At 38.2% G+C, this 144179-nt stretch overlaps 1 protein-coding gene across 4 annotated transcripts; it reads left to right on the plus strand.

Annotated features, from left to right (window-relative positions):
* Window positions 1-593: 593 nt before the first annotated feature.
* Window positions 594-64472, plus strand: MKX (mohawk homeobox). 4 transcript variants are annotated; one of them, XM_079107827.1, is made up of 7 exons: window positions 594-1105; window positions 3191-3460; window positions 5260-5419; window positions 12768-12921; window positions 13354-13689; window positions 61807-61840; window positions 61951-62082. In XM_079107827.1, the coding sequence occupies exons 2-7, from the start codon at window positions 3273-3275 to the stop codon at window positions 61952-61954; spliced, it is 876 nt and encodes a 291-aa protein (XP_078963953.1). In that variant the 5' UTR covers window positions 594-1105; window positions 3191-3272; the 3' UTR covers window positions 61955-62082. The 4 variants fall into 4 exon arrangements, with proteins under 4 accessions (XP_078963953.1, XP_078963954.1, XP_078963951.1 ...); XM_079107825.1 differs by having other exon boundaries at window positions 595-1105; window positions 61946-64472; XM_079107828.1 differs by lacking the exons at window positions 61807-61840; window positions 61951-62082 and adding an exon at window positions 16457-19646.
* Window positions 64473-144179: the final 79707 nt, after the last annotated feature.

A 144179-nucleotide genomic window follows, 5' to 3' on the forward strand; every position in this document is an offset into this window, starting at 1 on the left:
GGTGTCACAGGAGCAGCAGGATAGGCATCCAGAGCGCAGCGGCTTGATGCTCAGCGCCTTAGGGATATTCTAAGCTGCCAGAAACTCTGAGCTTACAGATACCCCTAAGCTGGAGCTTGGTTGCTCATATTTGGTGGGTAGCAAAGTATCATCGATAAGAGATTCTGGTAGTCATTCTCCCTCTTTACACTATGTCCTAGCTCGAGATTTTTTCCAAGTTCCTTTCTCTTTGATGCATACAGATCGCTGGTTCTGGGCTCTCAATCTCTTCCACACTTGGGTCACCCTAGCTTAGGCACCTGGGCTCGCCTTGACCCATCTTTGCCTTCCGCCATTCCTATGCATGTGGCGGGTGCAACTTCTTCAGCGCTTGTCTCAGGAGTATGTCTGCCCTTGACTTAGATAGCCAGGACTTCAAGAAATCCAGTGACACCAGAAAAGAGGCTCCCAGGACACAAGAACCTCTACGCTCATGCGTTGGAGACGCAAATCAGATTTCTAACTTCAGCTAATCTCAAGGAAAATATAGCGCGCGTCACAGTGGCCTCTTCCGACTAGCCACGCGCGGTGAAATTTCCAGCACTCGAAGTGGATTTGCACCACAGCCTCTCAGCTCCCCGAGCAGGAGCCGAGCGCTCCCGGCGGCTTCTCCAATTTCTCGCATAAGTGCGAAGGAAATAGCCCCTTTTGCTCCGCGATTGCAAGGTCAGGGGCTCTGGGAGCTGCGCCTGGCAGGGGAGGACTCCGCGGGCCGGGGGCTCCCCAGCGGCGCCCGGGCGGCGGCTTTTCTCCTAGGGGTTAACAGCAGCTCCAGCGGCCCGGCGGGCGCGGACGCTTCCTCTTCGCCGGCCCGGGAACATGGATACTGCGCCCGCAGGATGTTCGCCGGCTGGGCCAGGCAGTCAGGAAACATGAGAAGGCCTCCGTATTCCTGTTCCCGGGCCGCGCGCGCCCGTCTGGGTAAATAAAGCCGAGTCGACGGTGGTGGCGGCGGCGAGCGCGCTGAAGACCGCGCGGCGAACATGCGGCGGGGATGGGAATGCGCCTAGCCTCGAGGTGGGAGAGCCAGCCGCCCTGCCGCCGGCCGCGGGACCGGTTGCTACAGGTACAGACCTTGCGCCGCTGTGTTCTCTCCTGGTACCGCGAAACGTGAGGCTTGCTCTGACTCTGCAGCTTCCCCTTTCTTCTGCCCTGGAGAGCCTAGGCTCTCCCAGCCCTCCCCCCACTTTTCTCCGAAGTCTGGTTGGGATGCGCCCAGGTGGTGGTCAAGGGTGGCCTGAGGGTCTGCTAAGAGCCTGAAAACCCACTTGGCCCCTCATCCTTTTCTTTAAAATTATTGGCTGGCCTTGGGCGGGGCAGATCACTTCCCAGCACAATTTGGGGTGAATTGAATAAGTGTGGAACGCAAGAGCCAAGTAAAGGCGGTGGGAACCCCTCGGGGAATCCTGGGGAGAGTTAAGAACCGTTGATCACGCGCCCCCGGACCCACTGCAATGGGACCAAACTCTGGGACCTTTGCCACCTCCTACCACTGTGCCTGCTGTCCGCAGACCCACACCGCGCGGGGAGTCCGTGGTTGCAATTTTTGCGTGTTAAGTGTCGGAAAAGGTAAACCTCGCCATGGTCTCTAGGAGAAAGCACACCCTTGCATATAGGAGGACAGGGCTGGGATGGGGACAGATGGAGCGTCTGGGGTGGGATGTCTTGTATAAAATAAAGCAGAATGAACGCAAATCACTAAGCGCAGTGGTTTAAAAAGAAAGTGACTGTAGAAGAGGAACTTTGCGCACGAAAATTTGCTTTGACACTTACTGCTGAGGCTGTGTGCACATCCCAAGCACGTACCTGTTTGCACGGGAGGACTCAGTCCTAGGGGACACGCGACAGCCAGCAGAGGTCTGACTTTAGCTTCCTGACGAATAGTGATGGTGGCTGTCGTTTAATCGCTGTGGCTATGGCCCTAAATGTCGCGCGTGGCCGCTGCTGCAGTGGCCGGAGGGCGGGGCGGGGGGCGTTGGCGAGTGTAGGATCTCCGTGAGGTAGTGAATGTGTGTTTGTGAGTGTGTGTGGGTGGGGGTTGCAGCCAGTAGCGCGCGCGGCGGATTGAGGGGGCGTTGGCAGCGAAGTGGAGACAGCTCTGAGGAAAAGGGAGCTGCCCAGAAGCTTAAGGCGGAGAGAAGGGGTGGGCGAGGGCGTCCGCGCACCTCGGGGTGATAATTGGGGTGTCTTCTGGCTGCACAAGCTGGATCTGGAGGTCCGCGCGTGGCGGGCGGCAACTCTGGAGGTAAACTGCAGGCTTTCGCTGACCTAGGAAGCCTCAGGCTGAGGGATGCGCTATCCACGCCGCCTCCTGTTTACGCTTCTGATACCTTTTCAGCCTCTGAAATGGGCTCCGGATCTCTGATCTCCCACCTGCACAACGCTGGCTACAGTAACCCGGGGACTCGGACCCAGGTGTCTTGAACCTATCAGAACCCTAAGCGTCCTCCAACGGGATGATAGGAAGACTGAGGGGGTGGGGAGAATGTTTGTCCCTGATGCCACTTAGCTTTCTAATTCTGGAGGCCGTTCCTTACTTTCCCCTACCCTTACCCCAACCCAGGGACCACAACCGAAAGACTCAGGGGTTTCAACCAAACCATTCAGGATCTAGAACACATGAAAAACTCTGAAATCCCGATATGGCCTGTGACTCATTAACTAAGTCTTGCAAATGCAGTTGTTCACATCACCCTAACTCTTGCCTTTCTTCCAACCCCTCCGGACGACCCCAGTGTCTTTAATCTGATATTGTGATTAAATAACACGCGGTGCCCTTAGCCTATCATGGTCCGCTATTCTGAGTGTACTTCTCCCAAAGATCTATAGTCTTGTTTGGGAATTACTTTCCTGTGCCTCCGTGGGTAAATTATTCATGTTTGAAGTTCCTAGAGGCGGAGGTGGGTGCTTCATCGCCCGAGCAAGGAGAAGGGTGGGGACCTGTCCCGTGATTGTGTGATGGTGATGGTGTTTGTGGGGTGGAAGGGGAGGATAGCCAGGTAGGAAGAGGCGGGCGTTCCCTGGTCCAGAAGCTGCGGTGCAGCTCCGCCCCTCAACTCCGCAGCCTGTCTCCCCTGCCAAATTCAGGGCCCAGGACCTGCAGGAATCTGAGTACTGTCAGCGAGTAACGTGATGCACCTTTATCTCCTAGAACCCGAGCCCTGTTGCGGAGCTCCTGGCGGCCCGGCTCCAAGGCGCTGCGGCCGCGCCACGCGTCCCTACCAACCCGCACCATGAACACTATCGTCTTCAACAAGCTCAGCGGCGCGGTGCTTTTTGAGGATCGAGGCGCTCCAGAGCGGGAGCGGGGCGGTCGGCCCTATGGCGGTGTCCTGGACAGTCCACACGCCCGTCCCGAGGTGGGCATTCCCGACGGCCCGCCCCTCAAGGACAACCTCGGCCTGAGACACCGAAGGACCGGGTATGCCTACGCTCCCGGGGGCACTATCGGCCTGCAACCGGGAGGGGTGGTGTTGGGGAGGGGGGAGAACCACACAGGAGTCTAGTGGAAACTGACCCGCAGGTCGAGGTCCCAGAGTTCTCCCAAGAGGGCAGATGGGCTCCTTCTAGGCCCGTGCGTCCTTATTTTGAGGGGTAAGCCTCTCAAAGCATGAGGGATCAGTTCGTTAGAACGGTTCCAAAGAGGGGTGTCGGAAACTGAGTTGGAACTGTCCCCAGTCTTCTGCTACCTGGACCTTAGGGTAGTTTCTGCCCTGCCGGGTGCCGCGAACACAGAAGGGCCTGAGCGGGATGCAGAGGAATAGAGCAGGGTTAAGTAGTCGGGGATTCCCAGTTCAGCATTAGAGGCTTCCTGTCACTGGCGGCCCTGGCGGAGACCCCGCGGCTCGCCTGGCCTTGTGCTAGGTGTTGGGAAGGTCGACTTCCGCAGGGCGTCCCAGGAGCGCTCGCAGCTCGGCGGGGCCCGCAGCGAACCCGGAGGGGAAGGCCCGGGGCCTGCCGCCGGCTTTCGGTTTAGCGGGGTGAGTGGGGTGCTGGGAAGCTTGCGGGTGGGCCATCTGCTACCGCTGCCAGGGCTTGGAGGGCAGTCTCCACCCGGCCAGGTCCCGGCGATTCCTGGAGGGGCCCCGCTGGGGAGGGGCGGACGTCCTGGCCACCTCCACCTGAACGATTGCATCAGCTGCTTGTTCTGCGGCGTTGCTGGTTAGTAAAATAGAGATTAAGTTTCGTCAAAATGTTACTACCAGTGGTTCGGATGGAATTGCATTTCAAAGTGTTTAAAGAGGCAGAAGCCCAGAAGGCAGGGCAGAGGCGCAGGCGCACGAGCTCCATGAAGCGACCCAGCGCGCTGGCGGCTGCGGGGCGACACCTCCCGGAGCCTGCGGGGAGCGCAGCGCCAGAAGTCCGGCTTCAGGCTCTTGGCTGTTCTGCCTCCTCCACTTCGAATTTGCTTTACCTGGGGTCTTTTTACTTTACCTGATGAGTCAGAACTTTTCATACTTTTCGCCCTCCATTAGTCGGGAAAAGATCCTCAGAGCGATTTTTAGATTCCGCATCCATCTTCCACAAACCTTTCCTTTGGAAAGTTCCCCCTTCCCCCAAAGGATCAGAAGAAGAATATGAGAGCTCCGAGAGCTGGAGCGGCCATCATTCTTTGTTTTATTCCTGCCCTCCAGTGGGTGACCTTTTCCTTGACCACAAGTGACTGAAACCCGGGGTGCCAGACAGAAGGGAGTTCCCTGAAAGGACGTTGGAAAGCGAGCGGCTGACCCAACTCTGCTGATGGTGCCAGGGCCGCTCAAGGGCGTGGTGCTAGCGGGCAAAGGACGAGTTACAATCAGTTCAGTTTTCCAGACCTGCAATCTTAATAACAGTTTTCTTTAAATCACTTAACCTGATCCCCTGAACATCTGAGTTGCTGGGTTCGCGATATCCCGCCTTTCAAGTAAAACAGAGTCCTGTCCTGCACTGCCATATGACCCTCTGCGACAAGCAGGCTATTTCAAAGAAAGACGCTGAGGAGCTGATACTCCACCCAGAAATCGTGTGACTTTCTTCCCTTGCTTTGCCCCAACCTCGGGGTAACGCAGAGCCCGGGCGTACAACCGAGCTGAGGTGCTCTGCTGTACCAGGCTGCAGCTCCTCCACCATTGACCACCAGATGCGGGCTACGGCCCCAGAAATGCGTCCTGGAGTAGAGGGTTCTAACTCACAGCCCCCAAATGGCTCCGCTCACCGCGGCCTCTTTTCCCTGTGTCCCAGGGCTCGGCAGAATGGCGGGAAGGTGAGACACAAGCGACAGGCCCTGCAAGACATGGCGAGGCCTCTCAAGCAGTGGCTTTACAAGCACCGTGACAATCCGTACCCCACCAAGACCGAGAAGATTCTCCTGGCTCTCGGCTCACAAATGACGCTAGTGCAGGTAATCGCGACTTATCAAAGCCCCGGATCCGATCCGTTTCACTGCGAGCGGCTGAGGAGCCTGTACACTTAGTTTTTGTACGGTTCTGCAGGTGGCGCCTCTCCCTGGGGTCGACTGGAGCCCAGCGGAGGGAAGGGCGGGTCAAGAAACCTTGGCTTTGCGTCTGAGGATGTTGAGGAGTAGGCACAGGTGCAGAATTTGACTGTAGGGAAAATTTCAGAGTTTCTTCTCATCTATCATTTCAATGCAAATGATCGGTTCAGGAGGGATTGAAGGATGAACTGTTAGAGGAATGGAAGGTCAACTGTGGAGGTATGAGAAGGAAGTTGGAAATCTGGACTTTAGAGCCACGTTATGATGGATTCAGATGGTGCCATCCACAAGTAATTTTAAAACCTTAGTGTGCATCAAAATCGCCTGCAGGCTTGTTTATTGCCACACCCCGCAATTCTAGATTCAGTAGATCCGGGGTGGGCCGATGATAATTTGCATTTCTGACAAGTTCTCAGGTGTTGCAGAAGCTGACAGTCCTGAACGCAACTAGTCCTGGACCCAGCTTTGAGAACCAGAGAGCATGGTGCAGCATATTGGAGCCGCATATTAAAGCTCGAATACAGAATAAACTTCAAAATTACCAATGACAGAGGGTAGGAGGAAAGATGGAAGGAAAAAGGAAAGACAGGAAGTGGTTTAGGGTATTTTTTTTTTTTATATATGGGAAGTATCATCATAGTATTAGATGGAATCCTCAGTATTTTGCTGCTGGTGCTTTTCCGTTGGGCTTAAGGAGAGGACGATTTCAGATTTCAGATGGTTGGGTTACTTTGTCAAGTGTAGAGAAATGGTGCAAGCTTGTTTCTTCTCCAGTGAACAAACACGACTTCACATTTGACTAGCTTTTCTGAACATAATCTTATTTGCTATTCACAAAACAGGATGATATAAAGCAGTTAATATTATGAACATTTTATGGGTGGCATAACCAAGGCCTAAGGAAGTTAAGTGTAAGGGGTGGAGGTAGACCTGGAAATAAAACAATAATATAATTCCAGATCAAATGCTTTTACCATCACACCAGTTTTCTTTAATAAACGTGGTGGCATGAACTTTTATACATGCAAACAGAACAGATAGATTTAAAAAGAGAAGTAAGAGCTTGATGGACGAGGAAATTGTATATATTACAGTACTCCGTGGCGGAAATTGTGAAAATTTGGACATTCCATTAAATTTACAGTAAGGGGAACCCCCAAATTTTAAAAAATGATAAAATTAAAAATGTTTCCCAGACACTTTTTGCCATTTAGGAATTACTGGAAAGTTTGACAAGCATGAAAGTTGGCCTCTAGTCAGGCTGATCAAAATTCTAATATGTATTTTTCTGTTTATTTTCAGAATACAGTTGTAGAGAGAAACATCTGTTTTTCTTCCTATTAACAGGAAATTTTATTATTAGTTATTTGCTGTGGCACTGGAGGGAAAAATTAACTTAGTGTTCTTGGCTTGCTATCTGTTTAACATAAAACTATGGAAGTGATTTACAAGGGTAATTTCTAAGTAAATTATTACAATCAGAAAAACTTGCTTATGAAAATAAAAGCATATGCTCCAATTTCAGTTTGAACAGGTATGCTACTTATTTTGAACATACACTAATTGATAGAGTTGTTTGAATATTTTACAATGGTGTCAATAAAATATTGTTTTGGTTGATTATATGGTTCCTTTTTAATGCTTTTCTTGTCATTCTTTCATAGAGAAAGTAAAAATATTTGACATTTTAGAACTTCCTTGTTATAAAAAAAGAATACTTGTCATTAGGAGAGATATTTAATTTTTTTATGTAGTTTTGTTGAGCTGCATTATGAGTAGTTATAATTTTACTCTTTTGTGTGTGTGTGTGTGTGTGATGCTCTGGATTGAACCCAGGGCCTTGTGCATGCAAAGCAAGCACTCTACCAACTGAGCTATATCCCCAGCCCAGTTATAATTTTAATACGTACTCAAATTATTTGATAGTTTGAATACAAATAGCAATTCTTCTTGCAGTTTGAATTTGGTAAGGCTATTACATTTTTCTAACTTATATGAGATTTTCATTCAACACTCTTTCCTTTCTCTTACTCTAGTTCTTAGAAAATAAAGATGAACAAAAATATGCAGTTTTTAAGTGGGGCAAAGATAATTTATAACAAGTGATACCTGTATAATGATTTTCAAATGTTACCATAAGTAAAGTTTAAACTTTCAAGTGATAAATGGAAAATGTTGAAATATATAGAAATAGAGAGGGACCTTAATACATAAGCTGGTTTGGGTCTAGTTATTTTCAATTAGGAACAATTGTATGTCTGTGTAAAAAATATATGCACAACAAACACACATAACTATTTCTATATATGAAGATGTGTATAAAAATACAAAGCAAATTCTGATTCTACGGAAAACTGCATAAATTATGTAAATGCTTTACACTGTATCTGGAAAAATATATAAAACTGTGATCTGAGTAAAGCTTTTGATTCTGGCAAATTAGTCTATGTAATGAGTCAGATTCTCCCAGTGAATAAGTTTCTCCTGTGAAGTCAGGCTTCTTGAGAAGAGTATCATGTCTTATTCATGGGGTTCACAGCCATATCACTCCAGCATAGTGCTTTCCATACAGTAAACTATCTGTACATGTTTGTAGGGTAAATAGCTTCCTTTTGGGAAATAAATCTATAAGGATCATGTAGCCTTCCAACATACCTTTCTGACAGCTTAAGAATGTCTTGAACTCTAAAAAGATGTTCTAGATTTAAAACCCATCCCATTATAGAGAGTACACAGAGGGAAACTTATTATACTTAATGCTGTATGATGGTTCTGCAGAATAAGCACAAGTATAAACTTTTATTTTCAAAATATCTGAAAATATGTCATCCTTCTATGTCTTCAGACAAATTCAGAGTGTTTCCCGTATTTCTGGCCAACTCTTATTTCTTGTTTATTACAGTGCCTATGTCCTATTTCTCATAGATTGTATTAACAAGCTGTCAGCATCACTGTTTTATTCCTTAACTACAAAAAATACCTTATATTCTGGGAATTTCTTTTATGCTTAACATTTTCCTTTTGATTGTGTCAGACTTTTCAGACAAAGTAATTTTCCTTTATTTTGCTACTTTTAAATTGACAAGGAAGGGTGTGAAACTTGGTCAACTACTCCCTTGAAGCCTAGAAATAAAAAGATGACTTCAAAAGATAAAAGATTTTTTAGTACTTCTGATAAATAGAAGCTCCAAAGGCATTAATCAGCACCTACATTTTTTTCATCCCTGAAAAATGGAACAGAAAGAAATGTTCATGCACCTTTCATTTATTTTATTTATTTGTATCCACTTGAGTTAATAGCTTATTCTACTTTGCTATAACTATGCTTAACTCTCATTTGCATTATTATTCTGGCATCTTCTTAATGAGATATAAATCTTTTATAAAATTAACGGGGAGATTTTTTTATGTGTGTATGTGCACATGCTTTGACTTGAACTGTACAAAATATTCCATCATGCTTGGTTCATTGTTCAAACATAAAAACATACTATGGACTTTCAAAATATAAACAGCTTTATTTTGGGATAATAAAAAATCATAGGTGATTGGTTTGTACTATTTCAGTATATGGAATTTACCAAGGAATAATAATTGCATGTTGATACTTCCTCCTCTTATAATCCAAGTCTCAAATTCCTGTGATGTGTCCACATACAATTTGTTTCAAACTTTCATGTTGCAAGATTTTCCTCCCTCTGTTGACATAACTCTGTTTTTGCTTGGAGTTGAGTGCTTTCTTCTGAAATATGTATGGTCTTAATAATACAAAGCTTACAGTAATTGTTAAATATTCAACAAAATCTCACATTGTCCCTTGCACATTTTTCCAAGTGTCAGTCCTCACAGTATGGAAATGAAGTACTCCATATTTCAGTTGAGTAACTCAGAAGAAGGTTGTTAGTTCAGTGTGTTCAGAGATGGACAGATGCCAGTTTATCCCTTTGGGTTCACTATAATGATTGCTCTGTCAATATGATGAATGTAAACACCTCTGTTAGAGTATGATGAAAATTGCTTAGTTTTCTCTTCCAATTTCTAGATGTTTGACTTTTTAAGGTTTCACTAAAAAATATGAGGTTTTTAAAGCACTGAGTTTAAAATGCTGTCCTAGAACCTCCCTGAGGCTAACGGCCTGTTTCATATAAAATACAACTTAAAGAGAATTGAATAACAACCTGAGGGGATCGATAATATGTAAAAGAGAAAATGTGAACTGGTATTTTTACTTTCAGTGAAATATGGAATTTGCACTAATGAATCAGAAAGAAATTGCAAAAGATATGCAAATTCATTAACCTATGATTTGCCTTCTATTTGCAGGGACTTACTGCAAGTAGATATTAAACACCTCAGACTATATCCATCTGTACTGTAAATTTCTGTTAATAAAATACTGGCAAAGTAAATATATTAGCAGATTGGGTACCAGTCAGACTTATGATATCAGTTTAGAAACAGCTTATATTAGGTAGCAGCAAATCTTTCTGGAATATTTCCTAATTTATAACTATTATAACATGATAAAAATTGTGAGTATGTAAAACATTAAAAAGGATATAACCCCTATATGTGAAAAACTAGTTAATCCTCCATGACATTTAAAGTGCTTCATTTTTTTACATTAGAAGTATAGTTCACTAATTGTTTTAAATTTATAAGGCAATTGCATTTGTCTTATATGAAGAGTGTTACAAGAATAGGATTTTACCCTATATTGTATGGGTACAGTATAAATTTAGAGTAGTTAATATTTAACTAGTTCAGTCTGAATTATATGCTGTTTAGTAAAGAAAGTAATAAGAACTTTTTCTATTTGGATTCTATTACATATGAGTAATACAGGCATAGGAGAAGTTTCAAGCTGTTCTTGGAAGGACATAATTACACACATCTGATTACTAGAGAGAGAGTAGTGGTAAGAGCAGAAGGTAGATTTGTACCAACTATAAAGGGAATTAACTCCGGCCTACAAGAGCTTGAGTTGTATTCACAGGTCGTAGTATTTTAGAGTTGGAAAGAATATTATGAACAATCTAATCCATTTTATAGATGAAGGATTTGAAGTTCAGAAAAGTCGAATGACTTCACTAAATTCACACAGCATATTTCTGGCAAATTCAGAACAGGAAACCTGATCTCTTGTCATTAGACCACAGTTATAGGATAATAGGACATTAACGAGGATTTGAAGAAGTTAAGTGATTAAGTCAAAATGATGCATCAAAGTTTGAAGTTCATGATGGTTGTTAAGATCCACTTAGAAGAACAGAACAGAAGGTAGGGAAGTTTGAAAGATGATTATTCTGAAATTCCTATTTAGTAGTCATACGGACTTGGACAAAAGTTTTGGCAGTGAATTGAAGAATAGGGGAAGTTTGTAATGAAGAAAGGGACCAGGTGCTTCGTGCTTCCATAGTGAATAACCACCTGTGTATCACAGTTAATCATGTCACATTCATCACTGTTAGTCCTTCCTGGGGTGCAGGGGACAAAGCTTATCCAGTCCTGGCACTTAACACCATGGCTAATGTACAAAAGCTACTCAATGTATATAGTAGTTGAATGAGTAGTCCCAGTGAGAATTTAAAGTCAGATGGAATCATAGTAATAATAGCTCAGCTCGACAAGAAGTTGACGAAGACTTAGACTTCTGCAGTGCCATGGTGAGATATTACAACCTTGCTCATAAATGTGAAAGGATTTTATCATTGCTTAAGGCAAAAAGAGGCAATATTGAACATACTGAAATTATATGGGAAAACGATCATGTGTTAGCCATGGAGACAGGGAGAAAAAAAATGTAATTCTGCTTTTTGTTTTTTAAGCAGAATTCACCACAGTTTTATTCAATAATTAGGGTTTGGGCAATGTGCGAAAAAATGTGTATTTCTAGTATAACTCTAAAAAAAGAAAAGAAAAGGAAAAGGAAACTTCAGTGCCACACAAACCATTATAGTAACATGGAGTCATGTTCTGGAACAAATTAATAGAAAAGTTGAGTTCTCTTCCCATGTTTCATTCTTTTAAAAACAAATATTATCCTTTCCATTTTTAGAAATTTGTATACTGATGATATCCTGGATATTTTAGAAGAAACCTCAAGTGTGTGTCATTTTAGCCTCTGGAAATCCAATGGTACCTTAAAAAAAGAACGGAAGTAATTTTTCTTTGTTTTGGAGTGTCTATTTCTTTGCCTTCACCCATGTGCTTAAGAAACAGTTGACATTCAGCTTAAAATGGGTGTTCTTTGGCTTTTTTCCTCCCCCTGCTTCTCTGCTCCGTGTCCTGTGGTTTTGCCACCCCTGCTCTTTCAAGAGTCCTACCTCCTTAGACACTGTTGGTTTCCTAAGCCGGGCCCTTGACCCTCTTCATTTTGCCCACTCACAGCTTCAGTGATCACCTCTGTGCCTCTGCCTCTCAAATATGATCTTTTCTCCTTGAAGTCTCAGATACTAGTTTTATTTTCTTGCTGGACATCTTGTTTGTATGCTTTTCTAGCACTTCAAACTAGACATTCCCCAAGCCTAAGACATCATCCCATCCTCACGATGGTGCTGTGCTTTCTTGGTTACCCAGGTTTGAGGACTCAAGGTCATCTTTTAACTCTTCCCTCTATCTCATCCCTCTCATTTCTGAAAGTGGCCTTATATTTGTTCCCTTGACCTCTTTCTTGGGAAGATACTTTCCTTTCCATTCCACCCACCATAGTCCAGCTTTCCTTCAAGGATTGGCTTAAATCTTCATGAAGTCTTGAGTCACCTGTGAAATAATTCCTCATTTCTTTGCATTCCTGTAACTTTTTTTTTTTTTTTTAGTTGGGGGGGTGCTCTTCACTATGTTGCCAGGATAGAACTCCTGGTCTCCAATGATCCTGCCTCAGGCTCCCACGTAGCTGGGATTTTAGGTACACACCACTATACCTGGCTTCATTTTGTTTTAATACCTTATCTGCTATTTATCATATTCTTTCTTATGACAGTGATTTGTATATTCTCCTGCCTCTCTTGCTAGACTTTACTCTTTATTAAGATGCTTTGCTGGCAAGGCCTCTGTTTTGCTTAGACCCAAAGGTCTCATTCTCTACAATATGTGCTCAGCATGTTTGTTGAACGGATGAATGGATATCAGTGTCTACTCTTCTTGTGTCTGATGATCCTAGATGTGGAGAGAGGCTTAAATTCTTTATAAGAAAATAATTGCATAATGGGTAATGTTTGTATGTTTCATTAATGGAAAAAAAATACTGTTTTAGGTATCGAATTGGTTTGCTAATGCAAGACGTCGGCTTAAGAATACTGTGCGGCAGCCAGATTTAAGCTGGGCCTTAAGAATAAAGTTATACAACAAGTATGTACAAGGAAATGCTGAACGGCTCAGTGTAAGCAGTGACGACTCCTGTTCTGAAGGTTGGTTAATAAATTTCCTTTGCTTTCTTTTGCTTGCCTCTATAATAAGTTCACCTATATTGCTATTTTTAAGAATGACCACACAAAATATGTTGGTGCCATAGCAGTTCTTTTCTATTGCATGAGGTAACTTCATTTTTACAATACTGTAAATGACTAACAGAATTATGGCCTTTTCCTCTTGTTTATAGATTTATCATGTGTGTGTCTGAATAACCTTTTCTCTGAAATTCATTAAAATTAAAATACTATAGGGAGAGATTGCATAGATGCCTGTTTTCTTTTGCCTAAAAATTAATCTTGTCTATTGAAGATCATTTTATACATTTTATATATTCTTCCTTTATGTATATTTTTAATGGTTAAATATGACAACCAAGTGCTTGCAGAAAGTGTGTGTAAGTAATATTTAGTGATATTTTGTCCCCCTAGATGGAGAAAATCCTCCAAGAAACCACATGAATGAAGGGGGCTATAACACTCCAGCTCATCATCCTGTGATTAAGAGTGAGAGCTCAGTAATAAAAACTGGAGTGAGGCCAGAGTCGCGGGCCAGTGAGGACTACGTGTCACCCCCCAAATATAAGAGCAGCTTGTTGAACCGTTACCTTAATGACTCTTTGAGACACGTTATGGCCACAAACACTGCCATGATGGGAAAAACAAGGCAAAGAAACCATTCAGGATCTTTTAGCTCCAATGAATTTGAGGAAGAATTGGTGTCTCCATCATCATCAGAAACAGAAGGCACCTTCGTTTATCGCACAGGTAAGCCTGTGTGTTCTGTGTGATTACCGTGATGCCTTGTGTAAATTAGAAATGAAACTGCAGCACAGGAATTTATCTTAACAAGTATGACAACATCAGGTTATTCATGTTTTGTCCAAATTTCAGGTATAAAAGCTTTTCTTTTGTTTTAAACTCTTGGTGGATGTGTTTGTTAGTAGATGATGGTCTTAGAGATATTGAGGTAGTTTCAATTTTTAAAATATGGACAAAAGTTTTCATTCTTAAGGATGATTTTAATCTTAATGATAACAATATTTAGAGAAGGTATTTATTGCCATTTATGAAAAACTTAAAATGGAGGAAAGTGCTAGATTACAGCCAGTCATGCAAATACTTTGTATTCCATCTTTTCCCTTCCCTGTTTTGATTGCTAATAGTGATAGGAAATGAACACAAATTAGCACTAGTGCCATATTTTTGTGAAAGAAAAGTATAGGTCTGGCTTCAACTGCTTCAGAAGTTTTACTTTCATTCCTGGAAAGCACAAATAGGACTGATGAATAGCTTTGAAATTTGTACTTTCATTCCAGAAATAACAAATTCACTTCTACCTGTCCAAAACATTCAGATGAAATAGTAGGTTTGGTTAAAAAAAAAAAAAAAAAGTGATCATGACCCCAGTTCCCAGAGAGATTTGTTCTTAAGAAGTGTTTGAGCAGGTTGTTTTGGAACAAGGGCTGTGTGTGACCTACAGCCTGTATAGTTGGGGTCCTGAAAATGCCAACATGTAACCCGTAATGTTAGATCAGGAAACAACTTCAGAAAGCATCCAGTCCAGCCATGTTAAATCCCAGATAAGAAAAACCAGGTCAAGAATACACAGTAGTTGCTTTTCTCCTGCTGAACAGTGCAGCAGAGCCTACACAACCATAGGGGGACTGTCACTCCTACCAGACTGCCATTGTGATTACACCTGCTACCAGCTACTGAGTAGTTCCAGGATGCTAGGCCCATGACAGGTATCACACAACTCCTATTACATTTAATCCTCATGAAATCAAAGAGCTTGATGTGTGAACTATAGGGTTTTAGAAAAGTATCCACATTTAGTCTGTTTAATATACCCTTCAGATTATTTAGCCATAAATATCATGTTCAAGAGTCTACAAATGTGTCCAAGATATATTATCTATGAAGGCTGAGAGAAAAAGATCTAAATCAACTTCATTTTCTGTTTGTATCAACTACTCCAATAATACAAACAACTCCAAGCACTCAGAAATACAAAAACAATTTTGTCACTCATCATTGTATCTAGGAAGAGATTTAATAAAAAGAAAGGTAAAAGTCCATTTAGCCAATAATTAAAATGAAGACTCCTCATATTAGTATCTAACTAATGTGACCAGAGCAGACGATGGAGGTAATTCAGAGCTTGTGAATATTTATTTTCAGAGAAAGAAATAGAACTCAAGTCATTCCAATATAGATAACTGCAAAAAGGATTTTAAAAAATGGAAAGATAAAAATAGATCAACAAATTAAAAGTTGACTGTTTAAAAGCAGTCAAGCTTATTGTACAATAAGCAAGCAAAAATTGACACAAGTTAAAGCTGGAAATGACAAAGGAGATGTGGCAACCAATATATAGTAAACACATTTTTTGGGAGGGGGTTGCCAGGAATTGAACTCAAGGGTACTTGATCACTGGGCCGCATCCCCAGCCCTATTTTGTGTTTTATTTAGAGACAGGGTCTCACTGAGTTTCTCAGTGCCTCACAGTTGCTGAGGCTGGCTTTGAACTCAAGATCCTCCTGCCTCAGCCTTCTGAACCATTGGAATTTACAGGTGTGTGTTACCACACCTGGCAACAAAAAATATTTTTAAAAACCGTGATGAAGAATTATGTACAATTGTTTGACAATAATTGTGTATGTAAATGTGTATCTGAAATGAGTTGGTATTGACCACATGAATTAAATTCATAAATAAGAAAAGTTTTTAATGACCAAAACTTAGGAAAAATTCAGGTTTTCAGCAAATATAGTTCCCAAAATATGTCACATGATAGATCCATTGGTTTTTTTTTTTTTTTCCAGACTTTGAAAAAATAATTCCAATGTCTGATATATTTTTCTGGAACAAATAAAATTATGAGCAGTATCCCAGGTTTGTAAAAATGTAATGTTATCCTAATCCCAAACTAGATTAAGATAGCATGAAAGTCAAAATTTTTATTTTTGATACTGAATATGTAAAAACAGGAGAATATTTATAATGTAGTAGTAAGTCAAATGAAATTCAAAATTGTGGAAACACTGAATGCAATTATGATAATGCAAATGGTCATGGACAAAAGTAGGAAAGATTTTTGGAAAAAAATGAAATCAACTTAATAAGGTAGGCTAACTTGTAATTAGTTATTTAAAAATAATTTTTTTCTCAGAAATTTCTTTACATTGCTCAGTAAAAACAAGGTCATATGCCCTATGAAATTTATCCATTTTGGTAAGGCTTCTGAAAATGCATACTCTTTTCAAAGGTGACAAATATAAAGTTAGAGGGTGTAGCGTGCTTGTAGTTGATGCTTTTCAAAGTTAAATATCTTGGCCATTCGTTTTCATTAAAACATTCCAAGTGCACTTGGTCCATATTAAGGACTATTCATTTGCCAAATTCTATTTCTAAATACAAGTCTATTTTTTAGTTATGTGACCAATTAGAAAGCAACCAAATATGTAAATTTCTGGTTTTTCATCATGTGTGTAAAAAAGAGACAGAGTTTTAATTTTTTTTTTATTTTTAGAGATGGAAAATTAAGAAAGACTGATGATCTAAGAGTGATCTACTGAGTTTCAGACCAAACAGTAAATGGCTGTCGTCTGTGAGAACTGAGTGACAGCATCTGGGCAATTGTAGCTGGATTAACATGCATGTATAAATAGTAGAATGGGACTTCAGGAGGTGCTTTCTGAGTAACTGCTATGGTTTTCTTTGGCATACAGGCTTGTTCTGAATTCCTTCAATTCCATTTGGTTATATCTTTCTTCCCTCACCTAAACAGAAATTTTCTTAAGTCTGCTATTAACTCACCCACTCCTACCTCCACAGTGCTCCAGTAGTACAAAGATTTTAACTTTCCAAGTGTCTTTTAAGAACACCTCTAAGTACAAGTTCTTAGTTTTTCTTTGCTAAGAAATTTTATCCATCCACATTTGTATAAGAATTGCCATCTCATGATGTTTCATTAAATATATGGAATCAAAAAGCTAAATGAAAAAGTTGATGTGTGGAAGGATAATGGATCATTGAGTCTTACTTCACTTATTCTTATTGAATCTTAGGAAGGAGAAGCCTTGTGGATTATAAAGTAGTCATCTTCAGTGAAGATATTACTAGAAACCATCAAAGCGATGCCCATGTTTTTTATTGATTTTATGTGGATGCTAGGTCTCTGTCATCTGCAGTCTTAGGTCTCCGTCATCTGCAGTCTTCCACAGTCATGGTAGGGGCAGAGTAGCCTTTCAATAAATATTGGTTGAAACACTTCTGACAACACTAGTTATAACATTACAGTTGATCAAAAGTATTAAAGCCATTGCTTCTAAATACAATTAAGTAACACTCAAGGAAATTAGGCACTTGGTGTATTTGTTGAATGAAGTCATGTAAATTAAAGTTGCAATCCATTTTCATCATGATAGGTTAATGAACAGTAATTTTCAGACATTTGATGGGGCGAATTCCAATTATAAGCTTATGTTTAGGTGTCTGGTGCCTAGAAGATTCTGAGGTGTCAGGATAAGAGCTCTAATCTTCATATTGCTCTCCACTCCCATCTTCTATCCTCGTATTCTCCAGAGGGGACCAACCATGCCACCTTATAGAGCAAGTACCCAGTGGAACCTTACCTAACTTGGATCAGAGTTTGACTTTAGCCTCAGAACCAAGGCTAAAGTCTTGGTTAAATAATCTTCTCTACAAAGGAGTGAGAAAAGTTTCTAAAAAGTGTGAAAAGGGGGAAATAGGCATTGAAATAAAATGTGGTTTCCCCTCTTCTGTTTTGCTTGAGGGCAAGTCCTTAGATCATTTTTTCTTTTTTCTTTTCACAGTTCACAAATGAACAAGTTATAAATGGGTAGGACATTCAAATACTTTTTCTCTGAGCTCCACTGCTGGTATATAATTCATAAATGATACCTGCTCCCCAGAGGCTAAATATTTAAGCTATATCTTGTTAAACCGTCTTATTTAGATACATATGGTACAACCAAAACATCTAGGTAAATAGGACTGTTTTCTGGGTTAGTGTGAATTAATCAGGTTAGCTTCCCCTCTGCTTGACTGAGCTAAATATCACTGAAGAAATGAAAATTTTGATTGAGAGAAAAAAGAAGTCATTTTACTTAGTTGGTGGAATACTATGGGAGGAAGGTTCTATTTAGATTGCCTCACAGTTGGAGAATTGCAGAAAAATGAGAGAATGAGGCGTTTGGGTTGCTGTAGAAAGAGGAAGTAGAAATTGGGGAGGATGCCAAAGATCAATTGCCATTTCTAAACCCTTTTTCTTGGCTAATGGTGACTCTGAATGGCAGAAGATGCTCCCCTGTTTTTTTTTTTTTTTTTTCTTTCTCTTTCTTGCACACTTGTGTAGTTTAGAATTTAAACTGGTAGCAGTAGTAAAATCCAGGTATGCTAATGAGTTCAGGAACCCTTGGATCAAACTGGGATTTCATCTTAATTTATAGTATTGTTTCTTTGTAGAAACACACTGTCAGTTCTAAACAACTGAGGAAACACGTCCTCCTCTAGGAATAATCTGTTTGTATCTCAGGTCCTCCCACAGGCATTCATTCATGGACAGGAATGTTTGTAAAAGCCATTCAGTGAAGGCCCTCCTGCATTTGGTGCTGGGCCACTCATCAATGGGACATATTTAAATGAACCAGAAGAAAGGTTTTAAAAGATGCTTTGGAAAACCTTTTGAATAGTGAATAATCACCTCTAATTGATCTGTATCAATAGTCAGGATTAGTATATGGGGGTGGCTTCAAAACAGCCCTGTGGCAGCCAAGAGGGGGCTGCCTTGAGCTTAAGGTCTGAGTGTCTCTATGTTTGTGCTAGGTTTCTCTGAGGTTTTGTTGACCAGGAAGTCTATTTCAGCTACTTGTCTCTTATTTTTGTTCCCTTTTTGTGCTGTCACTTTCTTGTTTCTTAGTGAAAGAATTAAGCTTTGCCATTTTGAATTATTCCAGACATTCTTTTCCTGGCAGACGAACAACTATTGATATTCTCCAGCAGAAAATAATAAAACCCTCTATCAGCACTCCAGCTAGTGACATTTAAAGGATACTTGAAAGTTGATCCAATTTCTTGTCTTGTACTTCACCTATCAGACGCCATCTGGGAATGAGGTATTCTACATAAGTGAAATTTCCAGATAGCATAAATTTAAGTACCAATTTACAAAAAGGAATTTTCTGCTCTTCTGAAACTATACTATTAAACACTGCTTTGGGGGTGTATTCTTAGAAGTCCTCTCTTGCTTCTTAATGCTCTTCTACCTCTCAAATTGGTACCCTTAGGGTTAATCACAATCCTAACTTGCCTCTAACTCTTTTGAACAGCCTTTGGAAAAGGGAACTTTCCTAATTACTTCTTTCAAATCGGTGGTCTTTTAAATAAGATTTATAGAAGTTCTGGTCTTTGGGTATGTGCAGGGTTACTGTGGAATTATAAGTACTGAAGCATTATTCTAAGTGCTATAGATTCTTAATATTTAACAGTTGTGATAATGGTAAAGCACATTTACTTGGGTTCTTTCTGAAATTCAAAGTCATCTGATTTTTGAAAATTGCATTTGCTTTATGGATTCATTCATAGAATTTAAATGGAATTTCAGGAGTGGTCTGCCTATTGTGAAGAACTTAGAGATTAATAGCAGACAAAAAAAGAGAAAGAGAATATTAGTAGTTTGGGAAATTTGCTGGCTCCTCGAGGGCTGGCTTTTCATTCACTTTTCTTTGTTATTTAGTATCATGGGAGAGCCTGAAAAGGTCAAAATGGAGAAGCTGAGACTTTCAGCCTCAGACAGCAACGTGGCTTACAAACAAATTCAAAGTATGTGGCAAATTAGCTTATTTTGAAATGTACAGTTTTGTGGTTTTTTTTTGTTTTTGTTTTTGTTTTTTTTTTAAGAACTGTGTTTGATCTGGATAGTTCTGGATATTCTATCCTTTTCCACGGTAGTACTTTCTTAAGATAGGAACACTGATTTCAAATTTTTTGACTATAGACAAATTATTTCTGAAATGTGGCCACATTCTCTCACTGTCTTGTGTGTATTAAAAGTTCCATGAGGTCCTGAAATGGTGTTATATTAATTTAATTTTTATAGGCCCCCTAACACTAAGTAAGGTGTCTTTCACATAATTGCTCCATAAATGTTTCTTAAGTGAATGAGTTAGTGTTTTAATGATTTAGTCTGTCTGCTCTTTAAATCATAAAGACATTTTAATGCACATAGGGATATGTTGGCCTGTGTATGTCAACATGACAAGAGAAAGAAAAGGGAACTGAATAAGTTTATATTAGTTAAAAAAAATTGTAAGACAGAAAACTTACGATTTTAAAAAACAGGAAAAGGTTAAACAAAATGAAGCTTAAAATAATGAAATGTTTAAGAAATCCAAGATTGAAACTTTGAAAGTATAAAATGAAACCAAATTAATTTTAAGTAAAAGAAAGACCTGCAGCGAAATGCATGAATGATAAATGGAATACGTTAGCTAATTTAATGAAAATACACTGAAAAATACCAAGTATAGCAGATAGACCAAGTACTGGTATTTTTGTTTATCTTTACCTAGTATACAGATTTGGAAGTAAGAATTAGGAAATGAAGCATGGATTTAGACCCACACATTTAAATTCTTCTTCACTTTCAGGATTAACAAGGTCCCTGAAACAAAGTTTTGACTTTTTAAGAATGACTCTTTTGGGGCTGGGGTGTAGCACAGTGGTAGAGCACTTGCCTAGCATATGCAAGGCCCTGGGTTCCATCTATACCACCACTATAACAACAAAAGAAAGACTATTTTAAATCACATGTCAGAATGGAAGAAAGTGCATGCAAAATTTTGACATTTTCTGTTCTCTTTATATGTAAGAGTAAAAATGCCATACATTTTATACATTTTCCTATCAAAAACAAGTTCACCAATGTGAGACATTCTGCAGAGGCCTTCTCTATATTTTGATTTTATTCTTCTACTGGCGTTTATCAGTAAGTCAGTTGCAATTGATTTTTGGATATTCAGTGCATTGCAAACTCGAAAAAGTGGTCACTCACAGCCTAGTAGTTTCATAGAAGTGCTTGTTCATGTCACTATATTTAAGACTGTGTCAGTATTTCCATTAAGAGACTTTTTCATTCCCTGGGGCTTCTAAATAAGTCATAAAAATTCAAGCCAAACTAAAGCTGGCATAGAAGGGTCTTTTTTCCTTCTTCTCCTTCTTCCATGTATAAGGAATATAAGTTCATAATGTTCACTAATTCTTAGGTTTGTAAACTCTTCATGTACTGACAATACTGATGAGACCAAATAAGATCCATTGACATATCTGCGGCCTGAGAAAAAAAATGGTTGTTAACAATTTTTTACTGTCTGTGAAAATAACAAGTCACTCTATTTAGTCAATATGGAAGTGGTTTCTTTTCTTTTCTTTTCCTTTTTTGTTATTTGCTATTGGTTTTCCCCTTCTGCCTCTCTACTTTATTTCTAAAATTAAACAGGTATTTTTCTATGTCAAAATTTGTCTTCTTGATGTAATAGGAGTTTTACTCAGGATAAATATGTGTTTTCCTCCAATCCTGAGTTCTGATACTTTCAAATTCTGGAAGCTTGTATTCTTGTTTTCTGTGATAAATGATATCATTTATAATTCTGAGTTTTGAGGAAGCAAAAAAAAAAAAAAAAAAAAAGGTAATAATAAATTTGTTTTCCCAGTTCATAAAATTCAAATTTTTTCTTGGATTGTGGTTTAAATAAAGGATGCATGTTTAAAAATTGACTGCATAAAGAAGCTTTTCTCTCTTTGACAGTTTCAGTGCCTCATTTTTCTCAGGTTCATTGTACTAAAGATGTAAATAACCAAGGACTTTTGTAAATCCAGCAGTCAATTTTTAAAGGATCCTTCAGTTCAGTACCTTATTTTGCAGGTTAGAAAATCACTTTTGATATTCTCCAAGGCACTGAAAGTGGATTTTTAAATATGATTTCTTCATTGCTTGGAAATGTGATCCTGATTCTTAGTACAGTAAGCCAAATTGCTTTTGACAATTTCAGGTACTTAACTGATTTTTACTTAACAAATACTTAAATCATTTGTTTTGAACTTTTGAGAATTTGAGGCAGATGTGCACACATTTCTAAAAATTTCTCTTAATGGCCACCATAGAAAGATCTGAATACAAGTTGATGTTATAAATTGTGGGCTGTGGTAGTCATACAGTACAAAGAGCTTGTCTTTTGGATATTGAAGGACATAGGAATGGTTTGTAGAAGATCCCTCATAGTCAGTATTAGTAGCCAAAGTTCTCTGTGGTTGTGTGTGTGTGTGTGTGTGTGTGTGTGTGTGTGGCATGTGTTAGTTGTAGAAACTGAACATGGTTGACAAAACACAGTAGCTTTTGAAAGTGACCAGTGATAATCTTCCCTGTGCCTCATGCATCACTGGAGATGCTGAAGTCATTACCAGGAAGTGGTCAGAAACAATTTGAGTGATGATAACAAGCCAATTGGAAAGTGGTTTGAGGCAGATGGATTAGTCTTAGCTTTAACAATAACAGAGCTCATCTGCTTCCAACAGTTCTGAGTCTTCCTAGTCAAAAAAAGGAATCATGAACTAGTTTCTGCAGCCCACTAGGATGGAGCAGTGCAGGGTACGTGAGGTGCTGTGTGGTGGCACTTCTAACATTTTTTCAGGTCAGGCACCTAGGAAAAATGAAATTGAAGTTTGGAGTTCACCATCTCACAGATTTAGGCGCACTTTGACTATGGGCACTGCAGTCTAAAACTCTTCAAGGCACATGGAATCTTCCAGAATCTCTGGACTACAGATAGGGTGAAAAACTGCCTTTTTCACAATGACTTTGGGGCATTTTTGATATGGTGATCAAGATATACATCTTTGATAGAGGGAATGTGTTCAAATATATATATATATGTATGTATATGTATTTATGTATACATACATATCTGTGTGTGCGTGCGTGTGTGTGTGTGTGTGTGTGTGTGTATTCCAAAAATTTTGCCTTTGATCCGGTTTCATTTAAATAAAGAGAATAAAATTTTTTACAATAGTTGTTTGGAGAGGAATATTTTGGTAATCTAAAATTAAAATGGAAAAACACAGACCTCAGATGAAAATGAAACCTTTTAAAATGCTGAAAGGTGGGTCAGAGACAACCATTCATAAAGAGAGATTTCCAAGAAACAGTTTGCTCTTTAAGTTTTCACATAGTTGCCTGTGTGTTAAGAACTGATTGTCCCTTCAGTGGAGCCAGACTCAGGTTCTGGTGGACAAATCTCAGTATGGCAGAGACATTTCAAGTAAGAATGCCCTGTTCTGCCAAAACTGTCATTATGACACTAAAATGTACCCTTTTGCTAAGGGCCAAAATTCAGAGGCTGTCCTTCCAGTTTCTACACTGATTTAGACAGCAGATGGATTAAAAGGCAAAGTGGTATTTAGGATCATTTGTCACATGGCTTCAGGGCAAGAGGATGGCTATCTGGCAAGAGCAAGAATTCCTTAAATGTTACTAGGTCTTACATTTCTGAACGTAAAATCCCTGGCCAGAAGTTGTTTGGTGCCAGGTGCCTCTGCTGTGATGTCTTAGCCTAGCATGAAGCTAGGCGGTTGTGATATGGGTTGCACACAGCGTTCGCTAGTTTGCAACTAAGATTGAGTGACATCATTGTTTTCCAAGTCCTCTTATCTTTGGTTTGGTTGCATCTGTTCATGCTGTATTTTGTTCTTCCTCCTATAATTCTCTTTTGAGCTGCCAAATCTATCTTAGCCAGATCAAGGAGCTTTTTCACAACCCGGTCAGTACTTCCATTGTTCTTGTTTTAGTTGTTATTGTGTCTCCCGGGTTCCTTTATTTTAGACCTTCTAAGAAATAAGGCACCAATTCAGATTTTCTCATTACTCCTGGGGCCTCCAGTTTATCTAAACTGTGTACTTTTTTTCTTCCTGAAGATTTTTTTTTTAAAATGTATACTTTTGTTCTTAAAATGTACTTGGAAAATTATAAACATAAATCATCTGGAATAGTAATTCTCAACTATCTTGAAAGGTATTTGAGGACTATTTCACAGTTACTATGATTGAAGCAGTAAAATTTAGTTTATAGTTACAATAACTTTCCTCTCATTAGGAAAATATAAAAAAGCTCAACTTTATGATTTCATGACATATTACCAACCCCCAAATACCATTCCTAATCCCTACCCACTAACACACACTGACTTGGTGAAATGCTGAGGAATCTCAGAGAAGAATCAAAAGGCTCATGATGGGGCTGTGCTCTATTTGACCTCACCTGTCCCTCAGCTGCTTTTATTAAAATGATAGTTGTAAAAGACCAAACAGAGCCTCCGTTGAAACATTACAAGTGTAATCTGTATTTTGACTACAGTTAAATTTCTGCTGCTTCAAATGTGGTTTGGAAAATGACTTTGCTGGGCCCAAATTTTCTCTCCAGTCAGCCTCCTTACTTGCATGAAATGACCACTTGCAAGTTCTAATGTGGAAAGAGCAGAGATCAATGCCCTAGAAATAAGGAACTCTGATTGGAGCAGATCTGCTCGCAACTGGTTTTGTCCTGAGGCAAATCCTTTTTATCAACCAAGCCTCCATTCCTTTTGCTGTAAAATGAAGGTGTGCGACAAGATAATCTATCTCTAAGTCCCTTACACTTCTGACAATCTGTGATTCTAAAAAATTCATAGGGAAAAAAGGAAGCCCACAGTTTACAGAAAGTCGTAGATAAATGCAAATTATGTTTGCTCTATTAGAAACAGAACTTGGGCTCCTAGCAGCAACATGGTGACATATCCAAGAAGCAGTAAGCAACAGTAAACCTTCACAGTAGCAGACAAAGGACCCACCTCCCCAGGGAGGATGTTGAACCCCTGAGGGTGGATTAGGAGGCCAAAAGGCTTTGCGTGGTGCTCTTTATTGTGTGCCATTTTTAGGGAGAGAAATTCCAAGATTATAGAAGTATGCTTCTATATTTTTTCTAACATTTTGTTCTTTTTAAATTATTGTTATTATTTTTTGAAACTGGGGATTGAACCCAGGGACACTCAACCACTGAGCCATATCCCCAACTCTTTTTATTTTTCATTTTGAGGCAGGGTCTCCCAAAGTAGTTTGGGACCTTGCTAAATTGCTGAGGCTGACCTTGAACTTACGATCCTCCTGCCTCAGCCTTCTGAGCTGCTGGGTTTATAGGTGTGTGCCACCATGCCCAGCCCCTAACATTTTATTATTATAATTATATTTTAAACACCTATATATCTACAATTTATATTTGTAAATTATATGCAGTAATGATTTGGATTCTATTTTTTTTTCCCCAGATGGATAGCCAATTGTCCCAACACAATTGACTGAATACTACCTTTCTTTATTGACTAGTAATGCTACCTATATTATATACTAAATTTGGTTATATGTATGTCTATTTCTAGACTCCTATTATATTCTGTCAAACTTAAAAATGTTCTTATATTAACAGTACACCATTTTTGGGACTACAGTTTTATTGTACATTTTGATATATGGCAGGGTATGTCTACTTTCAGTTTAGTTTTCCAGTTGAGCTTTCAAATAAATTTCACAAGTTCCATTGAAAAATCTTGGAAATTAATTTAGAATTGCATTGGATGTTAGTTTGAATATTAGCATTGAGTTGTTTGTTAAATATTTTTGTTTTTGTTCTAGCAAGTCTTCCCACTTAGGGATATTTATTCTGGTCATCTTCTATGACATTCAGTAAGTTTTCGTAGTTTTCTTTACATGGAGTTTGCATATTTCTCATAAAGTTAACTACTGGATATTTTATTTGTTATTCTTATTATTTCTATGGGGAATGAATTCTGATTAATTTCACATTATAATAGTAATCACTGATATATAGGAAAGCTATTGCATTTTGTATACTTTTCTTTCATCTAGCTGGATTGTTAAAGTACATCTTCAGACAGTGACAATTTTGTGTATTTATCCTCTTCCTTCTTTTTCTTCCTCCCTCTCTCCATTTATTGCATCATAATAACATTCTACAAAACAACTTTGGATAATAGCAGTGATAGCAAACATCAAAGGGAATTATTCTTATATTTTACCATTAAGTGTGTCTGTAGGTTTCTGGTTATCAGAAGGGATAAGGGAATTATCAAGTTAAAGGATTCTCCTTTCATTCCTAAATAGTTAATGAGACCACTCTGCCTTCCAGCCCCCGCAAAGAAAACCAAGTCATACACAACTGAATAGTTTTTGTATTTGTAAAGTGCTATTTCCACAATTTCCAAGACTGTCATCAAGTTGTCCTCTTAATCTATTTACATAGTTATTCTTAAATAAATTTTTAATTGTTTTACCTATCCTTGAATTCTTGGGAAAAATTTTATTCCATCAAGATACATCAGTCTTTGGGTATAAACCAAGGCATGGGATAACTGGGTCAAATGGTGGTTCCAGTCCAAGATTTCTAAGGAATCTCCGTACTGCTTTCTAGAGTGGTTGCATCAATTTGCGTGCCACCAGCATTGTGTGAGTGTACCTTTCCCCCCACATCTTCACCAGCATTTATTGTTGCTTATATTCTTGATAATTGGCATTCTGATTGGAGGGGGATGAAATCTCAGTGTAGTGTTAATTTGCATGTCTCTAACTATGAGATGTTGAACATTTTTTCATATATTTGTTGACTGATCATACATATTTCTTCTGTGAAGTGCCTGTTCAGTTCCTTTGCCCATTTATTAATTGGGTTATTTGTTTTTTTGGTGTTAAGTTTTTTGAGTTCTTTATATATCCTGGAGATTAATGCTCTGAGGTGCAGGTAGCAAAGATTTTCTCCCATTCTGTAGGCTCATCTCTTCACACTATTGATTGTTTCTTTTGCTGAGAAGAAGCTTTTTAGTTCGATTCCATCCCATTTGTTGATTCTTGATTTTACTTCTTGCGCTTTAGGAGTCTTATTCAGGAAGACGATTCCTGAGCCAACAACTAAAGAAAACTTTCCTATGTGCATATATGATTACATGACTAATGTAATTTTACATCATGTACAACCAGAAGAATGAGAAGTTATACTCCATATATTTTAATATGTCAAAATACATTCTACTATCGTGTATAACTAATAAGAACAAATTTAAAAAATCTGTTTAGATTTTCCCACCATCATGAGGCTATATGGATTTTACCCTTCATGAATTTCTCAAGTTTTCTGATTTGGCAATGATAATTTTATTGTTTTCCAGCACTGCTAGGCATGTATTTGATTTTGTTTACATTCTATAATTTTAATGGGATTTTGGGAAGAAATGAAGTAAGCTTATTCAGTTCACTGTCTCAAAGGGGAACTCTTAAAAATACAGACTTTTAATAAGTGGTTTAATTAATGGTTTTATCATAAAGCCATATGATGTTTCTTTTGTTTCTAATAGTTTTTAGTGAGAATTGGCACACATTCAAAATTATGCATAGACTCTGAATGTCAAGGAATAATAAATACAAAGTGACTGTCTACAGAATGAGATAGTGGGAGCTCTTGCAAAATTCCTAATACGTTTTACTGCATAAACACAATACATTATGATAGGTAAGACCTCCTAAATTACAGTGCTTGAAATAAAGATCTAAATACAATTTAGCTAATAAACTTTTTTATAATTTTTACAATATGACATGGTAATACTTGGCAATTCTGCACCCAATAAATTTGACACTTTTGAAATGTGATTGGAATTCAGATGGACACTCTTCTACTCTGTAGTTAAACATGTGTTAGGACATGGTAGAAACTAACTATTCTTTTTGTCTTTCCAGTGGAAAACTTAAGTTTTTTGTTTAAATGAGTACTGTTGGGGATTTTTAAGTAAAAACAAGGAGCTAAAAATTCCATTGCTTTTTGCCAATCTTTCCTTTAAGCAAAATCATCGATTAATAGAGCATTACATATCATATGCTTTATATTGTTTTTATACCCTTTTGTACTTGAGTTACTTTAATAATTTTTAGCTAGTGCTACAAATGTAGTTGATTAAAATCATACATAAGAACAGAAATTGAACAGGGGAAAGGATTATCATGTTTCAAAAACATTATATTAATAACATATTAAAATTTGTATGTTTATTTTGAAAATGTCAAAATATCTTCGGGTTCCCCTAATTACTTTCTTCATCTTCCTCCTTCTCATTCTTTCTTTCTTTCCTAACAGTAAAGTGCATTGTCTTTGCCCAGGACTCTCAAATTCAGGTTCCCTCTTGGCTTGTTTGACTGTGACTGAGTTCACTATTTTCCAGTACCTCTATGTCTGGGCAGTGGGACTGACCACAGATTATTTTTCTATGTGTTTTCTACTAATAAGCTTGACTGTCCATTTCTGTCAACATATAGAAACTGTGCTGGTTATACAGAAATAAACTTTAAATAGGCCACTGCCCCCAAGATCTTTACAAGACCAGCAGCTTGTTTTATAGGAGCAACTAGCATTTCTAGAATTTTTCACTTTTAGTGAATTTACTCTCATAGAAGTAGGTAAGATCTATCATATCCAGTGGGTCTTTCCCTGGATTACATAATTAATGCTTTGTTACATCCTTTAAAAGGACTAGAGTCACTCTGATGAGGTCAAGGATTTTACATATTACTACTAGTTAACCTTGTTGTTGGGAAAAAAGCATAAGCAAATATCCAGACTTAATTCTTAGCCAATAGATCATATGAGATCATATGGTAATTTTACTTTTAGTTTTTTGAGGAATCTTCATACCATTTTCAGTAATGGCTATAAGAATTTACATTCCCATCAACAGTGTTCAAGGATTCTATTTTCTCCCTATCATTACCAACACTATCATCCTTTGGATAACAGCTAAACTGACAGGTATGAAGTGATCTTTCATTGTGATTTTAATTTGCACTTAGAGATGTTGAGCATTTTTCATTTATCTGTTGGCCATTTGTCTGTCTTCTTTTGAGAAATGTCTGCAGAATTTCTTTTCCCATTTTAATACGGTTATTTGTTTTCTTATTGAGTAATTTGAATTTCTGTTATATTTTGGAAATCAGCCAAAATACCTGTTGCATGATTTATAAATATTTCTTCCAATTTATGGGTTGCCTCTTTCTCTCTGGTTTCCTTTGTTGTGTAGAAACTTTTTAGTTTGATGCAATCCCATTTATCTGTTTTTGCCTTTATTGCCGATGCATTCGGGTTCATCTAGAAGAAATCACTGCCATCACCAAGGTTGTGGACTTTTCCCCCTTGTATTTTCTTCTAGTAGTTTTAGAGTTTCAGGTCTTAAGTTTGCCTTTAATCCTGAAGGGGCTTCTCCTGATCCTGTATACATTTTGTTGGAGATGCTAAGAGAAAGCAGCATATCCAAGCACATTTTCTAAGAAAATATTAAATGAACCTCCTGTAGTAAGAAGGACAAAGAAAATGCCAGAAGGCCAGCCTGAGATCTTGGCACATACATTGCCAGGAATTAATAGCTTAAGTGCAGCCATCAGGAGTGTGATATGGTGGTTTTTAATTCATTAACAGTGTCAGGTTTGTGAAGATGACTATAGCTTTAATTTTTATGCCTATGAATTAGTTTTCTATTGCTGCATAACAAATTCCCACAAGTTTGATAGCTTACAACAACACCCATTTATTATCTTACAATTCCGCTGGTCAGCAGTTGGGTGCAACGTGGCTGGATTGTGTGCTGAGGTTTTAATCTCAAGGTATTTGTCTCATTGGGCTCTTATCTGGTGGTACAACTTATTCAGGCCTTTGGCATAGTCCATTTTTTTGTGGTTGTCAGACTGAGGTCACCATTTACTCCCTTTCAGCTTTCTAGAGACTTCTCTCATCTCTTGTCTCTGATCCGTTGTCATTTCCAACCAGCAGCTGTACACTGAATCCTTTCTGTCGTGCTGAAACTCCCTGCTTTCCCCTTCTGCCTTTGACCAGGAGAAAGTTTTGCCTTTAAGGATCCACATAATTACATTGAGCCCACCTATAAAACCTACAATAAGCTCCCTCTTTTCAAGTCAGCTGACTGATAATTGCATCTGTAAAGTCTCTTTTCATGTGTAACAACATATTTACAGATATACAAAATGTATACAGGATCAGGAGCAGAAGTTGAAGAGGACAAAACTCTTCCTATTCCCACATGAATCATATAGCAAGGGGATGGGGAAGGGGTTTGCCTGTTCATCTTCAAATGTTAGACAATAAACACTATTGTTAGTGTGATATTTTTAATTAAAAGTATAAAAAGCATATTGTTTTAAATGCTTTTGCATGAAGACCTATAAATTGAGTGATCAAATCCTGTCTAAATAAGCAAGTTGAAACTACATATATATATGTATGTATATATACACATATGTATACACACACACACACACACACACACATACATTCATATAACTGCATTTGAGCACCAAAGTATTCATATGTCCTCTATTCATTGGTTAATCTTACTTCTCTTCAGGTTACATGTATTATATCTCATAACATGAAGTAGACCTCTTTCCTTGAAGGTGAATATCAGGCCACTGACAGTGTACTTCCAAGGTAGCTGGTTAGAAAACCCACAGTGAGGGCTGCGGAGATAGCTCAGTTGGTAGAGTGCTTTCCTTGTAAGCACAAGGCCCTGGGTTCAATCCCCAGTACTTTAAAAAAAAAAAAAAAAAAAAAGAAAACCCACAGTGATTCAATGAATGCTGAGTGATAATGGCAGCATGGTGAGTGTGGTACGTTTTGTATATGTGGTAATAAATAAAAGCTGCCATCTATCACATACTTAATACGTACCTCATATTGAGTTAGGTGCTTTATATTTTATTCATTTCTCACAGTAACTCTCTTCTATGTGTATTGCTGTTCTCATGTAAAGGATGAGAGAGTGGTCCTAATTACTTAGCAGAAAGTGACCAATAAACTGTGATGTTGCAGAGTCGGATTCAAACTCACATCTGTTTGACTCTAAAACCTTGCTCTCAACCATTGTTTTACTTTTTCCCAAACCTGGAAAAAGTTACAAAGATAGTAATTTATCTCTGTGAGATCTCTCCACCTGCCTTACTGTCTTCTTCTACCACCTGGTTCCTTTGTCTCTACTCACAAAACATCCTATGTCCTTATGCTATGCTCAACTCTCAGCCCATTGCAGAAAGTCCTCTGTCTGCTCTCCTGAGTTAATGGCTGTACCTGTCACAATGAAGAACTGCATCTCAGGAGAGCTGATATCAGTGAGATTCAGAAATAGAACTATCAAAGCAGCTTAATAATGACAAAAATATTGGTAATTTCTGAGTACTTATTATGAACTGTGCACAGTGCCAATCATTTTAAATGTTTTTTTTTTTTTTTCTTATTCAACCCTCTTACTTTTCCATGAAATGGGTGCCATTATTATCCTCATTTCCCATGGGATATTTTGAAAGCAGAATTTATAAATCTCTAAAGGACTTGCAGAGTGAGAGTTTTAAGGGAGACTCCTTAACAACTCTGAGCATCCAGAAGGTTAGGATTAACCTTGTTGGTCCCTCATCTTTGATAAATACCCTTCAGTCCAAAAGTTATTTCATCCCTCCATCTTCTTCCTAAAGATCTTTCTTTCAGAGTCATAGTGTGGGCATTTCACGTTGCAGATATGACATTACGACTGGGCCTTCTCTGTGGCACTGGTGTTGCGGGGTGCCTAGAGCATCTTTGTAGACAAAAGAGGGAATCTGAAGACATAGCAGGGTAGCCAGACGGGCAAGTGATTGCTGTAGCAATTCTCCTGAGAGCTATGAAGTTCAAGTGAAGGAACTAAAGCAACAAGAGTGACAGGCTCTTTATTAGGGGGAGCTGTTCCTTTATAAGGGGCAGCATGATGGTTGAGGAAACCACAGGACTACAGTCAAATTCTTTCCTGTGCCCTGTCCGCACTAGGTGAGGAGGGGGGCGGAGCCCAGAGCCTGGGGTTTAGCTTTTCACTTCCTGCCCTGCTTGTGGATTTGACTTAAATATTGTCCTTCAGACTGCTTCATAATCCACAGAAAACAAAGGTGTGCCTTGATTTTCGGAATAGACACATTCCAAAAATATAAAGTTTAAATGGAATCAAGTTTTGAGGACAGTGCCAACACTTGGTATTTTAAAATAATCCTGCAGTGAATTGTTTTGTTGTCTGGGCAGTATATTTCACCTTCTGTGTTTGATAAATTTAAAGTCTATCAGTGTTTTGGTTTTCCTTTGTTTTTTTAATTTAGGGCAAACCAATATCCACTCCCTTTTATTAGGTCTGTCAGTGTGTCAGCTATAACATCTATTAAAATACTGCATCCTAGTACTAAAATGTAACTGAAATTACAGGAAAATACAATAGTGAATGGATAAACTATGACTATCAGAGTTTGAAAACCACAAAAACGTTTTCCTCATGCGTGCATGAGTGCTCTCTCTTTTTGATCTTCCTATATAGCAATGGAGATTGTTACTTTAAGAGAAGAATTAATTCCTAAAAAAAATAATTTGAATGCTTTCTTCAGCAGTGGAACTCAATAGCATTCCTTTAAAATAACTTTCACTCTTAGTCTATAATTAAAGCCAAAGTTTTCTTTTAATTTTAAAAGCTTGTCCTTGAACTAAAATAACATGGAACATTTTAAAACATGGCTCCAAGCTGCTGTAGATACATTTTATTTAAACCACAGAGACTGCAGTTAGATTTCTCCTTGCCAGACAGACTACAAATTATAACTGTAGCAGAAGTGACTGAATTTCTGGATGTTGTAGTACCAGCGAAGCTGGTTGTGTTTTTGGAACCATTCCTCTCTTTGGGCTCTACCCATGAATGACTTAATCCCCACGTAAGATCAAATGTCATGCCCGTTGCCATACAGAGAAAAAGCCAGCAAAGCCTCTGTTGCTTCTGCACAAATACGATGTGCTCACCTACAGAGGAGAGGCCAAGAGGTAGGAAAAGACACAAAATAGACCCAAATTAAGTGAAGGTAGAACACAGTGAAGCTTCCAGAGTTGGATGTACCATAAAAATAATATTTTAAGCAGAGTGCCTTTGTTTATTATGGCAAGAAAAGGGATATTATCAATGATTGAATTATAAAAATATTTTTACTAAGTTCATTTTTGTATTTACTATTCTGGTATTAGATTAGCAAATCTCATGCCAGATTAGATCTAATAATATATTGTGTTGCCCCATGCACTGTAGAAAGTGTCTGAACATCTGCTACTTTATTTGATTCTCATTACGACTCAGAGGTAAAAATAAGGATAATTATTCTCACTTTCACACAGGGTGTGTGTGTGTGGGGGGGGGGACCTGCTGCTGCTCAGTTACTTAATGGCAGAGCCAGAAAGAGAAGTTAAGTCCCTCAGCTCTTGATTCAGGCTCTTTCCACTCGATTTTACGGTGTTTTCCATCCTGGTTAAGTGTACTCAAAAAATCATTTACAGGGTGAACCTCTAAAACAGTGGCTTTTAACTTATTTGGAGCTTTTCTTCCTTTTGTAGGTGGATAGCTTTAAAAATTGGATAAAAGGTTTTAGTTCCTTCTCCAGAAGGCATGTCTACCTCTCCCTTCACCCCCGCACACAACTTTTGCAAAACCCAGATGGCAATGAGGGTGTCTGTGATCCTTTTGGCCTAAGTAGGATTCCCATGGATGCTTTAGCTCTTGCTGTGGATGATCGAACACTACTGAGACGCCTAAGGGCTCTGTCGTCAAAGCATATGGTACTGCGTACTTTCCAAAGCACATTTTATGGGCTGAATTGCCATTCCACACATGTTCTCCTGTTCTGCATCATGTTGAGATATGAAATGTACTCCCTTCCTCAAGTGCCAGAAGACCCCCACTCTCAGAAGGCATGTGTGTGTGGTAGACTTGATGGAAAATTCAGAGAGAATGAAAGAGGGCCTTCTCTCATCGCATTCATATGACTTCATATGTAGCCTTACTTACCTTTGTATATTTTTGGTGCTGGGGATCAAATCCAGGCTTGCACACGTTCTAAGCACATGCTCTACCACTGAGCTACATCCTGGCCCTGCCTTAGCTCCTAAGTGTCCATTATCCATCCCACATGGCACCTCCCTGCCTGCTCCACCCCACAATGTCCCCAGCTCACAGCATCTTACTAGCTCTACTCTTCCCCCTTTTAATCTTTCCTCTTCATCTTCTAATCTCCACCTACCTAAAATCTCCCCGTTCTTTTCTTACAGTGTAGTATAATCCAGCTCTCTCTAGGTTCTCCTCCCAGTCCCTTTTCTAGGCTAACCATTGCATGCTCACACCACCAACCAAGGAGCTAGGCAAACCTAAGGGACCTTGTAGCTCGTGACCTTCACCTTCCTTATTAGGCACTTGTGATGTTAAATGGCAGTTAATTTTCTTCACTTATGTGTATTTATCAATTTAGATGTTCTAGAATTTCCTAAAACCTAACCATCATCCCTTGTCCCAGGTTTAGAAATCCATTTGGAGATAGCATTGCAATTTCTGGTTTTCTTGGGGTAGAATTTTACTGGGGTTCCTTTTTTGGAGCAGAATCAAGTATCCTCTTGGCCACTCTGGTGTTGGGTCTCAGTTAGGACAACTGATGTAGAGGTCCGTTGGAGCCCATGCTCATGGACCTGAATATTCCCTTCATCTGGCCAGTTGAGAAACAGAGAGTGGCATGGAAACATCCAGAAAAAAAATCAGTTACTCCAACAGAAACAACCTTGGTTCATGCTTATTATCCCGAGTCTTGTCCTTTATAGAAAAGGATACATGTACTGTAAGGAAAAGTGAAAGTCCTGATATAAGAATCCAGAATGGCATAAAGTGGTCTTTAAAAAAGTGGATATTGATTTTAGGAAAGGAGTCTTTTAAAATAATTTCTGAAATATGATTCGGACACATTCTGCAAACTGGATTCTAAGAGATGCACTATTTTCCTGATGATGGAACTTTTCTCCCTGGTGATGGTCTTCACTTTCAAAGCACAGGTTGCCTGAGATCTGTCTCAGTTATGGTTTTGTTCTTAACTTATGATTAAGCAATTCAAAAACATTATTACCATCTTACTTGAATAGCAATGATATGATTGGGCTAGAATTTATTCTGTTTCTGAGGGAGACAATTCAGTACAATTACATCACTTAGAAATAGTTAAGAAGCTGTGGTACCCATTGTCCACCCTCCTTCTACCCTTCAACCCTTCCCAGCTTCTGGTAATGAACACATTAGACAGAAGGAATAATTCCTAGTGTTGCACAGCACAGTGTGATGATTCTAGTTTATAGTAAACTATTATGTATTTTATGAAGAACTATAAGAGAGGAGCCCAGAGGCTCCAAAATAAGGAATTGATAAGAAATTCAACACACTATGATTACTCCATAAATATGTGTTATTATTGCATGTTAATAAAATTTTAAAAAATTAAAGTCAATTGTAAAGGAAGGGAGGGAGAAAAAGATGGAGGGAGAGAGGAATAAAAGAAGGAAAGGAGGTACAGAGGCCCTGTCTGCCATGTACTGGAATTGGAATGGCTGCTGTGGTCCTTGTAGTTCTAGTTGCTCTCAGTTTGATCAAGACTGGGAGGAGTGGGATAGCTGGTTCAAATGGTGCTTCCATTCCAAGTTTTCTAAGGAATCTCCACACCGCTTTCCATAATGGTTGCACCAATTTACAGTCCCACCAACAATATATGAGTGTACCTTTCCCCCACATCCTCGCCAGCATTTGTTGTTGCTTGCATTCTTGATCATTGCCATTCTGACTGGAGTGAGACGGACTCTCAGTGTACTTTTGATTTGCATTTTTCTAATTGCTAGATAGGTTGAACATTTTTTCACATATTTGTTGATGAATTGTATTTCTTCTGTGAAATGTCTGTTCAGTTCCTTAGCCCATTTATTAATTGGATTTTTTTTTGAAATTTTTATCTTTTTGGTGTTAAGCTTTTTGAGTTCTTTATCTATCCTGGAGATTAACCCTCTATCTGAGGTGCGTGTGGTAAAGATTTTCTCCCATTCTGTAGTCTCTTTCTTCACATTATTGACTGTTTCCTTTGCTGATAAGAAGTTTTTTAGTTTGAATCCATCCCACTTATTGATTCTTGATTTTACTTCTTGTGCTTTAGGAGTCCTGTTAAGGAAGTCAGGTCCTAAGTTGACCTGATGGAGATCTGGGCCTACTTTTTATTCTGTTAGGTGCAGGGTCTCTGTTCTAGTACCTAAGTCTTTGATCCACTTTGAGTTGAATTTTGCGCAGAGTGAGAGATAGGAGTTTGATTTCATCTTGCTGCATATGGATTTCCAGTTTTCCCAGCATCATTTGTTGAAGATGCTACCTTTTCTCCAACGTATGTTTTTTGGTGCCTTTGTCTAGTATGAGATAACCGTGTTTACGTGGGTTTGTCTCTGTGTCTTCTATTCTGTACCATTGGTCTACATGTCTATTTGGTGCCAATTTCATGCCATTTTTGTTACTATTATTCTGTAATATAGTTACCCAAAGGACTTAAAATCAGCACACTACCATGACACAGCCACATCAATGATTATAGCAGCTCAATTCACAATAGCTAAATCTAGATGCCCTTCAACGGATGAATGAATAAAGAAAATGTGCTATATATACACAATGGAATATTACCTAGCCTTAAAGAAGAACAAAATTTGGCATTTGCAGATAAATGGATGGAGCTAGAGAATATCATGCTAAGCAAAATAAGCCAGTCTCAGCAAACCAAAGGTCAAATGTTTTCTCTGATATGTGGATGCTGATCCATAATGGGGGCGGCAATAGGGAAGAGTGAAGGAATTTTGGATCAGGCAGAAGGGAGTGAGGGAAGGGGAGGAGGTACAGGAATGGTTAAGGATGGTGGAATGAGACATTAGTACCCTATATACATATATATGATTGCAGGAACGGGTGTGACTCTGTGTAATGTACAGCAGAGGAATAAGAATTTGTGCTCCATTTGTATACAACGACTCAGAATGCAGTCTGCTGTCATGTATAACTAATTAGAACAAATAAAAAAAAAGACTGGGAGGAAGCAGTATCAGGCTACTGATTCATGGGAGCAGCTTTGGACACAGTTTGTCTTCTCTTGGTGGTTATTCATGATTAGATTTTTCACTCAATTCCTTTCTGCCTTTGTAGAGAAACTCAGCCAGAGTCAAAAGGCATTTTATTTGCCTCTTTATTTTGACCACATTTGGGTACTTGAGACAAATTACATATACATTTCTTTTCTGGGAAGGATGAGCTATTTTAGTAATTGATTATAGAGCAGATTACGTCTGATATAACTCTTGAGATAAGCATTAGAAGATCTGATTTTGGAGAACAAACCACAACAAAAACAAAGCATAAATAAAATTAGAATAAGAAATAATGGTGATGCAGAAAAGACAGAAGAAATAATAATAGGAAAAAATCTAGAGGACATAGAGATTTGAAAACCTCATAGTAATGTCAGGGGAAGACATTTAAAGAATTGATTTGGTTAGAAAGGGGTGAGCTAAATAGAGGAAAATTGGAATATAAGAGGGAATGCCTTTTATTTCAGAATCCAATTCTTCATGCTAAGGATGAGAGAATCTCTAAATATCAGGAAGTAATTGTTAAGAAATTAGGGTTGGAATGGGCTCTTGAAGGAATTTGTGAATTCCATGATGAGTAGCACTAGGCAAGTCTTTAAGCAGTATTCTTCATTTGTTGAGAACTGTGGAACTTGTGCATAAGCCTATCCATTCTTCTCCCAGAGTTCTGTGAGTAAGAAAACGATAGCAGAAAAAGAGTGTTGAAGTGTGCTTGAGAGAGCAACATCAAGGGAACATTTCCTTCTCATGCTTATGGAGAAGCTAAGGATGAGCTGGTGAGACAGGAATGTACTTACTAGGACCAGTTAGTAGTGAATCTGGAATAAGAGGTTCTTTTAAGCCAAGGATTGAGAACAGGAGGCAAAGTACATGGCCACAAATCAAGTCCTGGCTCATATTCAGCTTTTCCATTGCAGATGATTCTAGGAATGTCTAATTTCATAGGAATGTTATAGGAAACTATGGATATCTCTGTACACTTGAAACTTTGCAAGAGGATAAATATGGCTTGATTCCTCTTGCATGAAGATTCTTAAGTAGTTGAATTCATAGAGAGAGAGGGAAAAAATGGTTGTTGCAAAGGGCTGGAGGTGGGCAGAAATGGGAAGTTACTGTTTGATGAGCAGAGTCTAGAGATTGATGGTAGCAATGGTTGCCTAACAGTGAGTGTACTTAATACAACTGAACCGTATGCCTAAACAGGGTTAAAATGATAAATTTTATGTGTATTTTTGCCATGAGTTAAAAAAAAAATCCTTCATCAAAATTGTATGCTCTGAAATAGTTTTAATAGGTCTAGCTCATTACTAAACTGTATTCTTTAAAATAGTCTGATAATGAACTGGAACTCTTTATACCTTTGATTTGTACTGTAATGACCAGTATATTTATTTCACAGCCAGGAACAACAACCACCACCAAAATTGGTCACAGTTGGTATTATGTCCAGATACCAACAATAAAAAGTTCCTTGGTTTCACATTAAAAAGGTAATTTTCAGCTTTTTGACTTTATAATGTATGTGGGAAATTTTCCTGTAATACCACACGGAGCTACTTTTTTGTAGTTATGTACCATTCTATCTTGACTCCAAATTGCCCACAGAAGGTTTGGTTATTCTGTACTCACCCTAATAATGATGGGAGTGCCTGTTTCCTCACAGCCTCTATTCACGGTGTTATTTAAATTCATAATTTATTTTGTCCATTTGATTGGTGAAGAACGATTCTGAGGATCTGTGTACCCTTAACAGCTACTGGTGATTCTATTTTTTCTGCATATATATATGTATTTTGATAATTTTGAAGAGCATTTTAGGGAGAGAGATTAGACTATAATATTTGTTACAAATATTCTGTATACACATGTAATTTTAATTATTATTTTCTCCCATGTACATTTTTAAAATGTCACTACATTTATCAATTTTTCATGGATTCTAGATTTTATGAGATTAAACTTCTACCTGTCAAAATTTTAGAAATAATATCCCAACTTTTCTTCTGATATTTTTATGGACTTGGTTTTTACATTAACTCTTTAATTTCTCTGCAACATGTTTAGTTAGAAGTATAGTATAATATAATGTGATGAAAATGTCCAATTTAATTTTTTCCAGATAGTTCCCTAGTAATTCTAATAGCATTTATTGTTCAATTTTTCTCTTCCCTTCCTTTTTAGAAATACTTTATTTTAAATTAAGTCTATCTTGTTTTTCCATTATTCTCAACTGACTTTTTTTTTTTTATTCATGCTTTAGTTCTACACACTTTTAATCATTGCGGCTTTAGAACATGTTGAATGTCTGGTTGTGCTTATTCTCTCTCACTGTTCTTTTTAAATAGTTTTCTAGCTGTTCTTGTTTATTTTTCCATATTAACGTTAGGACCAACTTGTCTATTCAAAAACAGAACCATTTTGTTTCTTTTATTAGGGTTGTGTGATGTTTATGAATTAATTATAGAAAATCAATATTTTTAGGATGTAGAATCATCCAAAAACTTGGTCTGTCTGTTCATGTCCTTTGCAGGTTTTAGTAGTGTTTTAGGATGTTGTAAATTGGTCTTGTACATTTATTGTTCAATTATTCCTAGGCATTTTACTTCTGTGTTATTTTATTGTTACAAGTAGAGTCCTTTACTCTATTACATTTTCTAACAGGTTATTTTTTCTTTTTACATAAGAAAGTCATTGTACTCAACAACCACCACAAATTTGCTTATCACTTTTGGCAGTTTTTTAGTTGATTTTCTTGTTTCTTATAATGTAGTTTTCTTATTTGCAGAGGAGAGGGATGGTTTTACATCCTTTCTGAATTTTTTTTTACTTTTTTTTTTTTTTTTTTTGTCATGAGTGTCTTTCTCTGGCTTATTGCATTGAATTTCACCTCCCCTGACTTTAATGGCAATACTTCTGAATACTTCTGGTGTTTTCCCATTATGTAAGAGACTGGCCTTGAGTTTCAATTAGTTCCCACACAGATTATGGTTTTAAAGAGCCAAGTTCTAATTTTTTTTTTTTTTTTTTTTTTTTTTTTTTTTTTTTTTTTTTTGCTACTACTTACTAACTGGGAAACATTAGGTAAATTGTCTAACTTCTCTGATTTATATCCATATCTATAAAATGAAGGAAACAGAAATATCTACCTCACAGGGCTGTTGTAAGATTCAAAGATGATAGCAATTGTGAAAGCAGTCTGTCCATTGAGCTATATAAATGCTTCTTATTATTTCTATTTCCTCCTATAGAGAATACTTGTTTCTACAACTCTCTTTTAGGAATTATAAAAACTGGGTTTCCCTTTGTGGCTCTGAGCCTTTTTCTAATTCCATTCACAACACAGTTTCTACATATACTCCAAGGTTGGAAAGAAAAAGTGTTTTTTGAACGATGAGCAAATTCCTTTGCTGACATTTAACCAAAACATATTCCAAACCTGAAGCTTTTTGGAAGGCTAAGAAAATGTTGGTCACCTTCTTGTAAAAAAGTGAAATAAAAAATGTTTATGTACCTCAGCACTGCCTGACTTGAGCTGGAAGTAAGTGCACTAGGGTGTTGTTATTTTGTGGTGTTTCAGTTCTGGGAAAAAATGAAACCAGAAAATAAAGGAAAAATTTCAAGATTTTTGGTTGGGAAAGCTTCCTTTTTTTCTTTTTTCTTTTTAATATATCCCCCTACTTCAGTTAACGTAAGTTTGATTCAACTGCAAATTTTCTGCAAACTAATTCTGGTTGGTGATCCATGACATTTTCTTCTCCTGAGTTAAATTGGGTGTTTTAGAGAAGGAACTGCATGTCTAGAGATTCCTTGATTCTTCTTTTCTTCCTTAGACACAACACTGCAGCATGATAACCTTGACTGAATGGGGAAAAAAAATTGTGTATGTAGGACTTTCATGTTCCTATTTAAAAGTGAGCTTCTATAACTAGTTTCTGTCCAGAATTACATGTCTTAGTCCAATCTGATAAAATGTGCAAATATACTTTTCCTTTGTAAGAAACCACCCAGCAAATGGCTCTGCTTCTTCAAGGGCTTAGTTTCTGCAAGTTTTGCATATCAATTGTCATCCCTTCTCTTCCCTGGCAGCCATCTAACTTGAAAAGTAAAATGTGCCCTCTATGGTGTGTGCCTATGTTTTTAACACCCCCTACCTTCCTCTTTTGGACACTCCCATAGGACACAGTGTCACTCTGTGAAAGTTATTTTGTCCAACAGGAGCAGCCTTTTCGCTTGGCTTGCTGGCCTGTATCAGTGGCTTTGGAGATGTCTCTGGCTTTGTCATGTGGCTGGGCTTCAGAAGAGAATTTCGTACTCCCTCATTTTCCTGGATTTGCTTCTAGGACTGCACTTCGAATCTGAGGAATCTGCCCTTTTTGAGATGATTGTGGATCAGTTTTGCATTAAAGGCTAATGAGGCCTTAATGTATTCTCTCATGGAGATTGCTACAAGGACACTCCGGTGTCTGGCACATGTTATGGATTTGTTTGCTGACCTTAAAGACACGCACGTTTGAAAACACATTCCTTTGTGTGTATGTGTGTGTATGTGTGTATAAAATCTTTATATTTTATGAATATAATATATTTTATATTACAAATATATATGTACATATATGCATATAAGTGCATATATGTAAATATATGAAGCCATTTGTGAATCTCAAAGCAAAAGCATAAGAAAGGTGGGAACATGCCTTCACTTATTAAAACTTAAGTGGCAATTGTTCCAACAGTAACAGTGCCATTATTTACATTAGCTTAATTTACAAAGTGATTATCAAAGAGAATTCAGTGGATTAGAATAAAAGCCAAACTAGAGAGCATCCGGTGAATCAGTCAAAAACTCAGCCCTGTGCAGACATAGCCTGAATTGCTAGAGGGACATGTCACAGAACAGTATTGTGGCTCGCTTACCAGACTGCCTTTCTACATGAAAGGCTTCATCCCAAAGCTAATTCAATAATACAACAGGAGTCAGGGAAGAAAAAAATTTAGTTTCAGTGGGGGAAAAGTCTTTATAATTCTATCAATTAAATGAACAATCTAGAAAATGACAGCCTGTATTCAATTTATGATTTTTCTCAGTTGATAAACTTCAGAGGACAGGGACATACTCTCTTCATGTTCACTACTGTATCGTGAGCTGTTCGCAAAAACAGCAATGAAAATCTGATGATTGATTGGTTTATTGGTTGATTGCTGGGGAATCTAAGTACTTCCAACCTTTAAAACAATCTCAGTTTGGAGAGGAAAGCATGGGTATCTTTTGTTGTGTAAATACAACAGCAAGTAACGTAAATATGATGGGCCAGAATAAATTCTTAGCTAATTAGGAACAGTCTCTATGCAGTGGAAATGGTTTACGTTACTCTAAAAGCCAAATTTTGCCTTTAGTGTAAGACAGAGTGGTAAAACGTGGAGCTTTTGCTTTCTACCGATAATGTAAACATTACTCCAAGACGTCGTCTCTGGAAATAATTTACTTAACTCTTATTTTTATATGCATGTTCTGTTCTGGAGACTTGTTGCAAAAATTGATGGAAAGTTATTCTCTTTAAGTGACAGTTTGTTTACAAAAATTCCTTGAAATCTTGATGGTTATTGAAAAGACTGAAATAAATGTTGCCTGAAACTGCGTGTTTCAGACTGCCTCCACACCTTCCAAAGTGGTACCATATTTTGTGAGTAAATCACCTAAAATCCATAGAGGTCATGGAGACTGCTCCCTTTGTAAAATGAAATATTTATGTTTCAATCCCAAAAACATATTGTGAATCATTTTGGTGTTTCAAGTTGAGGGTACATAGTAAATTATTCCAAAATTATGGAGGCCAAATGTCATTCCCTCCAAAAGTTTGTGTAATATCTATTTATCTGTGGGCAGATGACTGCGCTGTATAATCAGAGGCAGACTCTGTCAAGTTAAGTCTAAGTAAACACAGCTGAACATAAGCAAGTTGGACTACAAGGTTTTTTTGAGCTTTGCCAATAGCATATGACCTTGGAGAATGCTGATTTTTTTTTTTTTTTTTACTACAATCTGCTTTCAATGGAAAAAAGAATTCTTTTTGCTTCAAATTAACAAGTGATGATTAGAAGCTTGTTATGTTCTAATTTTTAGATGCAAGACAAATGGACATCATGCACGCACCCAACCAAAAACCACCTTCCCAGTCAGGGAGCTAAATATAAACTGGGTAGGTGAGGGTGGAAGCCAACCAAATGGAGTTGATGTCTAAAAGGAACCCAATTTTGCTTTTAGTTTTTGTACCATTTGAACAGATTAAAATTGTGATTCCAAATGCCACTAGTAAATGAACTTTATTGATTTATCCTTTATTTAAAAAGCATCTGTCCTCAATAGCAAAGCAACTGTGTTGTCCTTAACTTTTGGTTTTCGGTAGAAATTCTCATTAACTGCTTTATGCTTCCCACAAGTCCCTTTTATTTCCTTCTCCTTTAAAAAAAAAAAAACAAAAAAAAAAAAAAAACATGTTTCTTTGCAGTCACCTAAGACCTTCTTTTAGACTAGAATGGAGTTCAATATTAAAATTTTTAAGGGTACTTTGTGGCTAATGTAAAGTTCCCATTAAATATTTCATGTCAAAAAGTGGGACTTTAAGTGAGTACTTTGGTAAAAGATGGATTAGTAGAGATTTGCCTCGAAAATTCTAGCTTTTCAATATTTTCTGACTGGCTGTCAGCCAGATAAATCTTCTGCTCTCTCTGTTCCTTCACTTAGAGAAACTATTTCTTTCCCCTTCACCCTTTGGGTGTGTGTTTCCTTTTGAGAATAAATGCAGTATGTATAAAGCCTCTGTAACTAGTAATGATTCTTAAATAATTCATCTTTCAAGACTTTGGTATTTTACACTTTTTTAAAATTACATGTTGAATAATATTTGCTGAGCATATGGGAAAATATTTAAATCTACATGCAAAGATATTATTCTGTAGTTAGGTTTGCATCAAATTTTTTATTTATTTTATGTACCCCTTTTCTCTGTATGCTGCTGGATTTCTACATTGACAAGAATGCTTTGAGAAGAAATTATCAAAATATTTCCAAACATGTTGCTAAGTACTCCAGCACTGCCCTTTCCTTGTTAAGAGTTGCATCGTGCATTTTTAAACATCTGTGCTTCAAGATCAAGATATCTCTTACTCTCAATATGTTGAAACCAAGCTCTTTATGTCCCACCTCCTCCAAACTGAAACTTACCCTTCTTCCTTTCCTTTTTAACTGGGAACACGCCATTGCCAACGACCCATTCACCCAAGGCAGGGATCTGAGAACTGTCTGGTTCCTGCCTCTGGCTCCACAGCCCCCCTCCCCCCAGTCATTAAAGAAGTCTGTTTCCTTCATACCTCTCAAATCTTGCCTTCCCATCCATGCTGCTACTTCCTCAATCCCAGGACTCTTCACTTCTCCCTTAGGTTTCTGCCCGCATTCCTCTGGACTCCTCCCATCAGGTCTTACACTAGGGCAAGAGGAATCTTCTGTTGTCTAAATCAGATCCTCTCCCTGTTAAACGTCCTTCAGTGGCTGCTCATACCTTTCAGGATAGAGTTCCCATCTTTTATCTTGTACACCAGACCATAAACCCTCAATTCCTGGCTTTTGTGAATCTGCCTTGGCTGTCTCCAGCTGCCCCTGTACACACACACAGTTCCCTTCAGCTATACCAGGGAGGGTGTTCCCCAGAGGTGTCATGACATGGCACTTTCACAGGCTCTTCCCTTACTTGAATGCATGCTGCTATTTCCCTCATCTCAGTGACTGTTGTACCTCAGGCTTGTGCTTTCTCATCTTTTCTGAGATGTGGTACTTAAATAAGGATGACATCTGTCGGTCAGGCTGATGAGAATCAACGAGGCTTCTTTCTGCTGGAAGCCGGCGGCCTCTACGCCCTCACCCCATGTGTATTATCTTCTTTGGAGCACCTTCACAACCACTGTCCCTGCTGCCATTACTCCATCCTCCCCAGGATTCCACAGCTTTCATTACAGTGAGCTGTTATTCATTTACTGCTTTGCAATATGAGTCTTTTATAATATTTATTTCTAGGGTCACAGTGGGCTGACATATAGCATGAATTCAATAAATGTCACTCAACTTTTCTGAGTCTCATTTTTGGGGACTGCTTTAAAAATGATATGTGTGCACAGTAAATAGATAAATTATATGTTCATGATTTACAAAATGTTTTATTAATATGGTTATTATTATCATGAATTGTATTAACATGGCCTGGCCCTTAATTATACCACAAAGTGGGAAGAGGAGAGGTAAAATTCTATGCACAAAGTGTTGTTTTCCATGACACCAAAAGATCATTTGGTTCCCACTTAAGTTCAGTTCACTGTAATTTGGTTATATATTGTCTGTGAAAGCACCAGACATCCAAAGATGGAAAAAAAATCCAAGGGAAGCCAGTGTTTCTCCTAATCAGGAAGGCAATGCAAAGAAATTTGGAATTGTCCATCTATTTATAAAATATCAGAAGTATTAGAAATAATCTACACATTCCTGCAACAAAGGATGCTGAGTACATTGATTTAGGATGAAGCAGTGATATATTTAACTTCTTTTAGGCAATTTATGTTTCGTTTTGATGGTGCTGGAGATTGAACCCACAGCTTGGAGCATGCTAGGCAAGTGCTCTACCACTGAGCTATAGCCCCAGCCTCAAGCAACTTGTGTAATCTGTTTTAAGTAGTTATTTTGTCCCTTCAAAAAGGTAGGTATACAAGTTAGTTAGATCTTCATAGAAATTTCTAGAGAAACAACTTTTAAAAATTGTGAGCTTCCAAAGGTATTCCCCATGAATTCAAATGCCATACTTGATCTTAAGTAAGGATCTTCACATTTAAAACTTTCTCTAGGCATTTAAGAGTAAAACAATGATTGGGAGTGTATCTCAGCAGTAGAGTGCTTGTCTAGCATGAGTGAGGCCCTGGGTTCAATCCCTAGTACCCCAAGTGTAAAACCCTGTATCATACCTATATGATTGAGTGATTTATATGCAAACTGATAGTTCGATGACTGTTCCATGCACCAGCGAAAAAAGTGAGCAGCGGAAGATCAGTAGCTGACATAAGCCTGGAATTTGCTTTTGTATGCTCAGTCTTACTGTCATTAAAGATTCCATTCAATTATATGTCAAAATACATTCTACTGTCATGTATAACTAAAAAGAACAAACAAAAAAATTTAAAAAAAGATTACATCATAATGTTTTGCATATTATGGCTATTAACCATCTTCAGTGACCAGGCCATTGTAAAACTGAAGCTTCCATAATTATGCAGGCTTGCCCTTTTGAGAATTTTCCACACTGGAATATCATAGACATAACATGGCTTAGGCAATTCAAATAACAAAAACTATTTTGAATTGTTGCATTACTTATTATCTGTTCCATTTCAAGGTAAGCCTTCAATGCTCACCAAAAGTTTACTGCTACTACAAAAACAGTATGTGCAATTGTGGTATCACCATTGCTGCTATATATTAAACACTACTGGGTGTCTGGTATCTTATAATGATTATTTCTAATTTTCACAACAATCCTAATTATTTTCTTCTTTTATATTAATTTTACATATTAAAAAATGAGACTCAGAGAGAAACTAAGTGGAACTAAGATTCAGAACCCAGCCTCGCTGATTCCAAATCTATTCTCTTTCTGGTGTACCTTACTGTTAAAGGAATAAAGTATACAAAAGTAATTGACCCCTTCACGGTTTGCACTGGTTAGCTGTAGAAATGTGTGTTCAATTCCAGATAAACCAAAAAAGGCATGAATCCCACTAGAAGGCAGCTTTAGGAATTTGAGTAACTAATTTTTATTCTCTTTTGTTACCTCCATGACTCCAAAAGTGAGTGTGGAATTTCCATTTGGATCATTCTTCAATTAATCATAAACTCTGACCTCCTGTCCTAAAGTACAAGTGGTCCCCCACTATCCATGGGGAATATGTTCCAAGACCCCCAGTGCCTGCCCGAAACAGTGGGTAGTAGGAAGCCCTGTGTATTAAAGTACAGTGAGGGTGACTTGAACTGCACTGCTGTGATGATCTGATAATGGAGACAGGTAAGTGACTCAAGGCAGTTATTGTGTAAGTGAGGATGTGCTGGAAGAGGGGGTGACTCGGGGCCAAGATGGGACAGAGGGAGATTTTATCAGACCACTCAGATCGGTGTGCGATTTAAAACTTATGAATTGTTCATTTCTGGAATTTTCCAATTAATATTTTTGGACCAAGATTGACTGAGTTACAAACTGTAGAAAGGGAAGCTGCAGATAAGGGGGAAAGAGTGTGACCTTTTCATAGATGTTTTCAACATTCGTCCCTCGTGGCTCCCATAGCTTCCTTTCTTCTTTCATTTTTTTGTGTATTTTCCCATCCACGTAAAAGTCTGTGTATTCACAAACTGTGTTCTAAGATGCCTTTTAAAAGCCTCCTAAAGTGAGCTAAAAATCAATTGGATAATGTATCTAGTTATTTAGAATTTGTAAAATATGAGAAAAAAGGTTTTTTTTTCTCCTAAAAAGCCTGACTGACCTCAGTCTCTCCTTTCCTGCCTCCTAGGCCTGTCTGTGCTCAGGACTGTGTAATTAAATATCGCCTTGAGGCCTGAAAAAATGGTTCACTTCCTCATGTGTGTTTTGTAATGTCTTATATCCAACTCCCATTGTGGGTGGCCGGAAAGGAGCATTTCTCTGTGTCCTGTAGATGCCTTCAACTCCCTGGGGTTTGTTGGACCCATGTGCAAACCGTATGCATGACAGGGCGGATGTTACCCTCTGATGCGTCTAACTGAATAGACATCTAAAATGATAGAAGACATGAGCACTGGTGGTGGGGTGCATTCCTCAGTTCAGGGGCCCTTGCAGCTCTTGATTTTTTGTGAGAAGCTATTCTGCCCATGAATCTCGTGTTGGCCTATACAAACCCCTCTTGCTTATGTCTTCTGAGTGGTGGAAAAATAACTAGAATTGCGGTCTACTAGGGAGAGGAGACGTCCACATGCCTGCAAGAGCTTAGGAATCCTGCAAGGAATGTATGATTTTCCTGGTTGTTATTACACACACACACACACACACACACACACACACACACACACGGCAATTTGTTTGTATTTCTATGACAAAAATATGTAGCCTGTTTACTCCTGTGTATGAGAGCCAGGCTCTTTTGTGTAAAACTTTGATTCAAGACAGTAACTACTATCTGCTTCTCATTGCTCATTCATCAGATATTTCTGGAAGTCTGGAGAGAATTTGGAATTGGGAAATCTAATTTTTAGACTACTTTTGAGCATGTGTAGAGTATATTCCATCACCAAACCCCCAAATATGGATAGGTGGATCTGGTTGTCCTGGAAATATAATGTTTGCTTCTTTTTCTTTCTTTCTTTCTTTTTTTTTTTCTTTTGCAGTTTTCTGACTCCCTTCCTCTCTCCCTCCCCCACATCTTTGTTTATTTTAAAACTGGTAAGATTATATTTTTTGTGATTGTTAAAATAGTATTCTTCTCTCTCAAATCATCAAATGATATGGCAAAGGTAAAAAAAAAAAAGGTAAGGAATAACAGAGGATTGCTTTATTTTAAAAAGTATTAGATGCATTGTCCTTTTCTCTAAATCAATAACTGTTAATGACTAAAACAAATTTTTTAAGAAAATGTTGTCTTATTTACTTATAATAACATATAACATCTATAACACTGTGTATGGCAGCTGCTTGGCATTTAAATATATTTGAATAATAATGTGAACGCGTCATTCTTTTGTATTTAAGCTTCCATGAAATGGCTCTGCAAGAACTGTTCTCTATATCATACTCGGTCTCCTTTCCTGGTATTTATTGAGCTTTGCTTAAAAAAAAATTTTTTTTTTAAGGTCCCAAGAGTGCTCGTGTCTGTCTGTCTGTCTCTCCTCTCTCTCTCTTTTTACTGTCTGATTCATGGTTAAGTGCTACATAATGTTTTGAATGTCTTGTAATGCCTACAGAAATGCCCCTCCTGAATATTACATTTTTCAAAGTTGTAGTGAGGAGCTTTATTGTTTCAGACTTGCTATGTCTGATGCTTGGCAGGCCAGAGCACATGACTGTCTCAGCACAGAATGACCCCATGTGCTCTAGGGGAATGAGCTCAGCCCACTTGTCAGCAAATTCCCTGTCGAGTGTCATTCTCAGATCTCAGCCTCCATTCCTGGCTCTGTGAGATGGCCACCATCAGCAATTTGGTCCTTGTCTTAGTTGTTTTGTGTTGTTATAATAGAACTCCACAAATTGGGTAATTTACAAAGGGAAGTTTTATTTTTATTTTTTCACAGTTTGAGAGGCAGTCAAGTATTAGGGTGCTGACTTTTGGTGAGGGGCTTCTTGCTGCATAACCCCTTGGGTGGAAGCAGAAGGACAAGAAAGCAAGAGAAAGCAAGAAGGTTAGGGACTGAACTCATCTCTTGTATCAGGAGCCCAGATCAATAATAACTAATACACTCCGGGGATAATGGTGTTAATCCACTCTTGACCTGATTACCTCCCAAAGGCCCTGCTTTTCAACACGGTTTCACTGGGGATTAAGTTTCCAACACATGAAGTTGAGGGGAGGTATTCAAACTACAACAGTTTCTGCAGCCCTTTGGTTCCAGGAGCTATGATGCTCTGCCATTGTTTGAAAGCAAAGTCAATAGCAGCACACTGGATGGCAACCTATCAATCTACCTTCACCACTGAAGCCACTATCATGGGTTTACCTGTGCTGTATTTTAGTATCTCTGTGCTCTACTTCAGTGATTTTGATTTTGGTAGTTGCCACAATTGTTTTCATGGTGGTTCTGTTCTCCATATCCTTATTCCTCTTTAGAAACCTTAAAAATCCAACTCTCTCTCAGGGCTGCTCTAGAAATAACAGACCAAAAATAACTCTGTTTGCAAAACCTTATCACTGTGTCAGTGTACAATAAAACAATGCTCCTTTCTTTTGGAAGCAGGCCTGAATAAAATATTCTACTAAGGGCAGCAGAAACCAAGATTACTGTAGTTTATAAAAGTTTATTATCCGATGCTAGAAAGAAGTTCTATGCTAGGTTGAATAATTTGTTTTTGATGACCTCATGTGGATTACTATTTGTCACCTTATTTTCCCAAAGGAAAGATACAAAAATAAAAGAGAAGATTTACAAAAATAAAAGGCTCCACCATCACAGGAATATAGAACTGGGACACCAAGTTTATTTTCAAAACACAGATCTTATAACAGTATATTATTACCATAACTATGCCAATTAGAAGAAGGAGGGTGGATGTTTATTAAGCATTCTGTAGTTACAATGGAAATCTTGAGTTCCTTCTTTCTGAAGCTTGTATTACTAATGACTCCATCAGTTATATTTCATAGCCTAGTAAAAAATTGCAATAATGAGCTGGGCACAGTGGTGCATGCCCGTAATCCCAGCGGCTCAGGAGGCTGAGGCAGGAGGATTTTGAGTTCAAAGCCAGCCTCAGCAAAATTGAGGTGCTAAGCAACTCACAGGGACCCTGTCTCTAAGTAAAATACAAAATAGGGCTGGGAATGTGACTCAGTGGTTGAGTGCCCCTGAGTTCAATCCCCAGAAGCCCCCCACCAAAAAAAATTGCAATAATTAGGCAAAAGTGATGCAAGGAAAATGAAGCATTTTCTCCTAAAGAACATGTTAATGGTTTAAGGAAGGAGACAATAAGAAGTATTTTTGAAGCTGGAGTTATTCATTCCTGAATAACATGTTCTCATAAAAGTATTATATCTGCTGTCTATTGAAAGGTAGACTCAAGAACTTGGTTGTTAGACATAGTCTTAAGACCAATATTTGGTCCTTGTTGGAATACTAGAAATTCAATAATGATTTCTTTTCTTTTTTTTCTTTCTTTCCTTTTTTTTTTCTTTATGTTCCAAAGAAATACTGCCTTGAGCAGCTATACTTGAGAGGATACTTGGGAATCCAGCACTGTTCTTTATAATAGCAGTCCACTTCTAATTTCCCACAGCAGCTTTTCCTGCAGGGCAACCACTTTACCACATCCATCCAAACACATGCAGAGCTTGTGTTCTCAGGCCATATCTCTGGCCTACGTCATCAGTCTCAGAGATGGGATCCAGGGACCTGCTCTTTGGAGATGTTCCCCAGTGAATTTTCTTCTCTTCTTTGCAGAGTCCCAAGAAAATGGGCTACAGGCCTAGGGTATGGGAGAAGAAACCCCAAAACAGTCTTGGTACCCCCATGGAACTTGAGTGGCAATAGGAGGATTGGAATAGGAGGTTTCTTGGCTTCCAGAAACCAAAATGCCCCAGCTCCAACCATGTGCCAGGCATCCTTCCAGGAGCTCTCCATCTATTACCTAATTCATCTTCACAGCAACTCCAGTAGGTGTTACCATCATCCCCTTTTTACAGCAGAGAAACAGATACAAGATGTATAAATAGCTTGCCAAAGATCCCATATTTAGTGAGTCTGCTCACTGATTTGCTATGGTCCTAGTTCAAATCCTGTGACTTAGATCAATTACCATACAAGCAGGTAACGTGTACTATAAAATATTTTTGGCCCTTCCCACAAAGGATCAACTTTTTTCCTACCTTTTTTTTTTTTCTTGAAATCCCCTGCCTTCTAAATTTAAATGAAAATAGTGAAATAGAATCTAAATGCCATTGGAATTTAATAAATGGATTTATTTTTAACTGATCCATAAAAAGTATATATATTTAGGATGCACCATGTGACAATAACGGCATATTTAGAATTAAGCATGTTTTCATTTAAATTTATTTTGAACTTATACACAAGAAATAAAATTGTACATATTTAAAATACACCATGTTATAATAATTGTGTGCCTAATAAATGGCTAGGAAGGGAACATAAGCAACTATTGCCACTTTGCCCATCAACAGGAGCTGTCCCCAACTGTACACATGTGCCAGAGCCTGGTCTCCATGGTCAGTAGATGTGCCAGTGAAGCATAGGAGCAGGGCTGAATTGTCTATTCTTTTTCTGCAGGCTCCATTTCTGCTTGTTTAGGGATGTACATCCCTAGGCAAAATTCAGAGTAAATCCCTCTGGCTAGACTTCACATGGAGAGGAGTTATTTGGTATTCTTATAGTCAAAATGAGTCAGAGGAAGTCCACAAGATTAGAGGATCTCCAAGACCTACAGCCACAGCAGCTATCCCATGTGCAAGGGAAAGCATTTGAACTCACCTTTACATGTGGTTCCTTTTCCACTTCTGTGTCCTTCAATACCATCAGCCAAATCTTCCCCATTTTCATTTCAATGCCCACCTTTAAATACTATTCCTGAATTTAAAGCAGAAAATAGCAGATATTAAGGTAGAACTGTGTGATCACTCTTATGCCAACTACAGTTTTAAAGTTTGAGTTTATTAAGAATATTGAAGTGTATTTGAAATATAGAAAGACTGGTGATCATGTTCATCTTACATCTAAAATACAGTTTTTTCTCTTGTAGTAAATACAGCCATTGAACTGAGACTAGGGCAACTGTCATTTGTTATTCTTTTGAAAGAGCCAAGAAGTTTGTGAATGTCATCTCTTTTATTGTGTCATTTCTGGCATTAATGCAATCAGACAGGTTTAACACCAAGATCTCCTAGTTTGAAGTGTCATTTCTGAAGATGGTAATTTGAAAAGCATGAATTTGAAAGCATGGCAATAATGTGAGCCAATTCAGAGATACACTGCAGTTCATATATCAGAGGAAAAATACTTTCTTATGGTTTTTTAGAGATATTGAAGAGTTTGAAAATGCATGGATGGAGCCAAAGTTTCCAGCCAATTTCTAGATTATTATAAATGCACATTTTTTTCCATTTAAAAAGTTTTTTGCTGAACAAAGTCACATCAGTACTTTTTGTAGCCTAGTGCCATTCAACTGTATATTTATTAAATAATTCAACTCTTTTAGAACTGCAGTGTGGCAACTTACAAAGTTGATTTTGGGAGAAACAGCCCTGGTGCTATTTAAGAAGTTAGAAGATGAATATCAATATTAGTATGTGGGGACAAAATTAAAGTTTAGCTAAGATCAGAGTAAGTATATCTTGGTTTAAAACTAGTGACCCAACTTGCATGTGAAAAAGAGTGCTTTTATAAACAATCAATGCTCCTTGCAGCACACAGGCTCACAGAGAAGTTATTCTTGCATAGCTCGGAAGTCATTTTCTGAGACTTTGGCTGGAAACATAGCTTTCATGGATGAAGCATTTGGGGTAACATCTCCAATATTCCCCTTGAGAAAATGAAGTAACAGAATCCATCAGAAACCCAAGGTTAGTAGATATTCTTTAATGTGGCTCCAGCACTCTTTGTCTTGGCATGTTGTGGTACTTTGGCACAGAAGAACATCAGGAAAGCCATTTTGTCTTTGAAGATGATAGATTCTGCACACTTAATCCATTAATCTGAGCTAATGGGCTTTTCCCAGAGCTAAATTATGTTGACCTTATATAGTGGTTTTCATATTAAATCTCTAAACAATACTAATTTTCCTGATGACTGCATTCAACCCTATTTTCTAGATATAGAAAATTAAAATGAGAGACGAGGTTAATTTTTTTGTAAGTATGTATACAGTACTTGGTAAGTGTGCTTAAGTTCTTGTCTAGCATTTGATAAAATAGTAAGTTGTGTGGTCCTCATAATTACCCCCTTAAATCTGGAATTCTTGTCCCCGTTTTATAGATGAAAAAGTTAAGGATAGAGAAGTCAAGCCTCTGGCCAGCCCCCTACAGAACCAGTGGAGGGCAGAGGCTCGGCTCATACTGTCAGGTTTAGAGCCTGGGCTCTGACCACTGTGCTAGGCTACTTCTATGACTCACAGTAGGCCACCCTTGTGGCTAATACCAGGAGCCAAGAATAGAAATGAGGATATTTAACATTTCCAGACCCTCTGTCTGGTCACCCACCAACACCTTCCTCCCCATAGACTACATTCTGATCTTCAAAGCAAAGTTTCAGACTGAACGCTTTAGACTTGGGGAAGGTGGAGCCTTAGAGCTCAGAGGAGCAATCTTGGATGCAGGGACTATGCAGAATAATTTAGCATCAAGAAAAATTTAATGTGTTTAGTGGAAAAGACTGAAAGTGAGTTGAAACATTATCATTGGGTGGTATTCTATTTATTCTGAGAAGTCACTTTAAAGTTACAAATCCCACTTCCTGCACTTTTAGTCCACCAGCCCAGATGGATGAGGCCAGAATAGCTGTTCATTCTACCAGAACAAAGACAACAGAGAATTAATGAGGAGCCACCGGCCTCAAGCCCCTGTGCTCTGCATAATAAGGAAAAGTCATCAAAATTATAACTCGCTAATGGATCAGGAGCCAAGCAGCACTTTTACAGGTCTACCTACAGGCACCCGTACTCCTGGAACAAGAAAGATGTTCTGTGTGGTTGTTGTTAATGACAATATCACCTATCCTGGAAGATTGGACATGTCAACATACCCCCATTCTGACCAGGGAACTCTTCACCTTTGGTCCAAATGAGATGGGTGTGGCTTCTAATTTTTATTCTCTGGCTTGAGCTAGAAGGGACGAAGCATTGACAGAAAGGCAACTGAAGGTGGGGATCCTGAGGATCCAGGACATCTGGGCATCATTAGCCCTAGTGGGGGCCAGCCCACATGAGAGGTAGCAGGAAGGAAAAGAATCTTTGGCCAGATGGTAGAAGTCATGGCTGGAGGAAACACTGGCTTAATTTTTGGAAAACATTTTTCTTTAAACTCTGAAATGATTTTGGAAGCCACTTATTCTTTAAGGCTCCAGGATGAATAATTTAGCTAGTATATTACAAATAGAAAAAAAAAAAACAAAAAAACAAAAAAAAAACAGATCCATCCATAAAGATGAAGTGGGTTTTATTTTACAATTCTAGAAAGCTTCCAAAGCTCCCATTGCTTACAAAAGTCAGGCTCCTAATTCTTCTATAAGCAATGGCCTTGATAGCTACCTAGCTGTAATTGTAGTCTCTTCCGGTTGTATTGAACTTTTAAAGTGGAACCCACATTTGGTCAGTGGAGCTGTTAGAAGCAGTTTAGTCATTCACAGATAAGTGTTACAAGTTTTTTAGTATTTTGTTTTTTACTTTTTCCCCCTTCCTGTTTTGGCAGATATTGCTTGGGACGATTTATCTTTACTCATTCAAAAACTCTCCATCCCAAAGAGAGGATAACCACAAAAATTTCCACTAAAACTGAAGGAGCAACAGCTGTCTTGGAGTTATTTAACAGTAATTCATTCTGGGTTAATGGAAGGTGGTTACAGGGATATCATGTCTCTTAAACTGTTGCTCTAAAGTGTGAGGAAACACTCAAGAGAAATTATTTAGATCCCCTATTCTGTCATTCAGATGTATCCCTAGATATTATGGGTTAAATCATAAGGAGAAAAGAAAGTGTTTGTTTGTTTTTCCTTTTTATCTCTGTGGTCTGAAATTCTAGCAAGAAGTACAGAAAAAGAATTGAATAGATCTTTTAATAGATTATCATTCCATAGCCTTTCCATGAAAATAATGCATTTGGCCTTGCTTTGGGCTTTGCAGGTCGCTCTGTCCACAGAGATCACCTAGATCCTGGGATGCTGTGGTTAAAAACATGGTCTTCAGTATCTGCTGACGTGGAGCTGAGTCTCACAACTCCCATTTCCTATCTCAGTCCCTTCAGAGTTCCTAGCCCCTACGTCATAGTGTCACTTGTAAATAAGGATGAGGGTGCCATCTCCTAGGGTTATTGTAAATGTTTAACCAGAAAACATTTGCATAGGGCCTAGCATAAGAATCTGTATTCAATAAATGCTAGTAATTGTTATTGTAAAGATAACCCCTTCTCTTTGCTTCTCAATATTTCTCAATATTCAAGATTAAATTGGATGGAGCTGGATTTTGAATGCTTTCAAGCTGTTTCTATTTCACTGCCATGCCAGGGAAGGTCAAACAATGGATTATTATTTACTAACACAGGGAAAGGAAAAATGGGAAATTCAGTGAAAAAAGGCAGGTTATAAGACACGTATAGAATGACCCCACTTTAAAACACATGAATAATACTAGCTTAGAAAGGACATATATTCAAATGTTAATATTAGTTATCCTTATTTTATACTTTTCCCCAGGTTTTCTACAGTAATCCTGTATTACTTTCTCATTAGAGAACAATAACGAATGCTATTTAGAAGAGAGAGGGGGGCAGGTACAGTCACAATGGAACCAATCTAGAGGTGTGTGGGTAAGCCCAGCCAGACCTGTGATGTGGAGAAGTAGAAGTCAAGACCATAGCAGTAGGAGCAGGGAAACCAGGGATTCCTTGGTACAGGGGCAAAATCCTGCAAATTTGGAGCAATGAGAATTCTAGAATCTTCAGGTGAGGCTCTATATCTTCCCTACTCACCAGAATCTTGTTTTTTTTTCCCCTCAGTTGTTCCAAGTATGTGAATTACTCCAGAATCTGATCTAGTGTCCCTAAGCTTTCTGCTGTTCTGAGATCAAAAATGTAGTATATCCTGGATGTCCACTCCTCCTGTCACCAGTAATGTTCCCCAGACTGCTTGAGTGAGTGGAAGCGCAGTATTTAGGCAGCTGGATCTCTGGTTTGCTTTAACTCATTGATAAAGGACTCAAATTTTTAATTTCTCTGTAAGGGTGTTAGGCCAGGCCTGCTAGGTGAGGTAAATAACTTCTCCAGAAGTTTCTTATTTTCCACTTTCTCCATTTTAATTTAGGGAAACATATAGTATATGATTTTTTTTGATTACGTAATTAAAAAATACTCATACCTAATCATACTTACTTTTATTTACATTTTAGTGGTGTGGGTAGTATTTTATAAATACTTTAAAACATGACTAACTTTAGGACCTATTTTTTAAACCTGGAAAAACCAATCTCAGAGAAAAAATATTTGGCCATATTTTTGTCCCTTTTTATGGCTACAAATGTTACTTCAGGAATATATATATCAGAATCAGTGAGTTTCTAAATGGTATTTATCAAAGTTGGAAAGGCCTTGGCCCCCAGAACTTTGTGCTTACACATCTTGAGTTGCCGTAAAACTGAGTTTTTTGTATAATTGTTTCTGTACTTAACTTTATAAGGAAACACATGTCCAAACTGAGGATAGCCCCACTTTAGATTTCAACATGGTTTAGGTTTTACAGCATCCAAGATTTTCCTAACTATGTACCTCTTTTTTTCTTTCCTTTTCTTTTTTGGTCTTTAAAACACGCTCTTTTGGCTGGTTCAATAAGTAGTTCCTGCCAACCAGTTGCTTTTATGGTAATTGACAGCATAGCTGATTTTTGGAACCTTAGAATCTAAAAAGGCATTTTAGCTCAGACTTTGGGGAGGCCAAGCCAAGCTACTTGCAGAGTAGGAGATACAGCTGAGGCAAATGTGGGGCAGTCAGACCCCAAGACTGTGCATGCTAATGAAGTGCACCAGGGAGCCTGCAGACCAGGAGGTAGCTTAGACTTTTGACTGCCCTCTGGACGTCAGCAAGCTTCTGAGTCCTTCCTTCTCCTGCCCACCGGCTTATTTCTGCAACCCCTAGGTGCCAGTTCTGGAGGGGAGCCTGAGACCTGTCGTCAGTGGGCTGAAGTGACCTCATCCCCGTGACCAACAGTGACGGGGACAACAGACCCACTGCTTCTTAAATACTGACAGTGGGCTGAAAAGGCACAGAATGATTGAACTGGAAAAGAGCAAGCAAGTTTTTACTTCAAAGGAAAAGGGCATAAGAACAAAAAAGTCACAGCATTTAATACCACCACTTAATATAAGGAGCGAATTGTAAATTTCCTGAGTTCTTCTCAAATGATATCATAGTCCCCTAAAATAGGTGGACCATCTCTTCAGATAGCATAATGAATAGGAAAAATCTCCCCAAACTGCCAGATCTTTGGAGTTCTTGCTCTTTGACAAAAGCACAAGTGTTTCAGGGTAAAAGGCCGCCTAGTTGCCATCTTCCTTTTGCTGGTTGCTCTGTGCACTGGAACTCATTACTCTGCAGGAGGTGGTCCTGCGCAATATCCTACTGTCACAGGGCAGCCCATCAATAATAGCAACAGAGAAATCGTGCCCTTCTAATACCAGTTTACTTTTTGCACCCAAATGACCCTGGATAAGAAAACCCCCAGGAGTGGGGATAGTCAGTTTTTTCTTTGTAATCTTTGAGATTGAGCTTTGCAACACACAGCTTGGACACTGTCTATTTTTTGTTATTGTGGTACTGGGGATTAAACCCAGTGACACTCAACCTGAGGCACATCCCAGCCTTTTTATTTTTTATTTCAAGGCAGGGCCTCACTAAGTTGCTTAGGGCCTTGCTAAATTGTTGAGGCTAGCCTCAAACTTGGGATTCTCCTATCTTAGCCTCCCTGAGTTGCTGGGATTACAAGTGTGTGCTACTAAGCCCAACTATTGATAGTGACACAGGATGTTTCTTCATTACTTTTTATAAAGATTTTTTTTTCTCTGTTCTTGGAAAGGAACCTAATTGACACTTAATGATATTGAATGTATCTACCTGCCTTAAAATAAAATAGAGGATTCAGTCTTTTGAATCTTGCCTAGGACACTGTTAAGATTTGTGAAACTAATTAAGAATACCCGAACAGGGGTTGGTGTCTGTGTTTTTACACTTCAAAGATATTTTCATAGCCATCAAAGTGTAAAACACATACACCCAAAGAGTAAGCATAATTTTATAATTTCACAGTTGCCTGCAATAAATTTGTTTCTCGGCAGCACAAATTCAAGGAGCTGGCCACAGGGAGTGGCAGCCTTCTCCGGTTGTACAAGGTATTGCAGAACACAGGATTTGCTCCTCATCTTAAACAGAAGTTCTCCGTGGGCCTAAGTGGTGAATTTCGTGTTCTCCTTCCACACACACAAAGGCTACATGTACTGATGTCATTTCTGGGTTCCATATCCCATTACATATTTGGTAGCCACTGACTTCTCATGTGTCCAAACAGTAACCACTCTCAGGCTGACCGTTCTCGTAGAGAACCAGATTCTGTTCTCCTTTGTATTTAGGAACTCGCTTCATTTATGAACTGGAGCCTCAGTTACATGGTCTTTTCTAAATTATGTTTCATTACTTCCCTACTGTTATTTAAGCTTCATGGAATTCATCCTGCATTTGACAAATCTTTCCATTGAATAAATATCTCCATAACCTATTGCTTCACTTTGGCAACAGAATTGTTGCAATTTGTGGGCAAAATTGAGCAAAGGCCGAAACTCATTTTTTTTCCTCTGTAAAGTGTCCAATGTTGCTGGCTTTCCTCTCCCAAACAAAGGCCTTAACTTGTTTCTGTTCTAGTAGCGCCTTGTCCCTGTCATTACTGAGTTAAGATTTATAGGTGATAGGACTGAACAAAGAATGACTTCACAGACACAGAAACTTGGTATCCATGTAAAGTTACTAATAATACATTAAAACACAAAACACTTAGAACTCTGCCTGGCACATAGTACCCGACCTGTAAATTAGAATTGTCAGAGTTCAGAAAACTAAACAATATTGTTGCTTACCTCCATTTACATGGGTGATTTTACAATCCCCAAATTATCCAGAGCAGCAGAGGTGGAACTGATCATCCAGGTCAACCTAGGAGAGATGCAAGATTCGGTGGCTGATAGAGCTCCAGAGGGTAACCATACAGCTGCTCACAGATCCAACTGTTTTCCCCAAAGGATTCCCTAACACCTTACAAAATCTGCCTGAATATTCAATGAAAGGAGAGCGAAGAGACTAAAATGCTCTTGTGTATTGGGGTACGCACCCATCTCTTATTTCTTCACAAAGATCTTGCCATTTGCTCATAAAGTGCTCCTACTTTGCTTTTTCGCTTTTTTTTTTTCAAAGTGCCCTGGATTCCTAGGCGAAGGGTGTGGGAGGAGCTCATGGTGACCCATCTATTCTCAAGTTGTGCACTTCAAGACTGACTCAGGACATGGTATCCGGCTTTTTTCATTCTTTTTTCTGCCTAGAAGTCATCGAAACTTAGCTTCCTTGTCTATGTGGTCATGTGATTTTTAAAAGAACTGAGCATTGACTTCAGGGGGTGCTCTACCGAGCTACATTCTCAACCTTCTTTCTTTCTTTCTTTCTTTCTTTCTTTATTTTGAGTCAGGGACTTGAATGGTTGCCCAGACTGGCCTTGAACTTGGGATCCTCCTGCCTCAGCCTCCTGAACAGCTGGGATTACAGGCATGTGCCACTATGCCTGGTTATTTTCTCTCAACCATCCCTGCCCTGGGAAATGTCCTGGTTGGACAATACTATGGTCATGTTGATGTTCTTCTTGTCAAGCCTCTTGTACTTTGTGTGACTCTTTTAGAGCTTAGAAGTGGAAGTTATGGTACATTACCTAATGAGCCTTGAACTTTGCAGAGATTAAAAAAAAAAAAAAAAACCTTGAGAAATATTGGGTAAGGGGGTAAAATAGAAAATGGGAGAATGTCGTCAGGAAAGGACAGTTTTCCAAAGACCACAGAATGGGAAGAGGGCCTTGAGCATGCACTTTTCACGTTTCCTCTGTGCACTGCAACCCCCCGTTCTGTAGCTACTCTGTAGTGTTTACTGTTGAGGATGACCACAGTGGCTGAGCCACGATGTAGATCCTGAGTCTCTTAAACTGATGGGGAGACCTCGCTCTACTCCTTTGTTGGCCCTTCCCCAGCCATGCAGGTGGTCCTTCTTACTCCCATACCTCCTTCCCTGCAAGACATCAGTGTTCCTCATACCACATTCTTTTAGCCAAAGGAAATGCCCAGGGAAATATAATCAAAAACCTGTTTTCATCTTTTCTTCTCTCCGTGTGGTGTTGGGAATCATCAGTGTTCTGAGGGAGCAAATGTAAACCAAAGGTGAGAATGTAGACACAGGAGCCAGCACCTGGGCTGGGGAGATAGCTCAGCTGGTAGAGTGCTTGCCTCGCAAGCACAACGCCCTGAGTTTGATCCCCAGTACCGCAAAAAAAAAAAAAAAAAAAAAAGAGAAGAAGCCAGCACCCCATCCATTTCCTGAGTCAGCAACGGGAGGAGTTCTTTTGAAGACTGGTTCAGGCTTCTTCTCCTGGGCCAGGAGCTCCAGGTTGCTGTCAGCATTTGATCTGTTACTCATTTGCTCACTAGCCAAAGACATCGATGTGTCATTCCTTTTTCTGAAGTTTGATTTCCATGAAATCACAAAATATTGAACCAGAGGCACCATCAACACCTTCTAGGAACCTCCTTATTTTATAGCTGGGAAAACGGAATCCCAAGACCTTGAAAGCATTGTAATAGACCTTAAAGTAGCGCAGCAGGTGAATGGTGAGATAAGACTAGCACCTGGCCCCAGGTGTGGTCAGTACCTTTTCCCTCAGCTGTCCATCTCCTGATGGAAAGGCCCAATTTCTTACAGTAAATTGACCTCAGGTTTTGTGTATCTCTGAAAAGCTACCTTTATTCACTGTCTGCACTCATTTTGTCATTATCACTATCATCATTATTATTATTAATACTTAATTTGCATCTTAACAAACATTTATCTTGGCAAAAATGTAACCAATTTTCAACTATCTTTCCAGATGAAGTTTTATTCCTGGTCATTAGTGATGGAATCCCTGAGGTTAAAAAAGAGAAAGAGAAAAGTAATTGATCTTTTGCTTCTCTTTACAGACACTCTGGAAAATGGATCCAGTAAGGGTGACAGGTGAGCAAAATGATTTTGTTTGTCTTGAGTGCATCACAGTAAGGCCATTGTCCATGCAAACTGCAGGGAGTTTGATCATTTTCTTTCTGTTTTGCTTAAATCCAGTGCAGCTAACAGAAAGGGACCAAGCAAGGATGACACGTACTGGAAGGAGATCAACGCAGCTATGGCCTTAACCAATCTTGCGCAGGGAAAAGACAAACTGCAGGGAACCACTAGCTGCATCATTCAGAAGTCTTCCCATATAGCAGAAGTAAAGACAGTCAAAGTGCCTCTGGCACAGCAATTTTAAGAGCTTGTTCAATGGATGTTCTTCATGTCAGTGTTTTTGCATAAATCCTCATCCAGAGAGCCGGAGCAGGAGTGAAAATGACTCCCTTTCAAACCTCCTCTTATTTTTAATTATCCTAAATATACCATTTAGTTGCTTCTATAAAAGACATATAAATTATAAAAAAACTCATTTTAATCAAAACTATTAACTTATTTTATGCTACTCAAACTATGCATAAAACGTCTGCATTACCATTACAGTAAGTGCCTTGCTTACCGAAAATAAGCTCCAACGTGGGCATAGTGGGACAGCTATGCCTCAAAATGCCAACGCCATATGCTTATGAGTCTGTGTGCATCATTCCAGACAGACCTAACCATTTCAGGACTGAAACCAGAACTGCTAAAAGCCCTTGAAATATATTCAGTAGTCCACATGTTAAAACTTGGAAATCTGTTCGACCCAGATGAAATGTTCCTTTTAAAAAATGTCTGCAGTGTTGAAACTTATTCAGTGTGCTTTTCAGAATGACAGTGAGAATTTTATGCATGTATTTTGCTTGCATATATGATATGCTACAATCTTCCCAAATGAAAGGTGTGGTGATCCACATAATCTATACATTTAAGAAGTGATTCCTTCAAACTGATTTAAAATTTTAGTGAATACATGTAATCAGAAAAACATTTTCTAAGTGCTGCTAGAAAGTACTACAATGCCCTATAGAAATAATCTGGATTTTGTTTTCCTGAAGTTTTAAAAAAACTTTATTATATAAATAACTGACATTTTTCCTGTGTAAAACTAAACCTATAAGTTTAGTTTAAAAACATAATACTGTTTGCATTAGAATTCAATGTTTTTGTGTGGTGGAAACTGTTTTTCACATGGAATAAGTAAAAGCTTTTTATTCGGTTCATTTCAAATGATAATTGTTAATGGACAGTTTGTACTGCAATGAGAATAAGACAATGAAAGAAATGCATCTCTATGTGCATATACATATACACACATAAAACTGATTTTTAGATTTAAAACATGAAAAATAAAACATTGAACAGTCTCTGAATTTTACTAAATGAGGACAGTCAAGTAAAAATTAACTGAAATCATGCATTAAGATAAAGAACATTTTGTTTCTAAATTAGACTACCATTGAGTGAGAATGATCAATATCAAGAAAGAGTACCCTTTTCAATCAAACAATAATATTTTAATCAGCTTGGGAAGACTTGAAACTTAAACAGTGGAGATGCCAAATACAATACAGTGTATGTGCAACAGAGAAGTCAAAAGGATTGAACTCTTTTATGGTGAGATTTTTTTTTTTTTTTCTGGGTATGTAGTCTGTTTTGTAATTTTTTTTTAACTGGAAAGCATTTTTGTGAGTGTGAATGAATGCCAATAACACAGCCATGTGGTTATATTTTTCTTTATTTTGCAAAATGCTTTTAAAAACCAAAGGCTGCCCTGGTTGATATATAGACAGTGTCAGTCTTGATATAAATTGTAGGACACTTTTTCATGTAACATAGCATTTGGGGATTGGGTTTATTTAGTGTAATGAAGATAATTTGATATAAAATATTTTGTATATATATATTTTTACTTTGTTTTTTAAATTGCAGTTTCCAGTAACAGTAAGTACAAAGCAAGATATGTAAGTTATGACTGTATGATCAGATGAAGTACAAGTTCTTTTGGTTTACATCCTTAGCTAGTTAGAGATCCATGATGAAGACTTTGGAATTGTCACAGAACGGTTTTGCCAAAATGTGACCATGTCAATGAAAACTAAGGACAAATACTTCACTCTTTTTCATACTATTATAAGTTATTCTGGCATTAAATATTTTAATAAAAGTGTTTTTGTTTTAACATATTTCACTTAGAAGAATGAAGGCTGGTGTATTTTATTTGAATTAGTCATGATTAATTTTTTGCCATCTTTTTAAAAATATGAGCAAATTCATTCTGTGTTATAGATGACAAGCCAACATAGGATAGCTATTTGCATGATTTCTTCATAAAGTACCAAAGCTTGGAGTCTGACCTGTAAACACATCAAAAAGATTTTATAATTAGCACATCTTTGGAAATATCTCAATTGTAATTACCTTTAATTTATTATTTTTTTTTCTTTTGCTGCTTTGACATTTCCTGGAAATTAAAGTTCCCCGGTCCTTTAAAAGAATCGTGAACAATGCTGAGCCAGCAGTTGAGAATCTAACTCATAAATTATATTGTAGAGAAATAGAATTACCTCTCTTCTTTATTTTGCCATATTGTAATCATTTTAATAAAATTAATAACTGCCAGGAGTTCTTGACAGATTTAAAATAAAAGTTAATTTCTAGACCTCAGTGATCATATGAATTTTGTTTTCCTTTGAGAGTTGACCAGGTGGAGAAAGCAGTAGAACAGAAGGGTCCATTATATTCCGCAATCCTCCTTTGATTGTGTCCAGGGATATGATATGTGAGCACTACACTTGTATTAGGTTTCAATTTCATCACTGTAGACCACCAACCCACTTTTTAATACCCAAAGAAAAGAAAGTGTGATGCTGACTACTAAAATACATCATTTAAAAATGAACATTTTTACTAAATTCCTTCTTTCCGTAGGTAATCCAATAAGCATTTGTACTGATGAGCTCTATACTGGAGCTGGAAATTGTTGGCTTTGAACCCTGTCAGATCTGCATTTGAATCCCAGCTTTGCTTCTCACTACTGTAAGATCTAAATTCTCTCTTTAGGCTTCAGTTTTTTCATCTGCAAAATGGGAGTGAGGAGTGATACCTTGGAGCATTTGTTGGAGAATTGAGATTTTATAGGGTATATAAAATGCCTTTCACAAGGCCTAGCCAATATTTCCTCTACATAGGGTTTATGCATGAGGAAGTAGAAATATAAATGAAATATGAGTGGATTAAAAGAGCAACTTTGTGAATGGAAAGATGTTTGACATGAAAGATACCAAGAAATTGTGAAAGTTGGTATCAGAGGTAGAAAGACCTTTAAAGAAGATGAATATATTATCATCACTCAGAACTTCCTGAGAAAAGCATAAAGTAGAGCAAAGGTAAGGAAGAACAGATGTGCCATTAGGAAACACAATGTGTGCAGTAGCGTCCCTCATTCCAATGAACAAGAATTGCCTTTCAGGCTGGGGATATAGCTCAGTTGGTAGAGTGCTTGCCTCGCAAGCACAAGGCCCTGGGTTCAATCCCCAGCACCAAAAAAAAAAAAAAAAAAAAAGAATTGCTTTTCTATTTGTACTGCTTGATACTGTTCAAGATGACCAAGAAGAATTCAAACTGCTGATTGTATTCTTTGCCTGCTCCAAGTAGCGATGTTAACAGTGGCAGCAGCCATCATGTTTTTACACACATCCAACCAACTCGGTGGCATAATGTCATGCAAATAAACAACAGAGCAAAAACAAGCTGAGCAGACTCTGCTGTCAGGTGTACTGTAGGTCAGCCATACTTTGGAAGGCAGTATGGGGTGTGGTTAAGAACTTGTGCTGGCACATCCCGGTCTTTGCTGCTTCACTCCTTAGTGACTTTAGGGAGTAAACATAAGTCTTCTATGCCCAGTGTTTGCATCAACCAAATTAGATCTATGAAATTCATCTACTTCAAATATCTATCATGAGGATTTAGTGAAACAGCAGGTGTAAAAGTGCTTTGCAAACTTGATGGAACTATACAAATGACTATGAGATGAATGTGTTCCATATAATTTAAATATGACCATAATAATATCCATATTTTTGGAAATATAAATTGTGGTTTCTATGAAGCATAAAGGACCCTTCCATTTTTGTCTGCCATCTTTGGGTCCTTCTGAGAACTAAGAATATCTTGGTCTAGGATTTTTTTGTAACAGTTATGACCGGAATTAGATGATTGATTGTCATGCTATGGGGGTAGGATCCTGACTTTACAACTTCATGGCATTGAGACCCATATGGACTTAAGATTTGGTTTGAGAGGTATGTGCATTGGCCAAAATAAACTTCTTTTAAGGTGAAAAGTAGGTTTCTGGGTTTGGAAAAGACCGTTGATGTGTTCTTACATCTTTATACAATGACTCCATATGAATTTTCCCATGTAAATATTGTGTCGGTGTGTCTTCAAAAACAAATTTTAGCACAAAGTCAGTTTGGGAAAATTTGACCTGCAATGATTTGTTGATATTCTTCTTTGTGATATTTGATTGGTATTCTTTTTTTCTTTTACTTTATTTTTAATCAACATGAAATAATTTTACAAATTTGTAGGGTGGAATATGATGTTTCTGTACATTTATACATTGTGGAATGATCCATTTGGAGCAATTAGCATGTCTATCACCACAAATATTTGTCATTTCTTTTGTAGCAAAACATTAAAAATCCTTTCTTCTCCCTATTTTGAACTATTCAACACACTATGATTGACTAAACTCACAATAGAACTCCAAAACGTATTCCTCCTGTCTAATTAGATATTTGCATCCATTGACCATTCTCTGCTGGTTCTTTCTGCCCAGTCTCATAACCACTGGTCTACTCTCTGCTTCTGTTAGTTCAGTTGTTTTACATTGCATGTGGTCTTTGTCTTTCTGTGTCTGGTTTATTACACTTAACCTAATTTTCTCCAGCTCTATCCATGTTGTCACAAATAACATTTCCTTCTTTTTAAAAACGGAATAGCATTTGATTGTGTGTATGTGTATACCATATGGCGCATATACATGTGTGTGTGCATTTGTGTGTGTGTGTGTGTGTGTGTGTGTGTGTGTGTGTGTGATATTTCTTTAGCCACACATGTGTCATGGACATTTAGATTATTTAGGTTTTTTTTGTTATTGTGAGCAGTATAATAAACATGGGAATACAGATATCTCTTCAATATTCTGGTTTCATTTCCTTCAAGTATATACCCCATAGTGGTATTGCTGGATCATACATTAGTTCTATTTTTTAATTTTGGGAGTGACTATCCTACTGTTTTCCACAATGGCTATATGAATTTACATCCCCATCAACAGTGTGTAAATGTTCCCTTTTCTTTATGTCCTTATCAACTTTTATCTTTTTGATAATAGCTGTTCCTACTAGAGTAAGGTGGTATCTCACTGAGATATGTCCCTGATGATTAGTGATGTTGAACATTTTATTATGTGTCTGTTGACCATTTAAATGTGTTATTTAGAAAATTGTCTACTCAGGTCTTTTGCCCATTTTTAAAAATCAGGTTATTTGTTTTTATCTTTTTTTTTTTTTACAATGTAGTTGAGTTCCTTATATATTCTGGATAATCATGTCTTATCAGATGTATAGTTTTCAAATATTTTCTCCCATTCAGTAGCTCATTCCTTTACTCTATTGGTTGATGGATGCAAAAATGCTTTTAGGTTTGATGTCCTCCAATTTGTCTATTTTTGTTTTTGTAGTCTGTCCTTGTAGAATCCTCTACAAAAATATCTTTACCCCGTCCAGTGTCATGAAATGTTTCTCCAATGTTTTCTTCTAGTAGTTTTATAGTTTGGGGTCTTACATATAAGTCATCTTCATTTTGATTTGATTTTCTTTTTTTGTTCAGAGGGTGACTAGTATTCTTGACTTTTACACAAAAATTTTAAAGTTTACTATTTTAGAAAATTATAGATGTAATTGTGTTAGTTGTAGAAAAATTTAATAGTATCAAATGGCACAAAACAGAAAGCTCCAGGCCCCATCTCTCTATGATCACAATTCCACATTCCAAAGATAACTATGGTCAATAATGTCTTTTGTATGCTTCTGGAAGTTCAAGTCATATACAAACTTATACCTTTTAATCTTGCACTTATTACTATGTTTATATTGCTCTGAAACAAATTTCCGTTTCACCATGTCCATATTTTTAACCAACATATAGATTTCATTATTTTAAGTGAATGCATAGGATTTTATCTTTGGATCTATTATAATTTATTTAGCAAATACCTGTTGAGCTTTTGGCTTGTTTCCAGTGTTTAGTTATGATAAACTAGTGCTACTCAAAGTTGTGTTAAATATTGAGATGCAGGGCTTGTACCCTAACATAAATCAATGCACTGCTTTCTTCATTAAGAAAATCTTTCTTTCTATGAAAAAAAAAAAGTCAGCTGAAATCAGTGCCCTTGGAGATATAGTTGGTTCACATGGAGGAGCACCATTAAAAACACTGATTCAGTGAACATCCTTGTGCTTATGTGCCCAACCACTAGGCCACTAAGGAATTGATACTATGAAGGAGAATTAATATCTCATGTGATAGGATAGGTATGTTAATTTTTTGATGGATTTGCCAAATCACCACTGAAAAATTCTACCAATTTATACTTCCAACAATAAAGCATGTCTGTTTTTCCTAACATGATCAATAGTACCTACTTCCTAATATTGTGAAGGTTAATTGGCTATTACACACACAGTACTTACAGTAATACCTGGCATATAGTCAGGACCAAGACTGTGAAAAGATTTGTCCATGTTTCCTGCCATTAGTTTTATGGTTATTATTTAAATCTTCTACCCATTTGAAATTTGTTTTGTATAACAAGTAAGCTAGGTATCTGTCTCTCCCTCAAACACTCCCCCTTTCCACCTCCCCACTCCTGCCCAATGAAAACCTAGTTGGTTGTGTCAAAAGTATTTGCTAATCTAAGTATTTACTTCTGAATTCTTTATCCACATTCTTCTTCCTCAAACTTTTCTTGAGTCTTTATCATTTTATCTTTTTAATGCAATATTATTTCTTTCTAGATTTACTAAGAGATTTTATTATTAATAGATATTGATTTTTTTCTGGATTCTTTTATTTAGTTTAAACATAGAAAACTTTCACAAACTGTAAGTGTACAATTCAGATTTTTATAAATAGAATGTAACTGTGTAAACAGCACTCAAATCAAAACTGAGAAAATTGTAAATATTCCAGATCCCTCCTCTAAAATTAACCATTTTTCTGATTTCTGCCTACCTTGAAATTTAAGTAAATGTAATCACAGTGTTATATTTATATTTGTCTTGTTTTGTTCACTGTTGTGTTTGTGAGATTTACCCATCTTGTTATATACAACAGCAATTCATTTTTATGGACAATATTATTGCATCATAATGTGAATATACCACAGATCATTTAGACATTCTACTGCTGGTGGACATATGGGTTGTTTTTTGGTTTGGGGGCTATGATGAATAACACTTTAAAAACATTCCTGTATGGTTCTTTTGGTAAATTTATGTATGCATTTCTGCTAGGAGTTGAACTTTAAAAGTTCACTTTTAATGGAAATTATCAAAGTTTACCATAGTTATAGCACCAGTTTACATTTCCAGAAGAAGAATATGGGAATCTTAGTTTCTCTACAAACTTTCCAATTTGGACATTTTCATTTTTTAATGTTTCAGTCATTGTTATAGAGTTTCAGAAGCATTTTATGGTTCAGTAAGTGTTCTATAATACATTCTGAATACTTTGTCAGATATGTCTGTGTGTGTGTAACAATATGTCCTGTTTAATGCTAGTCAAGATAACTAAGAAGAAGTAAAACTGCTGTCTATTTTCTCTGCCTGCTCCATGTTAACAATGGTTAACAAATGGTGGCAACAGCCATGGTCTGTTTTAAACTCATCTAGAGTTTAAATTCCTCCAGAAAAATACCTTATGTAATGCTACAATTGAATCCCCTTAAAAGCATTTGTTTATTTCTCTCTTTATTGTCAAGTGTAGTAATTCTCCAACATTTGTTTTTGTAGAACCCACCTACCCTAGGTACTGTGTTATTCCTTTCTGGAAGCTTGGTCTTGATTTTTCATTGCATGCTCAAGATGCTCTTCAACTTGAAACTCAGGTTCGTCCTAAACAGTGGAAATTCTGTTAATTGGAGCAGATGCTTTCAGCCCTGTGATCAGAAGACAGACCAGCTGATACACTGTAATCTCTAGGTGGGGAACCAAGAGCTACCTTCTGCTCTGCAAAAGTAGGAAGAACCTGGCCAGCTGCTCAGCTTTTCCACAGCCCTTTGAGGGTAAAGACCTCGTACTTCCTAGCACCTCCTTATTCTCAGAGTTCTCCGCATTTTCACAAGCCGTTTTAGTTACTTTTTTTCATGGCTGTGACAAAAAGTCTTGACAAGAACAACATAAAGGAGGAAAAGTTTATTTTGGCTTATGGTTTCAGAGGTCTCAGGTCCACAGTCGGCAGACACCACAGCTTTGGGCCTGAGGTCAGGCAGAACATCATGGTGGAAGGGTGTGGCAGACAAAGTCAACTTGGGACATGGCAATAAGGAAGAGGAGAGAGAGAGAGAGAGAGAGAGAGAGAGAGAGAGAGAGAGAGAGAGAGAGAGAGAGAAAGAGAATGCTCTACACACCAGGAACAAAATAAAAACCACAAATTTACTTTCCCCGTTACTGTTTCCTCCGGTCACACCCTACCTGCCAAATGAATGAACCACCCAGGTAATACTTCTCTCATAACCTAATCATTTCACTTCTGAACATTCTTGTATTGTCTCACACATGAGTTTTGGGGGATACCTCAAATCCAAACCATAACACAAACCAAACTTTTTCTGAGCACTTAGAGATAGATGTTCACCTCGAAGTTCTCTGTAGCAATCCAGGTTCTAGCCTATACAGGAAAACAAACAAATGATCTCTCTCCCTCCCTCCCTATGATATGTATATATGTATATGTGTGTGTATGTATGAATACATGCATGTGTGTATGTATATATATGTGTGTGTGTGTATCCATCCATATTCTTGTAGAACCAACACCTTGCTCAACTCCCTAAGCTATGCCTGACAATTTTAAGATGGCTTCTCTGAGTTGGTTGAATTGGAGTTGGCCATGAGGGGCAGGACAGGTGAGGTGCACATGTGTGCTTATCTTCCCAAGCTTGAGTTCTCGAGCTATACACTCTAAGTACTCTCTAGTGAATGTATATGAAAGGTAGAGTAACTAGAATTATTTTACATCTTATTCTCACATGCCATTTTAAAAGATTCTTTTAAATTTTATATTGTCGGTATATACTACTTAAATTATTCTCTGAAACCAGAATTCTCACCCTTACTGAAATAAGTGTAAAGCTTAATGTGAATCCTTCCACTTACAACCGCCCCTTCTTGTGCTCTTTATTTTGATTTATCTTTCCCTAGATGAATTCTGTCTTTGTTTGTTTTTAAGATGGTGTGGGTCATGCTGTGTTCCCTCATGTTGAAGCTGTCTTCTGTGCCCTTATGTTCTTATAACTGAGTGGGATGTGCACGTCTGGCTCTCACTTTTCTCTCAGTACTCCTGTCACTAGGGCACTATGAATCAGATAGTGATGTGGGAAACTCTGAAGCCCTCTTTACAGTCCTTCTTGTTATATTGTCTGCTAGGTTTTCTTTCTATTTTTTTTTTCCCTTGCCTGAATACACAAACAATTTCTCGCTTATTCTAAAAGTATAATAACTTAACCAGGATATGTCTGAGGGTTATTCTGAAACAGTCTGTGTCTTCTGGATCTACAGATAGAAAATAATTTCAGGAAAACAATACTTATCTCTAAATGATCTCCTAAGGTCCCCTTTTCTGTTTTCTTCCTCAAAATTACCAATTTGCCTTATTCAGTTATGCCACTACTATTTGCTGTGTACCAATGTATGACAGGTACTATGTGGTGGGTTTGGGGGATTTAGTAATGTGAATAAAAGAATGTCGTGGAACTCTAATGAAATCCCTTATGTCCATCTCTCATATCTGTTTTTAGCAGTATCAAGTTTTCTTTGTGTTGTTATGTCTCAGGGTTTGGTTTTGTCTTTTTGATTAGCTTCTACTTCTTTCCTGTCCTTAGGAGGCTCACTTTTGTTGCTATCCCCTCTGTGCTAGTTTATTATTTATTGTTTCTTTAAGCTTGCTTTTCTAAGTCTTTATCCTCTTTAACTTCTCTGAGCTCAGAGAGCAGTCTGTCAGAAATTTTCTTGGAAAATTGCTTTGCATGCAGGTTCTTCATTTGCCTTTTGCTGGTTATGTGTGCTTTTTCTCCCTTTTGAGAAGAGCATTTAAGTTTCACTTTCTGTCCCTGATACTTATTACTCTACTTGCTTAAGAATATTTGCAGAGGTGAGGAGGGCATGGTGTCCCAGCAGCCCCAGTGCAGGTTTGTGTTTTAGAAGCACAGCATGTTCATATTTCCTACCAAGTCTGCTCTATGTCTCTGGAGGGCAGAACTCTACTCTCCAGGCTGGGTGGATCTCCCAGGCAGGGACTGAATGACTCACAGTGAAATATGGTGGTTCTCATAGATTATTTCTTTGTTCAACTGACTGAGTCAACTGATTCAGGTCAGCAATTGCAAAAACCAGGTTCCTATTTTCTCTCACTTTTCAGGTCTATCTCCCTTCTAGTCTGCTTCTGGGTAGGAGAAAAGAAGTCTTTCAGCCCTGCTGAAACTAAACTCCTGTTGGAATTTTCCCCTTTTTCTTGTGGTCTGCTCATGACTCAAGTTGTTGAATTTCTAAGTAAGGGATTATTTTGGGTTATTTGTTGGATATTTTAGGATTTTGTTTTATTCAATTTTTAGAGCAGATTTAGAGTAATTCTGGAGATGTAGAGAGAAATACATTGACTTTAATATTATCCCTCAACTTGGTCAGTTTCACTGTATATAACAGATAATCATCTTCTGTAGTTGGTTCCAAGCCAAGTTTCATCCAAGATGGAACTCTGCCCTGTGTTTCTTCTTCTCCATGCTTGTGGGTGACTCTAGCAGAGGGAGTAGAGTAAGTATAACTTTGCACTAACAGCTTCCATGAGAAACCTCAGGGAAAATTGCTACATTCTTACTATTTTTCTTTATTGGGGTCTTAAAAAATTCATGTTGTGACAGTTCTTTTTTTTTTTTTATACTTTCCTTTTTGTACCTTTGCTAGGTTCCTACAACTCTCTTAACACTTTTTATTTATTTAGCCTGACAATATCATGTTCCCTAGAAGTGATTTCCTCCTTCAAATAGCTTCAGTCTTGACTTTCCTAGTGTCACAGGACCCCCTGAGGTCCATAATGAATGGAGTAACTACGAAGAAGTGATAACCTCTATTTCCTGTTCACTTTCTCACAGGCGGTTAAGCTTAAATGTGTGCTATAAAATCTCCTCAACCAACAAGCCCAACCATTTATCACTATAGCCTTAACCACCTCTGCTTTTTGGATATCTTAACTCCCCAAAGGACTGTCAATTTAACCTTAACTACCTAACAACTGCCAAGCCTCACTTTATGAGCTGCTGTTGAGAGTTTAGCTATTTAAGGCTGATTTTTAAAAAATTTATTGGCACTTCATGGCATTTGCTTGATTTACAGTGCTGTAAATAACCACAAATTAGGAAAATTTATTTTCCTTTAAGGTATAGGCAGAGATTCAAATGGACACTGTACCATCTTTCTCCATATAGTTAACTCCCTGCTGGATCATTCTTCTAAGCTTGCCCAAGCACCATAGGTCAAATGAGGGCAAGGGGGTGAAGAGTTTCTAGGAAAGAAGGAATGAATCTCTTAAGGAAGCAACTCTTCCCTGCTCCAGCCTGAGCTGCCAGGTCTGTATCTCCAACCCTGGATCTTAAGACAAAGACTTCAGTTACACTCATGGGCTATATAGACCTCATCAAGGATTCTGGGTTTTTGCAAAGGTATTAGAAGTAGTAGAGAGTACATTGTTGAAAAAGAGATGTCAAATATTATTCAAACATAAATAGGAATTAAATTGTGATACATGCTATAGCATGAATGAACCTTGATGACATTGTGCTAAGTGACATAAGCCAAACACAAAGGGACAGACATTTCATGACTCCACTTAGATGAAGTACCTAGAATAGGCCGACTCCTCAAGGCAGAAAGTAAGCTAGGGATTTAAACTAGAGATTACCAAGGGCTAGGGAAAGAGGAACAGAGTTATAGCTTAATGGTTACTGAATTTCTATTTGGGATAATGAAAAAGTCTTGGAACTGGATAGTGGTGATCACTATATAATATGGTAAAGGTAATTAATAGTACTGAACTGTTATATCTAAAATGTACAAAAAAAATACTACTTTTTACAAGTGTCAAATACTGAAGTCTCTTAGGACTGCCACTTCCTCCACAGTTACCTTCTGAGGACACCATGAGTAAAATGTTCATCTTTAGGGCTCTGCCACAGGATCCTTCTCACTCAGACTGTCTACCTATCCTGCAGTGGCTCTCTCCCTGGTATCATCTTGTTCACCTTCTAATCTTGCTCCTTTCCTTTCTCCCTCCCTCCTTCTCTGAGCCATCTGACATCAAATTCTTCCCACTGGGCCTCCATTGTTCTCATGGCCTCTACCTGTCTCCCTTCTGAGGTTGAATGACATAAAGGTGAGTGTGACAATTCCAGTGGACACTTACTGACATATAACAAAGCACAGTCACTGGATTCACGAAGACCTTCTGGGCAGAGGCCATGACTCTTTACTCTCTAGTAGCCCTTCATGAGAAACAGAACAACTCTCAGCTGGAGCTGTCAACTTACCTAGTGATCATGGTGGCAGCAGCAGATACTGCTGAAAAAGCAGATACCAGGGTTAGAATGATGTCTGCAGGAGCAGAAGAGACAGTAAGCGATCTTGTGTCATCTGTATGCTTTGATGTCACTCATTTATATGTTCAATGGCTGCAACAAGATAGAGGTGGAAACTTTGGGGGAATTTCTTATTCATCCAGGAAACTGGTTATTTTGTCAGAGAACTGACTTTTAGTAACTTGAGACTCCAGACCAGTGACTCTCAGTTAGAACTGAAACTAGTTTATCTAAAAGTTCTTTTCAGATTTCCCAGAAAATAACATTTGTCACATGGATCCAGCAGGAGAAAACTATCATGCTAATATATTTAAAGTTATTTTACCTTGTCATAATGATTTCATTCACCTCCACACTGCAGAGGTAGAAAGTAATTGTGTATATCTGCTTAAAGTCATGAAGAATCATCAGGGAAATTTTCACATAAGCAGGTGAAGTCGGCACTACAAAAGAGGCAGAGCCACGTGGCAGCGTCACATGCAGTGTGTGCTGCAAGGAGCCATACTGTGTTGGAGCAGAAGGGGAACTGACTATTAGCCTAAGAAAAACATCATTAGGAAGGAAATCTGCTACTGAAAACCCTGCCATCGTATATCACGCACTCCAAAGCCAAATGCACAGGAAGGTTTTTGTTTATTTGCTGTCTGGAATTTTCCATATGTTTACCATTGACCAATGGAGAAACTGTCTCAGCTTTGAGCTGGTTCATTAAATCCTATCAGAAAGGAGTCAGTGAATTTAGCTTCTGATCTGATGGCATTAAACCTGAACAGAGCTGTTTCCCGCCCTGGCTGTTGGTAGGAAGTGTAGCAACAGTCAAGCATCTGGAATCACATTTCACTTTCTTTACTGCCATTGTTGTCCCCAGAAATGCCCTATGTAACCACAACCACATGATTTCTCCAAAGGAACCTCACTCACGCCTTTGTCTTACTTTCTTACTTTCCCTTTCAATCTTTGCCTGCCCTTCTCTCTCCTTTTTTCTCTTTATGTAGCTGTGTGGTCATCTGGTTCTAAGTTGAAGTCAGAGTTCTGATGTGAACACAAACAAAAATCATAAAAAAGCAAAACCAACAGTCCGGGTGCAAAAACTTCTTTACAAAAACTACTCTTTTCCATTTTTGGGTACCCTGTTGCATGAAAACAATAGGGTTCAACAGTAAAGCTGTTGAATCTATGAGGCTCAAACTGGTAGGCAGAGGTTCACTGGAAAGATGGTGGGATTCCTGAGCTGCCTTCCTTAGGCAAGATGGAAAAGCCTCAAAGAGGACAGGAGCCAAGAGTATGGACTAGGAAGGAGTGAGAGAGGATTCTACTTTTCCTGGTCTGGACTTCACAGGGTCTAATGTTGAGGGAACTGCTCCTGAATGATGGAAGTATGGTACTTTCAAACTGGAAGTCTCAAAACAAGGGTGAAATTGATCCCTGAGTCCACCTTGGGGCTGTGAACTCTGGATCACAACTACCAGGAAAGTGAACTGCCTCCATTTTCAGCATGTATCTCTCTTTGGCTGTCTCCATCCATGATTAAATACTTCTCAAAAAGTCAAAGCAAGAACCTCTTTGCCGAAGTGTAGGTCTGAGTGTCTTAAAGAGGCAGAGTCCCTGTGGCCAGCATGACCCTATAGAGGAGAGAATCTGGGAGGAACAAACTAAGGGGTTTCTCTTGACCAGGAGAAGGCCCTTCTCATGCTAATTTTACAATGTCTTGGCCTTCTTTCTTTATTGAAGTCAATATTTCTTCACTTTTTCTTGCCCAGTTTGCTTAATGGTCCCATTCTTTGTCAAAATATTTGCAGTCAGTTGTTAATTTTTGCTCAATAGAATTAGCTCAATGAAAAAAGAAATTGTGTGCTATGTTAACAATCAGTGCACGCTCTCTCCCTCCTCCCCCCTTCTCTCTCTCTCACACACACACACACACACACACACACACACACTGCAAGTGGGGTATGTTGCCACCAGGGGGTGCAGTACTTTAACTTTTCTGTTAAAACCTGTCCTTTTAAAAACTTGGTCCTGCACAGCTGTGTCAAAGTGTACTGAAATTTAAAAAAAATATATATATATATATATATTCTCTGGTCTGTCCCAGACTTCCTCAGAACCTCTAAGGATAGAATTCAGGAAATGTCCCTTGGTTATTAATTGTTCTCAGGCAATCTAAGTTACAACAGGCTTTCAAATTGTCCAAAACAAACTGTGACATGCATGTAAATTTTGCTTAAAATTCAACTGTTTGACAACCCAAAAGTCTGTTGGCTCTATAGTAAATATCTAAACTTGTATTCAACAATATATAAGACTCTTTATTAAGTTTACAAAGATGACCTCCAAAATCATCTCCTTAGAACATTTTTTCCCCTTTTCTCTACATTCTGGGAAATTTTCTTAAGCCTATCTTTCATATGACTAATTCAATTTTATGAGCTATAAATTCAAATCTTTTATTTCATCTTGAAATTCATAGCATTCCTTCCATTTACTATTTTTAAAAATCTCAGTTTAATGACTTCAATCCTATTTCATAAAGTCCATATTTTAAAAATTTTATGACAAGTCCATAGCAGATGCTGCCTACAATAGACTTTCTTTTCCTGTAGTAAATCTTTTACAGAAGTGTGTTCCCTTTGCCTTATGAGTATTCTTTCCTAACTTTAGAGAATTTCTTTCTAGGCCCTATATAAGTTAGGGTTCAATAAGGAAAACATAAACACTCAGATATCTATTTTAAAAAGGAAAATTATACACAGAAAACTGGGTACAGAGGTGATGAAGGAGATGGAAGGTTAAACAAGGACACTCAAGTTGCTACTCCAAGACCGAAGAGATGAGAGGGATATGTGAGTTGAGCCCAAAATCCAGAACACCTGGTAGAAGCTGGGACGGGGCAGGCTGGCCCGAAGGTGCTGGTACAACTTAGGGACAGGCTGTCCTGGGGGACTGGAGCCTCAGAGATGTAGCCACTGCTGAGGGAGCCTTCTGAAGCAGGAGACCACTTCTCAGCTTCTCCCTTCCTCCCACCTTCCAATCTCTGATGGGTACCTCCAAGGAGAAAGGCTTTGATGCAGAGCAGGGCAAGACCACAGGCAGCAGAAGAAAACAATCTCCACGTTATTGACTTCCTTAACTTGTTTCCATTCTGCCCTTTTGAACAATAAGCGTTCTATACAGGCCTGATCTTTGTGCTGAAAAGATTTCTCTTGGATGCTCCTCCGGGTGCCTTACATCCTAAACTCACACAATCCCTTCACAAGTGGAACGAGGAAAGGATTTGGGGTTCTCCTGGCAGTGGAGCGCCTTTCTCCTTTAGGCCAACTTTCTCTTCTAGCTCCTGCCCTGGGGGGTAGAGTCTCCTGCTGTGGCTGTGCCTGCTCCATCATGGACTGGCCTCACTGGGAGCAGTGTCCCCTCCAGGTAGCAGCCGGCAGCCCAGTGCTTCTCATTGTGTTTGAACTTCTTTCTGATGATGCCGCCTAGGAATTTTATAATTCCAAACACTGACTGGAGGCACACACTCCACTCAGCCTATATTTTGGAACAACCTGGTTCCCAGTATAAGAGAACAAACATAAAAGTGCTGTGAGACCAAAGAAAGAGGCAGACAGATCCAGGGTTGCATAGAGTACAGTTTATTGGAGGTCTTACTGATGGAGGCCTGGTTATTGGTAGCAGCAATACCAAGTGGACCAGAAATAAGGTTGGAAGTAAGGTATATATTGGTCAGAACAAAAAGGAGTTCATCCAAGCTGGAATGTACCTGATTTATCTTAAGCTAATATCAAAGATTCAAGCACATTCCTGGTGCCAGGGTCTAGTTGTAAAGCTCTGCAATCCATAATAATGGTTCTGTCTATTTATAGTATGCTGGGAAACTGTGCTGGGATCTCTGAGCAGGTTTACTGGGTGACACTCATGGTGGTTACAACTCAAGATGCCTGAGGTCATGTAAAGATGAATCTGTACAGCCTCCTAAAAGATATGTTGAAAGAAGACCCTTAGCACTTCTGGAAAGTTCTCAGCCCCCAAGGCTGCTGTCTGGGTTCCCATACCCTTGCTATGACTGTCTTTGTCTGGGGGAATGGGTTAAATATCTATTATAGTAGTCAAATTTACTCCAAGACAGCACCCCTTCTCTATTGCATCATCTATTCTTACCTCTGGGCCAGAGGATACTCACAGAGTTTGATATCCTATTTATTTCCTGCCAAGTCAACACAGCCAGGGACTCTGCAAGTCTCTAAGGATACAACACGAAGAGGATGCTGTCCCCACCCCAAGGAGCTATGTTCCCACTAGGAAGATGGACACATAAGAGGCACTCGTAGGACAGAGAAAGGGTTTACAGAGTTGGTAAGATTATATAGGGAATACAAGTAGGAGGGGTACCTCGCCTTGCTCAGGAATGGTGGTGGTCAGAGAGGGCTTCCTGTGTGGGGATGCCTGGGGAAAGCTGAGGGAGATAGCAGGACTGGTCAGACTGATGTTAGACAAAGGAGGTGCCGCGGAAGGAGGGCCTCTAAAGTGGAGAAAAAGACCGTGGGTCCAAAAGTGGAAGAAAACCAGGTACAATTATGACCTGCATGGCAGGGAGAAGAAGGTGGAGAACTGTGGAGCAGGGTTGGGAGCTTCTTGAGAAAACTGGGAGATGTGGCACAAGATTAAGAGGGCTTTTCATGACAACGTGTTCAGATTCTAGGCTGAAGGAAGGGAGTGTCCAGCGAGTATGTGTCACAGTATCACATTTGAATATTAGCAAGAAATCACTCTGGCTATGGTAAGTAGAATGTTTTAAACAGAGACTGGGAGGACAGCTAGGAAGGTTGTGGCAATTGTCAGGCCTAGAGATACAGGCGTCCCAGATCAGATGGTAGCAAGGGCATGGAGAGAAATGGACAGTTCAGGTTCAGCGTCCTGGAGACTGATTAGGGTGTGGAATGTTTGGAAAGAAGTAACTGCAGCAGTACTGGGGTTTTTCTGTCCTGAGTAACCAGACAAATGGGAGAACCCAGGGAGCGTTGAATGCAAACCAGGTCGGTAGGGTTGGGAAGTAAGAATTGAATTCCTTTGTGAACTTGATGAGTATGATGGTTAATTTTAGGTGTCTTCTTGATTAGATTAAGAGATTCCTTCACTGTATGACTTCTGGATATGTCTGTGAGGGTGTTTCCAGAGAAGATTGGCATGTGAGTTAGTGGACTGAGTGAGAAAGATCTGCCCTCAAGATGGGCAGGCACAAACCAATAGCCTGAGGGCCCAGAAAGAACAAAAGGAGTGTGTTCATTCTCTCCCTCCCTGCCCTCTCTCATCTTTATCTCTTTATCTCTTTATCTCTCTCTCTCTCTCTCCCTTTCTCCCTCCCTCCCTCCCTCTCTCCCTACATTAGTGCTGGACACTCTCCTCTGACCCTTAGATATCAGAACTCCATGTTCTCCAACTTTTGGGCTCCAGGACTTATTCTAGCTGCTGCCCAGTTTCTCAGGCCTTTGATCTCAGGCTAAGAATTACTCCATCAGCTTCCCTCCTACTGAGGTCATCAGACTTGGGCCAAGCCACCTTGCAAGCCTCCCAGGTCTCCACCTTGCACACAGCCTATCATGGGAGTTCTCACCCTCCATAATCACATGACCCAATTCCACTAATACATCCTTTCATGTGTGTATGTGTATACATATATGTGTGTGTGTGAATATGACATATATGTAATATGATATGATATAATAAAATAATATCTTCTACTGGTTATCTTTGGAGAACACTAATGCAGTGAGTCTGAGATTCCTATGGAAAAATCTCCTTGAACTACATGTTTTTTGTGTGCATTATCTGCCTACAAAATGTGAGAAGCCTAGTTAATGTGTATAACATTGATGTTCAAACTAACAATCTTATATTATTGTATAAACCAGGTAATGTCTGAAACAAGTGGCAAAGAATACTAAAAACACTATCGGAAATCCTTCCCAATGTTGCCAAAGATCATGACAGGGGCACAGGTTAGTGTTAATACTGATGATTGTGAGGAGAGTGTGTCTTGTAGTAACTAGTCACAGTCTTACAGTTCAGCAGGTCACCCAGCCTCAGGAGGCAGATTTACAGGCGTTGTGAGGGCAGTAGAAACACCAGCCTTCAGGCACAGCGGTCCTTCGTGGAACTGGCTGGCTTCTCAGGAAGCTCCACCTCACAGCTACAGGGCAGGACAAACAAGGCTGTCTCCCTGAGCAAATGTGGCCAAGTCAGGAACTCTGAATTTAGTCTCTATCAAAAACGTCTCCAGAGGGCCTGAAACTCATTTTGAGCTGTTTCATAGAGAACCCGTTTGAGGAGCACAATGGGCCCGTACAGCACCTTTAAAATAACAGCTTTCCATTAAGCTGTGAACACTAGGAAAACATTTCTCACAAATATTTTTTAACCAGCTTCCAACAGAGCATTGCCTTATGCAGCCACCCTGGCTGAAACACTGCGCTCGTTCTGTGAGGAGTGGTAGGGCCTCCTGCAGACGTGAGTGCTCTCTCAGGGCTGGGCTCTTTGGGCTTTTCTAGGAACAAGATGGAATGAGACTTCTCCACACTGTCTGTCATGTGAAATATTCTTTGACTCTGTTTCATAAAAATACATATTAGAATGAAAGTAGTAGCAAGGTATATAGGAATTCACTACTGAAATTCCATTCTTTTTTAAAAAAAAATAATTATTGGGTACGTACTAGATGCCAGGTGCTGTTATACATGCTGGAGATAAGAAGCAAAGTTATGAGGTCTCTCTCATTCTCAGCAGGCTGACCTACTAACGTGGAAAGGAAGGGAATACACAAGAAAACACATAAGATAATTTAAAACTGTGTTGAGTGGTAGGAAGAGCTAGAAGTGGGGTGGGAGGGCCAGTTTATGGCAGAAAGAATGTGGTAAGTTGGTACAGGGTGCACAATTAGAAGAGTTGTCCAGTATACTTAGTTATAATATTTCTCAGAGGAAATGTCTCAATTGATTCCAAATGGCAAGAAAGAGCCAGTCACGGGAAGACCACAGAGCAGCAAATGCTGAAGTCAGCATGTATTCTAGGAACCAAAAGAAGATTCAGATACAAAAGCCCAGTGAAAAAAGAAGAGCGTGGTAAAACATGAAATTGAGGTGTGGGCAGGATCAGATTATCTAGATAGGTGTAGCCACAGGAAGGAGAATTGGATTCAGACCTAGGAAACTTTATTGGGCATGGCTACCAGATCAGCCAGAGCCCCAGGAGACAAGAGGCCTGTTAGATGGACTTCTAAAGAGAACATAATGTAGGGATTCTTAAAAAGCAAGATTAGGGAATTGACAGGGGATTTCAGGGTTCAGAGCTTGGGAAGAACAAGAACACCTTTCTAGAGGCCAGGAACAGTCCAGAGAAAGCAGAGCCAGGGAGGAGAGACCATTCAACAGAAGATGTCACCATGAAAGAATGCAGGCCCAGCTCACAGTGGGCTACAAAGCACTGAGGGAGTAGGTGGTATGCTGAGAAATATTCCACGGCTCTTCTTTCCTGCCCTCCCATTGGCTAAAGTCAACCAAAAGCCAGAGTGAAAATGTATCTTGATTACACAAAGTCTCTAAAAGTAATGACTCCTGGGCCAGGACTTGGCAGAAAGGGAAGATTTGGAGATTGGGTGAAAGGCTGAATAACCTAGCCCAAATGTTACCTATTTATTACAGCATTTCCCAAACAGTATTATACAGGACAGCAGAGAAAAAACATGCCAACACTCTCACTTACTCCACTTCCTAGTAGATTAAAGACCCAACGCCATTATGCAAGGAAAAGCAATTAAAATATAAGTGGGCCCACAATTCCTGTTTGTGTTATAAAAAGAGTGAAGATTTTTTTCTTTGAAATCAGTGTTTTCTGGGACATTTAATACCTAAAATCAATCTGAAGATATTAATTATACACAGAGAATGTCATTCAAATAGGCTATAAAAAATGTTCTAAATTTGCAGGAATTTTTCAAATGCAATCCTGAGAAAAGACTGTGATAGTGTTGGACGGGATCTTTTATGATTTAAGAGAGTCTTATTTTGTTCAACTTTCTCTTTGAAGTATTCCAGTTGACTCCAGGTCAGTCTCTTCACATCCCAATCCATCTGCAAGTTCTTCACCTGTTCCCTGTAGCAGGGTAGATAAGAGTGAACATCCTCCCTGTCACGAGAGAGCCCGACACCTACCAACAAAGATATAGAAGTAGCATAGCTCAGTGCTTAAGAACACTCTGCCACTGGCCTGCCTGTGTCCCTGGCTCAGTCACTTACTTACTGAAAACGTTTGGGGAATTTACTTAAACTCATTGTACCTTGATGTCTCCATCTTTCAAACAGTTGATAATAATACAGGTTAAGCTTCCTTCATCCAAAATCCAAACTGCTCCACAATTCCACACTCTTTGAGTTCAAATGATGCCACAAGTGGAAAATTGCCCATCATGAAACTGTTACATGGAGAAAATTATTTAAAATATTTTGTAAAATTAACTTCAGGCTATGAGTATAGGGTGTTTAGGAAACATAAATGAATTTCATGTTTAGACTTCAGTCCCATCCCCGAGGTATCACTGACAAGGCTCCCTGGCCACCAAGCCGAGCAGCTGGCCCTCTGGTCCCTGCCGAGAAGCGGCAGCTGAGCAGAGCGGTGAAACTGCGCATCAGCGACCTGGACCAGGTGGCAAGCATGGGCTGCAGCCACATACAGCCTGCCATGGAGTGGGCCTGAGGTGGGTGGACCAACACTACAGGCCAGCCAAGGCGCCCTGATCTGTCATCTCGCCTGGCTGGGTCCCCCTCGTGCAGGCACCTGCTCCACGGAGTTCTACAGCTCCGGACACCCTCTCCCGCGGAGTGAGCACACAAGATTCACCAACCTCAACCTCCTGCTTCTTGGTAGGAGAAAATGGAAGCAGGGCAAAACTGAAAGGGATTCAGAGCTAACCAATAGCGTTAGTACTTTTCCAAATCCTGATTAGCATAAGTTTGAACCAATAGCATTGACCCAAGTTCTATATAAACCGCTAGCATACTCAGATGGAAACGGTTCCCTCAGACAAGAACCTAGAAAGAAGAAATTGATGGTGAGTTTTTGGGTTTTGCTGCAACCCTGGAGGGCATAGCCCACCATTAAGAGTTGCAACACTATTGGTTGTAGAGGCCTGTAACCCCAGCAGACCCCACCTGCCCAAAACAGAGAAACTCTGGTCTAACCTGCCAGCAGATGCAGAGAATCTAGTTTCATCTCACAACTCCAGATCCGTCACAACACACACACACACACACACACACACACACACACACACGTGTGTGAGTGTGCATGAATATATAGAAGTATTATATATTCTAAACATGTATGTACGTGTATATGTTTATATATCCACACATGTGCAAGTGTATATGTGTGTGTGTGCACATATACAAACACATAACTGTCACCCCCCAAAAAATATCTGAAATATGGAACAGTTCTTATTCTAAGCATTTTTGGATGAATGATATTCAACTTGTAGTACATTTCTGATACTATTGTTATGGGATTGAATAAATAATAATTTCTAAAGGTTGAGAGTAGTGCCAAGACATTAATGAGCACTAAGATGATTTCCTCTGGGTGCATCCAGAAGACTCCATGTGGTCCTCAAGCATATCACTCAACTCCTTGCTGTAATCATGTGTAGCTGTGCATTTCCTCCATTCTAGGTGGAGAACTCCTGCAGAGCAGAAGCTCACCGTTAGCCAACTCTGACTCCCTGGTGCTTTCTTCACTGCTGCATTTATCCATCCCTCAAATAATTATAGAATGGTAACTATGTGCTTAATCTTTCTGGATTCCTCTTCTAGTTTGGTGATCAAGATGAATTGTATCATTGCCTTTTTCTGTAACTTTCTCTTGTATAATATGTCTTGACTCTCCAAATAGATGTGTAATATTCTGCAGGAATATCTGAAATTTATCTTAACTATCTAAAAATTGTATTTTTCCTACATTTCACCTTGTTTCATCAAAGCCAGTGAAAGGAGTTTCAAAAGTAACAAGATTCCTTCAGTAACTATTGAAGAGATGAAATGTGCATATAAATAATTGTCACATAAGGTAGAAAAGACTGACAAAATACAGAGAGGATTCAGGAATGGGCAGGATTACTTTTGGTTGGAAAATCTATGTAGTTAAATTATTTGGGGTACAAGTTATAGGAAGGACTATGTTAGCTTAAGAAAAACAAAACAAAACAAAACAAAACAAAAAAACCAAAACCAAAGGCAACTTGAGTTCGGAAACATACCCAAAGAATTCAAGAGCAGTTAGGCATTAATAGGGCACCTAAAGCAGGAATTTGCTAACCAAAGAAATCTTTCCATTTCCATACAACTGAAAACCATTCTTCATGAACATCTAATTCATTCTTTTTTTCTTGCATTTACTTTTCTTGTTTCTCTGCCCTAATGGCTCTGAAATGCACATTTTATACTACTAGCCATAGCCAAAAATAACTGGCAATCTCTCAGTTTGAACTCCAAGGTCACAAAATTTGATGAATTTGATGTGGAGCTAACTCACAGAAAAGGGATATCAATCAGACTGTCGGACCTCAGAAAACACATCTACTCAAAGGTTCAGGGAAGACATTGTGGAAGATAAAGTACCTGGGTGTGGAGTAATATATTCCCATCGGTGCAAAATACAAAATCCTCAAATTATTGGTGGTTCTAGGAGACTAAATGATTGGTGGTTTTGAGTGTTGTGACGCACTGATTGACGCGCTGATTGGATAGGTACTCAATAAAAGAAGAAGCAGCTTCCGCAATAAGTGAGTCAGCAGCTCTTGCCTGCTCTTACCTGGCTCCCGGTGTCTGGGTGGTTATTGACACTGCGCCCTTCACCCCTCATTACACGAGCCCCCATGGGATACAACACCTGGGCCTCAAAGAGAATGCACAAGTAGAAATAGGAACACCTACGTGTAAGACTCCACTCCATTAACTGAAGCCTTTTGGAAGTCCCCAGAACCTGGGTGTGTTGGAGGCAGCTTCATACTGGCTTGCAAGAACTGATCGTTAAAATTTCAGGAGTTTTTTTTGAGACAGTTGATAAAAGCAGCCATTGTTAAAAACTAACCTATACAAATTTATAATTAGAAATTATATTTAATAAATGAAGGTAATAAGAGATAGAGCTGCTTATTAGCCTGATTAAATTAATATATATTGTATACATGCCTTGAATTATTATAATGTACCCCACAAAGAAGTACAATTTTTAAAAATATATAAACATAAAAAATGTAGAGAGCTAATACAGTTGTCCCTTGGTCTTTATGGGGGATAGTTCTAGGAGCCAAGTTTCAAGTTCCTTATTTAAAATCTCATAGTATTACATACAACCAACACATAACATCCTGTATACTTTAAATCATCTCTAGATTATTTATAATAGATAATACAATATAAATTCTATGTAAATATAAGTTATTATACTATATCGTTTAGGGAATAATGACAAGAAAAAAACTTCTGTGTAAGTTCAGTACAATTTTTTCCAAACATTTTTGATGCTGGATTGGTCAAATCTACAGATGCAGAACCCATGGATATGGAGGCATGACTATCTGAAATGTATTACTTCATAACTATTTTCTTATCTGCTATTATTTGCTATGTTCTTAAGTTTCTTTTTGTCCATTGTGTCTCTATGGTGAAAAAAGTAAATGATGATATAACGGTGTGATAAAGGGGTTCATCTTCACATTCAGTGGCATCCCATTAGTAGCTTGAAATTAGCCAAGTGGGAGTATTCATGTGATGGAAATTGACAGATGCCATAAATCAGAACTGGATTTCATTTCTTTTAGTATTGTGGTTATTTTTTAAATACTTTAGAGATCAGCAAACTACAACCCAAAGGCAGTCTGCCACTTATTTTTGTAAAACCTATGAGGTAAGATTGGTTTTTATGTTTTTTGGCTGGGATAAAAAGATAATGATATTTTGCGACATTTGAAAATCACATGAAATTCAAAATCTAGTATCCATAAATAAAGCTTTATTGGAACACAGCCATGTTTACATATTATCTATTGCTAATTTGTGCTATAGCAGCAAAGTTAAGTAGTGGCAACAGAGACCATATGGCCTAAAAAGCCAAAATGTTTACTGTGTGGTTCTTTACAGAAATAGTTTTCTGATCTGGTCTAGATTTAAGAAAGTGGGAAGAAAGTGTTAAGAATGAGAAAATTCTTAAATGTTAAAATTAAAATGGAGTTTTGTCTTACTTTTGCAGTATTAATAGCACAGAAAATTTGAGGAAACATTCATTCAGAATTCAAGAACCATTATCCAAATCAACAAAGATATCTCTCTCTCTCTGTATAAACAAATAAGTGAGGTTCCGATTACTTCTTAATTGCTTCACTTTCTTCATAATCAAAATAAATGAAAATGCCAACTGATATTCATGATATGAGTGATTTATTTGTTGAATCAGTGATCCAGCATTTTTTTGTAACCTGATTTTGTGACACCTTTGCTGGTTATAGTGTTATGAAAACTGATAGCGGAGGAATAACATCAGGGAAGACAGCAGAACCAGCAGTGCCAGGAATCCAGCTCTCCACCTAGACATCCGTATTACTGGCAAAACCTCTATAATTATTTTGGAACTCTGGAGTCTATTAGAAGGCTTCCAACTATCAAGACAATTATCCTGCAAATCAGGGTTAATTTTGATCGATTTCAGCAGTTGGCATTATAATAATTACCCATCTCAACCTCCAGCTATCAGCCCTGTGCCAATTTTGCCACTATTTCTGAAGAAAATTGTAGGAGCTAGGACAGCTGAGAAGACATTGTCCACTGAATATCTGAAGTCTGTATTTTGATAACTAATTACTGTTTCTGCTCGCAGAGGTGAAGATAGAGAGCTAGGCTGCCATTGTTGCAAACTCCATCTACCAGCTGAAATGGCTTCCAAGAAATGTAAAGAAACAGAGCCTGTGTTTTCCCCTTTGTTTGCTTTTTCTTTTTCTTTTGGGAATTAGATATTTAAGGATTAGGATATTTGTAAGCAACTGCACATGAAGGGAAATTTAGAAAGTCACTGCATAAGTCTAAAGAATGACACAAACTCAGAGAGGAACTAGAAGAACTAAGAAGACCCTAAATTTACACCTTAGGCTGACCCCTAGCATAGAGATCCTCAGTAATAGTAAAAATAAATAAAACAATCAGAAAAACAGCAAACTCTGAAGAAGGAGTCAAATCTGATTTTCAGAGTTACCACATTATCATATTTGAAAGTCCAGTTTTAAATAATAGCAGTAACAACAATGAATCACAAAAGCGACAATAATGAATTCAGAAAAAAACAGAAGAGTATGGCCCACTTGAAGGGAAAAAAATTGAAAGAAAATGTCTCTGAGGAATATCAGAAAGATGACAGATCTACTAGACAAAGATATGAAAACATCTGTCTTGGAAATTCTTAAAGAGCAAAATAAGACATGAACAATGTTAAGAAAATGATGTGTGAAAAAAATGCAAGTGTTTTAGTCAGCTATTTCACTGCATATGACTAAAAGATCTGACCAGAACAATTTTAAAAGGAGGAAAAGTTTATTTGAGGGCTCATGATTTCAGAGATCTTGATCCACAATAGGTAGGCTCAATTCCTCAGGGCTTGAGGTGAGGCAGAACTTCATGGCAGAAGAGTGTGGTAGAGGGAAGCAGTTAACATGGTGATCAGAAAGCAGAGAAATAGACTCCACTTGCCAGATACAAATATATACCCCTAGCCACATCCCCCTCAATGAACCACTTTCTCCAGCCACACTCCATCAGCTTCCAGTTACTCAATTAATCCCATCAGGGATTAATTCATTGATTAGGTTAAGGCTATAATCCAATCATTTCTCCTCCAAAGCTTCTTGCATTGTCTCACATGGAGTTTTTGGGAGACACCTCATAGCCAAACCATAGATAGCATTAAGCATCAGTAAAGAGACAGAAAACTTAAAAAACAAAACAAAAAGAATTCTAGAAATGGAAATGAGAATGGCTAAAATTAAAAATTTACTAGAGAAATTCAAAAGCATATTTGAGCAGGTAGAAGAAAGAATCAGTGAACTTGAATACAGATGATTGAAATATTGAGTTAAATAATAAGAAAAGAAAAAAAAAAAAGATTGAAGAAAAGTAAATAGAGCCCAAGGGAGCACACCAACATATGCATTGTGGAAGTCTCAAAAGGAGAAGGCAGAGGGAACAAGGCAGAGAAATTATTTGAAGAAATAATGGCTGCAAACTTCCTAAATATGATGTCAGATATAAATCTGCAAACTCAAGAAGCTCAACAAATTTCAGATATGATACACTCAAAAGACTCACAATAAGACGCATTATAATCAAACTGTCAAAAGACAAAGAAAATAAAGAATATTGAAAGTAGGAAAAAAGTGATTTATTACATACAATGGATCTGCAATAAGATTAGCAGCAGACTTCTCAGAAACCTTTAAAGTGTCAAAGTGTTGAAAGTACTAAAATTTATTCAAAAGTATATTCAAAGTAACTAAAGAAAAAAAACTTCCAATCGACAAGTTTATACCTAGAAAAACTATCCTTCAAAAGTTAGGGAGAAATTGGTACAGTTTCAGATAAACAAAGTTGAAAGAGTTCATTACTACCAAATCTGCCAAGCAAAATATACCACAGAGATTTCTTCAGGTTGAAATAAAGGAAAACTAGATAATAATTAAAAAGCATATTAAGACTAAAGTTCTCTAGGAAAGGTAAATATGTGTGCAATTATAAAGGCTAGTTTTATTATAATTTTGATTTTTAACATGATTTAAAAACACAAATGCATTTTTAAAATCATAAATTAACCTATGTTTTAGGGCTCACAGTACATAAAAATGTAATTTGTGGTATTACTAACTGAAAAGAAATGTGGGAAGAGGTAATATATTAGACCCAAATGTTGGTATGTTGCTAAAGTTAAGGTGGTGTATACTGAAACTAGAGTGTTATAAGTTTAGATTATTCAACGTAATCCCCCTGGGGCCACAGGAATAAAACATAGCTATAGAATATGCTTTAAAGAAAATGGAAAAGGAATTTTAAAATTTGACTACAAAAGTTCATCTAAAGACAAATGAAGTATTAATGCAGGAAAGAAGGACTAAAAGCCATAAAGAGTATAGCAAACAAATGACAAATGAATAAGTCCTCCTTATCAGTAATTAATTATAAATGAATTAAACTCCCCAATCAAAAGATACAGATTGACAGGATGGATTTAAAAAGCATGATTCAGGGCTAAACTATAGGTAGAGCATCTGCCTAGGATGCACAAGATCCTGGGTTTGATCCCCAGCACTGGAAAAAAAATTCAACCATATACTGTACACAAGATACTCATATTAGATCCAAAAACACAAATAAGTTGAAAGTGAAAACATGTGAAAGGGTATTCCATGCAAAATCATAACCAAAAGAGAGTTGGAATAGCTATACTAATATCAAACAAAATAGACTAAATCTTTAAAAATGTTACAAAAGACAAAAAGGCATTATATATTAATAAAAGTTTTGATTCAGTAAATCAGTACAGCAACTATGAACATTTATGTACCTAATATTAGATGAGCAAAATATATGAAGCAAACATTGTCAAAATTGCTCAGAATATCCCCATAGCAAAATTCTAACCCTGATTAAATCCAACATTCTCTTTGGACCTGCTCTGGTGCAGCTATTTCATGTGATCTATAAAAGCAAGACCATGTTCATTGGTCTTGTTTAATTTATGATCATTGGACACTTGATGCTATTTGTTGGTTATAGTACACTTTTCTGAATCTGCTCAATCTTCCACTATTCTAAAAAACCACTTCGTTTCTTTCTCCATCCTGCCTCTCAACTTATAATTTTACTTAATTTACTAAGAAAGCAGAAGATCTTCCATTAGTTTCAACCACCATACTCATCCACAAACCATTTTTTGTTTCCATTTTCTTGCTTTCTTTTCTGTTATGAAAGGACAACTGACTGAGGTCAACCCCTTTTCTTGTGTGTTAGGTATTGCTTTCACTTGTCTATTAAAAATATTGCTCCAGAAATTCTTCCCTCTTTATACCAACTTTCCTCTTTGTGTTATATCATGAAATCTTCCATAAGATTTCCTTCTCTACCATTCCCAGAAATTGCTTTTGTCCATGTAACTGATGAGCTCTATTTTGTTAAATCCAATGACCAAATCTTAGTCCTCACATTACTCGAAAGATCAGATTTAACATCTGATCATGCCATCCTTTCTAAAGTGCTTTCTTCACTGACTTTCCAAGACACTCTCTCTGGCCACATCTTTCAGTTTCATTTTCTGAAGCATTCTCATTTCCCCGACTTCTCAATTTTAGTGTACCCAGTTCCCAGCCTGTAGGTCTCCACTCCTGTCCACCTACAGACATTTCTTTGGAGATCATAAACTTTCTTAGGGTTTCGAATACCATCCACCAATGGTAACTTCATGTTCTACTCCTGTGGTCCAAACCACTACTCTTAACTTATCTATATAAGTGTTGACCCAATATCTCCATTTGGATTTCTTGTTAAACTTAGTATATTCCAGTCTGAGTTCTTGAAATCCCTACCCTTGCCTGATCCACCTATTGTTGCCCCTTTCTCAAATAATAGAAACTCTGTCCTACCCCAAACCAGAATCATCCTTGATTCCTCTAATTCTTTCACATTTTGTGTCCAAATAGTCAGCAAATCATATTAGCTTTTCCTTGAAAGTAAGTCAGACTCTGGTATCTCACTACTGCCCTGATACTACTTTGGTGCAAGTCTCCATTCTTTCTCATCCAGACTGTCACAGAGCTTCATAATTGGTCTCCTTGCTGGTTCCCTGTCTTTAGTCTATTCTCAAAATACAAGCCAAAGTGACCTGTTTGAAATTCATATCATGTCCCTACTCAGCTCAAATCCCTCCAATAATCTCCTAACTCACATAAAGCAAAATCTCAAGTCCCCACTATGACGAACAAGATCCAAAAAGATATGTTCCCCCCGGCACCGCAACCTCTCTGAAATCATTTTGTACTGCTCCCTTCCTTGTCAGTTGTTCCAGCCTCTCTTGGAGACAACTTCCTGTTCAAGTCTCCCTCTCCATGCTCCTACTGAGATGATGCTCCTTGGTTCACTTTCTCCAGGTCTCTACCTGAACACCAACTTCTCAGTGAGACCTCCTGCCTCTGGTCACTTCGCCTAAAATTTTATCTTCCTTTGTCCTGATATGATATTTCCTATGCTAACACCTGCTTCAGTTTTCATTCTTAATATTCACCACTATCTAAAGATTATTTGTGGGTAACATGTGTGTGTATGTGTGTGTGTGTCTACTAGATGTTTAATGCATGACAGCAGGATCTTTTTTTTTTTTTTTTTTAAGGGAGAGAAGTCTGTTTTGCTATATTCACATCACTGGAATAGTGTTCGGAAGCAGGGGAAGGATATATGAGAAAGCAAGGACCCAGCATGGAATATTTCCTCCGTAGATTTTGGTTCTATCGTTCAAAGGAATATCATTTTATCTATTGATAGACAGTTGGTAAGGTGTGTGGGGGGTGGGTGGGGGTGTCTGTCGTCATTTTGATAGGAATTTTGAAAAGCATGATTACTCAGATTTTCTTTAGAAACTCCACAGATGAGGATGACAGTGAAGTGGCATTAGTAGCATTTTAAATTAATACTTTTTAAAATGCATTTTTACCTGAATTGGGATTCAAGGAATTGGTAAAGGGCAGCATGCTGCATAGAAGGTCCTTGAGCAGAGAATAGGAGACCTTTAGATTAGGCAAAAATAATAGGGCAAAGCCAAGAGAAAAGAGCCAAGAATGATACCACCTTTGGCTCTTGTGTCATAACCCAAATATAACTAGTGCACCCTTGGCCCAGCTTCAGCACATACGTTTTGATTCAAAGAACCACACTCTGCTGAAAAATGTAAATGAAATCAGTTCCAACATTGACTGAGGGGGGAAATTGCCAAGAAATGTGAAGGGGGCTACACTTTCAGCACACAGCCAATCATCCCCAATCCTCTTTCTGGGTCTCTTCCACTCCATATTCACCACAGAAATCACCACTGACCCCAGAAACCTCCATCTCAACTCCCAATCCTGCTGCTCTGTTCTCTCTCAGTCCCTCTCTGAAACCCACCACTTTTCTTTCTCATGAATACTCTTGTCATGTCCAAGGCAAACCCCAGGTCCTCTCTGGTCCTGTTGTATCTCTGTCTCACCATCGCCTCAATTCTGCATAGAGAACCCGAGGCTCTGAGCTGGCAAAGCTAGAATTCTCTTTAGAGAGGCAGAGGGGTATGCAGGGAAGGCTCTGACCACAAAACATTAATAATTTTCTTCCTCATCACAGTAGAAGAAAATCTCTTTCCCTCTTGGGTTTTCAAGTGTCTTAAAATATCTAATATCAAAAGCAGGAGGAGGAATAACCCCTTGGAAAGACAGAAATACTGTTGAAAAGAGAAATCCCTCTTTTCAACTAGGAATCTCAGCCAAGTAAGTTAAAAGGCCAGGATTCTTTTTAACCGTCCATGCCACAAGATGTAAACGAATCTATTTACTCAGCAAAATATTTCCTTATTACATTTTGAGTAATTTCCCATTGAAAACAAACAGTGCGTGTCAAAAAGCTTCCAAGTGTCCCTCAGGCCCTCGAGGCTCAGAATGGACCCATCTCAGCCATCTTTCGTCTTCTTTCAAGAGAGAAAGCCAGACAAGTTTATTTTAATTTTTGTCTTGCTATTTTGATTTACCAAATGCCACTGCTCAATTGAGCTTTGACAAAGCAAGTAAAAACTGCAATCATCTCAGTTTAGATTGAGTACAGAACATTAGAACTGGGAGAGGATCTTAGCAGGCAACTAATTCAACCATATTTTATATACTGATAGGAAAACTGGGAGTGGTCAAGGTTACCAACCTTGACATAGGACACCCAGCTCTCATGAACTCTTCACCAATCAACCATTAGAAAGACACTAAAATAATTTCACTTTCCTCTCTGAAATGATCATCAAGGCAACTTGGACATTATTGGACAACTCAATTTTTCCTACTGTTATGAAATGTCACTTTTGTCACATACTAAACTTAATCTCATATTTAATTCTCAATGTTTCTATTGATCTGTATGTTCTGGCAGAAGAGTTTTGGACATTTAGTATGTGTAAATTTATAACTAATTTTAAGATCTTCTATGATAAGTCTACTTTCATTATTCTTTAAAAGTTAGTGGCTTTATGTTCGTTATTTTGGGTGAAATATAGGGTAATTTGATTGATTTTATTGAAACTTCCCATTAGGATTTACATATTAAATTAAGGTACGCTTCACTGTAACTTCATTTAATATTTTGAAAATATTCCTTTTTAAAAAATTGGCTGTATTCTTGCTTTTGCTTGATTTTGAATTTTTTTAAAATAAAAGCACACAATATGGACTCATTTCATTCTAGTTAATTTTGTTCAACATTATATCTGTGTGGTTTATTGTGTTGTGACATTTAAGACATCATTGCTCTTTCGTTGCCATATAGTATTTCATACTAAGATCTTACCAGAATTTATTTGTCTATTTTTTTATTAATGGAAACTTAAATTTTCATTTTTGGCTATTATGAAACATGTTGCTATAAGCATTCTTACACACACCTAATCCATGTTTTGTAATTTATCTTCTTTGGGAACACGTAAAAACTCACTTTTCTTAATATATATTCCAGAAGTGGAGTTGCTAGATTATAGAATATATGCCTGATTAGTTTTAATATTTATTTATTTATTTATTTTGATTTATTTTTATTGTAAACAAATGGGGTACATCTTGTTTCTCTGTACATGAAGTAGAGGCATACCATTTGTGTAATCATACATTTAATTAGGGTAATGGTGTTTGATTCATTCTGTTGTTTTCCCCCCCTTCCCCCTCCCACCCCTCTTTTCCCTCTATACAGTCCCTCCTTCCTCCATTCTTGCCTCCCTCCTGCCTCCCATTATGTTCATCATCTGCTTATCTGGAAGGATGATAGTTTTAATATTTATTGATAAATGTTTTCTTAAAGTTGTTTTCACTTTCAATTTGTTGACTTTGTTTCTGTTATAATTTTGCTTTGTATGTCACTGATTGCTTTAGTTTTATTTTTCCTTCCTTCTATTTGAGTTTAATTTGTTCTTCATTTTGTAGTATTTTGAGGAGGCTTACATCATTGCTTTCCAACTTTTCTTTATCTAATATATTTCATTTAGAAATATAAAATTTTCTTTGTTCAAAGCTTAATTCCACACATTTTGACATTTTTAAATTATTCAGTTTAAAATATTTCATAATTGTGATTTCCTTTTTGATGCACATTTTATTGATGCTGAGAATAGTCTGCTGTCCTTTCTGTTATTGATTACAAGTTTAATTATACTATGCCCAAAGAACACTCTCTGAGTCCTATGACATTTTTTAAGACACATTCTATGATCCAGAATATGGTCTATTTTGGAAGACGTTCATACAAACTTGTAGTGTGTTCTGCACTGGTTAGACGTGAGGTTCTTTATCTGTGAATTAAGTTCAGATCGTCCATGTTTTACTCTTTTGTCATGTCCAAATGCTTTTCCTACTTATTGATATTGATTTCTATCAGTTATTGAGAATGATATATTAAAGTTTCAAGTATTATTGAGTATTATCAATTTCTACCTCTAGATCTAGCAACTTTTGCATTATATATTTTAACTATATTACTAGGTATATGCAAATGTCTTTGATGAATTAGTTTCTTTATCATTAACATTTCTTGCAGCCAATTAACATTTCTTGCCTTAAATCTTATCATCTGAAATTTTAGCTATCAGTTATCTTTTTATTAGGATTTGGGGAAAATATCTTTTTTTCTTTTCTTTTTCCATTTCCCTGTGCCCTTATAAATAAATCCTCTCATAAACAGTACTTCAAAGTCTGTCTCTTGTAAACAGCATGTGTAGTCAATTTCTTTTTTTAACCAGTTGACAAACAATCTCAACAAAGAAAGTAGAATTTCTACTCATCTAGTATTTTCATTTCCACAAATCTCCTTTGTTTTTGAAAACATAATCTCAGGAATTTCAGGATTGTTTTTAGTTACTGCATTGGGACCATTAGGAGACTATGATCCACTTATCATGCCCTGAAGTGCAAGTCTCTGAGTCTTCATCACTTAATAGCAAGTTTAACTACACACATTTAATGTGATAATTGTTTTATTTGATCTAACTTTTTTAAATCTGATTTAATGTTTTGTGGCTATTTTTCTTTTCATTTTATTTTTGGATAATTTTTTTTTAATTCTAATATTATAAACATTCCCTATCCAGATGTCCATGGCTTCTTGATATTCAAAACTAGAACAAAACCATTGACCCTGTTCACCACATTCAGTGAGAAGTCCTCTACAAGATTTTGACAAGTTTGTAAGGACTTCAGTCTTCGTGAAGAAGTTTCCTTTTGAATGTCTGTCTTTCCATTCAGTATCTCTAGTAGCACTCCCCAGCGCTGGGCGACACCACAGCTTCATTCTGGTCCAGATGTGTTCCCTTTCCCTCTTTGCTTTATTCCTCCCCAACACTCACACCACTCCAAACTTCATTCCAAGCTCTTCCTTATTGCCTAGCTTTCTGCAAAGCCTTTACTGAAGATATGAATTATAGCAGCCCAGAAACTTAGTGAGGCCAATCTCTTCTTGTATGTTCTTTGATCAACCTGACTTCAGAGTTTTCTCACAAATCACCTTTCTCTCTATGAGTTAACTTGACTCCTTTTTCTCACTGGACCTTGGCTTTCACACAAGCTACATTTTTTTCTCTCCATCTCTAGTCAACTCTACCCTCTTCTCCACAACCAAAAGCTGGTTAATGTACCATGCCAGAGAGGGTGCATGTTTACCCACACCAAAATATTTGCACGCGGTTGTAAATTTCAGTATTTTCCCTAAATTGTCTTTGCACATTAAAAAGAGCCAACATAAAAGCAACTTTTCCCTTACTAACATGATTTATGGTATAATTTCATTCTTTCTCTATTCCTATGGTCATTCCACAGAAGGTCACCTTTCAGTAATATTTGCTGCTAAATTCCTGGTCACAGTCAATGAAGAAATATCACGAAATATCTATTCACTGCTTGCCCTCCTATCTTTTAAAACAAGAAATCAAACAGCCTTTTACGTCATATCTTCCAACTCCCAATTAATGTTGACATAATATAAGTTTCTAGATCCAAACTACTATTATATTCTTTACTTTGTGTAAATTACCTTTCCAGTAACACTTACAGGTCTTCCCAGGAATAATAGCATGGAGTTATCAGGCTCAACCTTCCCTTTGCTTTCTCTTCTTTTCTAGCTGGTATGCTTGCTTTATAGAAACCAGATAAAAATGGACACAGACTTCTCTGTTGCACATTTATTTGATTATTTCAATAGGAATTTGGAATGGGAGATGAAATTACCTGTATGCTTAAGTGTACTGGAAGTTACCTACATCTTGAGTTAGCAAAATATGTTAACTTTTATGAAAGCAAGATCTCCTATTAAAACTTAATTCTTAGATTGTTCTCTGACCCATTTTTAACATGTTTTAAAAGTGTTTTCACCTCTAGTCCTACTTAATTTATCCCCTTTGATTTTCCCTCCCCACATTGACCCTGCCGTCACAGTCTGAAGCCACTATCCACATTTTGCCCAGTAAAAGTTTATTCAAGAAATGCAAATTTATTTGAATATTTGCCCCAGTCTGTTTTTATTTTAAAATTCCTATAACATTTCCACTGTATAACCCAGACTTTATTCCTAAAACTCTGTTTAAAATTGATTTTTTTTGGTAAATTAAATGCACCAGCAGGACTGTTATTTAAAGGAAGCTTTCAGTGAATCCATTTTGCAAAGTGAAGGTTTTTTTAAAAATTATGAATAAACTCCTATCCTAGCCCATTTCCACCTCCTCTTCCCACTAACAACAATAACAAAAAAATCTGTTTTATAAATTTGGATGTCTGAATAGTAAATGGGGCTTACCATATTTCATTTAAAAGCCAAATGTAAACATTTACAGGCTCTGCACCATGGTTCATTCATATCCATATGAATAATTATGCATTCTCTCTATTGGACAACTTACTATTGCTTTTTCAACGCTTTCACTTTCTTTTTTGCCCCCCCTCCCCACCCCCTCCACCACAGACTATGCAGATGCTTAAAGGGAACTGAAATGAGACTCAGTAAAGATCAAAGAGAAATAATGTTTTTCTTTGTAAATATTATACACTTCTTAATTTTTCCCTGGGGCTTGAAACTCCTTTGGCTTTGTCCTGTCATTATTACTGGCCACTCAGAGATAAAGCAAACGAGCTAAATCACATGCACACACACTGGCAGGTTATGATGTTTACTGTGCTTTTAAGCAATGAAGCCAGCAGCTTAGAACAATCAATTCGTTTGCTAGAGTTTAACTTTCTGGCAAACCCCCGACTCCAGCATGAATGTCTAGTCCCATTTCAGGAATTTCTTTACATGGTACTTTCCCCAGTCTGTACTCTTGATGTAGTTAGTAATGATGACTGTTACAGGGACAAAGGGTCCAAAAAATGAGAAAAACTTGCAGTGAAAGATAAGCTTTTGCAGTTGTCCAAGAAACACAATAAAGTGGTGTTATTGAGCTGTGGTGCTCACTAATAGGACCTGCTTCTGATGATTAAGGGAGAGTACTCAGTAGGCTTCATGCTGAAGTAATTAGCAGAATTTTTGATTATATTCTGACAAGTTCAATACAGAGTTGTTTGGTTACTTTCTGCAGTCGCAAAACACATGGAAAACACATGTGGCATTGACTGGAGTTTGCTCCACTTTAGAGGTGTTGATAAAATATTTTTTAAAATGTAGTTCACAAGCCTGTAACATTCCTCAACCCTACAGGATGTAAACCCACCTCCCAGTCTAAAGGCAATGCTTTGGCAGAGGACTCCATTGCTGCCGAGCTGTACTACCCCAAACCAGAACTGCTCCACCCCATTTCTGACCTTGGCCTCAACCTGGGCCATTTGCTGGAACAGGAGAGCTGTGCATTCTAGAGAGGGAGACACCTAGCTGTGACATGGTTCTAATTCCCTTCTTCTAGATTGTGCAAGGGTTCTGTGTTCCTAGAACCATGGCACCAGGCTCCCAGCAAAATCCAAGTTAAAATCTTAGAAGGCAGTTCATAAATAGTGAATGAACACAGAGTAAATAAAATCACCACCTCCCCACTATTCCTCACTCTCTCAATATCTCCCATGTATCGTGAATCCGTCTTGAATCCACCCATCATCATTATCAACATTTTCCCTGATTACCGTCATCTCTACCTTGGAGTAACACAACAGTTTCCTAAAATCTCTCTTGCCTCTACTAATCTTTTATTAAAAACATTCTCTTACTGTGGCCAAAGTAATTCTCCCACTGTGGTCAGAAACATTCTCCTACACTTGCAAAATAAAATGCAAAGTGATCACTTGTCTTCCCTTCTTGAAGCACTTCACTGACTCCATGGGCCTTTTGGATTAAGGTCATGATTTCTGGCATGGATTAAATGGAATGGTATATGATTTGTTGTTTAGACCAATCACTACTGAGAATGCAGGAGGGAGTTAACCTGGGACCACAGATGTGAATAGGAACTACACCAAGTCAAACCAGGACATATAGTCACCCAGAACATTGAACATACACTTCATGGTCTGATCCCACCTAATCCTTCCAACCGCACCTCAAAACTTGTAGGGGTTTGGATCTTGAATGTTCCCCGAAGGCCCATGCATTAAGGTTTGGTGGTAATTATGACTCTTATTAGGAGTTGGTGGAGCCTTTAGGAAGTAAAGCCTAATAGAAAGTTAGATCACTAGATGTGTGCCATTGAAGGGGGTATTAGGTTGGCAGTTCCTACCCCCTCTCTCTCTCTGCTTCCCAGCTGCCATGTAGTGAATAGCTCTGCTCTACCACCACTTGCAGCCATGACATAATGCCTTGCCACAGGCCCCAAAATGAAATCAAGTGACCCTGGACTGAAACCACTGAAAACATGAGGCAAAATAAAACTTTCCTCCTTGTAAGTTACATCAGGCATTTTGCTGCAGCAACAGAAAACTGAACAACGCGCACCCCTTTCTCATTTTTTTCATTCTTCTCACTACTTTGAATTCCAGTCTCTCCAGTCACCTCTCCATTCTAAACGAGTCTGTTAGGTTCCTGCTTAGGCTCCTCTTGTTTTAGGAAGCTGTCCCACATCTTTGGAGATGAAAGCTAAGTGTTTCCTTTGGGGGCTTTCTTATCAACTGTGTTTATTTGTCTTGTCTCCTCTCAGCGCCTAGAGATTGTGAAGTTCTTTGAGAGTGGAGATCCTGGTATTGGTTGACTTTCAGCACCTAGGAGTGAATTAATACACTCCATGTGTTGTGTTTCTAGAATGTGGGGAGGGAGAGATCAGGAAACATTCTGAGGATAATGTCTGAGCTGGACCCTGAAGACTGGATGGCATCAGGGAGCCTGAGGGAGGATACAGGCACAGCCAGGAAAGAAAAACCATTATGGTTGTTGCAAAGGGGACCAGGCACATGGCACATCATGGCAGCAGGGACTAGGGTTCACTTTGCCCTCAAGTGCTGGTGCAAAATAAATCATCATCATCTTTAGTGACTGGCAAGGAAAAGATAATGTAAGACGTGATGATTAAGGGGGAGGGGTAGTACATGAAAGGGAATATGAGTGACATGTCTGTGGTATTGCTATTTTTTCCTGTGATCCAGGTACTGATTACACAAATGTGCTCAGTTTAAGAAACTTCACTGAGCTGATGGATGCATTTCTCTATATGTACATGATAACAAATCTAAAATAAAATGAATAATTTCTCTCTAAATCCCTTTTCCAAACTGGATAAGTAGGGTCACACAGGGTATTACATAAAAATTCCAGTTTTCCATCCTTTCCCCAGCTGTAGCTTGATTCTGGAAAGCCTGCCATGGGGCTCAGTGTGTCTGAAAACCTTCTAGTCTTCCTCCACAGCCAAAACATTAGGATAGCGAGTAAATAAAAATGAGCCAACTTATTCACTGCTTAGATGCAAGTTTAATTTTCTAAGATATGCTTTTGTTTTTGTTAATTGAGCATGTGTTTCCAATGAAGGTTTCAAATGTGTATTTGAGCTCGCCACCTTTTGGGGATGCTCACCAACATACTACAATCTTGCCTGTGTGTGCATCGACATTCAACCTGAAACCCACATTGGCAGACATGCATATTTATGGCTGCGCATCTCTGTTCAGTCCACCCATGGCCCTCCTCTCCCCAGCTTCATGCTCCTTATTTCCATTTTTTGTTTTCCTGGAGCCCAATTTGCCTCAAGATGCCTGGAATCTTCCCTAGCCCATCCCCGTGGTTTCAAAATGACACCAGCTGCTGACATCCAGTGGCTGCTTGGCTTCATTACAGATGTATATTCAGTCTACTTATGCTGGACACTGTCCCTGTTTGAAGGGAGCCCTGCCAGAGCTGCATAAGTGACCCCACCACCAGAGAACCCGATGGCTGCTGCATTGTGGGGAGCACAGATTCTCCCATGCCTGGAGCGTTGCCTGCTATCAGACGTGGAGGAGCAAGCTGAGGGCCTCATGAGGACCCAGTCAGCCAGTGCTCAGCCCAAGCCAGCCTGACTGGGGCAGAAGACAGCACGCCCCTTAAATTGGGCCTTCTCTGTCTCCTGCCCCTCCTCCCCCTCCCTTCCTGTCCCTCCCCTCTTCATCCCCTTCCTCCACCTTGAAAGCCTAAAGGGTAATCATTTCCTGACAGCAAACTCAACTTGAATTGTGAAACAGAAGCCATTTTAAAAGAACCCAGCTCCGCATTTTATTATTTTTCCAGGGAAAACAGGTTTTGCCTTGGCTAGGCCTCGGTGCCACGGTAGGATATGACTTGTGACAGGTCTGAAACGCATTCAGAACAGTAAACACGGAGCCGGCCACAGCACCCTAATTTAAACCGGGGGCACACTAGGCAGGCGGTGTTTACCACCGCACGTCGAGCACAAGTGGCTTTACTTCAGAGGAAGTCATTCCTTTTGAATCCGAGACTGGGAGAGAGAGAGAATATAAGAAGGAAAAAAGTTTGGTTTCAATATGTGAAATTAGTTCCCCTGGGGGAAACTTTAATTCTTGTCAAATGTTTAGGGAGAATGCAAATGGGAAATTTTCCACGTTTGCAGATGTGTTCCCTGGCGCCCCGACTCTGAGTTTCTGTGCAAACCTCTCACTCTCCACCGAGGGGCTTCTGGAGGCCAGGAGCCCTGGGAAGGACTGGGAAAGAGGAAATAAATGATGTCTGATGAGGTGGCAGAGTGGCTGTCCAGCTACAGAGAGGAAGATGTGCCTTGTCCTGTTAGGAGGAGGGGGCAAGGCAGGGACAAGAGACAAGAGCAGAGGTCTGCCCTGAGAATGTAGCATTTCCTTCCCAAACTGCCAGAAACTGAAATGGACAAGTCAGAGCAAATCCCTCTCATAAAGTTGCTTTTCACCTTCCTTTCTTCTGGCTGCCCAGGCTCTGTGGGCCCTGGGCGTCTGTGGCCAGAAGGCAGGCCAGGCCAGGAGACCTTGACGCCCCCAGAGAGGGGGGAGAAGCACAGTGCACTCCATTGATCCTGCCAGGCTGTATAAACGGAGCCTTGGTGATGGGCGTCAAAAACACATTTTCCCAGCCCAAGTGTCTTAAATCCAATGCCCTTGGGATAGAAGTCAGAAATTCTAATTATAACAGGCGACTTCGGGGCACTGCTGAACATAGCTGGTGTTTTGAAGAGGAAGGGGAGACTCAGTGGGAAGAACTGGCAACTCCAGCATCGAGATGGAAGCGCTGCAGACATTTTCCCTACAAAAAATAAGTGACCCTGCAGTTAGGTAAATATTCTGTAGATAAACAAAGGCTGGGACAGTCCCGGGTTTAAATTGAGTGGGGCTATGAAATAAATATCATTAGATCCAATTTCCAAGATGCAGATGGAACACTCGACTTTGGGAGCATCCAAAAGAGCTCCAGGCACTTAACTCTGGGCAGTCCCCAGCTACAGCGAGCTCCTTCTGGGCTTTTAGGTGCTCTCAGGTCACGCCTTCCTGTGTTACCTTCCCCATCACTGGAGTGACTTCTCAGCTGTTACTCGCCCGTCCTTCCTATAGCCTCCACCTCAAACTGTGGTTGCTAATGTGTGTGATTCCTGTCTTCAAAACACCCCAAGGGCAGTGACTCCATGCTGCTCACCTCTGAATCCTATGTGCCTACCTCAGACTGGCATGAAGTAGGAATTGAATGACTCTGCCAAATAAATGGATGAACGAGCTGTTCTGCTTGTTGTTAATAAAGATGAGTCTTAGAAAAGCCAATGAGGAAAAGAAGAGATGGAAGTATTTAGAACCCAAACTCCTCTACCTTGGATCAGCATGGTTTAAATAAAATTTTGAAGGCAAAAACCCCTTGAGGCCATTTTCTTTCTTTCTTTTTCCCTCCCTCCCTCCCTCCCTCCCTCCCTCCCTCCCTCCCTCCCTCCCTCCCTCCCTCCCTCCCTCCCTTCCTTCCTTCCTTCCTTCCTTCCTTCCTTCCTTCCTTCCTTCCTTCCTTCCTTCCTTCCTTCCATTTATCCATCCTTTCTTCCTTCTTCTCTCTCTCTCTCTTTCTCTCTCTCTCTCTCCCTCTCCCTCTTCTTGACACAAAAATTGTACAGAATCATGGGATAACATGACATTTCAGTACATTTATACATCGTGTAAAGTTCAAATCAGGATAAATCTAACTACCTAAACATTTATCATTTCTTTGTGGTGAAATGTTCAAAATACTTTAATAATGTATATCACCCTACTGTGTGCACATCAGAACTTATTTCTACTATGTAACATCGTAGTTGGGCTATGAGGTATTCTCAGAAGGCTCCTGTGTTAGTATACGAAGCGAAAATGATTTTATTACGAGAGCTACAACCTAATTGCTCCACCCTAGTTCAAATGAACTTCCTGAGTGGTAAATGTAGGTGGGTGGGGTGTGGCTGGAGAAGGTGTGTGGCTGGAGAAGGTGTGTCGCTGGGGGTGAGCCCTGGAAGGGTTCATCCTCCCTGCAGCCTCTTCCCCTCTCCCCCGTCTCCTGGCCTCCACAACAGAGCAGCACTCCTTCACCATGCCCTTCTACCATGATGTTCTTCCTCATCTTGAGACCAGGACAATAGAGTCAGCTGCCTATGAACTGAAACCTCCGCAACCATGAGTTACAAATAAGCTTTTCCTCCTCTTAAGTTGTTCTTACCTTGTATCTTTGGTCACTGTGACAAAAAGCTGACTAACACACCAACTATAACTTGGTAATATAGACCAACCTTCCCTCCCTACTCCTCCTTGCCCCTTGAAGATCCCCATAGTGCAGTGGGTGTACTCACAAATGTGATTGTGGGTGGAGAGTTCAGAGGCACAAAGTCAAATATAGAGAGTAAGTCCAGCTTTGCAGAACAAGCAGTCTCCCAGGAAGTGAGATGGCACTGGTAACTGGTATTACCACAAATTCCCTTTATACAATTTTGGGCCAAGGCACAGAGAGCTACTATTAAAATGGAGGTGTTATCTAAGAAGGTAGCCTAATGGGACCTGAGTATTCTTTGATATTCAAAAAACTCAATACTTTGAATGAAGACAATAAGGTGGCCACAAAGGGAACCAGGGAGGATACCAACAGCAAAGAAAGTTGACCAAATAGATTCACAAGGATTTTTCTCTCTATTTAGAATAGAAGGCTTCTCCCTACACGGCCACAATAGGTTCCTATGTGCAGATACATTTCTCTATATCAGAGTTAGCACAATTTTGATGTCTCCAAGTGGACAGATAAGGAAACTGAAGTGGACATGGTGTGCAATGATTTCAGCAAAGCCTGTGGCAAAATACTCAACAATACTTTTTATAGAAAATATAGTGAAATATGAGCTGAGTTCATAATGGGTGGTGAACAGTGAATCAGAAAAACAGTGGCCTGTTGTTTCTAAACTTCAACTTTTTTTTTTAATCAGTGACTTTTAAGAAGCCAGAAAATATCAACATTGCAAGTGAAAGAGTTCAAGAGAATCAGTCCTATAGAACACAGATTCAAGATTGAAAACGCAGTCGGCAATCTCACAGACTGATTAAAAGGGACAGAATGAAACTTAACAGGGAAGAAATGTAAAGTCTCATGTTTAATATTCCAAAAGTGAATCACCAAAGAACAGAATGGAGGATACCCAGGTTGGCAGAAGTTCACATGGAAAAGATCGGAGGACTAAGAATAACCGAAGTGTATTCAGAGCAGGAACTCTGGGAAAAGTTCTGAAAAAGCATGAGAATTGACAGGAAAAAAAAATGGATCTATTGTGGAGAGGATGTTGTTGCAAATGGGAGAAATAAGGAGAGACAGGGAGACAGTATTGTTGAACAAGAGAATGACAAGCTTCCTAGTAATGACAAGGGCTGCCTCTTGAAGCAGTGAGTTCTCTGTGGTGGTAAAAGCAAAGTCATCTGCTGACAGACACTTTGCAGAAAGAAGTGGTAGCACTTTATCTAGAGCCCTAAGAGCTGCACCAGAAGAACTGATGAGAATTCACATTCCCAAGGAAGAGTGACTACTGAACAGAAAACTAAAGCAAAGTGGACGGAACATTTTGTGCGTGGAATTTGGAGACGATGTTTTATTCCGCGGATAAGAACAGTTGAAAGTTATGCGTTTGAGGTATTGGGCAGCAGGGAAGGAAGCTCCACAGCCTATTGCTGGGAGTTCTTGGGAGGAAAGGTGGCCTAGCATCTTAAATGACTTCCAAGGTTCCTCTCAGTCTTTTGATTCTAGGTCACTTTTTTTTTTTTTTTTCCTGTCCCTTTCCCTCCCTGGTCTTGGCGAGGACACACATCATTAGGTCGCTGAGTTTTCTTTGTGAATCACTCACAGAACAAGCAGTTGCTCTGCCATGCCATAAAATATTTTTCCACTTAAGGACACAAAGGAATTTGTTGTGAACACAGAGAACTCTGACATGCTGACCACTTGCCAAGAGTCCCAGAAATGGTCTGAAAGAAAGAGCAGGAGGAGAGAGGAGAGAAAGGGGTGTTTCCATACGCCAAGGCTCAGGGCTCCTCTGGGCAGGCCTGATTCAATCCGTCTAGCTGTTCTCATGAAACATTCTATTTTGTGCCTTCTGGGGCTGTTGAAGAAGGCAGAGTAGAGATTTATAACAACAGTTGTTCATTCCAGCCCAACTGGTTTGGCACAGGGAGGAGCTATGTTTTTTAGAACAGCTTTTCAACATTCCTGCATGAGTTGAAATGCATGAAAATTTCAGTTTTGAAACAACCAGATGTTTTTGTCAGGGAAGAAATAGATGACCCAAAGAGACTGGGAGGACAAGCTCAGAGGTTGCGGGAGGAAAATGGTAGTACAAAGAGCTCGTGTCTTTCTCATAGCTCCGACCATGATTAGCCTACTTGTACCAAAGCCAGACTCCACTTAGCATTTTCCTTCCGAGGATTCCACTTGGGCTGCAATGCTGCTAAAGGTTTGGGAGTAAAAGAAGCAGGCTGCTAACTTCCACTGGAGACTCTGGGATGGTGGAGAGTCAATAGCTGGAGCAATAACCCCTCATGGCAGAATTGGCCCAGATGAAACCGATAAATGGGCTGCAGTATGCAGCAGAAATAATGCTGGGCTTAGACATGGGGACCTGTATTCTCAGCCACAGATTTTGTCATTTCTTTGAGACCATTTCATCATTGGTCAAATGAGGAGCTGGAAACAAATTTTCCTCAGTGCCTTTTCTCAACCCCTGCTTCAGTGATTCCTGATTCCTTTCTTCCTTACAAAGAGATAATACATCGATATTGGTTAGGAAGAAATACCTTCTTCATGATAAGATATTGGATAAAAAATAGAATTTTCTTTTTCAGTAAAGGTGGCATTCCTGATTTGAAAATCATTATTACTTTGGTAGATTCATTGAATCAAACATATGTCACATTGACCAGAGTCACTGGTTTTTCAAAATAGTCCCAATTTCAAATATTCTGTCTTGCTTGTTATCTTACCATGAGTTCTGATTTTTTTAGTCAAGAAAATATGGGCTGGAGCTGTAGTTCAGTGGCAGAGCACTTGCCTAGCATGTGTGAAGCACTGGGTTTGATCCTTAGCATCACATAAAAATAAACATATAAAATAAAGGCATGCTGTTCATCTACAACTACCAAAAGTAAAAAACAAACAAACAAACAAACAAACAAACATGGTCAAGGACTTTTAAACGACTGGTGAGGAAATGAAGAAAGGTAGAGAATACAGAGTTTCTATTTGATGTAACTTTTTTGTCCTGAGTATAAAATTCTCTTATCAGCCCCTTATGTCTTTGGAGGTGAATCTTTTGTGAGGGTTCTTCAGCAAGAGTGGCCTTTGAAGTCATGCCTCTCCTACCCGCTGGTCTCCAGGCTTTCTGAGTCCTCTTTGTTGAATCGAAGACATTGGACTGCATCAGGCCTCTGCTGCTGCATCTGAGAACCAAGAGCTTCAGGCATTGCAACTCATGTTCCTTGGTGGTCTACCACCTGATACAAGTTCTACTGTTTGCTACCTCTTTTCTCTGTTTCCCAACATCTTGCTTGGTTATAAGAGAAACAGGGTCTCTGAAAAGAGGATGCAACTGAGAGTGAGTTGGACAGAGATCACTGGAGCTGCCTGTCTGCATTTCTATCCACCACATGCCACACTAGGTTGACTTCCAGAATCACACATTGGACTCCAGTGCTGCTCTTTGTCTGATGATCCACAGCTTCCCAGGCAGCTCCCCGTGCTTTCCAAGTGCTACCAGCACCTGGGTGATTTGTTTAACATTACTCTTGTAAAGTTGCTGCCTCTCCTAGAACCGCGTCAGCATGCCTCCCTCTTCTTCAGAAAGAGCCAAGAGAAACTATTAAAAATGTGTTTGAAATTACACATTCCCCACTCTCCTTGACAGAGGAGCTTTGCTAAGCTCGTTAAGAGAGCTGGAGAAAATTCCACAGCACATTTCTGGGTTTATGGTTATTATTTTGCATGTGCTGCTGAGCTAATAGAATGTGACTTTGGACATCCATGATCCAAGGGAAAATGGCTGCCTACATCTCGAGGCTTTAATACCAGAGCAGCAAAGGAGGCTACCATTTTGGCCATTCACCCCCATTCACTCCACTTGCAGACTTAGTGAAAGAGATGAGAGCCAAGAGGACAAAGACACAGAGGAAAGGAATAAATTAGGCGGGTTTTGGAATGAGTCCTCTTTCTCCTCCCTCTTCTCTTTCTCTCCCCTCCTCTCTCCCTTGCCCTTTCAAGTGTTGGATGGGCTGAATTCAGCTTACTTTACAGCTTTGCTCCAACTCCGTAAAACTGAGCTCAACCAGAGCTGGACTCAGAGACTTGTAAATAATCTCCTAAAGGAACCTCACTAAGTGGAAGCAGCCTGTTCAGTTCAATTTTCTCCTCCGGTTACCATCAATGACCTCCAGACATCTCAATTTCTTCCATAATCCTCGAGCAAAGCAAAGCCACTGCTCCATTGCCTCTGTTGGAAAGAATGCTACACTTGACCTTCTCCTTTGCTGGTGCGCTAGCAAGACAATGTGAGAACCAGCACAACTCAGATCAGGAACCACCACATTGAAACTCCAGATACAGACCCTGTGCTTTTATATCTTCTCCAGCAGACTGAATGCCTGGTGAATATATTGCTGAACAGATGCATTAGAAGTGAAGTTCTCCACCACCTCATTGAAACTGATCTTTTGCTATAAAAACAATGAAGTCCAGTGGCATTTCTGAGGAGCAAAATGTGAAACAACACCATTTGACCTTGGGCCATGTAAATAACTTTAACAAGCACAAGCTAAAACATGCTGAGTACCTCTAACAAGAAACATATATTGAGATACTTAGCATGTGGAAGATCTTTGGTGGAATTTAAAAAATCCATTAAAAATACCTGATTTCCAGTGTGTTATAAATTGCTGAAACAAAGGGTGAAGGACTTACCCTAGTGCTATGAATATAAATTCAATTTGATTTAAGATGTCATTGCTAAATGAGCTAGCTGCCCTTCAAAGTGTGAACACATGAGTTGGTTTTTTTTTTTTTTTTCTTATTAAATTGAGATTCTTTCAGTCTAAAGAAACTCAAAGAGAAAGAAAATATTCTTATCTTATTAGATCAAATATATCTTTTGATAAAATAAATGCTGAATTCTTAACAGAACATTATTTGGGACACCAAAAGAATTCTTTATTCTGCAACATTTGAAGCAAAATTTCAGGTCACAGGGTTAAAAAACAATTTCCAAAAACAATTCCAAAACTATATCCATCTGTCTAAAAGGACTTCATTTCCAAAACTCTGTTCTAAGGTTTTTGTTTCTCTGGACATGTTTTCTTTCCATTTCAGTTTTTACCTAAAGCAAAGACCAAAGTTTACCTCAGAAAAATTTTCATCTGAGAATATTTTCTCTCCTTGACTTCTAAGCATATTTACCCACAAAGTGGGAGGGAGCTCTTTATTTGTAATTGCTGCCTACAAGATTGGACTTTTGTACCTGAATGTTTGTGTTTTTCAGATAACGTTGACTTTATATTCAAGTAATTGTTCAAAGGTCACAGACTTTAAACATCACTTCCTTGGAGGAGTGAGCACCTTAATGTAACCACAAGGCCCTGGCAGGGATATAAGAGGAACATTGCTTTTTTTATTTAAGAGGCAGGCATGTGAGGTACGGAGCTCCTGAGAGCTTAGGATATCTGGTCCATGACACAGAGCCCTTTCCTCAGATAGGAGGCTCCAGTGCTCTATCCTCTGCCCAGCTGGAGAGTGGGAAACAAATGAAAAACTTGTGTATTCCATCTAGCAGCTAGACCTCAAATGGTTGGTCCAGAGGACTCACATTTCCTAGCTGATCATAACAGAATTCTTTCTGTGATTTGTGACAGGAAGTCCTTTCCTTGAAATGTACAGCTAACCCAGGCATGGAGGACAGGAGCGGGCACCTCAGCACTTCATTCACTTTGATGTAGAAACACAGGTGCAAAGAAGACCCTACCTCACTGGAGCAGAGCCCTAAGAGATAGATAAGGAACAATGGATTTTTCCCAGGTGAAAATATCCAAAACCTAAAGCAGCTTTTGTAGCTCCAGGCTCAACTTAATTTCCCCCCTTTTAATGGGTCTGTGCTCTGAGAAGGACAAAAATGTGCAGAGCATCTGCAAAGCAAAGAAAACTACAGTGCACAGAGATAACTTGCAGGCTAAGAGAAAATATTTGCAAGCCATATATCTGAAAAGGTGTTAAAAATCAAAAATAAATAAAGAGTCCAAATGACTCAATAATAAGAAAACAAAATAAAATTAAGAAATGGACAAAAGCCAAAGCAATTCTTAGCAGGAAGAGTGAAGCAGGAGGTACCATAATACCAGAACTTCAACTATAATACAGAGAAATTGTAACAAAAACGGCATGGTATTAGCACGAAAATAGGCAGACCAATGGTACAAAATAGAGGACACAGAAACCCACATAAATACAGTTTTCTCATACTAGACAAAGGTCCCAAGAACATACAATAGAGAAAAGATAGCCTCTTCCACAAGTGGTGCTGGGAAAACTGGAATCCATATGTAGCGAAATGAAATTAAGCCTCTATTTCTCACCCTGTCCAAAAGTCAACTGTCCAAAAGTCAACTCAAGATGGATCAAGGACCTAGGAATTAGGTCCAAGGACCACAGACTCTGCACCAAATAGAAGAAAAAGTAGACCCAAATCTTCATCATATCAGCTTAGTTCCAGACTTTTTTAACAAGACTCCCAAAGCACAAGAAATAAAAGCAGGAATCAATAAATGGGATAGATTCAAACTAAAAAGCTTTTTCTCAGCAAAGGAAACAATCAAGAATGTGAAGAGAGAGCCTACAGAGTGGGAGAAAATCTTTAACACATGCACTTCAGATAGAGCACTAATCTCCAGACTTTATAAAGAACTCAAAAAACTTTACACCAAAATACAAATAACCCAATAAATAAATGGGCTAAGGAACTGAGCAGACGCTTCATAGAATAAGATTTACAAGCAATCAACAGACAAATGGAAAAATATTCAATATGTCTAGTAATAAGATAAATGCAAATCAAACCTACCCTAAGATTTCATCTCACTCCAATTAGAATGACTAACAATAGGTGTTGGTGAGGATGTGGGGGATAAAGGTACACTCATACATTGCTGGTGGGATTGCAAATTGGTACAGCCACTCTGGAAAGCTGTATGGAAATTCCTTAGAAAGCTTGAAATGGAACCACCATTTGACCCAGCTATCCCACTCCTTGGTCTATACCCAAAAGACTTAAAATCAGCATACTACAGTAACACAGCCACAGCAATGTTTATAGTAGCTCAATTCATAACAGCTAGATTGTGGAACCAACCTAGATGCCTTTCAATAGATGAATGGATAAAGAAACTGTGGTATATATATGCAATGGACTATTACTCAGTCATAAAGAAGAATAAAATTATGGTATTTGCAGGTAAATGGATGGAGTTGGAGAATATCATACTAAGTGAGATAAGCCAATCCCCAAAAAACCAAAGACCGAATGCTTTCTCTGATAAGTGGAAGATGATACATAACAGGGGGTAGAGAGAGTAAGGGAAGAATGGAGGATGTTTGGATTGTGTAGAGGGAAATGAAGGGGTCAGGGGGAAAGAAAGATAATGGAATAAGACAAGCATGATTACCCTATGTACAGGCATGATTACACAAACAGTGACTCTACATCATGTACAACCAGAGAAATGAAAAGTTGCACCAAATTGGGTACAATGAATCAAAAAATAAAAATAAAGAAATGGACAAAAGACCTGTATAGGCACTTCTCCAAAGAAGACATATATATGGAAAGAATGCTCAACCTCTGTAATCATCAGAGAAATTAAAATTAAAAATCACTATTATCTCACACCTGTCAGAATGACTGTTCTCAAACAAACAAACAAACAAACAAAAGGTAAGAAATATTGGTGAGGATGTGGAGGAAAGGGAGCCCTCACACTGTTGGTGAAGAAAATAAGTATAGCCATTATGGAAAACAGCCATATGATATTCCTGAAGGAGCTAAGTATAAAATTATCATACAATCCAGCAGTCCCACTTCTGAGTATTTATCCAAAGTATTTGAAATCAGTTTGTTAAAGAGATATCTGAACTCTCACAGTCATTGTGGTATTATTTGCAATAGCCAAGTAACGGAAGCAACCTAAGTGTCCATCAACCAATGAATGAATAAAGAAAATCTGGTACACATACACAGTGGAATACTATTTAACCTTAAAAAAAAAAAAAAAAGGAAATTCTGTCGTTTGTGACAACATGGAGCCACCTGGAAAACATGATGCTAAGTGAAATAAGCCAATCATAGACAAATATAGCATGCTTTCACTTATACATGGAATCTAAAATAACAGAACTCATAGAAACAGAAAGTAGAATGATGGTTACAGATATTGGAAATTGGAGGAATAAGGAGATGGTGGTCAAAGGGTACAAAATCTGAAAGGTTACAAAAAGAGGTTTTTTTTTAGATCTGTTGAACAATTGGTGAATATAGTTAAATAATAAAGTACTATACACTTCAAAATTGCTAGAAGAGTAAATTTCAAATCTTACCACAAAAAGTGTTTGTTATCTGAAGTGATGGTTGATTTAATTATTAACAAGATTGGTTTAATTATTCCACACTTTATGAATGAACCATAACATAACATTGTACCCCAGAAATATAGGCAATTATAAATTGTCAGTGTAAAATGAAAAAACAAAATTAAAGAGTGCCAAAGAACTTGCTGTTATGGTTTGGATCTGAAACATACAAGCTCACGGGTGGAAGGCTTGGTTTCCAAGACAGCAGTGTTCAGAGCTGAGGAATTGAAAGGTGATTGGATCCTAAGGGTTCTAATATCATCGATGGGTCAATGCATTGATGGATTTATGGCTCCATGGGTTTTGGGGATTGGTGAAAATTTTAGGAGGTAGGCCTAGTTGGTGGAAGCATGTCACTGCGGGCATGTCCTACAAGGGGATATTTTGTCCCTGACCCCCTGCAAGCTCAATCTTTCTCTTTTTGGCACTCCTTCTTGTTTGCCATCATGTGAGCAGCTTTGCTTCCCCCATGCATGTGCTCCCTACCATAAGGTTCTGCCTCTCCATCAGCCCAGAAACAATGGAACCAAGTGACCATGGACTGAATGCTCTGAAACCATGAGACAAAATAAACCTTCCCTCCTTTAAGTTGATTTTCTTGGGTATTTTTATTGTAGCAACAGAAAGTTAACACACTTGCCTAACTTCAAATGGCTCCAAGTAGCCACCTTTCTCAGGAGTTGATTTAAATGAAGAAACTTCCTTTGAAGTGCAAGCTGAATTCAAGGAAAAACAAAAATGTTTTTGGCAGTGCCTGGCTGGGTTTTTATCAGCACTGTTTGATACAATAAAAAGATCAAATTATGTGGGAAAAGACATTTTTAAAGTATCATTGTGGAAACAAACAATTCAAGGAGCAAAAAGCAAGTGTAGGTAGAAAAATATCAGTTTACTTGGTGAGGAGAGTTTCTTGATGTTTTTTAGAAAATCAAAAAGGAGAGAGAAAAGGAACTGAAAGGAGGAGTTCAGTGAATTCAAGCGTTAAAACACTTGTGAATCTAGTCTGCTGGGCTGGAGGAGGCTCAGCAGCTACATGGGGGCCATTTACTTGCTTTTGATTTCCCTTCACTTGGTATATTATCTTCTTAACAGACTAATAACCAAATTAACACCAAGTTACCAAGTGGAAAAATTCTCTTTTATGCTTCAAATATCTGCAAACTTCACTTTTCCAGGAAAACCTCCCTGACTCCTTTTGACTAGACCAGACTCCTATTAAAATTTTTCATGAGCCCTGAGTTTTTTCTTCACAGCATTTACTGTGGAACATTATGTGGGCTAAACATTTGGCTTTCTGTCTTCTCCACTGGCCTGCAAGCCTCATGAAGGTAGGTAGATGTCAGTTTTGCTCACTGTTGATTATCAGTCACCGGGGGAGTACCTGCTGGCTCGCTCATTCATTCATTCACTCATTCACTCATCCATGTTCACTGTGCTCCTTCCATGTAGCAGGAGCTATCACAGGGACTGAAGATATTGTGCAGGATGAGGTAGAAAAGGCCTTCTTTGCTCTACCAGTGTTTAATTCTGGGGCTAAGGAAGGAGGAGGAGGAAGGACAATTTGGAAGTCGACAATTAAATGAGCAAGTTAGCTTCTGATACTGTTAAGTTCTATGAAAAAAGGTAGCAAAAGATGATATGTCTCTGAATGTAGCCTTGGGATAGGAGAGCTGGTTGGAAACCATCTCAGGGGTTTGTCAAAAGCCTCATTGAAGGGAGATGTGTGAACAGAGAGAGGGGTGATAGGAAGTGGCCAATTACATGAAGGTCTTGGCAACAGAACATCCTGCACAATGCACACCTCCTAAAGTAAAAGTGAGCACACTCATGGGAGAGGGAGAGAGGATCACTGTGTCAAGCTTGGTGGGATGTGGGGAGGGGGCAGGAGATGAGGTTGGAAAGAAAAGCAGGATAGATCATGTGGGTGATATAGCCACAGTATTTGGGTTTTGTTCTCTGCTCATAGGAAATCATGAAAGAGGTTAAAGTGAGCAGGAGAGTTGGCATGATTTAAATGGCCTTTTAAAAAGATGACTGGGTTTCCTCTAGACACAGTTAGCCTAGCTGATGGGTTGAAGTATCCCAATAGCAAAGTTGTTGGTGTGAGTAGAAGAGCTCTCCAAATGAACTCTTCATGGCAGTTATGTCATTTGGGGGGAACTTGGAAGCAAGTTATGCAGGATTCCTGGTGGTTAGAACAATCCTTCAGAAACCTGGATTACAGACTTCCTGAAACTGATCCAGGCATTTGAGGCTATCCCCTCTGCAAAATATACCTAGGTTTGTTTTAAATTTTAGAAGTACAATGTTATAAAACGTTTTTCCAATTAAATCATTTCTCTTTTTCTGATGTGTGTGTGTGTGTGTGTGTGTGTGTGTGTGTGTGTATCTCCATCCTTCAAGAGGTCACAGGTAACCTGACGCATTGCCACCTAACTCTGAACACCTGATCTCCTGTGTAAAGGTTAAGTTCTAGATTCATCACCACCATCTCCCTCAGCCTCAAGAATCTGGTTGATGTACCACAAAGGTGGAAGATAGAGCTGGGCCTGAGTAAAGGAAGCAGGAAGGGAGAAGCCAAGAATTCTACTCAGGTTTCAGAATATGCCCAGGTTTTTCAATGATGCTTCAGTTTATTATACCCAGCTCTCCAGGGTGAGCTCTTATGCTTCCAACAGGACCCATGGGGCTTGGACCAATTCTAACTCCTAAAACTACTGCTCCTATTAGACCAACTTCTCCTCTTGCTTAGTTATGAAGAAAAGTCATGAGCTGTGCATTAGCAAAAGAGCACATAAGGGTCTCCCGCTTTCCTATGTCTATTTGGATGAGTTGTCCATAAAAATCTTGTCAGTTTTTCTGTTTTGCAAAATCAATGCAATTTCTCACTTGGTGAGCCAATACCACAAGCTCAGCCAAATCACCCATCATCTGTTATCTTTTGAAAACTTCAAATAATGAAGTACTCTTACTTTTTTTTAATGACTTGAAAAAGTTATTTCCAGGCTGACACTTTACTTGCCAGCTTTTATTTAGAAACACATTTTCATATATTCACTTCAATTCTCTGGGAGAGAAAAGGGTCCAACAAAGTGTAAATATAGCAGCAGCCAAGGTTATCCATCCATCAATCCCCAGGCCCTAATTAAAGACAAGCTGTGAAAGCACAGCCTTTCTGGGAGATGGCATTGGCCAGGCCCTCCTTAAAAAGGGACTCTTCTTGCCCTTGAGGGTTTAGAGTTGAAAAGGAAAACTTTTCAAAGCCATCAGAAAGTGAGAAATCAATCTAAGTGCATCCATGTAACACAAGAGTGTCAGGATTTATAATTTGGGGTCATAAATCTTTTCGCATTGGAGCAAAAATAAATAAGCTTGCATGGATGCAAAACTAAAGACAGCAGGCACTCACACACTTCAAGTGTCAGTTTTAATTTATTTCTTCACTTGGAAAGGGGAGACTGAAAGCTGGATGCCAGTCTGGAGGGAGCCTCCTTGACTCTTCTTCTGGCCCAGACAAAGGTCTGAATGTTGCAGGACAAATCCAAAAAAAATAACACAGGAAGTTTTTGACTTCATAAAATTGAACGAGAGTTCTTTGGAAAGGGGAGGGGGGCAGTGATAGCAGAGAGTAAACCTCTTCCAGTAATCTCTTCTATATAACCCCAAAATTAAAACCAAATACCAGCAAACAAACAAAAACAAAAAAGGAGGAGGAGGAAGAGGAGAAGGAGGAAAATCTGATTTACTGTTTGACACATCTGGAGGGGTTTTGGAAAAGGCATTCACAAATCGTTTCAACTGCATTGAGTATTTTGCTGTGACAACAAAGATATGTATATAGATATTGTACAATTATTCATACAATTCCAAATGTGGCAATCAGAGCACATCATCATTTCCCTTGTGGAGAGGAAGAACATTATAATTGCATTAAAATTGAAGGGGATCAATAGTAATGGGATTTCCTGAGAGCTGCACATGGAAAAAGATCACTGAAAACAATACCTGTGGAACTGATTGCTTGTCATTACATTCAGCAACATTTATAATAAACTTCCCCTCTCTTCTGTTGTCACTCATTCTAAGGCATCAAAATAGAAAGCTTCAAATCAGCAAAGTAAAAAGCCATACCAGAAAATTCTGTGCTCTGGGAAGATGTGTTCTGCAGTGATCTTTCAACACTAGAGAAATGTTTAAAAGTTTATGAGTCAACATCGCAAGTACAAGCTGCCTGTTTATTGGGTCATCCAGGAATCAGGTTGGAAATGAGTTACCAGATTTCTGGGGTCACCCCTGTGTTTTTATGTCCCAGTTGCCCTTGTCTATGAAATAACTGTTCTTTCCTGCTGAATCATTTTTTTTATGTTTAAGTTAAAATGAGATAAGATACTAGAAAATAAGATATTTTAAAGTATGAAGTGCCTTATATATACAAGCAGTGTGTTACCAAATTACTCTAGGTAGCTTGAGTAGAGGGTAGGGGATGTAGGGCAGGTGATTACCCTCTCATGAAGCAGAGTTGACTTTCCCCATTTTTCTTGATGGTCACTATGGGATGGAAGGTAGAACGTAAAGAACAGAACAGGTGACCATTCTAGGTGTGCATGCAGCTTGCTGGACTTGAGGGACTGGAGCTTGGGTGTCAGTGGCTTTGCCTGATAATGCCCTGCATGTAGTTTTCAAATAGGGAACTCAGAGGAGGCCTCACTTTCCAGAATTGTAGCCCCACGTTTCAGACCCATCTGTCTTCCATCGTTGAGAAGAGATGAAGTCAATTCCCATTCAGAATTATGCTTTGGGAGGAAAATAGATGAGCCTTTTGATGGACTTCCCATAAGTTCAGAAGACAAAGTCCCTCCATTTATCTAAGGCCTACCCAGAATGCTAATGACCACAACGAATTGGGTTCTTATAACATAACCTGACCATGCTAAGTTGTGGCTCCTGAGAAGGAGTCTCCCAAGAACCCAGAGGTGGTTGACGGAACCCTCTTGACTCTTCCTACAAAGCAAGTAAAGATGGAACAGGGTGTTTGAATGCAATGACTCAGGGCATGCCTCCCTGTCACCACACTTCCCTCACATTCAGTCTGTCCCTCCATCAGCACTTTAGCTCCCATTCATTTTAGGATTTTGTTCTATATAAGTATCCTGACACTATAATATCTGTAAAATGCAGTCAGCTCTGCATATCTGTGGGTTCCACATCTGTGAAGTCAGCCAACTTCAGAATGAAAATACTGGGAAAAAAGTTGTTCACTTATACTGAACATACACAAACGATTTTCTTTGTTATTAAACCCTGAACAATAAAATATAACAATTATTTAAATAGCATTCACATTGCATTTGTACTTACTATGATTTGAATATGTTTTTTTCCCCAAGGAGTCATGTATTGGAAGCTTGGTCCCTATTGGGGTGATGTTAAAGACAGAGGGACCTTTAAGAGGTGAGTTCTAGAGGAAGATCATTAGGTCATTGGAAGTGCTACTCTTAGAAAGGATTAAGGTATTTCTCATAGGACCCTGATTGGAGGATTTTTATAAAAGAATAAGACTCCCCCCTCCCCATTCTATCTTCCTGTCTTATTATGTGAGCTCTCCTTTTCACCAATTCCCACCATGATAACATCGCCACAAGGCCTTTGCCAGACTGAGTACGGAGGTGTTTGGACTTTGAACCTTCAGAATTGGGAGCTACATAAATTTCTTTTCTTCATAAGCTACCTAGTCTCAGATTTTTTAAAATTATAGCAACAGAAATTGGCCTAATACATTATTATAAATAATCTAAAGAGGATTTGAAATATACAGGAAGATTGTATAGGTTACATGCAAATACCATTCCATTTTATATAAAGGATTTGAGCATCCATGAATTTTGGTGTACACAGGGGGGCCTGGAAACAATTCCCCATAGATAACAAAGAATGAATATATTGTGGAATAGATTATCTGCTATTGGAGCCATAAGTAATCATTAGCCAACATGGAGGCATGTTAAAATTTGTTAATCCATTTTCTTTATATTGATATTCTTTCTTTAAGGCTGGCTCTCAAGGTCATCTAAATCCACCAAGAAGAGAAAATTATTTTCTCTGTTCAGATTTTTTTGAGTCCCTTCCTCCTATCCCTTGCTTATTATCACAAAGTCTCAGTAACATAAAATACTGAAAATTGATATTTGTTTACAAATTCTATGGGTGAACTGGGCAGAGGCTGATTTGAAAGGCTTATCTGATTTTAACTAGGCTCATGTGGGTCAGCTAGGAAGTCAGCTGAGGGAAGGTTGGGATGAGCCATCTCTGTTCCATGTGGTCTCTAATCCTCCAGTGGGCTAGCCTTGGCTAGTTTGCATGGCTGCAGGGCAGGGTTCAGAAAGAGAGCAAAAGCACCCAGAGGCTCTTCAGACTTAGACTTGGAATTGGTACATCATTCTTCTAGAGCATTCCATTGGATGAACAAATCAAAAGGCTGGCTCCACAGACTCATCTTGTGGTAGAAGGAATTTGCTTTCATGTCACACGGGTGTGTGAGTAAGTGAAGAGGTGGAAATTGGGGCCATTTTTATAATCCACCTACCACAACTTTTCCCTAAATGGACAGAACAAACAAGGCTTACATTTTCTCATTAGAAAAGAACAGTAACTATTTTTACATGTTAGCCCAGATGTTCTCCCTGTCTAAACTCAAAGGTAACAATTTATCAGTTATGGAAATTTGTAACAGAAAGCCCCCAAAGGAAAACTGATATATATGGAATATGCCTTCTCGTAACTAAAAATCATCATTAACAGTGGTTGATTGTGGAGGGTAGGGAGCAAGAAAATATATTGAACTTTCACCTTAACTTCAGGTTTAAAGTTTGTTACCTTTTCCTAGCTGGACTTAAAGAAAAGAAGCTGTGCCAGAGGAGAAAATGGACTTCTCATGATGTCTGTTAACAGAGGGTAAGCAGTTCATCTCCTTGATAGACTTTGTATAGCTTTCTGAAAGCACAGACTAGTGGGTTTTAACATGTACATCCATCCTATTAAGGTGCCTATTCATCCCCTACACGTCTGCATCAAATTTGACAGCCTTTTGGATTTTATGCATTATAACCATCCAGTCACTGACACAGTAATTTTAGGAGAATTCAGAGCCAGGTTGGAAATAGTCCTGCCAAAGCCAAGTGAAGCCAAATCAGGGGAGATCCGGAATGGGGAAAGAGGCTTCCCATGGGCCCTTCTGCCTGAAACTGAGGCTTGGATCAATTCCAATACCCATGGGAAGCAACTATTTTTTTATTGGAAGTGAAAAACCAATAGACTAACCCTATGGTAAATAGATTGTTGACCCTTGTAGATTCCATCTTTCTGTTATATGACTTTGCATTTCTTCCTTTCAAAGGCAGAATGATCGCCCCTTGACTTTGGGTTCTGCCATGTGACTTGCTTTTACCAATAGTATGTTAGCAACTAGTGCCAGCAGAGACTTTATTTCTAGAGCCTCTGTCATGAGAAGAACGTGCCCTGGGTAGCTCACCAATCCCAGGAAAATGAGTAACACCTGGGACACACTTGAACAGCTGAAATCCTCACAGCTGCCCCAATCAGTCAAAAGTTTGATGCTAACCTACCCCAGTCAATAAGCAGATACATGATCCAGAAAAAAGGTTTATTTTTGAAATTAATAAGTTTGAAGATGGTGTGTCATATGACACTGAGGCAATTTCCTATATCAACCAATAGTTAACTGATAATAAGTTCTCATGGAAACTAGAACAAGTTATAAATTACAAGTTGAACCTGATGTTTGTTGTGTAATATAGAATTTCTTTTTCAGCTGCAGAATTTGGAAATTGCATCTTATCCATGTGTCTTGATGGGTCTTCTTTGACATTTAGTTGATACTCCAGCTTCCCTCAATAACTGAGATAACATATATAAACTGGATGAAGGAAAATTGGGTATTTAAAAAATATTTTTCATTGTTTTCACTTGCAAACTCCAGAGAAAACAGATTAATGAGCCCTCATGCAAACATCATGCAGTTTCAACAATTGTCAGAATTTTATAAACTGTGTTGTTTCTATCCCACCTGCTGTTTTCTTGAAGACTAGAGATTTTAAATTCTAGATCCACCAGAAAATATCTTTGGTAAGTTCCTAGAATCTAAGTTATAAAAGAATATCTCCCTTGCAGGGGCTCTTAAATTGTAGTTAAGGAATTCCAAAATCTTTAATAATTTATGTGAAAGTTGGTGTATGTAAATGTTCCCATAGGATGGGTCCACAGTTTATTCAGAAGATAAAATCCATTTCCCTGCAAGAAGAAAATCAGTCATTCTTATTTGTTCTCTCCAAGCCTCAGCAGATGCCAGCATCTCATGCCTTCTGCAGACAAAGGAAAGGCCACGAGGACAAAGAATCAAATCTGCTCACCCAAAGAAAACCAGTAACTCTCCAGAGGGCCTGAATCATTGATTTGCTTATGTAGGCATAGAACTCAGACAAAATATCAGGTTTTATTTTAAAAGTACTAGAAGTCACAAGCCTTCAAATATCAGGAAGAACAACTCTGCCTTTCGATGAAAATGTTGTGGACAACTTAAGGGCTCAAGGTTCAAAACTTAGCCATCTAATTATTTTGGATGGCCTGGCAGCTCTGCCTCACTGGCTCAAGCAGAAATGTACTTGGGGTACTACATTGAGCCTAGTGGAATTGTTCTTACATTTTAGAAAGCCTTACATTTTGGAAGCCTTTAAAATCCAGGTTTCTGGGTCCCATTCCAGACCTTCTGAATTGGAGCCTCTGTGAAATCTGCATTTTTAATAAGCTCCTGAGTTAAACTTGGTGTGGCTTGTCCAAAGACCACACTCGGAGAGCTTTAACTGAGGGACCCCCAAGCAGATAGCAACTATCAGAAGCTTGAAGTAAGTCGTCTTTTCTTGATTTCATATTTCCTTTCAGTCTATAAAGTAGGTGGGGGGAAAGTATCTCTTGTCTCTATCAGTCTAGAAATCTGCAGCCTCTAAGATTTGTAATTTCCTCTGGGCCCCATGTACCTCCACTAATTTGTAGGACTGCTGTTCCACTGGGCTCATTTTAACAGTTCAGGCTCTAGGGGGCTTCTCATCGACTCCAACTAGAAAGAACTGGGCAGAACCGGAGGCCATTAGAAGTTATTTGGGCTCCACAAGTGGCAGTGCCAGGCATGCGACAAATCCTATTTGAATTTCTAAACCACTTCTTCCTAGGAGAAATGTCACGTAAGCAATGGAGGCCCCAGAAGTTGTCTCATACAAAAAGGAACAGAACATAACGAGGAGCGCAGAGTGGAGGACAGTAAATTCAGCTGCCCACCCCCTCTGTGCTCAACATCAAGGCCACTGGTGCAATATGGGTTTCATTAATGGCTCAAGGACAATATTTCACAGAGTTATAAGTTCAAGATGTTATTGAAAAACCCATACAGTGTTTTTCTATCCCCACTGACCCGCTCCCCAAGGGCTTTCTTAAATCATTCTTTAAAAAAACTTTTAAACATGGTTCCACCCAAGTGGTCATATTTCTAAGGGTCTGGGGCTATGCACACCAGGCCAGTGAAATCCAAAACGGTTTGGTAGAAGGTTGATGCTATTTCCTCTGCCTCTCAGGGGGAGCGAGGGAAAAGCTGTGAACCCGTTAAGTACATAAGCAGGACCGTGTGGGTGGCCCCAGAGAGGGACACCTGTTTTGCTACTAAATGCAGGATCACAAACACAATTTTTCCATAATACTATCCTATGTGAAATGCTGCCAGCGCTGCAAAGCCAAGAGAATTTCTGGAGAAATTTGGAGCAAGATCTTTCAAGTCTTAAAGGCATGATCTTGAGAAAGAGTCACTGCATTTACAAACAAAAACAAAAGCAAAAAATGTCTGTGGACAGTCTTTTTCATAGATGCAGACTATTCCATGGTATGGCCATACCATTTATTGGTGGACATTCAAGTGGTTTCCAGTTGTTTTTTTTTTTTTTCCTCTTATAAACAATGCCATACTGGATAATAAACATGTGTGTGGGTGTGCTTTTACCGCGGAAGGTGGATCTCTACAATTGCTGTTGATGGGTTAAGCATGTACATTTAACATTTTAATAAATATTGCCATGTTATTTTAAAAAATTATATGAACAAGGCTGAAAACAACCAACAGTAGATCTGAATACCTGTTTTCCCACAGTTCAGTGAGTACTACTTCTTTTTTTTTACTACTCTGATAAGGCATAAGATCATTTTATTATTTTTAATTGCATTTCTATATGTCAGGTTGAGCATATTTGTATGATTATTGGTTGTTTCATATGCATTTTCTCCTTAATGAATTTCTATTCACATCTTTTGTCATACTAGGTTGACTTTTTCTTGTGGATTTGTAGAAGTTGAATAACATTATCAATTGGTCTTTCATATATGTGAAGGAGCTTTTCCCAGACTTGTTTTGTCTTTTAGATTCTACTTTTATCTCAAACTTTGGAATAAAAGGTTTTTAAATTTTAGCTTGTCAACACTTAATGGAAATTGAGTTTCTTAAAGGCTTAAGCCACTCTGGGTCCAAATATGTATTTGAAATTTTCTTTTAAAATATTTACAGCTAGGCTAGGTATAGTGGCACATGCCTAAAATCCCCACAACTCAGTAGGCTGAGGCAGAAGAACTGCAAGTTCAAAACCAGCCTCAGAAACTTAACAAGAACCTGCCTCAAAATTGAAAAAAAAAAAAATTAAATGGACTAGGAATGTAGCTCAGTGAGTTAAATCCCCAGTACCACAAAAGTATGTAAGTAAATAAGAAAAATATTTACAATTAAAAAGATAAAAAACTTCAACCCATCTATGTTTTTAAAAAAATTTTTTTTCAGTTGTAGTTGACACAATACCTTTATTTTATTTATTTATTTTTATTGGTACTGAGGACTGAACCCAGTGCCTCACACATACTAGGAAAGCATTCTACCACTCTGTCACAATCCCAGCCTTAACCCATCTATCCTAAATTTATTTTTGTATATATGGTGTGCAGATTGGAACAATATCATCCTCTCATGAATTGAAATGATTATTTTGTTTACAATAATTTCATAGAAGATTTGAGTATTCTCTTCTTTCTAAAAACCATGGACAATTCTTGTATATCTATTTGTACACAGGAAGTTAGAAATAATTTGTCTATTTAAAAATTACCCCTTGGAATTTCCTGATTGAAATTATATCTTATGTTAAATTTTCTCATTCAGAAACACGGTAGGCTTCCATTTCTTCAAATCTTGTTTAATACCTTTCAGAATGGTTTATATTTGTCTTCATCTGGGTTTTTAGTTCACAAGTTGGGTTGCATTGCAAATATGAATTAAATTTCACCATAAAATCAATCTTTGTTGTTTGAAGATTCTGCATTTGCAAATTAACTTACTAAAATGTTTTGTGACCCAATCAATATTCATTGCACTTTTGCAATTATTCACAGATATGTGTGGAATAGCAAAAAAAAAAAAAAAAAAAAAAAATTTAGATTACCAGATGGACACATTTCTAGATGGATATGAACAAGCTTCCATAGAAAAAGTCAATGTCCTTTTTTGCAGTTTTTTTGATGCTGTGTTTTTTGCATTATTGTGATTTTTCTTAATGACTTGGCTGATCAAATTGGCCTACAAACATTGTTGACATGCTGTTCAGTATTTCTGAGCAATAGTCAACTATAATGTGCCTCATAAGGAAAAATACATGGGTTACATAAGCTTTGATCAGGCATAAGTTATAGGAATGAGTTGTCGATGAATTCAATGTTAATGGACCAACAGTATACAATAAATAAGGTGTCTCCTAACAGCAGCACACATAAATCAAAGTTAGTATTGATTGATTTGACAAAAATATTGTGAGACTCACAGGAACTTCATCCTGCCTTTCCTCTAAGAGCAATGGTTCAGAAAATGCTAATTCAGTATTTGTGACAACTTTATAGAACAAAACTACTGAAAACAATGAGACCCAACTATATATCTTTATCTGCAATCTTTATATCAGATTTTGATATTTAGTTTATGTTATATACAATTAAGTAGTAAGGTTCGCATCCTTTGGTTTGGTCTGGAATAGTTTAAATACTCTCATGCCTTTCTTTGGGCTAATCTGTACTTGAGGATGAAAAATTCACTCCCTGTTCTCTTTTCCAACCTAATTATATTCAGCCATACTGTCAGAGATTCTTTAGTAATGTTAAGAGGCTCTAATAAGTGGGAGGTTGCTAGGGAAGAATAGAGGTACTTTGGATTTGGCAGCGGGGGAGAGAAAGGAGGGGAGAGGATATATGGGTAGGAAAGGTAGTAGAATGAATCAGACATTATTACCATATGCATATATGAACACATGACAGGTATGATTCTACATCATATACAACCAGGAGAATGAGAAATTACATTCCATTTATGTCTGATGTGTCAAAACGCATTCCACTGTCTTGTATAACTAAAAAGAACAAATAGCAAATTTTTAAAAAGATACTCTAATACTGTGTTTATATAAAATTCTTTATTAATTAAATAGTAAAATAGTAAAGTAATATAGAGTAGCTTCCATTTTTAACATTAAACTTCCCCATTATAAATTTCCTTCTGAGAAATTAAAATTTGAAGATTAAATTCCAGATACTGAAATTCCAAATTCTTACAGTCCAAAAGACATAATATAAAGTTTGCACCCTCATGAGTTAAAATTCCAAAGAAATTAAAGTTTAATATTAATCCTGCTCCCTAATGTCAGACTCTGTTCAGTACTAGAGGGTCTTCAGACTTGGTTGGAGAAGGATTGCTCAGCAGTAGCAGACTGGGCTGTCTTCTGCATGGCAATAGTTGATTCTGGACCATAGAGTTGAATCAGCCTCTCCTATGCCCTGCCTTTAAAAGGTACAATGTATTCAAAGAAATGTGAGAATATCACAGCATTGATTTTACATCTACCAACTTTAGGAAGTAAGCAAATTTATAGACCCTAACGGCAATTATCCTAAATAAAATTAGATTACCAAAACCCAGTGATTGTTGTTGCCAAAGTCCAAAGCAAAAACTCATTGCTGTCTGAAAAAGGAGAAAATGGAGAAAATTTTGACCCAATTCACCAGACTACTGGCTTTTCTATGTCAGTTATTTAGAGTCCACAACCTGGGAATTTAAACTCCATTACAAGAAATCATCCATCAGAAATCAAATTTAGCACTGGGCATGAACATATCTAAGCAATAAAGTTACTATCTATACTGTACCCCCCTTCAGAAAGTGGTACTTTAAAAAAGGCTATGTTTGTGCTAATGTGTCTGCAGTGGTACAGCCCCAGCAACTATTTAACAAACCCTCATTTCCCACCCAAAATAGTGAATCATCTTAATTTCTTATTATCTCTATGGGCTCTGTGTTTCTGGCTGTGAATATTTTATTTAATGGGGCTCTGGCCATATTCTCATGTGAACAGGCAATTTTGGTGCTTGCTACAGTGGCAATCCTTCCAAAGCCTATAATACTTGTCTTCCAGGGTTGGCTTATCTTTCATTCCTAAAGTTTACTTCAGCTGGAAAATCAAAGTATGACATTTGGCCTCTTAGATCCATACTGCAGGACAATTATTCCTGAAGAAGGCTGCTTCTAAATACAATATGCTGCACAACTTGAGTCCTGGGAATCTAAAGCTATGTCAGAAGTGTGTCTAATTCATCAGTCTAGTAGATATTAGCCAGATCAAGCATAGCACACCCAACTAAATCTAAATTTCTGATAAATATCAAATACTTTTTAGTGTATTCCATTTGCATAAGATATGCTTAGAGTAGCAAAATTTTGTTTATCTGAAATTCAAATTTTATTGAGCATCCTATAGTCTTATTTTTTCAATTTTAAATCCTAATCTAGAGTTAATTGGAAACCATGTGGTGGAGGTGACACTTCAGCCTGAGGACAGTGACTTTAATTCAAGGTGGAGTCCTCCATACTTCCCTCCTTGCCCCTGAATAAAAAATGACTTCTGGAGCAGCTAATCTGGTGCCACATGAACCCAGTGTTCTTACAACTTAAGAGCAATAAATATTGCATCACCCACCAATACCTGAGGAGATCTAATCCTACATCAGTCTTTCCTAATGACATCTGTTCCAGTGAAAATGTCATGACTCATCCTAAGCTCTTCCCCTCATTTCATTTCAGCCTGAGCGCTTACTATGTGCTTAGGGGTACAACTGACTGATATATCAATTGCACTAGAGTAATATCACCCTCAAAGACATTGCATAACTGTTTGGTTAAAAATAGGCCCATGTCTGTGAATAAAAACCACTTTAAGTATAGTAACCTACCACAGGATAAGGAGGTTCTTGAAAACTTGAGCTTTAAACTATCCACTTAATGTATACCAACATTGGCCTGATGGAACATCCAAAGTCATAATGTTTGGGGAGGAAAAAGTTTCAGTTTACTACAGAAGAAAAAAAGAAATAAAAGTTAAATAAGTTCAATATGCATATGAAAAAGTGCTCAATTTCATTTGTAATTTTTTTTCAATCAAAGAGAAGGAAATAAAGTTTGGACTCTGTATATTTGGCAAAAATTGAAAAGATTTATAGGTATTATCAAAAGTGTGAGAAAATGGGTATTGTCACATAGCTCTTGGCTAGCGCAAATTGGTATTTTTAAGACTGCAAAAATAGAAAGTATGATGTTTATAGTAATGAAACACTGGAACAGCCTAACTCTCGATCAGTAGGGATAAATGCAGGAGCGATAGTGAGATGGTGGAATAGGAGGCTACTTGTATCCTCCCATGGAAAAAACAATTTGGCAGCCATTTACGAAAGCACTTATTTCTGAGTGCTTTTGTGGGAGCTTTGACATCCAGGGAGTAGGATGCAAAGCCTCAGAAAAGCCCAAGACCATGGAAGGTCATTTTGAGAAGGTGAACCAGCACTCAGGGCACTCACTGACTGTGGTCCCGGCTAAAGGCCCCCAAAACAGCCCTTTTCTCCCGTGGAGTTAGCTACAGCATCATTTGGCTTTGGTCCTGCCACAGCACTATCTGCCAAGGGACCCAGGAGTAGTTATGCTTATTGATGTCTGGAGTAACAGGCCTATTTGACTTTGATCTTGGATGTTGACTCTTAAAGCCTATGACTTGGTTCTAGTCCCTTTTAGACTAGTTTGGAAGTGGTACTGCCTGCCCAAGGGACCTGGTCATTGGCATACTTGTCCAAGTCTTTGGAGGCAGGCCTGCTGATGTTGACCCAAATGCAGATCCTGAAACAACCCTGTGACTTGGTTCTACCTCCTCACAACCGCAGTACAGGGGAAGTTTGTTTCATTAAGGAATCTAATGGGAAACACACCCATGTATAACTTAAGAGATAGGCTATTCAACTTCAGACCAACTGTAGATCCTGAAACAGCCCAGTAACTCAGTTGCAGCGTCTCCCAGCCATGGCCCAGGAACTTTTTCAGGGACCCAGTAAGAGGCACTCCTGTCCATACCCCATGAGGCAGTCCTTCAGATCTCATTCCTAGCTATGGACACTGAAGCATTCCTCTGACTTGGTCCCTCTTAGCTACCATCTAGGGCCAGTCCTGCCCACCTAAGGACCCACCAGATGACCCAGTGGGAGCCCTATCCATCTGTGCATCTGGTAATAGGTCCACCATCTGTAGGCTCAACTATGAACCCTGAAACAAACTTTATCCCAGTGCCAGTCCTACTGGCCAAGGTCATGGAAGTAGTCCTGTCTATCTAAGAACCAGGCTGGATCCACATCTTCCTAGACTCTGGTAATAGGTCTGCCAACTCTGAACCCAAGAAATAGCCATATGATCCTGCTACAATCTATTGCACTATGACTCAAGTGAAAACACCATAAAAATACCATAAAATAGAAATACCAAGAAATAGAAACTATAAGAATGACCAAAATAGAAATGTTGGAGCTGAAGAATAATCTGTGATAAAATGTGTGAGATTGAATGTTATGGTTTGATTCTAAAATATACCCAAAGACTCATGTGTTAAAGGCTTAATACCTGAAACACCAATGTTTAGAGGTGGGACTTTAGGAAAGTGATTGGATCATGAGGACCCTGACCACCTCATCAGTGTATTAATTCATTTATAGGTGAATTGAGTTCTGGAAACTGTAGAGGTGAAGTATGATCAGAAGAAATAGGTCACTTGAAATGTGCCCTGGAAGGGTATTTCTTTTTATCCCTCTCCTCTCCTCTCCTCTCCTCTCCTCTCCTCTCCTCTCCTCTCCTCTCCTCCCCTCTCCTCTTCTCTCCTCTCCTTCCTTCCTTCCTTCCTTCCTTCCTTCCTTCCTTCTTTCCCTCCTTCCATCCTTTCTCTCTCTCCTCCTCCCCCTCCCACTGTTCTCTCCTTCCTAGCTGCCATGAGCAGAGATGCTTTCTTCTGCAACTTCCTTCCACCATGGCACATTCCCAAAGCAATAGAGCCAGCTGACCAGGAACTGAAACATTTGAAACTCTGAGTCAAAATAAGTCTTTCCTTCTCTAAGTCTCAGGCATTGTCATAGCAACAAAAAAACTAACTCCGTAAAGTTTTGTATTATATAGAACTAGACTTAATATCCAAAAATGTTACCTTTCTCACAGTTGAAAAGGAACTGAAGGCCATAGGATCTGTTAGAAATGCCATCAGTGAGCATTAGCAAGAACTTGTGCTCAGAGAAAAATTACAGTTTTCTGACAGCTCATTGAATGAGTAAGTTACACAGGACATATTTCTTTCATTTATTTATTTATTTATTTATTTAACTTGGTAAGACTAATTTTAATGGAATATCTACATACTTGGTGATATGGTGATTTGCAGTAGACTTTGCAACTCACAAACATGACACATGATCCCTTTGCTTCACATTCATAGTTCTGACAACCATCGATTAAACATTTTTAAAGTTCCCTTCCATCTTACTCATCTCTCTCTAGCAACTGACACTGATTCCTTTATTTTTCATTTCTAGTTGCATGACTTCTGTGTGAAAATCTCAACATAAGTAATTTCCAAATATCTACAAATTGTGTTTAAAACTGATGAATATATTGGCTCTTCCTTTTAGCAGAGTTTACATAAGCTTCCCCTTTTATTAATAGAAGCATGCCTTGATTCTTTTAAAAATCATCAAGTTTACTTTTAATATCAATACATGACATTATTTCACCGCTTATCCAAGTAATGCTGTTTCCTCAAGCTCACATATTTGGCCCCTTTGTATCACACCCAACACATCCTAAAGCATCACTACTCCAACAATATATTTTCACCTAGCACATAATTGGACAATTACAAAGGAAAATTATGAATATTGGGGATTTAATAATAAACAAGACAAAATTCCTCCATTTATGGAACTATCATTACAGTGGGGAGAATAAACAAATCAACAAATTGAGAAATTAGGGTTCTCTAGAGAAACATAACCAATTGTGCGTGTGCGTGTGTGTGTGTGTGTATGTGTGTGTGTGTGTGTGTGTGTAAAGATATTTGTTAAAAGGATTGGCTCTTTGAAATATCAGAGGCAGGAAAAGTCCAAAATTTGTAGAACCCATATCCCATTTGGATACAAAGACTGGCAGACTGCTGGAAAGCTAATTAGAAGGCTGTCAAGCAGGAGATTTCTTACTTGGGGAAAGTCAGCATTTGATTTTTGGTTTTCGGGTTTTTTGTTTTTGTTTTTGTTGTTTTGCATTCAGGCCTTTGACTAGATGAAGCCCACTCACATCATAAGGGCAAATGTTTGACTCTGCCTGCCAATTTAAAAGTTTAATCTCATCCCAAAACACCTTCACAGAATATAATGTGGGATCAAATATCTGGGCATCCCATGGCCCAGTCATGCTAACACATAAGATTAACGATCACAAGAGAAACCAATGAGTTGAAAAATAAGTAAGATATTTCATGACTGCTAGACTACCAAAGAAATAATCTCACTGTGATATGAGAAGAAGGGAATGGAAAAGGAAAGACTTTGATTTATGCAAGTGTTTAAGTTACAGTATTGTCCTAGATTTTAAATACATCTGTATTCAGATGCCATCTTGTGGCTGATTATTCACATTAGGTCTTATTTATTTGGTGCTATTCATTTCACATCTGTTAAAATGTTTTTGGAGTCAGCAGAGTTGCCTTTTTAAGACTCCAGAGTTTTACATCCCTATTTCACTGGTATTATTAGTAGCAATTCCATGCCTGATGGTTTCAGGATACTAGCAGCTGTGCCAGGTTCAAATGCCTCTTTTGATTGTAATGGATTTAATTCAAGAACACTATAAAATAAAATATTCATCATCAGTGTACATAAGGATTCCATAAGAGAAATATTTACACATTTAAACTAACATACAGAATCACTTTACAACCCCTATGTTTAGTGCAGTAATAACATCATTACATAGAATAAATAGTACTGAATCATTTCCCCAAATCTGGGTCTCCATAAATAGTAGTGTGCATTCTTGGCCCAATATTATAATCTCTGCTTAGTAACTTATGCCCTATAATAAATACTTATTATAAAAAGGTCTCAGGCATTGTCTACAACTCATGGTTTATCTTAAGACACATTGTCATTATTAGGTGGGTCAAATCTTTACATTCTTTTCATATACCCATCCCTACCCACTTCTTACATCTGAATTGTTCAGAAGGACCACTGAAGTCAAGAAACTTAATTATTGCCTTACTCTATAAGAAAAAAGTTTGTTAAATAATAAAATCACACTATGGAATATTTATAATGTATGTAAAAGGTACAACTACAATAATATAAACCTCCACATGTATTACTTTCTGATTGCTATGTAGCACATTAACACAAACCTAGACACGTAAAACAAAACCCATTTATTGCTCACAGTTGTGTAGGTCTGGAGTCTAGCCTGGTGAGACAGAAATTCTGCTCAGGGTATCACAAGGAGGAAATCAAGATGTCAGCCAGGCTGAATTTTTATCAGAGGCTCTGGGGAAGACTTAGCTTCTAAGTTCACTCTAGTTGGCAGAAATCATTTCCTTGCATAGGATTTATGTTCTCATTTCCTTGACTTGGAGCCCTCCATCTTTAAGCCAACAATGGCATGTCAAATCCATCCCATGCTTTGAATCGTTGACTTCCTGTTGTGCAAGTAGTTGCAGAAAATGTTCTGCTTTCAAGAGTTTGTGTAGTCACAGTTAGCCTATTCAGGTAAATTACATTTTGATTAACTCAAAATCAACTGATTAGTGACCTTAATTACATCTGTAAAACCCCTCTAACTGTATTGTATCACATAATCCCAGGCATAACAGCAGGGGGCAGAAACCATTAGAACCATCCTAAAATTCTCCCCACATGGTATATTCAGCACCTAGGTAAAAAGACAAAAACAATGTCAAATCTCTGTGAACACTTTCCTGAATTTTTCCCGTTATTATCCTGAATTTTAGATCTAGCTTTTCCCTCTTACCACATTTGCATGTAACATTGAGCACTATACCATTTCAAATTTAGTCTAGATGAAAGGACATGAAAATAACTTTTTTGAGATTTGTGTCTATGTTGTTACATGCTCATAAATGATTATTGTTGACTGTAAGAATGGGCCATATTGTTTTTATCTATTTTCCACTGATGAACATTTTTTCCAGATGCATTTTCTAGTGGTATTTTTAAAACTGATGTAGCTTCTTGTACATGTCTCCTGATTCATTCATACCAGGTTTTCTCAAAGATAGAAACCTAAGAGTTAATCATAGGATCAAAGGATATGCATATTTTTGGTTTTACTGATTGATACAGAACTGTTTCCTATAGTTTGGGTTTTGCTTTTTAATTTAATGACATTAGGATCAGAAAACAAGATCTATATATTAATCCTTAAATATTGATCCTCTTGTGTGTTTCTATAGACTTTACAATATTTTTTCCAACTCCATTCTAGCCTTCTTTGGGCTGACTTTTCTTATCCACTAGTTTAATGCTTTTTATGAATTTTTTTTGCGGTTTTCCCTAGCTATTTTATACGCATATGTAATAACTCAATGTCACTCCATCTCTTTCAACTTTTCCTTCCTGAGTAATGGAAGATACTTATAATGTTTCTAATAATTTTTTCCTCCAATTTTCAATACTACATTTTTTCTGAGTTCAAAGTAGACATTATTACTGTTCATGCAGTCACTGCTTATTTGTTTATCAATAGATTTCTATTTATTCTTATATTTCAATTCACCCATTTTGGTGAATTGAATCATTTTTCTTTCTCCCGAAAAGTATCCTTTAGAATTTCATTTAGTGAGAGGCACTCTATTGTAATTCTCTTACGTTGGTTTGTCTGAAAATACTTTATATACTCTTATTCTTGAAAGATAACTTCTCTGGGTAAGTAACTTCAATTGGCAGTTTATTTTTCTCATCCTATCAAATATATTTTACCACTTTTCTCTGGCTTCAATGTAGCTGTTAGGAAATCAACTGACAGCTAATTCCATTTACTGAGACATAGGTGTTATTTCTTGCTTCCTGTTTTCAACTTATTCTCTTATTTTGACAATGCATTTTCACTATGATGAAAATAACACTGAATCATTGAATGATATATATGCTGCGAATCTTTGTCTTTAATCTATAGTGTCATCTTTTTACATTTATGGTATCAATATACATTTAAATTGATTTCTTCTAATTATGTTTAAATTATTTTCTATAGCCTTTTTGATATTTTTCCAAATTCATTCTTGCTTTCTTTTAATCAAACTTTTCTCTCCACTGGTTTAAATGTATTATAGGTATGATTCAGTGCTATATGAATATTTTAGATATATAAAAATTACATATATTTCCTAGTGTTATATAAACTCTAAAAAAGAAAGAAATAAATTGAATGTTGCATATCAATAAAGTAAATATAAAGATAATATTCTATACATTATATATGTATATATCTATAGGCCTACTGGTACATGCAGCAACATGAATGAACAATAATTGCAAGTGAAAAAAGCCAGATAAAAATGTTTGCCTTCACTAGAAAATGCAAGCTAATCATTGGTTCAAATGTAGTTCTCCTTTATTTACATTGTTTGTTTGCTTGTGTTTGTCATCATATTATGAAGAGTTATGAGGGTGTTGCCAACTGGGGAACCATAATCCAATCATTGTTTCTACCAACTTAATTCTCTGGCCTTCAAACTCAGTTCCCAAATTACCAACCACCCTGAGTTTTCTATTTAACATTATCTGACACAAATATTAAAATATTGCTTAGCTCTTGATGCCCTTTAATCTCAAACAGTATTATTCACAAATAGCCAAGAGGTAGAAGCAAGCATAAAGTGCTTAAACAGAAGATTAGACAAGTAAAATGTGATGCATGGAATATTCTTCAGTCATTAAAAGGAAAGGAAATTCTGAACCTTAAGAATATCATGTTAATGAAATCAGTCACACAAAGACAAATATTGTATGATCTAACTTAAATAGACATACTCATAGAAAGAAGGTAGAATGATGGTTACCTTGGGGGCCTGGGGGAGTACAGGGAAATGGGAATTGTTGTTTAATGGGTACAGAGTTTCAGATTTCCAAGATGAATAAGTTCTGGAGATCTATTTTACAATTTAACACTACTGAATTTTATACTTTCCTATTTTCTTCCTGGGATTATTTCTCAATTTATTCTAACTCATTAGTTGGTTCTTCACCTACATCCATTATACTATTTATACCTTTTTTTTTTTAAGTAATGGAAGCCAGACACAGTGGTGCACACCTGTAATCCTAGCAGCTCAGGAGGCTGAGGCAGGAGGATAGTGAGTTCAAAGTCAGGCTCAGCAAAATCAAGGCACTAAGCAGTTCAGTGAGACCCTGTCTCTAAACAAAATACAAAATAGAGGTGGGAATGTGGCCCAGTAGTCACGTGCCCCTGTGTTCAATTCTTGGCACATACCCCCTCAGAAAAAAGTACTAGAAATTGAACCCAGGACCTCCCTCATATAGGGTAAACTTATACTAAACACTGAGCTATCCCCTATACCATCTTTTGTGTTTATATTTCAAATTGTTTTACTTTTCATACATAATATTGCCTTAGGTTCATTTCGTGTTTTTATGGTTTGGTTTTATATGACCTATATTGCTCATGATGTCTTTTAATGTATTATTAAGTTTAAGTATCTTTGTTCACTTATTCTGATACTTTCAAGGGGTGTCTGATTTGTTGTTTTCAATTGAGATAATTATTCTCCATAACCATTTAATTATTTGGTAATGGAGCCATGTGTTCCCACAGTTACCTTAAAAATGTATATTGGAAAAGGGCTCAAAACCTACAAAAGCCCAAACCTTGGATCTGCAATTCCAAATGCAAAGATTGAGCAGGGATGATCCTAAGGGTAGAAAGGTCCAGACACTATAAAACCAAAATCAATCACCCTCATTTGTCACGAGGCAGTATCTTCAGGTCAGAACTTTTTTGAGTTATAATTACTCATTGGGCATTAAAAATGCTGGCATCCAGGCGAACAGCCCCAATCAATTAAATCAAAATTCTGGGGTTGAGACTCAATTAACAGTGATGGCATTTTCTGGGGGAAGAAGGGGAAGGTGACCAACAGGGTCGTACCATCTTTGATGTGGCTTATTTCTGCAGAAATCAATTCATCAATGGTCATTCCACTAAAGATTGGTAGGAAAAGACTGAGTTTACAGTTCCTAATAACAGGAGATACCCTCTGCCCTCAAAGACTTCCTTCTATCTCTGCACAAGTTTCTCATGCTATTTATGTTTTTTGGAATTCATGTTTTGTTCTATAGTATGTTTTCTCCAGTTAATTCTGTAGGAAGGAACCTGCTCATGCCAAGACTAACCTCTTATAAATTTCAAGTCTAAAAATGTACAGCCCCAATCAATTATTATTTTTTGAACCCCTGAACATATATAAATAATTAACTCCTGATGAATCACATGTATGCAATTATATGTCACAATTCCTTCTCTCATAATGTTTCTATTTTGGAAAAGGTTAACTTTGTGTATTTTCATAGTCAAAATGCTGTTTAAAAAGTTCACTCACAAGAATGTCTCATTCTTAACATCTCTTCCATGTATTTTGCTCCCAGTATACTGTTGGTATTAATACTACTCATTCATTTACCTTGATAGAAATGAAAAGAGAGTACTTTGTACTTGATATGCTTCATCCTTTACTATCATCCCAAGATCCTCTAGTTATGTGTTTCATCCTTGAAATTTATTCCATAATACCTTCTTCTTTTACTTAAATCAACTTGGAATGTTTGCCATGTGGAGAAGAAAATTCTTTCTCCTCTACGGGACTAATTGCCTCTAAAATCTCTTACTCCCTTAAAGTCATGTGTGGGCTGACTGAAAAGCCACATGCCATTGCTTCCCAGCCACTTGTTTTCTGTTTCATTGCTGGGTAAGGAATTACCCCCAAATATAGGAACTTGAAGCCACACATATTTATTACCTCACAGTTGCTGAGTCAGCACAGAGTCTCAGAATGGGTAGTCTAGGACATCTTGGCAAGGTCCTCTCCATAAGGTCTTAGAAGACTGAGGTCAAGGTGTTGGCCAGGACTGGCACTCATCTGGAGGCTCAACCAGGGAAAGATCTGCTTCTCAATTCATGTTGGCAGCAATCAATTCCATGTGGCTTTAGGAGTTTTGGCAGCTTGCTTCTTCAGTCAGCAAGAGAGGGAGAAGTCTCTAGGGCCTGTTAGCCAGCAAGACAGAGTCATGTAATGTAATATAATCATGGGAGTGACAGGCCATCACCTTGGCCATATTCTGTTGTTTAGAAGCAAGTTATGGGTCTGGCCAACACTCAAGTGGAGTAGAGTATGCAAAAGTATGACCATGAGGAGGAAGAGGACATGGGATCACCTTCAAGTTTGCTTGCCACATCACTCCTGCCACAAACCTATAAGCTTTCACTTTGCTAAGCCACGGACCTGGCTTCCAAGCTTCCTGATGTTTGGCAGAAAATAGTTCTCAGCAACCTCGTAACTTCTGAAGATTATCATCTAATAACTGACGAGAAGAGAGGACTTTCTCCAGTGATTTCATTCTTGTGTGCCAAAATTTAAATGTTCAAGGATTAGTTAGGATTTAAGTTTGGATGCATGTAACCAGACCTAAAGTAAAGTGACTTAAAGCAAATCAATGTTTCTTTTTCTCTCACTGAACAGCCCAGAACTGAATGGTTCTTTTTGCTGGGGTTATCTTGGGACCTAGCTGTGTCTACCTTGTTGTCCTGACATTGAGCATTGTCCTCATAATATGTCCAAGAAGGCTTGCTATTGGGCTCACATTTTAAGCCTCAGGATATAGGAAGAAGCAGGGCACAAGCCAGAAAATTATATATATCACTTTCCTCCCATCTCATTGGCCAGAAAATACTCACATGGACACAGCTACCAAGGGAGGCTGACAAATGTGCTTTATTCTGAGCATTCATGTTCTTGATTTAAAAAAAAAAAAAAATCAGGGATTCTGTTGCCAAAGGAAAATAGGAGAATAGAAATTGTTACAGCATTGTTCTGTAATCTACTGAAGTGAATCTTTACTTTAGGCATCATTCTTCTTTCATCTTTTTTTCCTGAATTAGTAAAGGAAATCTTTTTACTGAACTCTCCCCAAACATCTTACATGGCTCAACCAAATTGTGCTCTCTAAAATGATGTATTTAAGAACAAAATGACAATTTCTAATTAAAAATTCAAAAGACATTTATTCATTGAGATGATCAAAGGAAAATCAGGATGCGTGTCATAGCACTGGCTATAGTTTGACCTTTTAGTGTTTTCCCACCACCTTGAGGCTTCAGACTTTGGGTTAGCTCTTCCCAAGTTTACCTACTTCACTGGGATTTAATTAGAAATAGAGATTGTTTTCTGTTTCATTTCTGTTTCTCATTTGTCATCCTAAGACCTAAGAAATAGGACTGGGATCTGTTTCTTATAGGTTTAACTATTTTCACTCTGCTACAGAAACAAAATAAAAAAACATGATGAATTAAAATACTGTTGTGGTCTAGACAGCAGTGATTGGACAAGAATGTCACCTCAATTTTTTTCATAATGCTTATAATTTGCATTCATTTTGGATATGTGTTCACATTTCCATGACTGTTCAAGTGATAAGATCACAAATAAAGCTTCTTATATAATGTAGTGATTCTTGATTTCTCTGTGCAGATGGAGAAGAGCCCTTCAACACATGTGAGTATCTGGGTGCAGCATATTAATGGTCTTGAAACATTACCACTAATGTTAACAGTGATTCGCTCTGGCTAAGGAAGGGACGGGTCAGCCGTGGGGCAAACGCAGACAGGTCTTGAGTGAAGTAGAGCCTGAATAACGATCCCTTACAAGGATGTTGGCATCTTAATCCCTAGAACCTGTGAATATGCTACCCTATATAGCAAAAGAGACTTGATAAGTATGATTAAGTAAAGGACACTGAGAAGGGAAAACTGTTTCGAATTATCCAAATGGGCCCTAAATGTAATCACAACTATCCTTATAGCAGGTAGAAGGAGAGGTGACACAGAAGAGGAAAAGACATGGTGACAATGGGTTTAGGGGTGGAAAAAGTGATGTGATGTGTGACAAGCCAAGGAATGAGGGCAGGATCTGAAAGATGGAACAGTCAAGGAATTAGAGTCTTCCACAGAGTCCCCAGAAGGGACAAAATAAATTTGTTTTTTTTTTTTTTTTTTTTTTTTAGTCCCCCAAGTTTGTGACAGTTTGTTAAAACAGCAATAGAAAACTAACATAACTCAGCTTTAACTTTTAACTTTGATCATTCCTATATGTTTGAGTTTTTATAACAGGCAATTATTTATTTATGTCATTTAAAAGTAATAAAAAGGAAAATAATTTTTATCATTAGATTTGTCCTTGAACAATGTGAGATTTGTGTGTGTGTGTGGTACTAGGGATTGACCCCAGTGAACCCAGTGTGCTTTACCATTGAGCTACATTCCAAGGACTTTTTATTCTTTTTTGTTTCCCTTTTTTTAAAATTTGGTACTGGGGCTTGAACCCATGGGTGCTCTCCTGCTGAGCCATATCCCCAGCCCTTATTGTAATTTTGAGACAGCATCTCACTAATTTGCCTAGGCTGGTCTTGAATTGTAACCCTCTTGCCTCAGACTTCCAAGTTGCTGGGATTACAGGCAGGCACCATCATACCCTGCTACATCGTGAATTTTGTATATGTGTATACTATTACACATTCGAAAATTCGAAAATAAAATATTTACAATCATTTACCACATAATTACACCTAGTAATTAATGATGAACAGCATATACAGTGGTGATCCCATAAGATTATATTGACATGATATTGGAATGTCCTCTTACTTCCAAAAATACTGTGCTGCTTTCTTAGAAAAGGAAGAGACCTGTGACTTTTTCACATGTTCCTTCACTTGGTCCACATTGTAATGTATGCAGCAAAAATTCCATGACATTTGTACAATGTGACTAGCATTGTTTCTAAGTTTGAGACTCGTCTTATTTCTTCCTCTAAATTTGAATTCTTTGATCATCAAAACACCTTTGAGAGGTGTTTTGGAATAAAGAATAGGAATCAGTAATGAATTTGTTTAGACTTTTCTATGTCTTAGTTACACAAATTTTCTAATTTTCATAAAATGACTTTATTATGTGAAAAGCAAATTTCACCAAACATTTACTTAAAAGTAAATGCCATTGATTTTTTAAAAAAATTATATTATTTGTTCTAATTAGTTGTACATGGCAATAGAATGTATTTATACATTTTGATAGATCATACATAAATAGAGTGTAATCTCTTATTTTTTTGATTATACATATTGCAGGATCACATCAGTCATGCAGTCATATAAGTACATGAAGTAATAATGTCTGTCTCACTCTACGTTAATTTTTGTTTGTAGTGCTGGTGACTAAACCCAGGACCTCATGCATGATAGGCAAGTACTCTGCCACTGAGTTACTTTTCAGTCCAAATGACATTAAATTTCATTCTAATATTTTCCAATCAATCAAATTTTGCAATAAATATTTAAATTTATAAAATATTCCAGGATGACATGAGCTAAGTTGCAATTGTCTATTTAACTAAAGACTCCTCATTCCTTTTATTTTTAGCATGACAATTATGTGAGCCAACTGAAATGCACCTCTACTCAGGAAAATATAGAAGACCACTGCACAATTAATAAGTTTCCATCCTACCCTGAGGCATTCTCCTTCAGACTTTTCAATCCAAAGCTATTATGAACAGGATAAAACAGCAACATTTAGATTAACAGCTGAATCTTGTTTAAAATATTTCCTTAATTATAATCTATTTAATTTTTTGCACTTAAGGGACTTTGGTTGTTATTGTTATTGGAGAAAATCTCTTACTTGTGTTTCTTATACAACAATCTTGTGTTTCTGGGATGCAGAGGTGAAAAATATGGTGGCAACTGTTTGGAAAACTTGTCTTATAATTTTGCTCGTATAAATTTCGCACCAAAAGCAATAAGTCTCTTTAGTGATAGGTCCTGAAAAAAAAAAAACTCACTAAATCATAAAGAAATAGACATTGCCCAAACTGGAAGAAGGCAAATAAATCTTTGAGAAAAAGCATTGGGAGAAAGGATTCTGGGTTTTCTCACTTCTTTGCTTTTTTGAGAGACTGAAGGGAAAACAAAAAACAAAACAAAACAACAACAACAACAACAAAAAAAACTCATAACCAGCATAGCAGCAGTTCTGAGGGAGCAAAGGTGGAATTTTAATTTTCTCATTTCCAAAGATATCGATTTTTATTTTAGGACTCTACTCATGACTCACACTAAAAACCTTCAAACTACAGAAACTCAAAGCAAATTCTGAATCTATTCCCATTTTGTCCTACAAAATATAAGCAGAAGAAATAAACTATAGTGTCAACATATGGTACCAATGATAAGTTGACTCTGCCGTCCATGTAGTGTAAAGGAAGAAAAGAAATTAGAAAAAAGAAATTAGTTTACTATTTGCTAACACTGTGATGTTTTAGGAAGATGAGCAAGGCTCATAGCCATATATTTTTAGCAAAATATTCAAGAAATGGAATGAAGTCTATGATTCTCTTTTTCAAGAAAAATTCTGAAGCTGAGGTTGTGTTTCAGAGGGAAAGCAGGAACAAGGAAAACCAAAAACAACAGTGAGATAAATAGAAAACAAATCATAAAATGATAGACACTTATCTGAGTATATCAGTAATAATATTAAATGTAAATACACCAAAATATTCTTATGAGAATGATCAGACTTGATTTTTTAAAAGCAGAACCAAATTATGTGCTGCTCATAAGAGACACATGATGAATATGAAAACACTGATAGAGTGATATTTTAAAATCTATCAGGATGAAAATATTGCATGCAATAAAAAGCTGGTTTGTCTATGTTATCAAAGCAGATTTTAAAAAGGAAAAGAAAAAAGAATTACTAAATATAAAGTGTTCCATAATGACAAAATGGCCAATTAATCAGGAAGACAAAATCCTAAGTGTTTATATACCTAATTTCAAAATACATGAAACAAAAGCAAAAAGAATGAAAAGAAATAAATCCACAATTTTAATCCCACGCTCAGTAATTGGATAGAATAACTAGACAAATAAAAAATCATTAGGGAATAGAAAATATAAGAGCCACATTATTCATCACCTTTATCTAAACTGATACTTATAGAACACAATCCCCAATATGCAGGATGTTCACTGAAGTAGATTATACAAAATTGAATATAAAACAAAGCTCAATAAATTTCAAAAGGCTGAAATTTACATAATTTCTGACCACAATAGAAATAAATTTGAAATTAATAACAAAAACATATCTAAACTTTATCCAGATGCTTAGAAATTAATACATTTGGATTATTTACAGATCAAAGATGAATAAGTCTCCCTTCTTTCTCTAACTTGCAGTGATATCATTTTTATATTCTTTTTTAGATATTCCATGCATTTTCAAGTATATACATAAATAATCTGTTATATAAATGCAAGCATACATGACTGCAGTTTGCTTCCTTCCTTGAGCAAATGATTTGAAAGTCTTTCTGTAATGAGTATGTTTAGAGATGTCTCATTTGTTACAGTGCATGACTGAACAATATTTTATATAATCAATTCTTTACTGATGGTCATTTAGATTTTTTTCAATGTTTTGCTACTATTGAGGGGTAGAATTTATGGGGTCAAAGGATTATGTATTTCAAAATGTGATGGAGAATTCCAAATCACCTTCTCTACAGTTGTACTGATTTGCCTTTTAACCAGTAATGTATGAGCATGTAGAGCTCTCTTTAAAAATCTGTGTATTCCTGAAAAAGCATCACAGTAAAAGGTCTTAACATTTTTACTAGAAGCAAAGTGATGGACTGGGTGACTTTATTCCAGAAAATGAAATAGACCTACATTTCAAGTTTCTATTACCACTACCCTACCCTGTGCAGAAGGGCCTAAGGACAGGTCCTTGATGTACATTAATACAGAGACCAGGGAATACATGGGCCTCTCATCCTTAGTGCCTCATTTCCAGATGTGACATCAACCCTGTTTCTGCCATTGCCTTTGAGACTGAACTTTGCAAACCAGGACCTTAACTACATACGCATAATCTTCTTTCAGTGATGTTCCCTTTTATCTTGTGAAGAAAATTCTTAATATCAACTCAACCTTCATTAGAGATGGGGCTTAAAAATCAAGGGTAAGATAATTGAATCTGTTATCTTGCCTTTGTTTTTGGCCACAAGAAATCAGGGAAAAAAAGATAAAACTTTGAGTCTCCATGATGGGGATTCTGAAGGAGACACATTCATCAAATTAGGCCCCTGCATGAAAGGATAAATTAGGAAAATGCCCTCTTGAATAACAGTTAGATGCCAGCAATACAATGGAATAATTCCTTCATATATTATCCCATTTAATAGAAAATATGTTGTATTCCCTACCAATAAAACAACAACAAAAGCAAAAAGACAAAACACCTGTTAAGACCAAACATGAAATCAAGACTTTTTAAAAAAAATAAATATTAAAGCCAAGCATCTATTTCCCCAAAGATTCTTACCAAAAGCTCTTTTAAAGAAATAATTTACATTTATGACAAAAGAAAAGCTTAAAATACAAGAAGAGACAGAGAACAAAGAAATTGGTATACATGTGTTTGTAACATTGACTCTATAAAACAATAATGATGTCCTTCTGAGAAGACAGCTGTGGTCCCTTATGTACAAAAAAAGATAAAAACAAAACTAGAGAACTAAACTAGCTGAAATAAGAGAGACATAAATTAGTTGCTACAATTATGGGAAGAATTTTGCATTTTATTATAAGGATAATGGAAGATGTTTATGCATAAGTAAAAAGAACCAAATATAAATAAATAGAGGAGCGTAAGGAAGTCTAGTAGAGTAGAAGGAGAACAGGGGAGAGAAAAGGGGGAAGGAAAGGGGATCATGAACAGAAATCAAATTCTTTGCACATGTAAGTTTGTTGGGATGAATTTAACTATTATGTATTACTATAAAGCTATAAAAAAAAGAAACTAAAAAAAGTGTCAAAATTTGTTAAATTTGGATCTAAAGTGCATATTTTGCTCAGTAGTCTCTATATGTCTGAAGGATTTTATAAATAAAAATATTTTATAGAAGAAAAATTTTTTACAATCAATAGCATACATGAAATAATATATATTGTATCATATAACATCTTATTAAGTATAAAATATTAAATATTGAACTGATGGTGTAAAGTACTTGCATAGCATATGTGAGGTCCTGGGTTCAATCCCTAGCATTGAAAAAATATAAAATAAAATGAAGTAAGATAAAATAAAATGTTTGATTAATGAGTTTGCTAGGGCTTGGTTTTCTGCTGCTGCTCTATCTGTTCTTTTGCTTGTCTACTCTTCCTTAAGAGCACAATGTCATGGAAAGAACATTGGCAAGATCAACAATAATAAAAGATGCTCTTGTTTCAAATGTAGAGAAGGAATGGCATCCTTAGCTGATAAGTTTTTAATTCTATCAGCAGCTCAGTTTAAATAAATTAAATACAGGCTCCATTGTTGGATTTCACTGCTTGAGAAAGAGGCATCTGTTAATACACCCAGAGAAGCAGGCCATCCATCAAACATAAAAGCTAGACAGGATGCACTGTACCGCAGAGAGCCTACCCCATTCTGCAGCTAAGCAGCAAAGTTGGGCCATGTGGTTCTCATCAAAGACCTCAGAAAAGCATTTCACATCATAATCTAAAGAGACGACCTTAGATTAAATGCAGGCCCAACACATATACATTTCAGGATTCAGTAGAGGCATTTCGATTGTATAACACATGTAGTCATTTCTGGTACATAAATTGGATTTTTACAAGTCTGTACAGAATCCATAAAGAACCCTACCTTCTTTTTATATCCTTTCTGACAATACTTTGTATAAATGTT

Source organism: Sciurus vulgaris (assembly GCF_902686455.1).
Source record: "Sciurus vulgaris genome assembly, chromosome: 12".
Lineage (NCBI taxonomy): Eukaryota > Metazoa > Chordata > Mammalia > Rodentia > Sciuridae > Sciurus > Sciurus vulgaris.

What these genes read in the sequence shown, in the direction of transcription:
- MKX (XM_079107825.1), top strand. Translation starts at nt 3,273, where the DNA reads ATGAACACTATCGTCTTCAACAAGCTCAGCGGCGCGGTGCTTTTTGAG. An exon ending in CACAAATGACGCTAGTGCAG is followed by an intron (nt 5,420 to 12,767) that starts GTAATCGCGACT and finishes ATACTGTTTTAG; the next exon opens with GTATCGAATTGGTTTGCTAA. An exon ending in TGACGACTCCTGTTCTGAAG is followed by an intron (nt 12,922 to 13,353) that starts GTTGGTTAATAA and finishes TTGTCCCCCTAG; the next exon opens with ATGGAGAAAATCCTCCAAGA.